The 144179-nt window shown below is 42.0% G+C and overlaps 3 protein-coding genes across 4 annotated transcripts; all 3 read right to left on the bottom strand.

Annotated features, from left to right (window-relative positions):
• Positions 1-31087: 31087 nt before the first annotated feature.
• On the bottom strand, positions 31088-35591 carry RPS15A (ribosomal protein S15a). Of its 2 annotated transcripts, none has more exons than XM_082006631.1 (5): positions 35582-35591; positions 34304-34441; positions 34039-34118; positions 32440-32525; positions 31088-31223 (listed from the first exon to the last, which is right to left on the bottom strand). In XM_082006631.1, exons 2-5 carry the CDS (start codon positions 34434-34436, stop codon positions 31130-31132), a joined length of 393 nt encoding a protein of 130 aa, XP_081862757.1. In that variant the 5' UTR covers positions 34437-34441; positions 35582-35591; the 3' UTR covers positions 31088-31129. The 2 variants fall into 2 exon arrangements, with proteins under 2 accessions (XP_081862757.1, XP_081862758.1); XM_082006632.1 differs by lacking the exon at positions 35582-35591 and adding an exon at positions 35227-35472.
• A 1267-nt stretch (positions 35592-36858) lies between these two features.
• ARL6IP1 (ARL6 interacting reticulophagy regulator 1) lies at positions 36859-43882 on the bottom strand (the record flags this gene model as incomplete). Its single annotated transcript, XM_082006535.1, has 6 exons — positions 36859-37948; positions 38182-38266; positions 38672-38789; positions 39691-39810; positions 41518-41651; positions 43847-43882. The coding sequence occupies 6 exons, from the start codon at positions 43880-43882 to the stop codon at positions 37830-37832; spliced, it is 612 nt and encodes a 203-aa protein (XP_081862661.1). The 3' UTR covers positions 36859-37829.
• A 6421-nt stretch (positions 43883-50303) lies between these two features.
• SMG1 (SMG1 nonsense mediated mRNA decay associated PI3K related kinase) lies at positions 50304-117475 on the bottom strand (the record flags this gene model as incomplete). The annotated part of the gene is made up of 63 exons (XM_082006774.1): positions 50304-50652; positions 51354-51460; positions 51604-51783; positions 52535-52641; positions 52874-53085; positions 53535-53762; positions 53984-54163; positions 54476-54628; positions 55549-55686; positions 57261-57730; positions 57967-58156; positions 58248-58398; positions 59610-59836; positions 61340-61574; positions 61710-61982; positions 62721-63000; positions 63390-63562; positions 64170-64360; positions 64786-65004; positions 65618-65727; positions 65815-65953; positions 66352-66600; positions 67145-67374; positions 67982-68228; positions 69222-69444; positions 70367-70521; positions 70723-70940; positions 71268-71429; positions 72261-72438; positions 72537-72767; positions 73071-73209; positions 73496-73640; positions 74640-74924; positions 75231-75479; positions 76156-76276; positions 76953-77112; positions 77536-77683; positions 78068-78177; positions 79948-80149; positions 80825-80970; positions 82070-82224; positions 83062-83229; positions 83915-84111; positions 84392-84591; positions 84905-85045; positions 85501-85602; positions 85686-85773; positions 86528-86646; positions 87060-87221; positions 87960-88090; positions 88626-88895; positions 89324-89425; positions 90044-90268; positions 91285-91458; positions 93087-93184; positions 93868-93940; positions 94035-94160; positions 94941-95154; positions 95917-95975; positions 98290-98426; positions 103650-103805; positions 107805-107968; positions 117387-117475. The coding sequence occupies 63 exons, from the start codon at positions 117473-117475 to the stop codon at positions 50575-50577; spliced, it is 10989 nt and encodes a 3662-aa protein (XP_081862900.1). The 3' UTR covers positions 50304-50574.
• Positions 117476-144179: the final 26704 nt, after the last annotated feature.

The raw sequence follows: 144179 nt of genomic DNA, 5'->3' as shown, positions 1-144179 counted from the left end.
CCAGCCCTTTTCAGGTGGCACAGCTGGGGACATTTTCTGTTATGCTCTCACTTATTTTTTCAGCTCCTGTAATATTTACTAGCTGGACAGGCTGGGTGATGATTTGGCAATCAAGCGGTCTGCCACACAACCTCTACCAGCACTACCAGACACAAGCCACATGGCCAGTCTGTCTTGGCTTCCCATGCTTGTGTCCAGCTCCTCGTCCTTAGGCTGCCGTATACCTCCGATCCCAGCCACACATTCTGCCTCCTCCACCAAAGAATTGTCCATTTTTTTTTCCTTCCACTTGTAATATCTGGGAGTTTTAAAACTATCTATTTACAGGCGCTAACACCACCCCCCTAAAATGCCAGTACATAGCTGCTTCCTTTGCAAATATCCACCTGAAAGCAGGGTTTAACCCACCCAGCCTCTATCCTTTGGAGTCAGTTCCTCAAGGCAATGAAAACTCAGGACACATCCCAACATCTCAGTATTAAAGCAGAGATCGAAAGTGAGCTTTGAGTCGTGTCTTGTGCTACCTGCCGTTCACATTGAATGGGGAACCTCTCTCCGTATATTAGCCACTCAGGGAACAAAGAAATTATGAATCCCACTCACACATTGTAAACTGTTTGTTCTGGTCAGACCAGGACTTATTTAGGAAAGAAACTCACAAACAATTTGTTGTAACGAATCATTTGAGAATTCAGCAATCTGCTCACAGCCATTTTCGGATGGAACAAAGGAGGAATTCATCCAATAACTTAATTAATTGCAAATTATTTTCTCATGTGTAACGGAAGGACTTTCCACTGAACTGCACCTCCTATGCAAAGATTTCAGAACACTTTGCACACAAGAACGCAGCAGCACAACTACACTGTCAGAAAGGAGAAATTTGCATTGTTATAGAAACTGAGAACAATAAATCGAAGATAGGCACTACAAAAGTGACTAAAATAGCCAAAGTGATGAGTGACTGGAAATAATGAGGGCTCAAAAGATTTGTGGAAAAACTTTTTTTTTTTGTCCTGGACATAAAAAAAAGAAAAAAAAAAAAAGATTTGCCCTTCCCCAGTTAATCTTAAGAAGTCAGGTCAAGATTTCAACATTTTCACAAACAAACAGCAACAACAACAAACTTTCAGCAGTTTACCCTGGGCGTTTTATTGCAGAATCAAGTAGATTTGCCATACGTATTTTAAAATGGAAACTTGCAATCCTGTTTCTGCAGTTTCAGATGGTCCCCAACAAAATCCGGTTTGGGAGACTCGCAGAAACCAGCACTTCCCTGTGACCTCCCTTGCTGCAAAACAGTGAGCTCTCAACCTCTGATCCCAGAGAAACCATAAAGGAGCCGGAGAGCATCCAGCTGGTAACAGCAACGTGGGGATGCGCAAGCCTGAGCGCAGGCACGGCCGTCTGTGCCGCTCGGGGCAGCACGGGCGGCGCAGGTGGGCGCTGGGGAGGAGGGGACGCCCAGCTGCGTGCAGGCGCAGCCCGCCCAGCTCGCTGCTCCCGCCGCCCTGCAGAAGACGCGGAGACGGCGGTAGGCGTGCGGGCCGTCTGCGGCCCCCGGCCGTGCTCGGCAAGCGCTTGCCGTGGCCAGGAGAGTCCGACACGCGCAGCTTCCGGCCCAAGACATTTCAGCTGAGCAATTAACCCCAGGAAGGGCTTTGCTCTTTTCGGTAGAGTCGAGGTTAAATGCCAGCAGATGTGTGTCTTGTTCTCTGGGCTAGCCAGGACTGACGGCTGCGCTTTACTGTGATCCACGCAGCACTGTGCGACACAGCTGTCGGTTATAACAACCAAAAATAGCTATTTAAAACTTCAGCGAAGTCTCAGACAAAGTGAGGCCTTAAAAAGAGTTGCAGCTGAATCCCCTTTCCAAGAGAGGCCTGTACAAGACAGGTACATCAACAGTCATGCTCGCTGCTACATAAAAGGGGCTCTGCTACATGCTAAGCGCTCTGCAGAACGAGTTGTCCGTCACTGGCAGCAATGCAAGCCTGACTCAATGCAGTTTGGTTTCTAGTTTTGAGTTTTGATGTGCTTATTTTGCTTCCTTGGGGAAAGGGGTTTATTTTTTTTATTTTCACCAAGGACTACTCTAATGTGAGAATGCCAGTTTGGTGCCGAGTAGCTTTTCATGGAGAGGTGACAACATAACACACAATGAACACAGCCAGAAGGGTTTTTTCACCCCTTTGAAGAGACACTACCAGACAGTTCAACTTCATTCAGGCAACTTTGAGCAATAAGGCCCAAAACATATATTAGTATCCCCTGCCTAGTCCAATTAAAACTCTTTCAAGATCTCTAGTGTCAGGCATAAAATGGAGCTTCCATGCTAAAGTACTTATCTAAAATGCATCTTATATTTAACTTACTTTCAAAAGCGCTCAACTAGACTATCATGTCAAAAGATCATTATGCTTTTAGCAACGTTAAAATTTCAGAAGAGGCTGTTCAGTTGTTTTAATCACCTACTCCAGTTTTAAGTTCCCACTGTATAAATAAAATGTATTTTAATTGTGTCACATAAATTAACTCCACATACAAAAGGGAAATCAAATACTTCAATTAAGGCTTGTGTGGTAGAAATACCCTCATCTAGATGAGCTCAAAGGAAAACACTCTCAAGACTTCGAGAGTAATTTTCATTCTTTATCTCAGCATAGAAAGAACAGCTTTGGGATGAGGGAGGGTGGAAACGTGCTGCTCTAGCAGTTTGGGATGTCCCCTGCGCTTTGCAGAAGCGGTGAGCCTTCTGGTCTCGGTTCCCCTCAGCTCCTCTGCACCTGGACGCCCACCCCAGTCAGCCCCCAGCCCTCCTCCTCCTGCCATGGCTGTTTCAGTGCCGAGGCCAGCCCTCCACACTTGCCCTCACGTCGTGCTGCACTGAAACACTGTCATATCCGTCTCTCCCTCCCACTGCTGCTTCATGCCCAAAGCACTGTTGAAGAACATCACTGAGAAAGACGAATTTCTTTAACCTCCTCACTGGGGCCAGGCACGATCCTGGCACAGCTCGCCGAAGTTTGGACCGTCTCCCATGGGACATGCGGCACATTTTCCTATGCTGCAGCTGCTTTCATTTGTACCCAGCTCTTCTCTCTGCCCCACGCATGTGTCAGAACGTATCATCTGCAGAGACCACAAAGGAGCTCACTTATTGCTTTGTGATGAATCCTACAGAATTTAGTCTTTGTCCCAGCAAAACTCCCTGCGCTGGTTTTGGCTGGGATTGTTAATTTTCTTCAGGGTAGCTAGTAAGGGCCTGTGGTTTGGATTTGTGCTGGAAACAGTGCTGATAACACAGGATGTTTTCGTTATTGCTGAGCAGTGCTGACACAGGGTCAAGGCCTTGTCTGCCCCTCACCCCACCCCACCAGTGAGGAGGCTGGGGGTGCACAAGGAGTTGGGAGGGGACACAGCTGACCCCAACTGACCAAAGGGATATCCCAGACCATATGACATCATGCTCAGCATATAAATCTTGGGGAAGAAGGAAGGAGGGGGATGTCCGGAGTGATGGCGTTTGTCTTCCCAAGTCGCTGTTACATTTGATGCAGCCCGGCTGTCCTGGAGATGGCTGAACACCTGGCTGCCCATGGGAAGTGGTGAATGAATTCCTCGTTTTGCTTTGCTTGTGCATGCTGCTTCTGCTTTACCTATTAAACTGTCTGTATCTCAACCCCTGAGTTTTCTCACTTTTACCCTTCTGATTCTCTCCCCCATCCCACCAGGGGGGGAGTGAGTGAGGGGCTGTGTGGGGCTTAGTTGTTGGTTGGAGTTAAACCACGACACTCCCACACCATCTTAATCCTTGGCCTGAACATATATTGTAGATGCTATATCATCATCACCTTGATATTCCCAGCTCAGAGAGAAATCCAGTGATTTTCCACAGAGCTACCACAGGATTTACTTAGAAATAAAGCATAGGTGACATGAGTAGCCCAAGAAATTCCACAGATTGGAAAAAAAGCCCAAACCAACCAAACAAACAAAACCCAACACAGAATCCAGCCCAGTTCTGGCTCACAGAACATCTGCTTTAGGAAGGTGATTTTAGTGGCTGCTTAAAAGCAGAGCAAACTTCAGTTGTCACACAATCAGCACAGCTGATTGAATTAAAGAAGCATATTTATGCACCTAACAAGTTTGAATCTGCAGAAAAACCTGCTGGGAGCAATTTGAAAAGAGTAATGAGATTTTTCCCATCACCGACTGGGTATATTCTCCTTTAAAGGTTTATGAGCATATCATTTAGTTTCACTACAGCTTTTGCAAAATCATTAATGAACTTGTGAAAACAATTAGAGAGATAAAAGGGCAAGAAAGGTGTGTGTTAGCCTGAAATCTCTGATAATACAGAGTAGGCGAAGCAGAGGAGAATGCACTGCTTTGAAGGCATGAGACGCAAGATCCTGATGTTTTATGCCTGTTAAAATTATCATCCCTAGTTTTGCTCCTGCTAATCCAAAAGTAGAAAAAATATCTTTGTAGAACATGGTCTTGGGGACTCTGTTGCTTATTAAAACAAGAGGGACAGCAGAACAGTCTCATTAGAGTAAACAGAACACATGAATGTCAGGCCATATAAAATGCACCTCATCAATATCTGCATAAACTGAATGGCAGAGGTGTGAATGCTATAAAGACTGGATCTGACTGTGATCTTTTGAAGCTACCCTTGAATAACTCCCAGCCAACTACATATTGCAGAAGAACAGCAAATATTCAAAGGGAGAAAGGACCTAGAATCACAGACTTAGTACCACAGACATCTTTTCTTACTTTGGGTGCACACATGTTATTTTGGCAAGTAGACCCACCAGGCACCATGACCTGGCTTTTTCCCCTTGAAAAGGCATTTTCGCCTTCTGTGCCAAGCTTACAGGAATGGCACATTCCCACCCCACAAGCCACCTAGCAGCACAAATATCCTTTCGCTTCAGGGACCACGGTCTGTGTGCATCGCAGCTCCGAGCACCAGCACAACAGAGGCTTCCTGGCGTGGATCAAGGCTTGAAACTGAACAGCATACAGTCCTGTCACTAGCGCAGCATGGGACCGAGCTGCACACAGGCTGCCGACTGACCTCCAGCTGTCAAACTGCTTCCCTGCTTCCTCAGCAACTTCCAGCTGCTTGGCAGACCACAGCCTGTCTCGCCCAGCAAAGACAGTACCTGCTTTTCGGTGCCTGTGCTCCATGTGACAGTATAAACCTCTTTATATATCTTTATCTCCATTATGAAGGAGTCACCAATTAATTTCAGAGTCACTGCTCTGAGAGCAAGAGAGAAGGTAATGACTGACTTCCTGCTAAAGTGACTAACTTACTCATCTCATACCGTTTTCCTCCTCTGTATATAAACAGATGCTGCAACAGAGCCTGTGCCGTGGCTTTCACCGTGTATCCATGCAAGTGGTTTCTCTTCTTCACTAGTTTTTCCGATCAGTTTTCTGAAGCTTTCAGACATACAATTGCTAATTCAGAAAATGGAGACTGCAAGCTTCACTTCTTCCTTTTTATCTTGGAAACACTGCAACTTTGGCCAGCTATGTGGTAAAAATATAGCTAAACATAGTTCAAAAACCAATGTCAATTCTGGATGATTTGCAGGCTAAGTTTGAACATAAACTGCAATAGAAACTTGCTGTCTCTGGGAAAGTCTGAAAATCTTGTCCCTTCTCCACTGCACATTAATGACCTGCAACTGGCAAAATGGGATCGCAGTAGTCTGTCCCATCACAGCCTGATGGCTTAGGTAATGTCTGAAAAGCATTGGACCTCAGGAAGGGGAATGTTTCCAGTGCAGTTTCTTTTCTTAAGTGACTAAGTCACTTTCAGAAATAGAGGTTGGCTGCCTCGGCCATGCCATCATTTATAAGTGGTTTAACCTACGTGCTGGGCTCTCTTTTCCAGTAGCTATGGATAGTTCCAGTTTGGGCCCAGAGTCCCAAAGCTTGAGACAAGTATAGTGAACTCCTGGCTGTGAGTCAAGTCATCTTGGAGACAAAGAAATGAGTACAAATGGCTCAGAGTCAACATATACTGATAGAAAAAAAAAGTAGGACATTTTACAATCCCCTACACCCACACTAACTGGACTGGACTAAGCAGGATTGGTCCACAGCCCAGAAAAAGTACTGGAAATCTTGGCGATGACTTCAGTGAATTTGAATCATACTTAAAGACTCACAGGTTTTGGTGGTGAGTGAGAAACCCTAGCTAGAGTCTTCTGCCTCTAGGATACACTTATAGGAAGAACTGCATTGTGTCTTCTGTTGCAAAGATCAGCATCTTGCATAGACCACCTTGTGCACACCAGATGACACAGCAATCACTGGTGTCACTCCATAAATCTGCTCGCTCCAGTATTTGCTCCACTATATCAGAATTTGGCCCAGCCCCTGTGTCTGGCAGGGAAAATTGCATTGAAAGGTTCTACACACCAGCCGTTCCTCCTTTCCCCAACACGCTCCAGTCTTCTAATTGCCTTGTTTGGATTCTCCTCTCATCCCTCAAACCTTCCTGATGGGAATAAAATACACAGTAGATGACAACTTTCAAGTCATTTTCATGTCACGCCTGATAGCTGCTGTAGGAAGGTTATCGATACTGTTATTAATTCTTTCATTTCAATTTTCCCTATACATTTCTGCCCCCAGCAAACCCTCAATATGAAATTATTCTCTGAACTGTTTCCAGCCTGTTCCTGATGTTGCTCTCAGAATGATCTGAAGACAGATAATACAGCTGTCATTTCTCAAGGCTCCCCTGCCATGCTTTGATAAAACCCAAATCGTGGTTTTGATGGTGCCAGACTTTACAAGCCTATTAAGCTGTCTCTGCCAAGTGACGGTTTTCCCTTTACAAGCTCTGGGCTGCCACAAGGTTTCCGTGCTCTCTGCAACGTTTAACACCCCATCTCCACCCAACCGTCTGCCATTTTTTTATTATTCTTTTTAATCTGCCATTATAGCTGCAGACTCAAATGAGGAAAGCAGCATAGCCATGAGTAGCAATCACCTTATTTGTCCTTAAGCAGGGTATCAAGGAGAAATATCTTCCTTTAAACAGAAAAACATAAACTCTGTTAAAAAAAAAAAAGATACCCTGCCTTCTGGTTTGGATTTCCGTACTGGTTTTTTTCTGACAGAAGATCTCCATTCACCAAAAAGTATTTAACACACATTTCAGTCCCTTCTAAATCTGAGAAATTAGAAACTAAGCACATGCCCAAGCACTGCATTGAAACCCAAGCAGCTTTAGTGAGACTCAGACACTGCAGACGGTAGAGACATAGAACAGGTGGGAAGAACAAAACCTGTTATTCATTCCAGCACTGTTTCCTTACTGTCAGGCATTTACTATTGTGATGTGCAAACTGAGTCTCGCAGGTGATAACTGGCCTTCTCCGATCCTCCCCGATTTTGCTCCTATGTGTCGCACTGCACAGGGGACAGACACATTAATCTAACTTTTACTTAAGCATTGACTCCTGCAACATTACCCACTTTCCCAGAGTTTTCAAGGGGTTAACCAATTCCTGTGGTAAGTGTCCAAATAGAGAGTTCATAGTGAAGGAAAATATTCATCATAGGGATGGCTCTTCCAGACAGCAGCACAGCCTGCCCAAAGCAGATGGTTGCTTTGAATCACATTCAGTAGCTCCTCTCTGCAACTGCCTATAAAAGCTCACACACCTAAAATAAGCTGTCTCAGTGGTACCCTAATGCCTTCATGGTGGGTATCAGACATAGCTTCCCCTCCACATTCCCTTCCCCACCTTTACCTTGACAGATGGCAAAACCCCAACAAAAGGTGTGAGAGCAGTTCCAGTTTCCCCACTCTGCTGAAACCTGGCCAAGCCTGAAGAAATCTTCTAGCTGGAAATTTTCTAACGTTGACAAACATCAATTAAGTTGCAAAGCAAATTGTTGTGAAATGGAGGCGATAGGGACAACTTCCCCTTTTCCATGAGTGCTAGTAACATGCAGACAACGGACCTGATGGAAAAAACAACCTGGCAGGCTGTGCCAATACCCACGAGTCTCACATAGCCCCAGCTCCCAACCAGACCTGCTGCGCTGTCTGCAGAGGTGAGCCCAGGCTTTGCTGATTTACTGCTGCAGAATACAATGCAAGGCTGTAGATTTGGGAACCAAAAAGGCAACATTGTGTTTGCAAGACAGAAAATAAGGATTCACAGAATAAACTAATGATCTCTGCAGTGCTGATGCCATTATTGCATGACTTAAGAGCCAGGCAGCGTGTGAACAACCTTAACTTTATACGTAAGGCCTGAGAAGTCCCTAGGTGAACTGCATCCAGACCAAAAAGTCAACTTTCAGAGAGTGAGATGACACGGAAATGAGTTTAAATGAGAGCTGAAAGAAAAACCAGGGCCTGGAGAACAATTCCTGCAAAGACAAAAGGAATCTAATATGTCGAATAAAACAAAGGGACAACTCAATTGATACTCACAGATACTCAGCACATGGAAGAGCTAGCCAAAAGTAAGCCTCATCAAAATAGGACCCAATGGGCAGAAACTGAAGTCAAACGAATTCAGTTTTGAAATAAAAGCTTGTTTCCCAGCACTGAGAGTAATTAAAACCATTGGAATATCTGCCTGGTGAAGTGGCAGACTTCCCCCCCTAGAAAGTATATCACTCCTCGGTGATATACTTTAATCTGCTTCATCTTTCCCTACACATCCAAGCATGCCAAATAGACATACTGCAGTGGTCCCATCCCACGTGGTCTGCTGCAAGGCTAAGGGCCTTTGGCTCACATGTGTCCTGCTGTGAAACAAGAGCCTGAAGCCAAGGAGCTCCTTCCCTAGCCTGGGCTTGGCTCTCACTCCCCTGGCAGGGCCTACAGGAACTTGGGGACCTCCAGACCATGCCAGGCTCAGAGCTCCCGAGCTTTTGCATTCAGAAACAGACCCTGCTCTAGTTTTTCAGAACTATGGAATTTGCTGAAGAAAAAGGTGTATTCAACCACTCATGAGTGAAACACACAGCAATTAGTCACACAGATTGCAGATACCTCCAGCCATTGCCACCAGTCTCTCCTCCTCTTAGGAACTTCTTTCTGGTTTGGTGCACTGTCTGGAAATGGCTGCAGAGACGCTAGGCCTAACTAGCTTTTGCTCATAAAACAGTCACCTCCCAAAGTCCATATTCTAGTGGGCTAGAATATTCTCTCACCCACCACAGAGAGGTGACCTCCCCTCCCAGGAGCATGCAGCCTGTGAGCAGACCTCACCTTCAAGTCTGCCTGACAGGGTCTCCCCAGCTCTGCAATCACAGCAAAAGCCCAGTACCCTGAACAGGCACGAGAACAGATTGATACAACCACCTGTGCTATCTATTGCTAGCCCATTTAAATCATCCCCAAACAGTACACTGGGCTCATGCCATGGAACAGGCTCATTTTCCTAAACACTGTGGCAGTGTTTATCACTGGAACCACGCTTCCTAAATGAACTGGTGGGGCACCAGACCAGAAGTCTGTATGGTGAAGAGCAAGACCATAGTTGCCTTCAATGCAAGGATCAGGCAACACGGTTCACTTTGAATTCTTCCCTCCCAAGCGTTCCAGACACCTGGAAGAGGCCAGAAAATATTGCTTGTTCATTTGCTTTTCCATTCATTATGCATACTTCAAACCAAGCGACTTTCCTCCAACTTGATAAGCAACTGAGCCACATTAGCCCTTGCTCCCAGTCACTGACTCCCCAGTAACCACTTTAAGTTGGCAAGAACACCAAGTTAAGTGGCAGTAATTTTCCAGCATGAAAAGATGAGGTCATATCTGCCTATTCTACTTTAGATTTTCCAGTGCAAGAACAAGCCATTTCTTTTTATGCATTGCAGGCGCCTTTCAAGCATACAGTAGGTTGTTTTCTACTGAGCTGGAACATCTTGCTTGATGAGATCTCTGTTCAAATTGTTATTTTCCTCCAGCTGGGTCAGGGCTTTCTGGCTTTGACACAATGAGAAAAGCACACACATTTTCTGCGATTTATGTATTGCAAAGACTCAAGTGTCCATGCTGGCAAGATGCAGTGCTCAGGCATCCACCCCCCTCCAGCAGGTTGCTTCCCCTTCCTACCAAACTCTGTCCACAAGGCGACTTTCCCCTTTCTCCCCCCAGCTTCAGGAGAACAGAGCCAGTCGTGGTCTTTGCACGTGACTATGTGTGTAATTTTCCTATCTGACCCACAAGACAACGTGACAGAAACAGCCTGTGTCTCACACTGAGGAGGAGCAACACATGCACCAGGTACACTGTACAAATGTGTCTCTTGAGCAACCACCAGCATGTGACACAGCGATGCAGCCAGTGCTGCTGCCAGATGAGTTCACCTGTCACAACTCACGGACCCTCATTAAGCACTTGGCCAGCTTGCAGTTATTTGCCTTTATAACATCTTCTGCTTGAAAAAACCTACCCATGCTGCTGCTGCTTCAAAAGAAATGTTTCACAAATAGCCATGCAGGGTTTTTTATCTTAAAAGGAAACTCCCAGTGAGGCCACTGTTTCCACTCCACTACTCTCCCTCCACTGACACCAGGTGTCCACCCTCCCCAGCACACAGAAAGCAGCAGATGTGTGGCAGACCACATTGCACAATTTGTTAGATCAAGGTTAGAAAAAACAATAATAAGCCTGCCTGAACTCATGAATAAACAGACCAGTTTAATTATGGGTATGCTTTGACAGAAAGAATTTCCCATTCAAGCCCTTCACAGCGCTCTCCCAAAAATAGATGAGGGCCCCAAGAATATCAACAAGCATATCCTCACATCACCCCCGCGGGCGAAGCAAAATCCATTTCACAGAGAACAGTCTGAAATGGGAGGTTTCAACATTTTGCCTGCAGAAATCTATGGCACGTGGTATCTACCAGCCCCAATGACATGACAGCAATGGAGTCCCATGTGGGAAAGCGAGGCTTTCTATCATGGGTAGGCAGCACATTTCACCCATGTACAATGTTCTACCTAAAATGTCACAGTGCTTTATTAAGTTTTGTGCTGTCGTGCTTGATCTATCATCAGAAAAACAGAATAGAGGTGATTTCTGCTTTCTTTCCATCCTCCTGGCCTGCCCTCAGATTATTCAGTAACTTGACCGCAGAATGCAAAAGCCATCCTGTCTTTCCTAGCCATTCTCTTTAGAGCAACCTATGAATGTTTGTTCCCATTTATTGGACATTTCACATGTCTACCACGCATTCATGGTTCTTGCTTTACACTGCTTACACCAAAGACAGCAAAAAGCCACCAGCTGATGATAAAGACATGTCTATCTGCCCCTGGTTCGGTTCTTGAACTGACCAAGCCTACAAGAGCCCACCATGGTGTAAATGGCCTTTCCTTTACAGTAGGTAGGTTTGGGCATGGGCCAGCTCCTCCAGGCCAGGAAGGCAGATTTCCCAGGATTAGCAAGGCGGCACACTGCAAAGGCCTGCCAGGACTTCTGGACTTTTTGTCACATTGCAAATTCCTGTAGACATGCAGCACCAAGATTAACAGATGTATCCCTTTGTTCACTATGAAGCCTCAAGGTCAGCCATCTCTAAAATTCTGTCCCACCAAACTGCAGGAAAACTTCTCTGCCACTTCAGACACAGAGACCCATAAGAAGGAGCCATCATCACTCAAGTGAATTAGCTTTTATGTACACGGCAATTCCCGCTGTCCATCCCAGGTAGCCCAGACACAGAAGAGCAAAATGTCAGCCGAAAATTGAATATTTACGAAAAGAGGCAGAACAACCATTACACAAAATACCCAAGACAATCCTGCAGGGAAGGTGCTGCCTCCAGAGGCAGTAAGTCTCTGGAAGCGTGCACACAGTAAAGCAACGTACAGTTCATCATGAATTTGGTCATCTCTCACCCTGACTTTACTGAGGTCCTTGAACAACATGGGAATGGAGAAATTGGAATTTGAGTCTACTTGAAAGTAGAAAGGAAAAGTCAAAGGAAAGTCAAAGGAAAGCCAGTGCTTTGGCTGGCATTTAGGGGCTGGATTGTGCTCCCACCCTTACATCAGAGAGCAAAGAGCTGGACAAATGCACTGCCTGGACCTTGTGCTTCTGGACAGACATTATTTGGTGGCCACTGCCACCTCGTGGCACTGTCACCCACAGAGGGGCCCAGAGACGAAGGAATGACTCCTTCACCCCCATTACTCAGCCATGAACAACACAACTTACAACAAAGGAGCTCTCTGGACTGCACAGCCGCACAGAAGCAAGAAGAGACCAGACCGTGTGATTTTCCCCGGCTGGAACATCCTTGCAAAACATACTCTGCCTAATTCCAGGCCAGTTAATTCAGCCTGGGGCTTCGATGCCCGTCCCTGTCAACACGTTTTTGCTAGCACAACAGAACAAAACAGGTTCTCCTGCATTCAGAGCACACTTGGAACTAAAATCTTTTTTATGTGGTACAGTTGCCCTTTAAAAAAGGGAAACCTAACATTTAAGAGAAGAATAAGGCCTGGAGAGACTTGGAAGTTTTCTGTTCTGATGGGTGGCTGAGAAAAAGCAACACTCCTATCACCAGAGAAGTTGTTCGGGGCTTACTGGATAGTACCTGCTTGCAGGTAAGGCATGATCTACATTAGCTCAGCCACCCCTTGCTGTCTCAGAAGCTGGTCCAACAGAAATTTCCATCCATTACTGCTACTCACTAACAGATCAAACAGTAACAGCCCAGGCTTAATGATTCAGACACTCCAGATTCAATCTGTGTCCAGGGCCCCAGCTGAAGGCTGATGTTCAAGATCTCCAAACTGCTGTCATGCCCTGTTTTCACAGAAAGTCAAGGACAGGGTCTGCCCATGCCACCATACAAGGACACTCCTCTGACACATTACCTTCACTGAGGCAAGCCCTGGTTCTCCCTGCAGATTGACACCACTCATCTATCCTCAAGGCAGTACAACCTCTTGTCTGTTGAGGGTGACCTACCACCAATGCTGAACCTTCTAGGGCAACTGGATCACTAACCACCGTTACAATATGAACTTCTCCCGAGGACTGCCTTTAATGGCAGGTCTTAAATCTCAATGCTTAGCACCATTTATGCTTGGTTTTGGCTTTTGTTTTTTTTTCTTGAAGATCTCTGTGCACATAAGCAGAGTGAAGCCTAAATCAATGCACACAACCAAACTACAGGTGAAATTATAAGAAATGTCTCTTTAAAAGACAAGTTCCTCCTTCTAGTGGAGAGATAACAGCTGGCAGCCGGTCACAAGCGGTGTTCCCCAGGGCTCGGTTCTGGGGCCGGTCTTGTTCAATATCTTTATAGATGATCTGGATGAGGGAATCGAGTGCTCCCTCAGTAAGTTTGCAGATGACACCAAGTTGGGTGGGAGTGTTGATCTGGTGGAGGGTAGGAGGGCTCTGCAGAGGGATCTGGACAGGCTGGAACAATGGGCAGAGGTCAACTGTATGAGGTTTAATAAGGCCAAGTGCAGGGTCCTGCACTTCAGCCACAACAACCCCATGCAACGCTACAGGCTTGGGGAGGAGTGGCTGGAGAGCAGCCCGGCGGAAAGGGACCTGAGGGTGCTGGTTGACAGCCGGCTGAACATGAGCCAGCAGTGTGCCCAGGTGGCCAAGAAGGCCAACAGCGTCCTGGCCTGTATCAGAACTAGTGTGGCCAGCAGGAGTAGGGAAGTGATCGTGCCCCTGTACTTGGCACAGGTGAGGCCGCACCTTGAATCCTGTGTTCAGTTTTGGGCCCCTCACTACAAGAAGGATGTTGAGGTGCTGGAGCGTGTCCAGAGGAGGGCAACGAAGCCGGTGAGGGGTCTGGAGCACAAGTCTTATGAGGAGCGGCTGAGGGAACTGGGGTTGTTCAGTCTGGAGAAGAGGAGGCTGAGAGGAGACCTTATCGCTCTCTACAACTACCTGAAAGGGGGTTGTGGCGACGAGGGTGTTGGTCTCTTCTCCCAAGTAACTAGTGATAGGACAAGAGGAAATGGCCTCAAGTTGTGCCAGGGGAGGTTTAGACTGGATATTAGGAAAAATTTCTTCACTGAGAGGGTGGTCAGGCATTGGAACAGGCTGCCCAGGGAGGTGGTGGAGTCGCCATCTCTGGAAGTGTTCAAAAAACGTGTGGATGTGGCACTTCAGGGCATGGTTTAGGCGACATGGTGGCGCTGGATTAGTGGTTGGACTTGATGATCTTGAAGGTCCTTTCCAACCTGATGATTCTGTGATTTTCAACTGTCCTGAGCTTCCCTGTGCCATTGCTGAAGATCACTTCAGGTATTTGGTAGAAGATGATGCAGAGCCACTGTTTTGATTGTCTGCACACAGTCCATTGGGGAAGGGTCACCACAGGTTAATCCAGGCAGCACAACAGCAGAACCCATTTCCCCTCGGGGCGAGTAAAGCCTTCTCCAAATCTCCCTCCGCAACTCCAAAACATAGTGAAGTTAGTGTAAAAATGTCGGTGAAACATGCAAGTTCTGTCCCTGAAGATGTAACACCGCTTTCAGATGCCTGGCAGGTGACAGTCAGACCCTTTTTGCCCCCCACCAGCTTATGTTACAAGCAGGGCTGGGTGCACACACAGAGAGCAGGCATCCCTGCATGAGTACACCCGTAATTATAACTTCAAACCACCTTACCCCGACTCTCCTGTGGAGTTGTTAGCAGGAACCCTCCCTCTTGCTGCTGTGTGACCTCTATATATTGTCTGTAGCGATATTTACAGTTGTTGTGGTCTCCCTCACTCTGTAGGCTGGCTCCTGAAGTCTTTTCATATTTGGAATGTGTCAAGTAAATGGAAACACTGACAGGGAGAGTAATTTAAGCATCCAGGAACCAAACTACTATTAAAACACTAGCACACACAGGAACACATACTAATATCCTAAGGAACAATAGCCTATCTGAAAAACAATAGGCAATTTTCTTCTGTCTCCCACTCTTTTTATGGCTCATACTACCTGTCATAAGTAGCTATTAAAGAGCCCATACCGCAGGATGGAAGAGAGGAGGGGGAAACCCAAAATACACTACAAAACATTCGCCCTCAAATTCTGCCCATCAAAAGGAATTTAATCTCCAGCTGTCTACCATTTAAGAAATACCAAATAAAATGGTGAGAATAGTCTGCAAAATGCCTTTTTTTGCCATTACACTCACTACTGAGGGAAAACATTTTTGATGGGGTGACCTTTGCATCGAGCTGCATTCATACTGAAATGCATTTTGCAGACCATGAAAAAAGTGGCTCCTTTTGACAGCTGGACTCAATACATAAGAACTATCTAAGAGAAGCTGCTTTACAAACAGTGGGTGGCAGATGACAATTAGTTTTATTCTTCTATTATGGTACTGATCAGGAGTAGGGGAGAATTATTGCCATTAGTCACAGTGTGCTCAATACGACAACAAAGGGGGACCGGGCTCTCTCTGTCATCTTTCCCATGTTTTATTTTCCCTGTGTATCTGCAAGCATTGCCTTTATTCCTTCTTACACGCACACATATTCTTTGGTCTGTTCCCAATTTTGTCCCCTTTAACATATTTAAGGCTGAATTAAAGCAAATATTTAAATATGTTAAATGCAAATCCAGGCAGCTTCCTGAGCTGTGGAAGCATTTTGCATTGGCCCTTGAAGATCAGGATAAAAGTTGAATTCAAGAAAGATGGGGATTAAAGAGGAGGAGGTTAAGAAAAGTGGCACGGGGAAGAGAGGGGTCACAGAACAAATCCTCCAGCAGCGCAACTTGCTCCCTTTGGTGCTTGCGTTACACAAGACTAGTTCCTACCAAAATCTCACCTGTGCCTCACCTCCACACGGGGACCTTGCCGGAGCCCAGACCAGAGCCATTCACTGACCTCCAGGGACGCTGGCATCGCTGTTCCCACTCGGGGACGGTGGTTTTGGGCCAGACCAGCCCTCATGGCCGGGCAGAAGGGACGCATGTGGGGCCAAGAGGCCACTAGTCTGGAGAAGACAGCTGAAAAGCAAAAGGAGACTCAGTGCCTGCAAAGCAATAGGAGCTCAGGACAGCTGAAACCCCCAGCAGCCGCCCTCCATGTCAGCTCTCCCCAGGCCCTCAGGAGGGGCTGGGCCAAACCAGGCGCAGCTGCTGGCCTGCCCCAGCTGGGGCAGGGCTGGCAGCCATGGCGAGTGGTCCTGGCCTGTGGGGAAGCGGGGCCATGGCTGCTGGCAGCCCTGCCTGGCTGGGCCCTGGCAAAAGGAGGGATCCCCAGCAGCATTCCCCGTAGCGCTGCCCTCCCCAGAGCAGCCCCATCGCTGGGGCTGACCCCATGTGCCAGGAGCTGGTGCAGGCGGTGGCTGTGTGGCTTTTAAAGGGCTCGGTGTGCCAGGAGTCGAGCCGCACCGGCAGCCCAACCTTTTTCAGGAGGCACAAGATCCTGAAACTCAGAATCTCACAGTTGATCACCGAGCTGAAAGAGGGAGAAATGGGGCAGTGGGGTGCTTTCGGAAGCAGAGTGACAAGAAGCACAGTGCATCAACGTGATGCTGGCACTTGTGCTGCATGTACCACAGAAGGCCATTCCCCTCCCACCCGCATCACGTCACAGAGAACCCTCCTGCTTTAGAAAGGGGTGCGAGGGACGGGCAGGGCCTCCGTCCGTGTTGGAGAAGCGCACACACACCTGGCCCGTCTCTGAGACCATGGGCTAGGACAGGGCACCGGGAGAGCAACTTGGGAAAGGGAGAGATCCCAAAATACCCGGGAGGGCAGCCCAGAGTCCCCCAGCCTGGTTCTTCTGCACCAGGCCAAGATGGCCCAGGAGACCACAGCCCTTGCCTTTGGGAACAGTAACCCCGGCCGTCTCTTTGCCACTGAAAGGCCTGGCTTTGGAGGCACCAGTTCCTACACGGGGGACCCCAGAGCCCTGCCTGCCCCAGCTGACAGCCCTTGTCAGCTCTGCGAGCAACACCCCAGCTCTAGAAACACCAGCGAAGCCCAGCTGAGTCTTCCCACCTCCTCCCCTTCATTCCCAATGAACCCCACCAGCAAGGACCCTGCTCCGAGCTGGGGTCCTCACCAGCACCCGGTAAACCAGGAAGAGCTACGGCAATCACTTGTTGTGCTCCTTGTTCATATAATAACACGGTGAGTTTATTCTGTGATGGACTGAATTTGAGAACGCTGCTTTACTATCAGACAATGGGCGGGCTGGATATGCAGCATCTTTTTACTAAGAAAACGACCAATTTCACCACACCATCTGCAGAACAGTGACTGTTTCCCTCAGCTTAGCACAGACCACATAGGACCGACGGGGCAGAGGCCACCAGGGCTGCAGACCCGCATTCAGCCTGGGCCCAAGGGTGCTGTGTGAGACACCAGACAGTGACCCATGAAGAGAGACAAAGACATTTACTGAGCACATTCCCATCCAGGCAAGTGAGTAAACCAAAGGACAGGCAAAACAAATAAAAAATGTATCTTAATGTGTTGGTTTTGACTGGGATAGAGTTAATTTTCTTCAGGATAACTAGTGAGGGCCTGTGGTTTGGATTTGTGCTGGAAACAGTGCTGATAACACAGGATGTTTTCGTTATTGCTGAGCAGTGCTGACACAGGGTCAAGGCCTTGTCTGCCCCTCACCCCACCCCACCAGTGAGGAGGCTGGGGGTGCACAAGGAGTTGGGAGGGGACACAGCTGACCCCAACTGACCAAAGGGATATCCCAGACCATATGACATCATGCTCAGCATATAAATCTTGGGGAAGAAGGAAGGAGGGGGATGTCCGGAGTGATGGCGTTTGTCTTCCCAAGTCGCTGTTACATTTGATGCAGCCCGGCTGTCCTGGAGATGGCTGAACACCTGGCTGCCCATGGGAAGTGGTGAATGAATTCCTCGTTTTGCTTTGCTTGTGCATGCTGCTTCTGCTTTACCTATTAAACTGTCTGTATCTCAACCCCTGAGTTTTCTCACTTTTACCCTTCTGATTCTCTCCCCCATCCCACCAGGGGGGGAGTGAGTGAGGGGCTGTGTGGGGCTTAGCTGTTGGCTGGGGTTAAACCACAACACTTATAAAGAAGTTATTTAGCCATAAATGAACACCAGGGTGGCAGCATCAGATATGATGGTTCCCAGATTTATTTTTCTTGAAGGTCAGGCAGCCCTTTAACTAATAAAATTTGAGAACCACAGCTGTAAAGTCTATTCCTGCCTCTGTTCTTTGCCTGCAGAGAGAATATATGTGCACGAGTCTGTATTTCAGATAGCTGGGCCAAGGATAACTCAAAAGATCTTCAAAAAGGATAAAAACATCCTTTGTTGTATGGCAGCTCTCAAACCATGATTTCGGTAGAAAATAGGCATGGTCATATGAAAAGCTACATACAAAAGGCAACAAACAAAAAATGCAAATTCAGGCAATGGCTGAATCATTTTAATATCAGCTGAAGCTTTTAAAAAATATGATTAGCATATAGTTAGAAGACACTTCTCCTTTGCATCTAAAAGCACCATGCCAGCTCTGGAAGACAGCAGCCACCAGCAGAGCAGGAGAGTTGCAGAAGCCTCTGTGTGCCATTGTCTATGGAGAGCAAAAGGGCCCCAGGTGCTTCTTGGTGTTGTGGGAAATAGGAGATAGTTTATTGGTCAGTTTGATTTTTATGACATTTAGCGTAACAAATACATCAAGGTCAGCCTGAAAATAGTCAGAAGACATAGGTATTCACACCATACATTGCCATCCTTTAATAAAAGGCTGTGTACCTCCTGTAGCACTGATACCTATTTTTAAATTAAGGTCTCCAAATGACTGTTTAAAACCTGAAGTGGAAAACAACATTTACAGCCCAGTTTTGCGGCTCTGATTTGCATGGGACCGTGTTCTCCAATAGCAGGAACCGTAACAAACTCCATAGGCTGCTCCCAGTTCAGTTCAGCTGGCAGCGCTGCCTCTCCAAGCCATCACAGCCCGGTGGGGTTTGGATCTGTGCCAGCGGAAATCTTCCCTTCAATTGTTCGACCTTTGGATGAGGACTGACTTGCGCAGACCTTTAAATGCGAGCTTCAGCGAGACTCACCGAGGCAGACCCATTCAGTACACACTGCCTATTAAAGGTCTGCAGCTCAGGGATGAGCTTCAGCAGGCAGGAGCAGGCACTGGCCAGGATCAGCCATTATCCTCCAGACAGACCATAAATTATTTTCCTTCAGATCAGGTGCTAAAAGCAAGTACCTGAATGTTCCCTAGACTGAGAGGGACACCTGAAATTTGGATCTTTTTCAAGTCTAAGCAGGGGCTCTTTCCCACCCTTCCTTCATGGCTGAGTGCTGGCACAGCCCCAGCCTCACTGCAGCCCCATGCTCAGCCCAGTTCCCCACACCCCCCATGTGCTTCCCATATAATCTCAGTCGTTGTTCTAGGCAGACAGCTCTGTTTTTACTTAGGGCAATTCTGTGCTTTTCATTGTGTTTTTAATTTTCATTTTACCAAGATTCACTCCCACGACCATGCTTTCTGGCTTCTTCCAGCTTTTGTCCGTTATTTTTACTGCTGGATTCAGAGATGATTATCTCTAAGAAAGAGATTTCAGCTGCATTATGTTGATGGTAAGTGCTGTTTTTGCTGCCCTGTCTGATTTTCCATGCAAGATACTTTTCGTATGGCTTTAAGTGTTTTATTATTTGCAAATTGGTTGCCATGTCTCCAAGTTTCCCTTTCCCTGCTGTGGGAAGTGCCAGCATTGCTGTAAGGAGGGACTACAGCCTCTGGGAGGCCCGAAGGAGCAATCAGAACCTAGGCAAGGACCACAGAAACCTCTCACAAATGCAGGCTGCTCTGGGGCACCGCGACCTCCCCCAGTGATACCGCAGTGGAGCTGCTACCGGCAGCAGAGACCTTCCTGTGCCAGGGCACACTTCACCGAGAGGCACCAACAGGATCACAGGCTTCCCAGCACATTCAGGTGCTGGTGCACAAGCTGTGACAGCTTCATCCTTGACAGCACGTTCTCCAGCATGCCATGGAGATCCTTAAACCATCACTTCTGCTGCTGGCACTGGGAGATGCCCTGGCAGCAGGGAAACACTGCTGAAGTCCAGGACTGAAGACAGATCCTGATGCGACCCAAAGTTGGTACAGGCTGGAGCTGGCCAAGACTGTCCTTCTACAGCATCATCTTCTCCATGACAAGAGGCTTCTGAAGATGCCACATAAATCTCCAACCATGACTAAGGTCTCCAGAGAAGCACCTTTCCCCCCCTTTCAGAGAGAGGAGATACGCCCTTCCCAGCCTCTCTGGCAGGGCTCTGCTTTAGCCTTCCCCACATTTCCTTCCCGCTGTTGCTGCCTGCTCATGCTTCAGACCACCAGTTCTCAGCTGCTTCTTCAGCCATGTTTCACAGGTCCACAGCAGCCTTGCTAGTCCTATAGACCTATTACACAGGGCCTGGCAATGCCATAAGCTCTCCCACATCACTTACTGTGCTGGTGCCTAAAGCTAGAGGAGCAGAGAACCCTGTAAGGGAAGGCAAGAACATTAAAACGGTGTCCCCACATTGCCAGAGACCACCAGCAGCCACAAAAGGTCCTTGTGCCCTCAGCTGGCCATGTTTCCTGTGCACTACGGTGGAACTTGTCAGACTTCAGCCAAGTCAGTGCTATAACCTCAGCATCTGTGTTTTTTCCTCCCTGCCTACTTGTCAGGTCCCTCTATCAACATAAACTACCTGCTCATATCTCAGTTCTGCAATACCCCCCAGCATGGTGAAAACCAGCAGGTCCATGCCCATACAAGACCCTCACACCATACAACATCCCACGTGAAATAATTCATCCTTGTGAAATAATATATAGTCAGAACCATACAATAGAGCAAGCACTACTGAAAGCCACTGCTGGCTCAGCATTTTTAGTTTCAATCAAAGCAGCATTTTTTATTTTTTGTAATAGTTTTTCCCCCTTTGGCATTTTCATTAGAAGACCAACAGGAAAAAAACAACCCTCAACAATCCCTGAGTGAAAGTTATAAGCAGCCTGACACCTGGTAATGAGATATTTCAAGCTATGGCCTGGCACTTTCATGGTATTTCTAAACCAAGCACTCCATCAAGTGAACTTAGAAAGAATGGAAAGTTTGTTACTCCCAGGCTTATGTCTTAAGGTTTTTCATCTTACATTTCAGCAATGGAAGAATACAGTACAAATAAGGCAGGCAAATACCTGGCAAGTAAACACTTTTGCCACAGTATAATTATTCCCCTCAACAAAAAGGCTTCCAAGACAGCTCCTGAAACAGTACTCAGCATTCACAGCTGACCTGAGCAGCTCTTGGCTCCTCTCATTTGAAATGCCTCATGGTTTTTCCTAAGGAAACAGTCCCTTTGCCTGTCTACCCCGTTGTCTTCCCTTCCCCAAGCAGCTCTGCAATACACCAGCCAGTTTCACTCAAAGTTTAAACAGGACAGTAAAGGCCCAAGATTGTCCATTTCCACATGTTCTTACATTAAAACATATGCAGAGGAGATGAGAAATCTTACTACTGTTGCAAAGACGATGCCTGCCGAACCACTCGAGTGCCAGGAGATTTGTCCAGAAGCTCTTGCAAGGGAGCCCTTTGCCCCGTGCTGGCTGGCAGCTGGTATCTGCTCCATGCACAGACCCTTAGCAAAGCTTCCCTTCCCTCGCTCCAGAAACTTGGGGAAGAAATGGCAGCTATAGTGGGAAGCCCTTATTGAACTGGTCAATGAGTTTATAAAATTACTCCAGGCTCTCACTCTCTAAGGTCAAGAAACATCAATTCCCATGAAATGAGAAGGGGCAGGGCAGCAGCGGGACTGCCAGACCCCAACAAAGTCGACAGGACCAAGCGCGCTCTAGGCAAGCAAGCAACAAGCACCTTCCTGCACAGCCTCCAACACCGCTCCCAGCTAAGAGTGCCAGGGATGGGGGCACCTGAAAGCACCCTGCGCACAACCACAGAAAAGCAAGACAAGAATAAGATGAGCAGGTTCCCATCAGCAGAAAGGCAGGTAACTGGCACATTCAGGCAACCAACCTTATCTCCATCACCAATCTCCACTTGGAGCACCCAACTCCTCAGAAGACAATAAAGCTTTCACCTGGCCACCCACACACCTGCAATTAAATTCCTGCGAGATAATCAGGATGTTTCCACTCCACTCCCACTCCAGCCACAGCTCAAGTTAAGACTGTTGGCTGTGGCCAGGCTGCCAGGAGTCCCGGGGGGTGGCGAGGGGCATCTCGTCCTCGTAGGAGCTCTGCAGCACCCAAAAGCAGAGCAGAGCTGCTGTGTGCAGGCAGCATGGGGACAGGGGAGAAGAGCCGGCCTCTTGTGCTGTTGTCTCACTTGTCTCCTGTTTGACACAAAGAAGGGAAGGTTTTCTCAAAGCACGGCCATGCTTAGGCCACTCGCTCATCTCCCACAAGAAACAATGGCATCCAAACATTGGCGCTAATTGCAGGGACAGGAAAATCATCTGCATTCTGCCCATAACGGTCCATTGTTGTTTTTACTCATGCACACACAGACACGAGTAAAGAACCCTTCTCATTTCAAGCTGTGCTATTATGCTAACTACAGAGAAATAAATATGCCACACTGTAGCTAATAAGTGTCATTCACATCAGTATTTATTCCAAACATGTTTCCCCCATCATGTCTGTTCTGCCTGGAACTGCTCATCACTAAAGAGGAGACCCTTATTTCTAGTGATTTAAGCAGACAGGAGAGAGTTAGCAATTAAAGCACACCTTTGTACAGTTTAATTCTTCATAGTTCAGCTATCAGGGAGCACTATCTGCTATCACAGTATCTTTCTGTTTCTGGAGCCACCACCTACCAGCACTGGGTTTGCATTTTGCCGATTTGCAAGGTGGGTTCTCCCACCTGGGCATGGGAGCAGGGCTGGGTCACTATCAGGCAACAGGCTCAGAGTGGTTTTTATTCCAGCTCGGATACACTCCTGTACTCCCACTCCCTGCCACCGCTCAGTGCCTGCCCTTAGGCGATGTCTGCGGGCGGCTGCTGCCCCGGAGCTCCCACCGCCACACCGGGAGCTGCCCGCAGCCGAGCACGGATCCAGGCAGCTTCGGTTGTTCCCTTCAGGGATTATTTCTCTGCTCATCAAAGGCTGGCAAGGACTGAATGTCATTCAAGAAAAGTATTTCAGAGCTAAAAATAGTCTCCTGATTTTTGCTTCCCTCCCAGAGCAAACGTCTGCCTGGCAGGTAGCATATGAATGTAGTGGTCCTACCACGCACATCTCATCTTTCCCCTGACGATGCTTCACAAACAGAGTGAGCAAGGTATCACACCAAACTCAGAAACTCCCGCTACCTGGGCTGAACTATTACTATTTTTCACATTATACCGAAAGTAGAACCAGGTTGTGGAAAATAAGCAAGGCTTTGACTTCTGCCCAAGAGGGACAGATCCACCTGCCCATCCACACTAGAGCAAACACAGGTCTCCGCACAAACACAAGCAATGTGTACGGTTGGCTCTGGGACCCACAGCCTGCCCAAGTGAGGTAAAAATGGTTTCAAATCTGAGGATCGCAGATGCTTAACTGAGGGGCTAATGTTGCTGCCCTAAGGAATGAATCGCAAGGACTGAATGAGGGCCAGCGCTAATTACCAGCCCACGCAGACTTGTGGATTATATGTCGAGGATCCTGTTATGCAAGAATACAGTTGGGCATGTTATTGCAAGCGAGGAGAAAAGCATCCATGTGAATTGCAGAGGTGTAGGGAGAGAAAGAAAAAAAAGTCCTTTCATTTCCCCCCTGACTTTTTTCATTCTTATTGTTAAAGGCCTGATTTGTAAAGATATTAAAAAACTAAAGTTCTCATTCATGTTCCTAAACTTTGCTTTTTAAAACTGCACAAAACAGTGGATGAAACACCAATTAGGCTCCATCCATAGAGCTAATGAGACTGGGAAAGTACCCCAGAGGTGGGTTCCAGCAGCAGCTTTTCTTTTAACCTCACTCGTCACCTGCTTTTCTCCTCCTGCTCCCAGATATAATCCTTGCTCCCTCCTGCTTACAGCCTGGTCCAACTGAAAGCACAATTTACTTGCATCAGTGGAAGACAACAAGAATGGTTATGCCACATTTCTTGCCCACAATAGAAGGGGCAAATCCCACTCTAATCTAGCTGAGGAGGTGAAGACAGAGTGGTGTTGCACACACATGTTTCTATCCAAGATCATATACCAAGTGTTTTGCTACTCCTGCCTTTTTCATATTTTCTTATATTAGGGCAAGAGAGACATCTAGAGATCACAGGCAGGGGATTGCAAGCTTCTGGAAAGACAGTTTTCTGTAGAATGAGTACCATGATGTGTTTAGAGAGTAGGAACAATAAATAAAATTAATGAAATATGAAACAAATCAACTCCTGGTTATAAATTATGAAGATCCAAGAGGGAATAGCAATGGATTACAGAGTAGCAGAAACACTCTCCGTTTTCACAGCTTGCCCTCACACAACACTAACCCCAAACTGTGAAGAAAAGCATCTCCTTGGCAGAAAGAAAGTTTGGGGTGGGTCACATACCCTGCTAAGGCACCCTGTCCAAAAGCAGACAATAGTACAGGAATGCATACGCAATGATTAAGTGCAGCCATACGCAATGATTAAGTGCGGCGCTAGCAGATAAAACCCTCAATAAAATGTAACTAAGCTAGACTTGGAACTTGAATCCTGCCCTTTTAATGGCAAAGCAAAGGTCTGGGTCCATCCCACCAACACAATTGCACCAACAGCATAACTATTCTCAACACAGTCACAAAACTGATGAAACAGGGTGTCCTGAGGATCAGGAAAATTGCAGCCCAGAACAGGTAGAACAAGCTACCCATTTCATTAAAATATGCACCTAACCCATTTGCTTTTATAGACCATTGGGCATCCACTTTAACAATGTTTTATGTCACTATAAAAAGTGTAAGTGGTGGTTGCTGGGTGTTTTGGCTGATCTCAAGCATTATGCTGCATTATACTGTTGCATGGCACTAAAGTTTGATCAACTACAACTGCGCAATGACTATTGCCCTGATGCCAAGCCAAGAACGAAATACACATCCCCAGAGGTTTTGCTTGAACAGCCGAGTGTCACAACCGGCATATGAAGGAGGGGGAGCGGGGTTGTAGGACGCGCAATGCAGTTGTAGCAGTCAGCTACATTTAGTCTACTGAAGAAAGCAGACATGAATTTGATTACCTTCTTAGACTGAGGCTTGTCACCAGCACATCAGAGATTTTGCAAAAGGGGTTTTAACTCACTTGGTGCTTGATGGGAGTAATCGTCATAGCTTTGCTCCGCTTGTAAAGGCAGCTTCACCACTAGCATACCCTCCTGTTCTGGTTTGCTCCCTCGCACCCAGAGAGAACTAAACAGGGCAAAATTCAACAAGAATGAGGCCTAGGGCCTTTGTTATACCAAGGCCAGGAAAGAAAACCAAGTGTCTCTTCTGGACTTACTTCTCAACTCAGATTTTAGGAGGTGGAAGAATTGTCTTAGTGACACAAGTATTATTTTCCCCATTTTTATTTTGCATATATTTTTTGGCCTGCAGTTGTCCTTCCCCCACCTTCAGCCAGTGAAATCCCAGCTGGAACACACGTCAAGTGATTAAGGACATCCATTTCTCTGCTTAAGGGAAACTAGCACACCAAGGAGAGTCAGCATGCAAAGGTATCAGCACCCAGCTGAAACCTCTGTTACGCAGACTGAGCATGACTGTCAAATATTGTCAAAATATCTCATTTATATCTCATCAAAATATTGTCAAATATGTCAAAAAATCAAAATACTGTCATATCACAGATATCACATTTTACCAGGTTATAATTTAGTTGTTAATCAAATATCTGCCCATCCTTTCATCCCAGGTACTGCATGAGTAAAGATCCAGTCAGTACAGCCTGCCCTGGTGGAGTTGTAACCCATCTGGAGATGGTGAAATTCCCAGCGGCTGCCACCTCTGCTTGGCTGTGCCCACGCTCCCCCGCAATGCCATGCGCTTGCCCTTTGCATCACACCGCCACAATAGTACAGATTTTAATTTCTGCTCCCTATATGAACATATATAGGTTCAAGTTAGCAGCCACACACTGAGCAGGAATCACTTAGTGGCTGCTAAAGCCAGTGCAGTCAGATCAAGAATGCCAGGACAGCTTTTGAAACCACGGGTAACCACTAGGTAATGGTGGATACCAAGACTACCTGATTACATTAAGAGTGTTCCTAGCAAAGGTCAAGACTCTCATTACCTTCACCAGAACCACAATACCTCTTTGTACATCTTCTCCTCATACAAGCACTAGAAGCAGAGATTATTCTTACGTATCTCATATAATAAGCCAGACTGGGTCAACTTAAAGCTAAGTGAAAAGCTTCATGCCTTCAGACATCCTCATTCGCTTCATCTGAGAAGAGCAGAAGGTCAATGGGATTTATTTTTTTCCCCAGCAGAAGATGCACCTTTGTGTATCAAGCAATAAAGTTTACCCAGTTATTCTTGTAACTTGCTAAGTCAGCACTTCTCTCTTTGTAAAAATATTTGTAAAGAAAACAAAACACAATATACCAGAGCAAGCAGATTGTGAACAGCAGAAGAATTAAGAGAAAAATAGATAATTCTCTTTTAAAATAGAACTGCACGAGTAAAATGGCAGCACTTGAGCTGAGAAAGCATTAGAGGCACGAATAAGAACAGAGGCCACCAGCTTCTGAAACTCCTTGGCTCTACTAAAATAGTCCTCTGGACTAAACTGTGGTTAAGTCCATCCAGATATTTACTGAGAGCCTGATACTTGCTTTAATTGGCAGCAAGACACTGAACAATAGATAGTCTTGTCTTAAATCTAAATTAGCTAAGCAGCATTAGACAAAACACAAAAAATCCTGTCATTTGAGAGCATGTAATTTTAACTAAAAACCCCAAAATAATAGCTTTGGCAGTCCCAGATCCTCCAAAAACGATAGATGTCTCCTATCCTCTACCATGGGCCTCACCTGCACATCTTGACGTGCCCGTCACCATGCTCTCTGTTCCTGCACCCTGCAGGCAGGACCCCTACGCCAGCCACAAGCGACTTCTCATTCTTTCACTGCTATGAAATAACTACTCCGTGCCAAATCTGCTGCGGCAAATTCTAAAGCCTCACTCGCCACTTCAACCCATTTTCTTTCCCTGCTTTCTGCTGCACCGCCACACACATCGTCTGTCATTGCTGGCTTTCATCTAGACTCCAGTAGGCGTGAAAGAGTCACAAAAATAACTGTTCAGGCATGGGAGATCAAGGTTTAATTACTGCTTGCATTTTTGGTGCAAGTAATTGGCACATGAGTTTGACAAACAAAACACACGCTGCATTCAGGGCAAAGGAGCTGACTGAATTACCTGTGGCAGAAAACAAACAAAAGGACAAGGAGAAACTGCATTTGCAGTGAAGCCGCTGCCATGCACCAGGCTTTGTACCCTGTTGGTGTCGTTTGAAGATCTATACTTATTCTCATCTCCCATTATTATCTTAAATCAGGCTCTATTGCATCAAAGATAGAAGAAATTATCTTTGTGGACCGGAGTACAGCAGAAGTCAGGATATTTAGCTCTGCAGAAGGAGCAGGGAGACCAGCAGCAATGCCAAAGCCCTGTCGGGGCTCCTCTGACACAGATCACCCTCCGTCTCCAGCCATTCAAAGTCAGATGCTGCCATCTGTTGACAACCTCCTACTGCAACAATAAATAGGTATTAATGCACGGCAGGTGGTTTGAACAGGTTTTATCCTTTTATTAAACAATGGCATAAGGAGGAATGGAAATCGGATGCGGAAATACTGATCATGTATCTGACAGCAGAAGTGAGACTAGGCTGTACCCTGCGGATGCATCACCAACCCTCTCCCAACTACTTCCTACTTAAACAGTTCTCTCAAACCAAGTTAAGTTCTTGCCCCGTTTTACCACCTGTGAGTAGCACCACCACTGCTTACCTTCCCATGATCAGCTGAGCAGGTAAGAAGGGACTATAGGAAGTGCAGCATCTCCATACTCAATCCATACCGTAACACGACTAGCCTCTCCACCACATGACAGCCGGGCGAGCTGCCGCACTCACATGGACCTGGGTATTGAGATTTGGCTCAGCAAGTAGCACATGTCCAGCCAAAAGGCCAAGACTTCCCTCTACATCTTGAGAGGGTATGGAAGGGAGACAATCACTTCCAGAGTCGTTCAGTGTCAGACTGCAGGGTATCCAGGACAGCGCCAGACGTAAAGCTTGGTAATTCAGGGTTTTGCAGCACAGACGCTTTCCTCAGGTGTCGCCCACCTTCCCAGTTTTCCCACATGAAGGTCAACTGCTTCTGTTCCACTGGGGACTCCTCGGTCATTAACATCCCCTCTGCTCCACAGATACCAAACACCTTCTCTAAACTAACGCTTTGTCTCAATTGCCAGTTGCAACCTGTACTGGGCCTTTTTTCCTCTCACCTCTCCCCGTTAATCCTTTTATTACCCCAAACAACAGTTAACTGTTGCCTACAAACACTGCTTTGCCAAGGCATTCACCCTCGGCTCGGAAAACATCCCTGAGACTTAAAAAAATACCACTTTCAGATGTTAAAAGTGTCTGAGAATAAGAATTTCTGCAAACCCATTTGAAGCAGTTGTGTTGCAGGGCATGTCATAATCCTGCGTGTCAGCTCCCAAGTCCCACCTCAGAAGTTTCTTGGATCTCAGCCAGCAGCGACTGCCTTAAAGTAAAGCTCTTGTCAGTGAGGTGCCAGCTCAGAGATCATCTCATGAACTCCGGCCAGCTCCATCAGCTTCCACATGTGGTAAGCCAGCATGTAGCTACATGTGTTAGATACACTGTGGAAAAGGTGCATCTGCTGCTGCATGCTTGCCTCCAAGTCATTCTTTTTACATTGGAGCTGTAATTTCTATTTAATAATTCTACAAAAGTTGTCAGGCTGGCTTGTGAAATAAAAATTAACAGTCTATTCCCAACTGATGTCAGCTGACAATATCAGAAATTACCCTACTGTAGAAGCCTCTGTAGTAGTAAAGGACATACACAGGTAAACTGGTTCAGAAAAAAATTTACATGTGTGTCCTGTATAAAATTGGTTTAAAACATGAATGTCGAACTAGCAGGGAAACTTGAAGCCACAGTAAATTCATCTGAAGGAAGCCTTAAAGCATCACTGACCTTCTTTCACCAGGTATCAGAAACTATTCTGAGTTCTACTCTGGACTGATACAAATCAAGATGTTATAAAAAGGAGCAGTAGAATCTTGGTACTATCTTCAGGGTTACTCCGAGCAAGAAATAGAACAGCTTGTGCGTGTATCAGTGCTTAGTACTGCAGAATTATCCCTGTTAAGGACAGAAACACAACCTATAATAAAACAGCTTGACTTGACAATAAAAAAGGGGTCAATACAGACTTATTTTGACTTCATAACTACTCTAATTCAGTATACAGATTTGTATCCTCAGCTAAGCAAATCTATGTCTCAAATCAAACAGAGAACAATCCTGATCACATAGGAATGTTTTGATGCCATCTGCAATCCATACTTTGTGACCTTAACCTGCATGTAACCGAGATAAAAGTTAAACTAGCTTTTTTATTATTCCCCTGCTCTTCTCAGTCAAGCTGCAAGTCTGTTATGGGATGCTAGTGTACCCCACCAGGACACACAACTGTAAGCATTCTTTCACAGCTTTGTTGCTACTTTCTTGTTCCTCAGAGAAGATCCACCACATCAGGAAAGACTGTGCTGCCTGCCTACAGAGTGTCAAGGCCTGTTTGCTTAGCAGTTAAGCATCACTGCCTCCTTTTCTCCATAAAAAGTACCAGACCAAATTGAAACAGGTTATATGGTTATAAACTACAGAGCTTAAAGGCTTTGTGCCCAAAGACAGAGACTTCCATCCCAAGGCTCTCTGAAAAGCTTTGCGATGCAGTACCACCTTCAAGGTACAATACTTCTAACTCAAGCAACTGTACGTATAGAGGATCAGGACACATCACCAAGAAGGAAAAATTGTTTCCAACTGTTTGTATCAAGGAACACCACAAATTCAACAGCTGTTTTAAAGCCTGTTGAAATAGGCTTGCTACATCTCAGTAGCCTCCCTCCTAATAAAGACTCCAAACAAAGCAGAATAAGGCAAGGTATTTCCAACTGCTGTTGAAGGACAAGGCAGTCAGCCCAGCAGCTTGCTTCCCATTCTCTACCATCTGCAAGTAGCTCTTCAGCTGAGGGCATCTGCTCTGTGTGCTGCTTTGAAAGAAATATTTTAGTTTTTCTGCATCAAGTACACTATGCTGTTGTACATCAGATGCCCAAAACAAAAACCAACTCATTCAATACTAAATATTCAGTACTTGTAGGTTCAGATATCCTTATTTCCTCGCTCCAAAAAGTAACTGAAAGAAATCAGTTATGTCTTAATCGCAACTTGCAAAGCAGACACACAGCAACTACTCTACCCAAAACTGATGTTTCAAAGGACTTTTAAACTAGAATTTGAAGGAAAAAAAAAAAAGTATTCACCTCTCTACCTCAGCTACTCCTTACCCTGTAAGATGTGGAACAAGTCTGTGATCTGAAATCAAGCTTCAACCGTCTTAACTATTCCACAATACCACATCTCATAACTTTTTAAGCCATAAACAGGAAATATCTTCTGGCAAGGCATCTTCCATTAAATGTAGCTAAAAGGTGAATATAGTCACATATACATAACTATGGAGACACATGCATCTAGTAACTAACAAGCAATCCCACCACATGATAGCTGAGTATGTGGCTTAACATTAGAGTTCCCCTGCTGCAGCTATTCTGTATAGTGACCTGTAACTGTCATTCACGTGGTAATTATTGAAGATATCTTATATTATTAACAGAAATAAAAGTTGTGACCGGGGTGGTGTGGAACCCAAACATCATTTGCAGTCAAAACGGAACTTAAGCAGTACTGAAGAGCTGTCTGTTACAAGCACTATCACAGGTAGTGTTAGAAGTCATTAAAATACCGACTGGAAACACCAGAGTCCATTTGAACAATTTATTAGTATCCTCTTTTTTTACAAGTTTTAGAAAAAGAATCCCAGGATTTTGCCTCCTGTGTGTTTTCGCCTAGCCTCCTCATGGTCCATGATGCCAGCTGAGGTTGTCAGTACAATGTACCTATTAAGAAAGAACAAACGTTCAATTTATCATAAGTTCTGTTCTATGCCCGTGCAGAGTTGACAGCACTAACTTCATTTCTGTATTACAAGCCTAAGTTCTGTTTCTGTAAGAATAGGCCTAACAGAACTAAGATCAGGTTATTAGACAATGAAAAAGAAACTCCTCTCACCAGCACAACTCTGCAGCACACAAAGGGCATTTATAGGCATCTGTTCTCCAAATATTAGTCTAAGTCTCAGCAAGACGTTTTCTTCCATTCTCACTGTAAAGTCAGTTCAGTTGTTGTAGCAGTAGCAACTTTATGGAAGCAGACTTTGTCTAGAAACTATTTTAAGCAGACATTTTTCTTCAGAGCAGGTAGAGTTGCCATGGCACCAGACAGCTCCTCAACTTTGTCTCTCAGTGTTTTGAACACTGTGCACTGATGCAGATGAGTATCTGGATCCAGACCGACAACTGAAGCAGCCTTAGTCATTGCTAATGCCAACATCTGCATTATCAGCATACTTCATCCACACAGCTTCGTGTCCGAGAACCTCTTGTTCCACCACTCTATGAACACTCTTAGAAATATCTGTATGGCTACACACACTAGTAAGCAGCTTATCAGTGGAACTTTAAGAACAGAAATGGCAAGGAATTGTTAATCCAGACTGGCTGAGCCCCTGAAGACTCTTCTAGCTCTGTCATACTGGGGCACTGAGATTTATTACTCTTGACTCAGTGAACTGTGGGAAAGAAACCCATGCTGCATAATAGCAAGATCTTCTGTGTTGTGGACGTTTGTTTAACAGAGGCTTCAAGTCTCTCGCCACTTAATATCTAAACAATTTATACACAACCAGGAAGTTTGAAGTAGCACGACTTACTCCCATTGACCTGGTAACTTAGATGACTCCTCCCCCATCTACAATTGGCCATTAATAAAATTCAAACAAGTAAGGGAAAACTTCTATTTTCCCAGTAAATTGTAGAAATGGGAAAACCAGGATTTATCAAAGCCAAGCAAAAATAGGTCCTTGCTTAGCAGTGCCCCTTTAAAGCTGGTTAAAAAGAGCATTTATAGGGAAGATGGATTTTTAGACTGATATCTACCTCCAGACTGATCAGAGAGGAAAGTTGTCAGGTAAGTCTAACTCAGGCAGTATGAAAGCCTAATAAAAAACACCGTATTTTTACATATGACATGAATTCAACTCCTCTCCATACTTACCCAAACTGACGTGAAGGCAGTAGGTTGTTCTGCCACTTTTCCAAATCCTTCAGCTGAACATCAAATCTGGGACTGATTACACCACACTATAAAACAAAATTCCATGACAAACTGAAGAGCTTTATAAACTGGATTTGTACATTTGTCATTCCAACTCAAAGAAAGAAGGTATTTAACAACTGCAATTAAAATATTTTTGGCAGCAGAAGACTAGAGTACCAAGAAGCACGCTCCGTTACCCATACTATGAAAGAGCACTTCCTCTCAGATAAGCCAGGACTCTCACACAGCTATTCAGCTGTTATTTCCTTAGCCTTGCCTCCTCCTTGCCTAAAGAGAGTGACTTACAGTGCTGCTGAAGCTAAACTAACAAATTAACAGCTAAAGCTGGGAGAGCACAAAAGCATACTATAAACCACTAGAGATTACTAAGCACCCTATACCATAAAAAAAAATTGCAATTACTCCAGGATATTCTACTTCTAATCACCATACATAGTTTGCAAAAAATACCTGTAGATTTTAAACAGGGACAAATTAGCATGCGTAAGAGTTATCGAAGTTTTCAAGTTAATCGTATTACTTACTGACCACAACCCCTACTACCACCTCCAATTATCTCACTGGCTCCAATTATCTTAATATCCAAAAGGAAAACAGAAGTACATTTTGAGGGACATTTTGCTGCACCAAAGAACCGGTCCCCTATTACAGTTATTGAGAGAAACATTATATCCAGCTGCACCCTGCAAGATATGTTACGGAATCATCCAGGAAGAGTTCAAGGAACACTATACTCAAACCTGACACGTTATTTTTATTACAGACACATTAACACTAGTAATTTAGGTGGTGTCAGAGTACTCTGCCTACTACACTCAAGCAATTTTCAGCTGCAATATTTGTTCATTGTGGAGACAGCCCCCAACATACTTTGACTAATTTTTTTATATCTTTAGTAAAGAGCCACCACTTGAGCAGCTTAACTGGAAAAGATGCACAGCAAGTCATCACAGAACTAGACAGCTCAGTATTTTGAGACAAAATAATTTTTAGAACTGCCAAAATGCAAGTGAATACTTTGTATGACCCAAGAACTTAAAAAGCATTAATAACAAAACGTTTAATTTTGCCTCAACTGCAAGCAGAGCCCATCCAGCAGCAGCAGAAAGGCTTGTCATCTCAACATATGCAGATATTAGACATCAACTGGAAAGCAACGGAGTTCCTATCTCTTAAGACAAGTCTTCCAGAGAGCTTAAACATCAAAGAAACAGAGAAATAACTAGGTAGCCAGAAAGCCTTTAAAGAGAGAAAAAAACACACAGCCCTTGCAGGCAGACCTCCCTGAACATGTCTTACATATTCAGTGTTTAACAGAAATGTAATTAGTTAATCATACTATTATGAATCTAAGAAAAAAATAACAAGCAACTGATAACCACTGATAATACCTATATTACCCTCATTTACATGGATTCAATAAATACTACTTTCTTTACAAGAATTTCTTTTGGAACTGGAGCTGACAAACATTAAAAAATAAAGTCTCATTTCAACATTTTCCTAGAGAACAGAATTCAGGAAGACAAATCCTACCTTGTTGAGTCTGCCTGTGAGATTGACAACAATCTTCCCAGCTCTGTGATCATCAATTATCTCAAATTCACCAATGTAACCTACAAAGGATTAACAAACAAATCAAATACATAATACTTAGCTACATTAATAAAACTCAATTAACTATGTCATACAAAACTAGTTCAAGCATCTTGATTCACTTTTAGTCGAAAAGTGCCTTAACACAACAGCATCCACAGAAACCACGAGTAAGGAAAAAAACTGGTGTGCATTCTAGACTTACCATGCTTCATCATCACAGTTAAAAACCGGACGATTACTTTGGAGCATGGCCTAATGAGAACTTGGCGTTTCCCACGTTTCTCTGCATTGTTGATGCTTTTGAGAGCATCGGCTAGAACATTCATGCGCACCATGGTGCCTGTGGGGAAGAGGAGAAGCAGTTATGTACACCAGGTTTTCAGCACAGAAATATTGAGTAGCACACTTTTTTTGAAGCTAATTTTAGACCTAAAAGTAAGTCACTCTAAACCTTAAAAAGCGTTCTTAGGCTAAAAAGCAGATCAAATCACACACTCGGATATGCTCAAGAATTGCAACTACCATAACAAGTTAGGAAATCTGACACATTTACTTAAATTTAGCTTTATCAACACACACACAAAGATTTAAAAAACACCATCTAGACAACATTCCATCAGTGTGACACCTTTTCCAGGTGAATCGTTCTGGATTGTAAAAGCCAATTATGCAGTATTAGCCCTACTCAAAAACTAGGTCATATATAGTATTAAATATAACAGAAACTCCTCGGCTTATTTGCAAAAAAATCGCAGGATGCAAACACAACGCAGCACTCTGAAAAGAAAACCGGGCATCAACGCTTGCATTCTCGTGATAAAGACAACAGCACCCAGACTACCACCAGGCATGATGTGACTTGGTACTGTCGTCCCACTTACTGACAGAAGCACTGCACCGCCAAAACTAGCCAGGAGCGTGCTCCCGACGCGGGCCACGGGGCCATTCCCGAGATGGCCAGGTCCTGCGGCACATGACAGCTTTTACTGCAAGCCACAGACACTCAAACGAGCAGGCCTGGCTCACTCCTGCCCACAGGGCGAGGGCAGGCAAACCCCCCCGTCCCGAGGGCCACCTCCTCTCCCAGGGCCCAGCCCACCGCCCGCTCCCCAAGCCCGCCGCTACCTCCTGCCAGGCCTCGCCGCACGATCCTCACTCCCTGAAATGCACGGATTTCGCGGCTCGGCTCCCCGGAGCCCTGCCCAGCCCAGCCTCCCACAGCACCTGGCCGGGCCTGCCTGCCGTGCCAGCTCCCGCATCCCTGCGGAAAGCGGAGTCACAGGCAAGAGGATGCTTCCCCCCAGTCTCTACTCCGGAGGCTCCCGAGTGCGCCAAGGGAGACACCGACGGCTCAGAAAGGGCCGGGCCGGTCTGGTGCACCCTCGCGGCCCCAGCGTGGCGGGCATAGGCGGCGGAAGCACCCGGATGGGGCCGGGAGGCGGCGGATGGCAGCCGGGACCCAGCAGCACCCCCCACTCACCGGTGCAGCAAGATGGCGGAAAAGGAAGAGGCCGAGCGCCCGCGCGGGATTATGGGAGGGCCATGGGCGCGGGGTGGTGTGCGGCACCCCGCGAGATCTCGCGAGACGAGGCATCCCGGTCGCGAGGCATCGCGCGCGAGGCCTCGTCATCCCCATTGGCCGAGAGCCACGTATCGCACTTCCGGAGCGACGGTTCTGCCCGGGTTCCTATAGCAACCAGAACGCCTCGCAACGGGCGGAGATACGGCTGGGCGGGAGGGCCAAAAAGCGCGCGGCCCGGGCGCTGAGGGGCGCGCACGCCGGGGGGCCGGCGGGGCTGCCGGGGGCGGGGCTTCTGCCGCCGAGTGAAAGACAAAAACTTCACCTCGGGAAAACAAAACATGGGCTATTGGGCTTTCCTGGAGGGGAAGGAAAAAGCCACAGCGCAACGAAAAAAATCAGAAAAGAACCAAACCACCAAAAAGAAAAAGAAAAGAAAAAAACAAAAAGGGACACAGGTGGTACCATTACTGCAGTTCTGCATTTTGGTGGGGTTTTTTCTGCTGTTCTTAACAACTTTTGTTTTTTTACAAGAGAGAACACAATAGAGGAATTCCTAGTTTATTTGACTTCCAGTAGAGAACAGCATCACTGCTCTGTACTGTGCAGTTACACGAGGAAGCTGAAGGTCTGAGCTGAACAAAGCTGCACCGAGCAGATGGGTTGCGTTTTTACCAAATTTTAACTTGGAACGGGAACATGGATCTCAGCAGTGTAACAGCAAAAGTATAGCAAACTCAGAGTACTCTAAGCTAGTATTAATGTTAAAGCTTCCCCGAAGACAGCTCTGCCACACTGTGCAATGTCACCGCTCCCCTTTTTATACTTAGCATTCCTTCCAGCGACACTGCCACTTAAGAGCACTTTTCTAAATAATGGTTTTGAGATTGCACTGTAGCCTCTCCCCACAGTTCAGATCTACCAAAAGTTTTACTGACCAGGTCTGATTTGTCCACAGCCTCAGTCACTTTTTATCAGTGTTAATCATCTGTAGGATGACCTTACAGTCTTTCCCCTCTGCAGTGGGAGTGTACTGTCATGGCTGATTTTTACTAAAATAAAATAGTAAAATGAATTTTACTATTTACAGTGAGCCATTTTAAACAAAAGGTGTTCTTCTGTCAGGATGCTGCGCGCAGGCTACCACATGGCACTGAAACACCATTCCCAGATCCAGTTCTTGATTGAAAGACGCATTTACACAATTTTCTGTCCGTTCACAAAGAGCAAGACTTAAAGAAGTTTCTCTTTAGTCTGTATTTACCTATTCAACAGTTACAACAGACATTGAAGAGAGTTCATTTTAAAACAGTAAACTTTTAAAATGCATGAACACAGGTTTTAGCTTTTTAAAGAAAAAAGTTCAGTCTTAAAAAAAAGGAGGGAGAGGTCATAGAAGAGCAAACACAATTCAGACAGGCTTATTTACAAGAGACAAATCTAGCATATTCAAGGTCATTTCGTATACAGAAAACATTCATAAAACCAAACATGCTACATGGCTCCACAAAGACAGCAGTTTTTAGAACAATCAGTTGTTAAGGTAACACCCACCTTAACTCATTTTCTACAGTCTCAGTGCAATGAGTTGAACTTTACGCTACAGCTAAAGAACTGAACTACAAATTTATATATTCCAGACCCCTATTCAACAGATAATCTGGTATATGCAACCAAAAAAAAGCAAACAGATTCAGTGAGACAATGGGATCACCTTCGACAGGGGTTTTGGGTATGCAACCTCAGCTATGATCATTCTTATTCAGCTAATTGTCCTCCTTCCACAAGGATCAGTAGTAACAAGCCTCCAAGAAGCATAAGTTTTCAGAACTGCCTTTCATACTTGCTGTAGCTACAAATTAATGATCAGTGAAACTAACACAGTTACAGAAAAGCTACCACACATTACAATTCTGCTGTTTCTCGAGTTGGGGTATTTATTTACTCTTAGTTTGGTGAAGACGCTTAAGCTCTGTACATCAAAGGTCAGGATCTTTCGTATAAGATCAGCTGCAGGCTGTGGAACCCTAGTCAGCACAGCAAGAGACACACACTCACAGCACTTGCTAGTGTGACATTTTCACTTCATCAGGGAGCCAATAAAAAAAAAAGCCAGTGAGCAATACAATTTCTATTATCTTAATTATATGTTAATTCTCAAAACTGTTCCCAAGGAAATCTTTTACAGGAGTGAACAGCAGTTAAGTCTTCATTCATTTTTCTTTTCCTTGTGCTTGAGAAGTTTGTTTATCTCCCTTTTTGCCATTCCAACATATTTTGTAATGATCCCATGCTGGTTTAGTCCAGGAAACAGCAACAAGAAACTTACTAGAGAAGACAAAAAAAGGGAATTACTTAATACTCCTTTAACAAGTTTCTGTCACTTTGCAATTCCTAGCTTCCCTTAAGCCCCATAAACTGCTTGAAAACAGACAAATAAAACCCTGCAGCAAAAGAAAAAAAAAATCACCACACTCAAATAATGAAAACTTCTACCAACCTCATACCATTTTAGGCAGCTAACAAAAAAGTTACTTCTGTTTTGCATGCTGCAGACTTACCAATAAGATAGGTCAGAAAGAGATTGTGAACTTGCTGTCCAATCCAGGCAACCACAGCAAGTGAAAAAAGCATGGTCATGAAGTACTATAAAATGGAAAGCAAACAGTTACCACGGATCCGTTGGGAATTCTCCCCCTTCCCTTCAGTATGTGGCAGCACTTCAACATTTAAAACTAACTTAAAATTTGCTGGCTCTTCCACATGCAATACCTATGCATAGGCTTCTTGAAATTGACCTATCCAAAGAAACCCAGTTTACCCTTATCTTAATATCAAGGGTATATGCTTCTTAACTACACAGTATTGCAAGTTTAAAGTCATGGATCTTGCCTCTCTGGGTTTGAGTAAGACATGCAACTGGCATTAAGTCACAGCCTGTTGGTTCAAAATACCAGTTTATTCAGACATATGCCTTGCTAAAATACTTAAGACAAAACAAAACAAAGAAAAAGCTTAAGACAATAGAGATGAACTCCTGGAACTCAGTACCATTTTAGGCTTCTCTTCCTTCAGTGTGAAGAGACGTTTCCACCAGCCAACAATTCTGCGACGAGATTTTACTAAATTGCTGCAGATTTCATGAAATCTTTGCTGCTGTTCCGTAGTCCTTTTATTAAAGAAAATCAGAAATAAGAATTCAAGATTTCATCCGAAATTTAAGAAAACTCTCATGGTATTTTTCCAGCAGTAAAAATGTGTCTAGTACTTAACCTGGCATTTGCTTCACTTAGTTTTATACCTTCTCTTTACTGAGCAAAGTAATGCAATTGCCCATGTAATTTTTCTGTACACTCCATCTCTCAAATTGACTCCCAAAGAGCAAGCACATTCAAACCATCGATTTTAATCCGATACAAGCATGATACACACAAGTAATACACACCTGATACCAGTGTGTATTACTTTGGCTTTTTTCTTGGTACATTAGACAAGAACATTTATCCACTAGTCATCTTAAAGCAGATACACTAAAATTTACTTTTTTTCAAAATTTAGTTCAAATAAGGTTCTTATCCAGCTTACTGTGTTTATATAAGCCTTGCCCTTCTTCAAATCTATTTCAATCTCTTACAATCACATTCATACTCTGTGCATTACTCTTCCTTCACCGTATTTACCACTGCCACTCTTTCCAGACATATAATTCAATAGGCTTCTTCATAATTTTAGTTCTCAGTATCTATTATCCATTAATTACTAAAAACTAGTTTAGCAGAAACTAGCATCCTTAATGGACAGCAAAGAATGTGCCTACTCCTTAAAAAGAAAAAAATCTTATTTCGATGGAAAAGAAGGAACAATAGAGATGTGTTATAGTAGCTATCTTTCAGAAAAAGAATGAAGGACATCTAACTAGTGTTCTCACTTCACCTATTAGAGATTGCTGATTTCTTACAACAATGACTCTATATAGTGATATTTTGATATCTGCAAGTCAGATATCCATTTTGACCAAGTTCATAATTTATTTACATGCAAGAAACTGTCTGAATTCAAGCTTTCCTCACCATTTATTAGAGCCAAAAATTCTAGGCGCAAGAGCAGGAACAAGATAATCAGCCAAACAAAGGAACATAACAAAACAGGAGACACCTGAAAGAACTGATGGATCCAAATAGTAGATCATCCTGCAGAAAGAAAACAGAAATGATTTCTGCATGCTCAGACTGCTAAATACCAGACATATTTAGTCAACTCTTCAGACTGGCTCAGGACTTTGAAGAGTAGACCTACCTTCTTGCTCAACCTCAAAAAAATTTACAAATTTTCTCCTATTACTAATAAAAAGAGGTTTAAGTACTTCAAGACTATTACAAAGAAATACAGTAAAAAAACAAAATACAATTTTCTTAATGCACCAGATGATAGGAAAATGCAACAATACAGCAAGTATAGTATGATGTTCAGTAGAAGCACAGCAAACTTAACACTGACCAGGGGATGAGGATGAGTTAGCAAACGTATGAAAAATGTAGAGGTAGAGTGAAAACTCTAATCTTGTTGGTTCTGAAGTAAGTCACAGTATTCAGATCCACCATGGGTTGTCATTTGCTCTGTCTCACCTGCGAGAGCTAACCAAACCTGTTCTGGACAAGGAGCCATAAACCTCCAATTAGTACAATGTTGTGCTTTTACATGTTAAGTGTGCCATCACCCAAACACAGCAGTATGGGTACTGGACAAGAACTAGCTCATCTCACAAGTGTCTGTTAACACTCGGCTGTGCCCTGTGCTACTTATTTGCACCTAACAGAACTTCCTGAGCACTGAAGTAATAAAAGACATGACACAGTCCATTGCAGGGCCAGTCTTTCTATATGCCTGGCACAGTGCTACTGCACTGAATGTTAAAGTTCATCTTTGACGAGTACCAATTCAGAATTTGTAGTAGTTCTATTTCCTCAAAGAAACACAAGATCTTTCCTGCTATCATCACAGAATTTACAACAGAATACCCTGAAATTCATGCAATTACTTCTTTTAAAAGTTACTTTTCAGGTTCATTTGATTTCCACCCTCCTCACCCCTCCTGAAGACCATAATATTTATATTAGCCAAAAGACCAATTATCCTTACCCCACCTGGTTCAACATTTATTTTTGTAACTCCCCTCCTCTTCTTACCACAAAAACACACAAAAGTGGCAAACTCTGGAAAAAGCTGATGTGAACACTTTTGTGTAGAAGGCAGGTTGGAGTCATCTTAACTACTACCATGTTACGTAAAAGCATGTACAAGTGCCTCCAGCAAACCAGTTCTGTATGTCCAATCCAGAGATAGGCAGCATCCTTCCATCCTGTTCACTGAAAGTTACCTACAGTCTTTCCTTCTCCTCCTTTCTCAAAGGACAGGATAGACAATGTAAAAAAACTAGTTGTGCAAAACTGATTGAACACATTCTAAACACCACACCAAAGATGCAGAATAGGAAAGTCTGGTCTATGGAAACAAGTTTTCCATAGTTATATTGCTGTTGCTTTGGGGAAAAAAACCAAAGGAGATAACCAGATTTGACTAAGAAGCAGGATACTAAAGATGAGGGCAGAATATGAACAAACCAATGAAGAACATATAGCTGAGCATGGTAAAAAAACCACAGCAACCACTGCTGGAAAACAGCTTTTGCAAAAAGCACTGCTTCCCTCTGAGCAGGATGTGACTCATGTTACTTCCTGTTCTCAATACTTAAGGTTTTTCTTTTCAACAAAGTTTACACACAGTCAGAAACAGAACCTGGAGTAAGAGCCTTCCTATTAGATTAATTTAACTTAATAGGTTTGCTACCAGTCATGCAAGGGGAATGATATTCTAGACTCCCTCCACAAGCTACTTACAGAAAAGAAAAGGAAACAACACTCATCAGCGCCAGAGGAAACCAGGCTCTCTCCCAGCGAAGAACTTTATCGGTCATCAAAATCACTTCTCCCCACCCTTGCAACTGCTCTTCCAAGCTAGCAGTTTCTGCAGCCTACACAAAAAGAGAAGAAAACTTTATTACTAACCAGAGTATCAAATGAATTCCCATACTTGAAGTAGCTAAAAAGCAAAAAGTGTCATAATTAAAGACCCCAGTCACAAATTTTTCTCAGTAATTAAATTACTAATAACGTCGTAAATTTTGTACTAAGTTATGACATTTTATCAGTGATCAGTCAAGATCCTAACAAAGTAGCAGCACATGTTATTGGACCAAATGACACCTCCTCCCAGACTTTGCCAAGGTGTTTTCCCCCAATCTCCCTTTTACAGTACTCCCTCCCCCCAGATTAGTATAAAGGCAACTTTTAAAGTCTAGCTAAAATCTCTCTTTTAAGTGTCAACATCTAGAAAATTGCAACATGAGAACTTTACCACATTAAACTAAAGCTTTCTAGTTGTAGTCCAACACCAGTTTTACATTATGTGGAAGATGGATTAAAAGCTCAGAATCCACAGTAGAGGAAAGTTACCCAATGGATCACATTTGGACTGCAAAGAAAGTTTTTCCACAGGATGCCCAAGGCAGTGATCAGGCCGCCTTTAAACTCCTTTTCCAATATTATTCCTGCTTTCCTCCCTGCACACCTTCTGCAAGGAGGCCCTGTCTGCTCTGGTATCAGCTCACCAAGCAGTTCACCTGAGGTGTTCTGCATTTAACATAGCTTAATAGTTTCCCCTCAACAGGACAAGGGATCTTGGAGATTACAAAACTCAGGTAACCACGTGCAGAACTGGTCACTGCCCAAGTAGTAAGTGAAAAGTCATCAAGACCTGCACCTGTGCTGCGCAGAGAGCACAGAGCAGGTTTCATTCTCAGCTGTGTGCTACACTTAGCTCAAATGAGAAGCCTGACACCACTGGAGCAACATGGACAGTTGAGTGCTGCTACCACAGTAAAGCATAGTTTTCTTGTGGAGTACCACTGAAACGATTTGAAAACTACAGTTTATGACAAAAAAAAAACAACGTAAAAAATTATCTGACATGCTGCTGAACACCTTCCAGTTATCATATCTACTTCATCTTATAAACACAAACTGTCATATGGAGAAAAAATAAGCTGAATTTCTCCAGAAAACATTTTATGACAAACTGTTTTGCTTTATTACATCTATCTGTATTTAACACCACAACCAAGAGAAAATTTAATGGGAAACAGACTGGAATATAACAGTGTTATTAATACCAGCCTGTCTCTGTCAGCCTAGAAGAAAACTACTGTAAGCTGTTTTCCCACGGGGCCAGGTAGAGAAAGTTCAAGTCAGCTTTTGTTAACAGCATCTTAATTCCAGAGCCCATCCATCAAAAGTGTTTTTTCATTCATTAAACATCAAGTTTCCAGAAATGCAAACTTCCACTCTAAAGGGGGCATTCCTGAATATCGCACGTATTTTTGGCAATATAGCTCCGGGCACATTTTCCGCAGAAATTCGGACCTCCCTTCCACCTCTGCGCTACTGACAGTTTGCCTCCGTCTCTCCCAGGCTGTACAGCTCCCTGCTGCAAGAAACAGCACCGCTCAATAATGCACTCAAAAGCTTCCCTTTCTCAACTCCTTCACATGCTTTTACAGTGGTTCTCTCATATCCCATGGCAGCCATTTACCATAGCAAATATAAACACACACATCCTTGTATTTACGTACGTTTTTAAGTATTCAAGCCCACCCTTGACACAAATTTCAGTTAGGCTAATCATCCAGCTCCTGCCACCCTCCTGCATCGTTGAAGCGTTTGATAACACAGCCAAAGGGTGTTGAAAGACAAAGATGAATAGTAAACGTAAGCCCTTACCCATCAGGTAAAGTCAGGTACTATTTTTATGAGCTCTGGCCTGCGAGCAGCACAGCAACAGCTATGCCCACTCCCAGGGACGGCACACAGAGCAGCCTCCTCAAACCCAACCCCCGCCAGGCCCTAAGGCATAAGCCGATCCCTGCACGGGAACCCTTTAGAAGCAAAAGGAAGCGCAGGGAGGCAATTCCCCCGCGTTTCACAAACTCGGGAGCCGAGGCGGCCCTCGCCAGCCGCCGCCGCGGGCAGGCCCGGTTCCCCCAGCGCTGGCAGAGCCGAGCGGCCGCCAGCCCTTCCGCAGCCACCGGGAGGCAAAGCAACCTCCCCCCCGCCCGGCCAGACGACGCCAGCCCCAGGAAGGACGACTCGCCCCCGAGCCGCCCGCCCTCACCAGCTGGTAGACGCTGTTATTGTCACCCTCCGCCATCTTGCGCGGCCCTCACTCCACCGCCCCCCGCCGGCTGCGCGCGCTCGAACCGCGCCCCGCCGCCGCCTTTTATAGACTCCGGGGCCTCTGTCGGCACTCTGATTGGCCTGCTCGAAATTCTGGGCGGGCCAATCCCAGCGCTCCTGCCGCGCCCCATCGACAGCCGGTTGGCTCGTGGGATTTGAATAATAACAGCTGCCCAATTAGCGTGGGGCCACTGCGCCTCCGCTCCCTCCCTCCGTCGCAATGCGACTGCGACAGGCGCGGGCGTGGCGCCGGGCTGCTGCGCGAGCGGGCGTTGAGGCGGCGGGTCAGCTCTGCGCGGGGGGGCGGCGGTGGGCTCGGCCGCGGTGGCCTCGGGCGGGCCGGTGGGGCGATGCCCGAGGCGAGCGGTGGTGGATTTGTAGCGCCGGCCGTTGTCTGTCGGCTGCGAGGAAGCCTCTGGCGGGCCTCCTCGGCCGAGGAAGGCGAGCCAGCAACCCCGCCGTTGGCACAGGAGTGGTAACCCAGTCATCTCCCCACCAGGACTTTGACTTTCAAGGATAAAGGTTTTATTTTAAAAAGCCTGACCCGTATAACCTGAACGTGTGATTATTAGGAGGCAAATAAGTAAAAGATTATGTGTTGTCTAAAAAAACGTTACCTTTTCTTGACGTACATCATGCGTGTCTCTGTCCTACAAACTAGACAGGGCCTTTTGCTGGAGAAAGTTCCAAGGCTAATAAAGCCCATTATTGCTGAAATGACGTGGCACCGGAGGCACTCACCAATAAACTTTTTTTGACTTAGACTTTTGCTGGTTTTCCAGCACAGGTATTTATTTATTACACGTGAGCCACGGGAAGCAGCCAGGGCACCAGCTGTAGACAGCTGGATCCATGGGTACAGCATTTTCCATTACCGCACAGGAAACTGATGAACAGCTCCTAGCTTCACAGGAAGGTTCTCCAGCTCTGAACACCACCACTGCCTGACCTACCTCTGATAACTACCATCAGTCCAACTACTTGCTTTATTTTTTTCAGAAGCTGCAGCAGCTTTGGAATAAACACAGGAGAAAAGCGATAGGATATAAATATTTTTCTGACTTGACTTCCTAAATGTTTGTCACACGTGTTAACGAGCTTAATCACAATAATGCAATTCCAAAATGAAGGCAAAGAAAACATTTCTGGCACAAAACTCCATCACCATCTTGATGGAGAGGAAAAAGAGGACTAAGGATGACAGTGTAAAAGCAAAGACATGTCTGTACTGAATTGTGTGATCCTTTACAGGGTGCTTTTCAGACTCACTCAAGATTGTATGTAAAGAATAGATACTTTACTGAACAACTTTCAAGTTTATTTATATGTTGATAAAAACTAAAACTATTTTTGTGTACCATTTTGCACTTAGAAATGATGGCGTCCACCCTCAAAATCCATAATTGCACCACAGCAAAGCTCAAACAAAAGCTGATTTCATAAGGAAGTGATGCCAGGAATAATTCTGATTAGTCTTTTGAGGAGGTATGGACACATGCAGAAGCATGATGCATTGCTGTTCCTGGGAGTAGGTGCAGCATCCTGCAGAAACCACCTCTCTGGCTATTCAATACAGGCAGCCAGCTCCTGGTTTCATCCATTTGTATGCTTCTCACCACAAAAACACAAGCACTTACTACTGAAAAAAGCAGGTATTTCCATCATCTCCAACCACTGTCAGATTCATTATCTTCCAGCTAGTCTTTCAAATGCCAGCTCCCAAGTCAGTCTACCATTGCAGTCTCCCATCCTAGAGGCCCCACAGAGGTGCAGTTCCCTTGTTTAAGCATTTCTCCATAACTCCAGGGCAGAGGGAAAAGCGATCCTTGTGGGATGCCCTCACCACCTGGAAACATCAGAGATGGGCCATCACACTGCAGAGAAGACGACATGTAGGGCCCTGCCACACTACCCAACACCCCCCCTCCCTGAGCAGCCAGGCCCTTTGAAGCACGATATAAAAAGAAAAAAAGATGTGTGTGTGTATACATACATGTGTATAGGTTTATAAACTCAGTTGTTAAAATCAGAATGCTAGTGTAGAAGGCAGAGAATGGTAATAGCAGTAGCTCAGAGTGTGGAAAACCTATTCATCACCTCCCATACATTACAGAAAGCCAATGTGTGACACAGATCATGCTGCAATGTGTTGCATTCCTCCTATGCTGATATTCTCTTAGTAGATACACAGAAAATTAAACGCCAAGCTAACTCCAAAGCACCTTCAAAAGGCACAGTGTAATTGCTCTGTGCACGCTGAACAGACATAGACACAAACTTTACATGTCAAGCCTCCACCCATTCATCATACCTAACATAATTAATGAATCTCAAGCTTTTTTCTTCTGCTATTAATAAAAAATTAGTCTGATGAATGGCAAAATTGCTCTAGTCAGCTATGCATTTCAGTACATACAACGGCAGTTTTATGTAATATCTATATTTTCAATGAAATTCTTTAACTAAAATGTTAAAAGGATACTCAGGAATAACTGTTTTCCACTGAAGGAAAAAAATACATGCATGTAATAATTTGGTATTGTGTTACGAAAGAAGAAGATGGATGGCAGGTGTCCTCTGAAACTTTTTCCTAGTCCAATTCTTTAGTGCATAAAGGGGAGTGCCTGCTAATTTTAGGGAAAGCTTGCAAAAAAAGGGGGGAAAATAAAGCAAAGAAATCCTTGAAGTACTTGAGCGTGCTAAAACAGAACGGCCAAATGTACTAGGCACAGAACACTGATGAGTAAGTGAAGCAAATTAACCTTAAGGACTACAGAAAAATGGAGCTTTAACCTCTCCAATCCCCTCTGGTATTTCTGAAGTTGTATTTTTATACGGTGCTTTTCATTCAGGTATCACAAAGCAGTTAAGAGGATAAATATTTGATCAGTTTATCACAGAGCGGACAGCACTACGTGGTGTCACAGCGCTGGGGCTGATGGCTGCTGCAGTTCCCACGATGGAGTTAGTGCGGTGAAACACCCTCCTTTCCCAGGTAAGGTACACAAGGTAACCTCGCACTAGCATTAAGTGTTGCCAGTGCTTTTATAGAAGTCTCATTCATTTTTCCTTGGAAAACTAGCTCCTTCCCTCTGATTTATGTCTGATTCATATGGGAAACTTGAGTCTTTTACAGATACTTGAAAAATTGCAGACAAAATATATTACTATTTAAACAGTTATGCCTTCAGTGATTAGTCTAATTGTTGCAAAAGAAACAGACCATGAAATCCCTGCGAAGTACCAAAATAATTTAACTGTACACATCTCTTACAATTTCAGTTATATTAACTTGCCACCACCATTATTCCACCAAAATAATCTAAGACACCACAAACGACTCCAGTTTGTTCAACACACTCCAGTAGAGCATTTAATAGAGCAGTGCTCACATCCTGGCTTTATGGAAAGGGCGCAGGAAGAGGGGCAAACTAGTAACTGGATTTTTAAAAGGTTAAGAGCATCTTTAACCACTAGCCTATATAATTGGGGGGGATAATGACTTGAAACTGATGAGCATACTTTGAATTTGACTACAAGAAATTATTTTACAGCATGGTGCCTTGGTTAGCATTTACTGCAGGTGAGCATCATGCAAAAAATTGCCATCAGCTGAACGATTTGACTTCCATAGCTTCAGCTGGTTTCTATGTATTTACAAAGATTTGATTCTAGATTTGCATTATTCTAGGTCTGTCTTACTGCAGGAAAAAAGTAAATGGCTCAGTTTTACTGAAAAAATGAAGTAAACTTAAATGTCTTTGAGAAACAGATTATCTTTTAAAAGACAATGTAACTAGTGCAGTCTTATTTAATATGCAAGAAGCAGACACAGAATCTGCATTTTAGGTTTAACCAAGACTGTACCAATTTGCCATATTGTCAACATTTACCAAGAAAAATGCGCCAGCACACAAAAGCTGGCAGTCCCAGCAACTCCTAAGCATGTGAGCTGTCTCCTCAACATCAGTTGAGAGATTCTACAGAGACTTAAGTCTCTGTAGAATCCTGCTCTAATTATGGATTTGGTTTGTATTTGTTCGTATTAGGCACTTTATTCTCTCCCGTAATTTTCACAACCACAAGTAGTTTTGCATACAAGGAAATTATGAATACATTTTTTTTTTTTTAAACTTTATTAAATTACTTAGTAAGAACCCATCTCCACACAAGTGTTTCATTTCTGGATAGCAGAGGTATAATACATGAGCCACAGGTGAGTGCATTACCCCTCCCTTCCCCCCAGCTTCCAAGAAATAAAACAGCATGTATAATACACTCCTGTTACTAGGGTACTCCAAACAGATTGTTTGTAAGGTTATTTTTTAACTGGAGAAAAACAAAAAGGACCAACAGTGAAAAGTGTCGTTCTGCATATGGATGTTCTTCACCGCAAGATTCGAACACCTTCTTTCTTGCAACACGTGGCGTGGCAGAGGGTTCAGGAAGCAATGGCAGTGGAATGCATTTGCACAGGCATCGGGCATCGTTATGATATAAAGCCTGTGACTTCCCTAGAGTTAATCAGGCAATCAGAATGCAAAAAAGGCCGTGCATCTGTTGAAAATTCTTACACTTCAAAGTGCATGTCCACAAAAAATTGGCAACAGAGGAGAAAGTGAATTCTAAGACCTACTGAGGAGGCAGAGCAGTTAGCATAGTGCAAATACTGAAAATAATACAAGTTTGTCTATTACTTATGCTTGGTGTTAATTTATGTTATCTGAAAATTACTAGCCAAGCTTTCTACTCAGATGAACTGCTGCAAATCCATTCAATTAAATAAATTTTATGCCAGTAGTGAGCTTGGCTCAAATCCTTTAATACTTAAATTTTGATTGAAAATATGCTGTATTTCAAGTGTGTTTTGACTCTGAAAAGTGAGTAAAATGGCATAAAGGATCTTCCCATGTCTATCATTTTTCAGCAACTGTGCATAATGAATTCACCAAGTTTACAAAGAGAAACTTTCAATACATAGCTACACAAATTTATTTGGGTTGAGAATGCCAGTGTGCATTTCTGCTTTAGCTATCAGCACCTGTAAGATTCTGTAGTTGTAACTGAATTGTGTTAGGTTTATTTGCTCTAAGAAAGGAAGTTGCCTTTTCCTAAAGGCATCGCTACTTTAAAAAGGAAGCAAGAAGTCTTAGACAACTGACAGACAAGCAGGACATTGATCTAAGTAAGAAGATGCCATTTTTAGAGAGACTTTCCTGACCATAATCACACTTTGAGTGCAGAATTGATTAAAAAAACCAAAAAAACCCTGGTGGAAGACTCACTATTGGATGCATTATTGATCAACCATCTATAGAAATAATATGGCAAAGGAAAATTACTTTGCAGAAATCTTTACAGATCTAGTTGAACAAAAATTGGAGAATCCTTCATTTCTTGGATTATATGCATACCCCTGTGAACTGAAGCACTATAATTTACAAGTGTAAACTAAAAGTATTAGGAAAGTGAAGTAAAAAGCGTATCACTCTACCTCCACCAGAACATCACTTTATTGTTTATCTGTCATCAACAATGTAAAACTCTACTAGATACTCTATCCTGGTTTTTAAAAAGGTAAAGATTACATTGGATTAGCTACGTTGTACGAAAGAAACTACAGCAATCACAGTAGAATGAGATTGGAGGGACAATTTGAATTACAAAAAAGTGTACACTGCAAGCAGAGGGAAGTGCACATTAAATCAAATGCCTGTAGGATTCATTACTTTTAAATGCACAGTGACAATTTTGAGAAACTGTACATAATAGAATCACAGAAATGACTTTAAAATAACCAAAATTACATTTTGTGTTTGACCTTCCAACTCATATGTAATCATTGATGTTCTATATTTTCAGTGCTTTTGGAAAATTTGTTTACCAAACAAAATTTAAGTTGTTAATTTGACTAAACTGTGAAGTAAAAGGATTGAAATAAAAAGTATATTGGAAGTACGCCTAACCTACAAGAATAAGCCAAGAGGGGTGTATGCAAGGAGAGGCTGGGAGGGAGGAGAGAAAGGAAAGAGGAAAGGGAGGAGATAACAAAGGCTTTTTCTTCTATCTCAGAAGTTCTTCCAATGCAGCGTATATCTGATGTACAGCTCTTCGGTTTCAGTCCATTTCTGAAGTTTACGTTTTGTAGCCTTTTTCCGTACTAACTGGTCAACTCAACCAGCACTGTTGCCACGCAACAAGAGTAACAAGAATCTGAATGCATCAAATCTTCCCTTGCTGTGATTTCTTCACGGCCCCATTTTTTCTGTTTTTCTTTGAACAGGGTTCGGTGTTTCCTGAATTGTTCACAGGGTCAGGTGGAATTGAGTTCCAAATCACTCTGCGGTTTGTAGCATCCCGATTTCTTTCTGCAGCTAACCCCCGGACACGTTTGCAGTTCTTCCGTAGCAGAAAGACAAACCGTGTTGTCCAAGCGGTGAGCTTTCACCCTTGACCATGGGGGTTGCAGACCATTGTGTTTAGCGTATCCCTGAGTGCTATCCTGCAGGATTCACTTCCCAGTGCACCGAGATTTCCTAGGTTTCCTCAGATTAAGCCCCAGTATGCATCACCACCGACTGTGGTGCGGCTATGGATGCCTGAGGCCGAGTTGATTCTGGTGGATGTCTGACCTCACTGAACCAGACTGATCTGCTTTCTCCCTACTCATACCCAGGCAGTCCAACCTTCATACAGCTGAGCCAAGTTATCTAGATTAGTTGCTTCCTTAATCACAAAGTCAACCTATTAAAAAGGTCAAACAAGTAATTAAAAATAAGGTAGATTTTTAGAGTGTTTAAGTAATCTTAAAACTTACTGCTGAGTATCACCTGCAAATTTCAGTGAAAAAAGCCTATAGTAACTGTAACCTCAATCTTACATAACTTTGTGTAGTCCACATAAGAAATAGGAATTTGTACTGGAGGGGCAATTTAAAAAAAAAAAAAAAAAAAAAAAAAAATCACACATCATCTCATTCATAGCCCCTGTCTGGAAAATAGTCATAACGTTCCCCAGTTTATATCAATATCCAGGTTCACTGACTCAACTTCCCAGAGACAGGAGCACAGTTATGTTATGCTGGTACACACAGACAAGTTCTGTCCTTTGGACAGATGTACAGGTCTCATGTTCCCCCTGGGTATCAACAGCTGTGTAACAGATGTTAGCTTACTGATATACAAAAGTCAGTTTTATCCGATTCATGAGTTTGTATAAATCTATGATACAGGAAATAAAAGCATTTGATAAAAAAACAAATGCAGCAATACAAGGCAGCAGCATACCTTGATTTGTGTTGTAATAAAATCACACATCTCAAAAGGGAACTCCATTCACAATAGGATTTTAGTCTTTATGGCATACTTCTGCATGCATACACATGTGCTTACTACCAAATATTTAAAGCAGAGACTGGCACTGGAACTTTATTATTTTCAACTCACCTGTTCAGCAACAGACATTCTCCTGTTGGGATCCACATCTCTGCCCTCTAACTTGGCTTTGACCCGCTTCCACACGCTAACTGCATATGAATTCCTTTCCTGCACGGCTAAAGGTACAAAATAAAATTAATTCAATTTTACATTCCTGCACAGAAACCCACTGAGGTGTTTTGGGTTTTTTTGTTCTTGCTAGTGGTGGGGTTTTGGGTTGTTCGGGGGTTCTGTTTGTTTGTTTAAGCCCTGTATTTACCTTTTCCTGTTTTAGGGTCCCTGGCTGTCTTTTTGGGACTACAGACAACACTTTTGCCAGTTCCTGGGACTGTGCTTGGAGGAGTATCTGCTGACGTGGCAAGATTTTTCTGAATTAGCTTTCTTGCATTCTGCGACATCACCTCTGGCTGAGTTTTCTGCCCTGTATTGCTACGTACAGCTGTAGAGAAAGTTTTAAAGTGCTTAAAGTATTCAAAATAACATATTATAAATGCAAGAAAAAGCACAATTAAAGGTGTATCAAATGGAGCTATCAGTACTTCAGTACAAATGCATTTTAAACTTGTATTTTAAACCCTGAACCCATTCTTCTCTCTTCAATCTTTGTTTTCTAATGTCTTTCACTTCATAAACAAGAGGTTTTGTTCCATTGCAAAACATTTATTTACATTAAGCAAATTTTTATGGGCTCTCTTAACCTCTAATTCTATCATTTTGTGTGGCAGTTATAAAATGCAATTCTTGTTCTTGCTAGAAATCAGGAACCTGCACTTAGTCCAAATACTGAGAGTAGAATAATCCTTTAAGTAGAAGGGAATCCATGCTCATGAGAAACCTTATTAATGTTTTTAACTGTAAAGTAATGAAAATTTTGCAAACATGAATGCATTTATAGGGTTTCAGAATTAATTCCATAAATTTTAATACTAATTTCAACAGAAATTACAGTTGAGTCAATATACACAACAATGCGTTCCATGTATTCTAGGCTTTGTGGAGTAAATACAGACCTGAAAGGCTACAATCAAGCAGTCATTCAGTATTATATGCTGAATGACTTGAATTTTATAGGCTTTTCTAATCTTAGAGATTGTTTGTATTTCAACATTTAATAAAAGTTATGATCAATAATATCAGTATTCTAATATAAATTCCTGATGTTTTAATGTTTGTACTTTTTCAAGTATTACCTGCAGCAAAGGTTGGCTGATATGTAGCAGCTGATGTTGGGCTTGAGCATTCATTTGCTGTATCCGTGACCAAGGGTGATGCAAAACCCACTAGATTATTGTAGACACTAGAAGACATAATGGATTAGCCTTCTGAAAATTCATTATATATGTATCATTCATAATAAATATTCACGCAACTACTTGACTTCCTGAAAACACGCAAGTTATACATCAAAATTTTGCCAAAAAATTTCTGCATTCTAAGACAACCACCATGTATGTACCCCATGCTGTGTTTCTGCTATATACAAGTAGATAAGCAAAGTACCTTCAACTGAGAGAAGGTGATGTTCTTACCTTTGGCTCTGTGTTTTTAGTTCTTTCAAAGTGGGAGTTATTTCCTGCAGCATTTCAACGTGTTCCTGGCTGCGGACTTGACCCATAACCTGAACTAACGTAAACAAAACTGTCTGAATATTATCTTGCCATGATTTATATTCACCCAAGAACTGCCGAACACTATTCTCATAGGGAACATCTTCACCATCTGCCAAAGCTGCTTCTTCATCCTGTAACAAAGATGTGCAAAAAGGTTAACTTTGATGTATTTTGGCTAAGAGAACAAAGTTGAACATTTCTTAGCCTTTTCAGCCCCTCAGTTTGTCATTTGACTACATATAACCATAAAGTTCAGTAGTTACATTTCAAGAAAATAAATTTGAAAAAGATCAAATGCTTTACTAATTAAAAACCTGGAGGATTTGTAAACACAAAGAAAGTATTTCAACTGCCAAATGAGAGAAAAGGTTTAATTCAACCAAAGCCTGATTAGCCTAACTCTAGAAATAAAGCTTTATGAATTCTCAGAGGTGAAATTAATTTTATGTCTTGAACTCCACATACATGAACACATTTCACTGTTTCTAGATGCTTTAAAAAGCACAGTTACAAGTGTTATTTTTCTTAAACTATACTGACATGGGTTTGAGGAATAAATTTAATAAAGTTTTAGGCATACCTTTGCCATAGCTTTCAGTAGATGTTTGACATCTCCAAGTTGCCTGTTATGACCTGTGAGCACAGTTTTAATACTATCCACAAGATTCTGAATAGTTTCACAAACTGTTTCTAGTTGCTGATCTCTTTCTGCTTGTACTGTTCTCTGTGTAGATATTTCCTGGGTCAACTGCTTGTGAGCTGAGTGAAGCCATTCAGAGCTGCCAATAGGATGTTCAAGACCAGTGCCCTAAAAATAACAGAAGCATTTTTGTATCTGTACCCAGAGATAAAATTCAATTACTGTGTAGATGCTACTGCCAAGTGTTTAGCAGCTGATGGAATAAACTCTGTAATCCACAACCCATTAGAGCGTATACATAACATTCATTTAGAATGAAAGACAAAACTGAGAACTCATGATTACAGTGATTCTGCAATGTTATGTGTTTTGCTTTGACCTTTACTCACCACTCTCTGAAGCAGGCGAAGCTCCAGTTCAGAGACTGAACTGTTGAACTGCGATGCAAATGAGCACATTTGTTGACAGCGTTTGAGGAGTTCAAATAATGCAGCATCAAGATTTAAGGCTTCTGCTGTTCTAGTACGTAAACTTTCAAAATGAATGATATTACTGCAGAGGAAAGTGACCTGAAAAATCAAAGCAAGGGTGAGAAAAGTTATTCCAATTAACCTATTATTCAAACTGCATTTGTTCCATACCCTTAGAAGGGAGAATTTTAAATACAGCAGTAAAGCTGCTTTGTTACAGTAGCAGTATCATTTTAAGGCCATCCAACCCTGCAGCAACTCTCTAGACCAGAACTTCAACCCAGAAGTGTTTGGTTATCTACGTTTGTTCTTTAGATGCTGAGGAGGAAAGATTTTCTACATAATTTTCCAGTAGGAAGTAAAAAAAGAACGCGCTTATCAAGTCAATAGTACTATACTTATGCATAGTACCTGACTGGCTCTTTGACTTTCTTTCAGTACAAGGTTTCTTCTTTCAGCAATAGTGGCATCAAAATCTTGCAAGACTGGTGCTAGTGCAGGATTAGCACCTCCTGCCCATTTTAAACGCTGCTCAATACTTGCTTCAAGTGCTGCTAGTTTCTCCTGCATTGGGGAAGAAAAAAAAAGCCATCACAGATATGGATAATGCATACTGATACATATATAAACTTAAGCCTAACTAAGAAAAACTATGCCTATGTAACACATGCAGACACATTCATAAGAATGTATATAATACATATATATATAAAAGACTGTGGTATTCATGATTGACAAATGTTAGCTTATGCTGTTTAAAGGTTTATTTTCAGCACACACCACAACTCGATTTAATTGTCATGGAAATAAAGTCACCTGTCCAGATTTTAACACACCAAAAAAACAAATAAAAAACCCCAAGTTAAAACTAATCACATTTCTAGACTAAAAATTACAGAAAATCATAGGAGTCCTGAATTATTTTACAAATAATCTTCATAAAGTTATTAAAAACATACCTTCACAATTAAAAAAGAAATTAAAATTCAAGACACTAAGCAGTATTTATTTTAAACAATTAAACATTCTATATTACTGATACCAAAAGTCTAAAAAGCTGAGCCTACCCACAGCACACCAAAACATAAACACACAGAATAATTGATCTGCCCAGATCTACAAAGGAAGCTTCTGACACTTAGCTAGTAAAATGATAGTAAGGGTGATCTAAGAAGTCAGACAAACTTAAAGAACAGGAGTATGATCAGCCTGCAGAAGGAAAGGTACTTTCACAGATTTGTATTTTTGCTCATGAAACAGATTTACTGATAATCCAGAGAAGAGTATTTTGTATGAGACAGGAAAATCAAACAATATAACAGCACACAGCAAACAGGCTGAAAGAGATCAATAAAAATACCTCTAAATTTGTGCTTCGGTAGCAAGAGAAGAACATAATCTGGGAGGTGGCAGATAATTTTGCACTGTGTGCTAGAGTCACATGCCCTTATGCTGCTGAACAAATTCCCCCAAAATAGTAGTACCTGAACGGTTGCAATTGAAGCTTCAATCTGACTGAGCGTGTGAAGTTTTTTCTTCATGTTGGCTAAAATTGCAGAACGAGGTGGAGGAGTAACAGAAATAGCTTGTGGGCGACTGATAAGGAGATCTTCATGCTGCCACTTTAAGAAAAGAATGGGAACACTTGATTATCAATATTGCTCAGCAAAAAATACTCTGCTTCACAGACAGCAATTCTAGTACTATGGTACATTTTATAAGTAAGGGCATTTTAAAAGGGCTAGGTGTCAGAAGATGGTACCAGCACCCTTAGAAGTTCTAAATCATTACAGACTGTTGAATTATATAAGTAGTTGCAAACTATGTTTTGCTGGCTTGGATATTTATACCATTAATCAGTCATTAATTTATTAGAAATGACTTACACACATTGCCTTGATCTAAAGGAAAACCCATCAATATTCAGAAACAATTCACTCGCGATGCATTAAAATGAAGACAATCCCGCTTACCAGTCTATGAAGTGGTTTATTAACTGACATGGAGAAAGCCTTTACCCTTAACCTACAAATCCCTACAAAATGAAGATCAATTATACTACAATACAACTAGATCCCAGCATACAGTTCAAGGTACACAATGGCATTTATCTAAAGCCTCAGAAGAACATTTTCAGGATTGATACTATTGCTGCTATTTATATTTTTCCATGAAGCAAACAGAGCAAGGAGACTGTTAATGCATTAAAACTTTGAAGGAAAGGTAGAAGATGACATTCGGCAATGCATACCCTCTGTTTTAAGCAATCTCCTCCCTTAAAGTCATAGTCTGTTTAAAAAAAGGGGACAATGGGACAACATTGCTAGTAAGAAAGTCAGTGAATGACTTCTTTTCTAATAAAGGACTTACTGGTTATTGGAAAAAAATATTACTGTCATGATTTAGCCCCAGCCAGCAACTAAGCAGCACACAGCTGCTTGCTCGCCTCCCCCTCGCAGGTGTGATGGGGGAGAGAGTCAGAAAAAACCTCACAGGTTGAGAGAAAAACAGCTTAATAGGGCAGCAAAGGAAAAGAAAATAATGACAACAACAATAATGCAATATACAAAACCAAGCGATGCACAATGCAGCAATTCTCACCACCCAGTGATCGACAGCCCGTCCCTGAGCAGCAATTCCTGCCCACTGGCCAACTCCAGTTATACACTGAGTGTGACGGCTCGTGGTCGGGAACATGCCTCTGGCCAGGCTGGGTCAGTGTCCTGGCTGTGCCCCCTCCCAGCTGCCCGTGCACCTCCCCGCTGGCGGAGCATGGGAAGCTGAAAAGTCCTTGACAGAGCATAAGCTCTACAACTACTTAGCAACAACTGAAAACATCAGTGTGTTATCAACATTACTCTCATCCTAAATCCAAAACACAGCACTATACCAGCTACTACGAAGAAAATTAACTCTATCCCAGCCGAAACCAGGACATTTACATCTATTCACCCAAAAAAGAATTTACACATTGCCACATTCGCACCTTATGAAGTAGCTAGTCTTCAGAAGCAGCTAGCCGTAACACATTTTTCCTTATGAATTTACAGAATAATTTAAAACCAAAATACTTTATCAAGTCCATTACTCTAAAGCTCATTCAACAAATATGAAGTTCTTGTGATCAGACACAGTAACTAACATTCACCTTCCACAGATGCAATTTGGAGAGAATTATCAGATGGTGTGGTCTTACCTGGAACATGGCAATATGCAACTGTACTCTCTGAAGACTGGTCTTGCAAGATGAAATACTGGTTTCAAGTCTGCGCACTAGGTCGTGCTTCTTCCATGCCGTATCGTATGAACTAGCTAATACTGTTGCCCTGTTCATGACCAACTGTGAGAACTTGCCTATTTGGATATTATGCTCCACAGCTTTCTTGCACAGGTCATCCACAGAAACTTTGCTTTCTGCTCCAAAGTCTTTAGCCTCTACCTGAGCAATGATATCGACACCCAAAGCACTGATGAAACTGCACAAAGTCAGTCCCAAAGCTTGATTTGGAAGGCCTATTAGAAGCTGTCGCACAAAGTCAGCTGTAAAGGCCTTGATTGGTTTGGCCATTTGGTCTTCACTAAAACAAGAGTTTCTGTAAAGGGCTTTCACACTGACAATTTGAACAGGTCCATTTACTGCATTCTGGTCTTCAAGTGAACTGATTCCTTTTAAAGGAAAGGAATAGTATTTTTGTTATAAACATTTAATGCATCTAGAAAAATATTATCAGATTTATAAGCCTAGCAAGACTACAGAAATTCATTTTTATTTTCAGCATACTTGCCATATATGAAAGGTTACGTTACAGTAAAAGTGACCATCATTTTACATTGTGTCCTCAAAAGGACACAGCATGAAAAGTGGACAAAGCGATATAGAGTATTTGATAACATTTATTTACCTGACAACGTTTTAGAAAAGGTACCACAGAGTCTGAAAAATTCTTTAATTGTTTGCAGCCTCTTCAGAAAGAAAATTTCCTCTAGAACTTGCCGATTATTGTCGTCATCAAAGAAGTTAACTTGGGTGCTGCGGGCTTCCCTAATTATGTCAATCTTACGCCAAGCAACAGGTATTTCCATCTTGTTTAGCTGAGCAATGTAAAGGAAATAATTAGTTTTGTTTTTCTAAAACTTTCATGGTCCTGACTCAAAGAGTACTCTGAAAAGAACAAATCCATACCTTTTCAATCAATAAACCAAATGCAGTTTCCACCTGAGCGAACATTCCATCAAAGGCTACCAAAAGCATCTGACCAGCTGACATTTTGGGAGTTTCATCAACTGAACCATTTCTTGGCTGAATCAGCTCACCATACTGAGCGTGAAGTACTCTTGAAAAAAAGAATATGTACATGGTTTTGCTTAGTCTACAAAAAATAAATAGGATTTTCTTAAACTGATTGATCCCACAGCTAGAGCAGACTGGAATTAAGTTGCATTTGAACAAGGTGAAATTTTTGCAGTCTCTTCCTATACCGCGCTGCTTATCGCATAAATCCTAATGCTGGTCCCAGAAGAACAGCTAAGGTTGCCATATATGACGGAATTGTATTAAAGGACCAGCTACGAAGCCAACTTAAAATACAGGTAGAGGATACAGACTGTACTTCCTATGAGCAAGTTATGAATAGTAAGTGATGTAAGTATCAGCCTTCCTTTCTTGAAAACCAAGTACTGATTTTATAACATACACACATATAATTGACTGAATGGAGTACGGGGTAAAAAGGTGGAGGATGAGGTCTCAGGTTATAGCTGAGATGGTTTAACAGCTTGCTGCTCCTGAAATGGTGGTCTTATCCTCTCCCTCCCTTATATCACTTTTGATCCTCAACTAACAGGCTGGGCAGGCTTTCCAATGGGTAAACCAGGATGAAAATTAACTTAAGAGGAAAAAAACTGTAAATTGTTTTCAACTGGTATAGCAAGCTTCATTGTACCACTGGTGGAGCCACCATAACTGACTCCAGGGAAGCAGCAGGATCACTTCTACTCATCAGGAAGCTTTTGAATTGGCTCAGTTGTCTACCAAGCAGTTCCCCAAAAGCTACTGTCCCACATTACAAGATGCACAAGTCTTTTTGTTTGGATGGGGTTTTGTGTTTTGTTTTCATTTTTTTAATCATGTCACTGATTCATTATGCAAAAGCTGCTCATCAAAGCTCCTGACGAGAGGAGTGCCATGATTACAAGCTCTCCCTTTCACAGGTTCCTCCCACAAACTAATAGACCAGTTCCTATTTGTAGTATCCCTTAATTGCAAACATAAAATCACAACTACATGTTTTGGAAAAAGTTGACTACCAAAAGTCAGCTTTAAGCAGATGTAAATGTAAATTGCCACAGCTCTGTACTTCTATGTACGCATGCAGATAAATGCACACACAGAGAGGAAACGTGCACTTTAGACACTGCACTCTGCTTAAGGGTATTCTTGGGCAAGAAAAGCCTGTACTTCAAACAAATAATAAAATGTAGACAAACTAATGTTCTGCAGTCTTCATTCTCTTTCTCATAATTGAACTAAAATAAAATTATTTACCTTGCAACATCAATGTAATGAGTATGTGTTTCTTCCTCTAGTCCCATAGCTGCATTTCGTAAGTAGGCTTGAAGAGATTCAACCAATGTTTGCAAAGGGACTCCATCAGTTGTTTGTTCAATAAGATTATCTAATTCATGGAGCATACTTTCTAAAGTATACTCTCCTTTCATTAAGCACCTAAGCGCTTCAGGAAAAATGATCTGTCGGAAGTTTGAGTTCAATTCCTGTTGGGAAGTAAAAATGAAGGCATAAGAAATTTTCCCCTTTCAAAAAGTGTAATATGCAACATCTTTCTCCTTTTAGTATTACACCACCCTGTGGTAGACATTACCTAAAAGATAACATGATGTTGATCAGTGAAGGGTCAAAATCTACTGATTTATTTAAATAAAAAAAAAGAGGAATACATTAAACCGAAAGGTTCGACATTTGCACAATGTAGTAACAACTACCTCAATAGCATCAGCAGCAATACCTTCCAAGCAATCCTCAGCAGAGGATTAGTGTTAGGGAGATCACACTTTGCAAATCAATTTTGTCAAGTTATGTAGCTTTTCTTTTCCATTATGCAACTGTAAATGAGTGAGGTACATTTACTGAATTTATGATTTGCTAAACTGTTTGGACTAGGCAAGGGAAAAAGAATCAAAAACTTGCCAGATAGTGATTATTTTGCTAGAGTCCCACTCATGCCACAAAAATCAATGCAGGTAGAAAAGAGCACCTTAAGTGGCATAAAGCAATTTTCCCCAAGCAGAATGCATCAGGAGGCTAAAGGCAGCTACAGAAGGAACCAACCAATGCGCTGCCTCCAAAATGAGACAAGACACACCAAAAAGATTAGTTATCTTGGCTGCTTAGTGAGCTACACATCTTACCTAAGAGCTAACAGGGAGGACGACCATATGTGGGTGAAAGATCTTAGCTGCAATGCAATGAAATTGCATGCGTATTTCTGAAAAATTTCTGAAATGTTAATTCTTTGAACAGCGAAGAAACAAAGTGACAAAAATCTCAATGCACTTACACAGGTTGGTAGGAAAATATTTTTCAAATACAGTGGAATCAAAAGCCTGAAAAAGCTATTTACACCAGCCACAGTTTATAAACCACCTAAGTGTTTAGCAGATATTTTACTCACGCTGCCACTAATGTTTTTTTGTTTGTTTTATTAAAGTGAAAACATTTCTAAATCACAAAATTATAAATGCATTTTTCTCCTTCCCAATCTTGGGGATAGGTGCCTGTAATACAGGTTTTCAGAATTTGTTTCAAACTACTTGTTTCAGGTGAAAATAAGTAAAGGTTAGCAGGAGCAGAAAACAGAAAGAGCAGAGATTAAAGGGTTTGGAAGTTGTTCTGGACTGCCAGCAACAGAATGAGAACATGAAAGCAAGACATGAAGCTAGTATGTCTATAAATCTGAAACTAAGTTCTTTCTCATCGTTACTTACTTGACAGCAATTTTTACAATTTGTCCTGTATAAATCAAAATTATTTCTTTCAACCAATGAAAGTGTAGATAGCAGTAGTAAACGCCTGTTCAGCTCAGCCAAATAAAGCAACCAAGAGTAAGGTCCAACAACAACAAAAAAAAGACCTCTGCAGCATCATAAACAAATATTTAGCTGTCTCAAGCAGAAGCTGTTTAAGGAAGAATGGCTTACCTGAAGCCTTATAAGATTGGGGCAAGGAACAAAAAAAAGTAACATAAAAGCAAGCATCACCTGAAGTGAGATATATACTCCATTAGCTAAATGAACAGCTTCTGATGCTTCAATTGGATTAGGAATATCTAAGTCCTGGGGTACAAGATGACACTGCTTCAGCAACTGCACAAGGCATGTAACATTCCCACTCATGCTGCAAAGCTCCTCCAAGAACCAGGCTCCATCTCTCGAAGTCAAATCAACCAGTTGCTCTCCAGCACTAGATGCTGCACCCTCCATCATCAGGTTTCGCCTAGATGGAGTACGACACTTAGTTAGACAACCTGCCTGCTATTGCATTCTCCATGTAATTATGTCACTTGAATATTCCTTTTATTTTGTCTCAAACATGAAGACATACAAAAAAATGTCACAAGAGGCAACTCACCTCGTCAGTGTACAAAGAGCAGAGATGATAACGCTCGCTAAGCTCAGTGAGCCTTCCTCTCCATTTTCATGAAGGAAAACTTTTATGCAACGTTCAATTTCTTTCAGCTGCTCTTCACAAACAGGTACAGTAACTGCCTCCTGTTTCAAACGCTCCACCTGCCTGATAAGTCTGTTATTTATATCTGCTGCATAGCGCTGTAGGGTCATTTCTGTAGCTGTTATAAACTGACACATACTTGGAGGTGGTTGAGGAGCATATTGCATTTCATACCTGTAAAGCAAAAGTACAATGACAAAATTCTCCCTTCTCAAGCTCTAGCAAATTGGATTCTGCTCTGTGGGTAGGAAAAATACTCTGCATTTGAACACTTGCCACATCACCTACTCCGTATCAACTCTGAAATACCACAGCAGTTGATGGCTACCCTAATGACACATTCATAAAGTCCTAGAATGCACCATATTTCATAACTATCTGCAAGAACATAACACAATCAGTAGTCCTTGAGGCAAAGAATGAATAGAAGGTAGGAAATAAGAAACAGGTTTCGGTGTAAATGCCTGAATAAAATATAGGTTTTGTAAGCCAAGCAGCAGTAATGCTGAAATAGTCTGACTTTAGAGGAAAAAGAAAAAAAAATGGCTTGAAAATCTGCTATAATAATAATAAAAAAACCCTTTAGTTGACTTAAGTGATTTTTAAATACTAAAAGTTTTTGAAACCCCTAAATATCACTACCCTGAAGCCATAAACATGGTTCTTCATTTGTTCATTACAGGGAAATGTTACTTGGCTTTCTTCTTACAGTACACAGATTAAACTCTGGAACAGTATTTTTAAAGCAGCTTTTAACCTTTTTCTTCAAACTTCTGGAATTACAACTTAATCTTGTCTTGCTTTATAATTAGATAGGTCTTCACAAAAGTATTCATTTTAACTAGAAAATGTAAATTCTGAAATAGCTTGAAAGTTAAGTTCTTCAAACAATCCATTTTTCTGTCAACTTACTTCCTAAAGATATCCTGACAACGCTCTATCGTCATGTTACAGATGAGTTCTTCCATCCAGGTTTTCCATTGCTCTATTCGGTGCTTCTGAAACACAGCTTTTGGATACTGAAGAGCTACTGTTGCATAGTTGTGCAACTGTTCAAGACAACCACGTAAAACAGATCTCCTCTGCTGGAGAAGAGCACCAACTTCTCCTTCCAGTTGTTCACACTGACTGATTAAATGTGCCTGGCCTGCATTTTGCAGAAATGCTGTTGCTGGTACGTAACTTGGAGGACCTTTTAAGAAAGATGGTTAAAAATTACGCTTTACTCATCTCTGAAGCACACACATTTTATAGCATGCAGGTACTGAACGTGTTAACATCTTTTCAAAAATATTCTTTTACTTGTGATAAAGGAGTCATGGAGAATTCACACTGAGAATTTTGAGCACAAGATAAGAGAATACTCTTGTGCCCAGCTTGGGTAAAACAGACAAGTTGCTTCAGACAACTTGGCACAGAAACCTTGAAATGCTCTAAATCACCCTTTGAAGAACTTCCTTTCTTTTCAATTTATTATACACAGGGCATTGCCTTCAAGTCAGAGAATACTTATAATGCCTCCTGATATTAAACTCTAGTTATTTGCAAACCATTTAAAAAAACACAAATACTGTTTTATACCTAGGTCCATTTGTGTGCTAATTTCTTGAAGAAGACTTGCAAGCTGCGTTGCCTCTAAATTACTGAAAGCAGTTTGGTAATGTGTTATCCACTGCTCAAACTCATTCAGCTTCACCTGGATTGCTTCCTGGACAGCTCTTTGTTGAGACTGCAACTGTGTGTGCTCAGAATACCTGAATTATTGAAGCCACAGAACCAAGTAAGTACTAAAAGAAAAAAATACTTAACTATATTGAATACAAAACCATATTGAATAAACTACCTTGTTGAGAAGAAAATTAACATTCTTACCAATTACATAAAACTTTAATAATGCTGTGTTAATTGTTTTCCTATAAAACATTTAATACATATGCATATTCATGCAATTCTGAAATCTTTTATCAACTTCAAATAAACTTGAAAAGTAAGTTAAGAAATTAGAAACTTAGATGAAAAGATTTTTATACTATTTATCAATAGCTGCATTACGTGGATTAATCTGATGGGATACCACATACAGCACATTTTGTCTCTTGCCTTGAGGATCAAGTTGGAACATGGACTAGCACAGGTTATATTGATGGAGTACGAGGCATAGGACAAATAAGATTATGCAGTAAGAAAATTGTTTCAAATAGTTCTTCTATACAAGGACTTTCTTACTGTAAGAACAGCTTTTACCCAGCCATTAATCTCTCTCATATACACATTTCTAACATTTAACTCGTAAGTACGTTACTAAACCACCAACTGTACGGAACTGCGAGATTCCTGACAGAACTCCTGGCTCCTCTGTACCTGTGCTGAAGCGTGTGGGAGGGGTGATCCGCTCCTTCTGCACCTTCCAGAAATTCTATCTCCTCCAGTAGTTTTCCTTGCAGCTTTTCTACATCTGTCAACTGCTCTTGCAGGTTCAGATACTCTTCTAAACTACTGTCCAATTTTGGCAGCACAGCAAGCATCTCATCTCTGTTCTTAAACCAGTTAACCTACAACCAAGACAGACATTATAGAACTGGATTTAATTCAAACAGGTAAGAGAAAGTAATATATGGCAGCACTTAATCCTTCAATGATGTTCATCTAGGACTACCTCCAGTGCTAAAAGTGCTAAAGCTTAACGGATATTCTTTATATAGGCTTCTCTCTAGACCTCTGTATTTATTCCTCTAGCCCAGATTCAGGCAAAACATTAAAACCTTTTAGAATTAAGCACACAGAAAATGAAAACTAAATACTTGCAAGTTGCATGTAAGCACTTCCCTCCATACAAACTCTATTTAACTCAATAATATTTGTGAACTATTTCTAATAAATTACCACCTCCTCCACTACCCCCAAAATGCACATAAGTGAAGTGAAAGCATAAGACCTACTTTGGTTATAAAACAGAAAATCATTATAGTGAACTCACCTTTATCTCAGCCACTCTTGAAGAAAAGAGACTGCGTGTAATATCTCTTTCCATTTCTCTCTTGCTTTGTTTGTTTTCAGCCTGCTGGCCACCACCACCATAGACAGCTCCAGCAAATCCTGCTTCGCCTCCTGCTGTCCAGTCCACCAGAGGATCATACACAAAAGCTTCAAGCAATGTAAGCAAAGTCTCTCTCCCACGCCGCATAATATGAAGGACCTGCATCATATTTTAAACACTCATTCTGATCTAGCATTATCCTTGTAGAACAGTGTAATTTTAGATGCAAAATACTGTATTTGAGTAGCTACAGAAAACTAACTTACCCCTAACCACCGCAAACACAGGAAGACCACCACAGTATGTACAAATGCAGCTAGCCTGTAGTAACGTCACTAAAACTAACGGTTGCATTCTAGCCTTCCACACAAGCTCCGTAATCTAACAACAGCCACATGAGGAAGAAACCTCTCCTTCATTCAGAGCATTTCTTGTTTTAAAAGCATGTCTGTCATGTATAAAGGACAAGTCCTGAAGAAGGAGGGTAAGCAAAACCTCACAAAAAGTACTTCAGGAAAAAGGTAACATTTCACATCTATACCTACAAGTGTCCCCACTCTCAAATTGTAGCTGTACTACATGCATATGCCTTTATCTGACTTTTGTATTTCTTAAATATGTACTATAGGATGTATTTAGAATAAGTCCAATTAAAATCACACCAGAAAGAGTAAAGGCTTTGTAAACGAACAGTAGAATGCTTAGAATAAAAGTTCTAAGACAATATTTAGTAAATGATAGTCCTCAGTTTTCTACAAGTTTCCTAGCTTACCTGTTCACAAGAAAGCCTAAAAACCCCTTCTACTCCTGTCACTCCAAGAGCTGTTTCAATATTGTGCGTCATCCGGAACGGAACCTTCTCCGGTACCCTAAGGCTTTTCCCTTTAAGATAAAAATTGAAGTTGTTTCTTTTAATCGCCAAGAAGGAAAACCTTTTATTTGAATAACATATAGCATTTTTTAAATTACCTTTTTCAAAGCAAACATTATAATCTATGTGGACAACTTCTCCTGTAGTCATATCTATAAGAACATTATCCAGATGTCTGTCTCCAAGACCAATGATGTAGCCAACCATGGACATAACTGCAGTGGATCTTGCATACGACTTTAAAGAGAGTTTCAGGAAAAAATTATTTGTGGGAATCCTCTGCCAACACACTGGACTGACTACCATCTTAAAACATTATTTTAAGCAAAACCAACTTATTCCAAGCTGTATTCTATTTGTCGTCTCATGATATCTTACAAGAGTTTTCATTGTTTAGGCTGATAATTCTAGTTTAATATGAAGAGTTATTAGGTGTATACCCATTTTTTTATTCCAGATGGTACAACTGCATCATTTCCTGCCAAATGTTAACATTTCCTGTTACGTGAAACTTCAGCAGTCCTAGCTCACCTAACTCAAGAGTATCATTGCCTGAACACATCCCAGGCATTTGTTGCCCCTCATCCCATTGAAAACATAACCTTTCAAAGGGAAAATATATTGTTACAACTCACCTGTGTAACTCTCCACCATTCATCTGGTGTAGTACATGATGACCAGAGCTCCTTAGCTAGGAGATTTGGGGGAGTTGCTTCCATCAGTTCTTCCAGAACAGCCCTCATGACATTCAAGGGCCAGTCACGACGTGACACATCAAGACTAAGCCCAACCGCCTTTAAAGCGGGTCCAATTTTACTGTAGTAAAGTTCACTGGGTCTAGGTACTATTCCAGGATTCTGAGGAGTCTGGTAAGAATCCTGAGCCTAGAAGAGGTAAAAATGCTGGTTTACATATTGCAACTCTCATTACCACAGAAAAGTATCCCAAATTCAGTTTTGGTGACAATAATATGAAATACACTCCTCTACTGAGGATGACTTTTACAGCTCAGAGAATTCTTTCAAAATTCAATGGTTAAGAAAACCTAAAGAAACTGAAACCACATTGCTTTAGCCTAACTCTACTCTTATCAAGGTCAATTAAAAAGCCTCTGTATTTAAAATGAAATCAGAATGAGAGAACGAGATGTGGAACTAAAAGGTTAACTATTTGTTCACGAACAGTTCTCCTTGAATTATCATGCCAGAACAGTGTATACATTATAGTGTGTAACAAATATAAAGACCTACATGCAATTTCATTGACATCTGGTGAAATCCCAAGACATAATGAATACACAGAACCATTCTGCATGATTATGAACAAAATACAATCCCTTTAAGACTTTGTTATTGAAAACCAGAAAACAAATCAGAATAAGTGCTTCCCTTCTGAATTGTCCTAGCTGGCATAAAACATAGTTGTTACCTTTTGTGCTTGTAAAGCAGCTTCTCGCTGTTGCCACCGCTTGTAAAGACCAAACAAAGGTGTAGCTCCATCCACCCACTGGATCAAGCCTGATCTCGTTCCCAGAGGTGTCACAGAGTAGTGCCTCGCATGGAACCTCGGCGTCTCTTGACGGTTAATGGTAGCAAACATTGTGTTCACAATTGATAAAAATTGCATGATTCTTTCATCTAGATGCAAGTCTTCCAAACCTGCAATAAATTCATTTTGTTTAAAATTTAGTTTCTAGATTTAAAAAAAATTGTTCTTTTAAAGCCCAAAATTCAGCATTTTTTTAAATCCTGCTTCATTTCAGACTATGAACAGCTTTATAAATTATGCAGATTGAGTTGTTCAGCTTAAATCTAAATGTTTACATAGCATTTACCTACTAGAATCACCAATTTATGACAGCTCTCTGGGAGTAGTGCACACAACAGTTACTAACATAACAAACAGATCTTTCGCTTTCAGGGAAGGCATAAAGTCTCCGAAGTTCTCTTCTGAGCACTACCTTAAGCTTCTGGAAAAGTGCATCCAGCTAATCCTATCAGTACGCAAGCAGAAAACTGTTTCTGATGTAACCCTTATAAAGAAGGGATCTGAAACACACCTGACTTACAGCTTCACAAAGCAAAAATCCTTGAAAAATGTATGGTGAAGTGGGAGGTGGGGAGGAGCAGATGCTGCAAACAACTCTTTCTCCATACCATGCAGGCAGAGAAAGCAAAAGTTGCAACCACATGTCTTCCCAACTTTAGTATAGTCTGATTTATAAGAAGAGACAGTAACTTGTATGAGAAAACTTCAATTTCTTACCTTTGAACAGGTAGGGATAGTTCTTCCCATCTGAACCCAGGAAAAGCAGCTTTTTAGGTTTGGTTTTGGTAGGCAGAATTGTGATAGCGCTGCCCACACTGTGAATTGTGACTGTGTCTCTGGTAGATACTTCTCCAGGAAGTGCTATTTCAGTGTTCATCATGGCAGCCAACCAAGGACTGATTTCTTCAAGCCGTAAAAGGTAACTAGCCCGTTTCTGGGCTCTTTGCTGCAAACTTAGCATAACCTATTAGAAAGAAATTGTTTGTTCTAAGTTGAGGTTCACCTTAGCAGCTAGCATTAAAAAATAACAAAAACAAAACACGAAAACAGACTTGATGGTAGTCTTCTTCCAGAAAGCATGGAAATTTTTCTTAAATTACCTTTCATCCTTACCACCCTACTAATCTATTTACAGCTTAGGATGAAGATGACAAAATCTAAAAGACATCCTTTGTGCAGCAAATATACCTGCCTGGTGATAAGCACGGAAGTCACAACAAATCAAACTCCTCAGAAGGTTTGCTCCTGCATTTATAAATATTTGAGCCATAGTCAAAAGCAGCAGCATTCAGCCACCTGCCGTTTAGGTATCTGCATGCTTGCTTCTTCTACAAAGCAGAAGGGGAACTACAAAAAAAAAAAGTCTATTTGTGTGTAAAATCTAGATTCTGACTATCAAGACTTTTAAACCAGCAGTTTGGCTCTGGATATCCAAGTAAATACGTATTTTTTTTCTCCTCAGACCGATAAAAATCTAAAAAGACAAGATCACATAATTGAAAAACAGAGTATATTTGGGAAGGGCTGATCATTTGAAGGTTGCTGCCCAGCCTGAGGCCTATCCTTAGATAACAAGAGTGACATCTTGTTAGAATTTAAATCCACTAAACTCAAACGGCATAGTTTCAGAAAGACAGTATTTAAAAAATTAAAGCCCTCTGCCCCGAAAACTGACAGGTTCTCAGAGAGCAGAAGATGCAAGATTTGAAAAAAAATAAATTTCATTGGGTAGAAATGCAATAATGCAGACAGTCAGTAAGAGACTTGTTACATAGGCAACAGTTACTTTGCTTTAGTATCTAGCATGCCTGTGGTGATTGCAGAGAAAACAGTTTCAGGCTGCAATTTTGATACAGCAAGAGAATAGCGAGAGAATGCTAAGGAAAGGGTCAAACACATGGTGCAGCAAGAGTGTCAAGTGTCTCCACATTATACTCTTAGTCTGTGCATATAATACCTCTTTAAATGGGAGCCAGCTGCTGCCGGGCTTAGCAGGATTCAAAGGATTCTTAAGTTTCTCTAGTGCATTTTCAATTGCATCTCCATAGTTATCCTGAAACCACTTCTCATGAGGAGTTTCTGCAGGAGCTGCCGTGATGCTCCGTACATGTTCCAAAGCAAATACAATGGGCTTCATTAGAGCTGTGTGCTTTTCACGCATGATTGCTATCTTCTCTTCTCTAACAAAAAAAAAAAAAAAAATATTTTTTCTTAACTCCATAAAACCAAGTTACTTCATAAACAGAGCATTAAAATAAGACTGCAAATCAGGCATCTAAGAATTCACAAAAATGGTTACGTCTCTAAAATGAGGTCTTTAATGATGACTGTATTAAAAGGAAGGAGTATTTCATTCCACATTGAATGCATGTTCCTCTGAATCACACTTTTTTTTTTTTTTAACTGGATCATTTGAACTGGGCTCTTCACCACTGGAAACCCTGAGGAGAAGCTCAGAGGGCTCAAACCACCCTATGCAACTATTTCCTTTTATTAAAGAGCTCCTAACTACTACTTCCTGAGGGTCGACCACACTACAAAGAAGAGTAAGAGCGCGATTCAGATCATGCTGTTCTCCCACTCTATGTCAGCCCTGCCTACAGAATTCATGAATGTTCTTAAGCTTAGCCGGGTTCCCAGTGAATAGCTTTCCTCTTACACAAATCTGTTCACAGGAGAACCCAGGAGAGAGAAAGACGTGCTGAACACTGAAAACCAAAAGCAGATAAGACATTTTGTTTACTCCAAATAGATTACATCCTTCAACATGCTTGTTCTCATTTCAGCTGACTTGTAAGAAAGACCTTTGAATTAAGAACTATAGGATCTCATAACCCACAATTTAATATGCACTAGGTTCTAACACACTATTACTAAGGAAATCCCAACATGGATTCACAGGTAGGCTGCTGTTGTTTCCCATGTGATTACAGTACTAGCTGTAGCATCAAAATGTTCTTGAATAAGGGCACTTGTTTACGAAGGAGCAGCTAGGATAGTACACATTCAGAAGCAACACCACTGTTATCATGTTGACTGTATGCTTCCTCAAGAACAAACATTTTTGAATAATTCAAGTGATAATTTTAACAAAAGACACACTTCCGTAAAGTGTTGTTGTTTTGGACCCTCTTGACTTCATCTTCCAGTTGTTGAATCCTTCTGAGGACATACATGTGCTGCTGCAGTAAAACTCCCAACCAAAGTTCATCCCAAAGAACTGTAACTCTGCGCAGCTCTGCCACTAGCATCTGAACCTGTATAAAATAAATTAAGATTAGCTTAGTTTTAAGACTACTAGTATTAAGACTTATTCTTGTGGATGAACAACTACAAAAAAGACGACAGCCTAACAGCAAAGATACACCAAACTTTCAGTAGGCCTAACCATAAGATATACAACTGTGTATTTTGTAGTTCAAATAAAAGCACAAGTAACATACATTTGGATTATTTACCTGCAATACCATTGTTGGATTTGCAGCAGAGAGTTTCTCCACAATTTTGCTGTAACAATCTTGCATCATTGCTTGATCTTCATTTAATCCAACTTTTGTGTCATCTTTACTACTTTCTTGTGAAGTTGGGGGGCTCCCTCCATCACATTCACCACCCAACAGTTCTTCTCCTTGAATATTACCTAGCAAAGTAGGGATGGCAGAAGGCAGCTTGTTCCCTGAATTAAAAACAGATGTTAAAATATCATCTACACAGTTCTGTCCTTAAAAGATACATCACTCAATACTTCATTTAGCACCAGGTCCCCATATTACATTAAGTACTGGCCAAGTATCCAATGCTAAAACTGAAAAAACTTATTTGCCAAAGTGGTGAATCAAATGAAAAGTATCAGTGAGGTCCCATAATAAAAACTTTCTTAAGATAGAAAGTATCATAGTTACTGGGGGAAAAAAAAAACAACCAAAACCACTCAGAATCATTTTATCTAGAAATAAAATATATTAGCTAAAGTATATTTGAACACTTATTTTTTCCTCCATACCTGAAGTCTGGGATTCACTGCTAAGTGAAATGGTACCCACTATTGCAGGGTATAGTATAAGGTGAGGAGAATCTTGAGCCACTCGACACAATAAATTGCAAATACTCTGACGAACATACACTTCTGGGTGATTCAGGCGGGAGAAAAGCTGAGGAATAATACCTTCATAAACAGGAAAATAAAATGTGCCAATTCATTTCCATAAACTTCAGATTATGCAGAATTTTATTTTATTTTTAAAAGCATGCTGGTTTTGCATTAGGAGCACATAAACGTCTAGTTTCCCAATATAAACTTCTTGATTTAAATAACTGTCTGTATTTATTGTGGTACAGGCAATAGCTTTTCTTCTACTATTCAAATACAGATAACATCAGATGCAATTCGTAAACCCTTTAGTCAAGCACTAGGAATTGAGTTTTGCACATTGTATCTGTTATACCATTTTTAAAAAATAAGAAGAGTCACATTAATAGTTCTTGAAGTTAGCATCACCAGATGTTTCAAAAGAAAGTACAATTTTGCAATAGTTTGCCTCCTCTTCTGCTGCCTTCCACACTAACCCAGTAACTTTTTGTGGGGAAAGTCCCTGAGCAACAGAACCAGTAGCGTAGTGACAAACAATTAGTTCTGAGACATCTGGCTTTAGCCACACATCTTTCTCTGAACAGTATTTCAAACTGCAGCTAGGAAAAAAAATCCATCCCTTTTTTTTTTAAGGTAATATAATGTAGTACTTCAAAAACTACATCTCCTTTCTCCTTCCAGTGTCTTATGGCAGGGAGGGATGGGATCAGAATCTGTGCTACTTTCTATTCTAAGATCAGAATGCATGGCAGAGGCTTGAACACCTTTGATGAAATTTAGTAAAAAACAGGCTCTTTCCATCATGCTTAAATAAAAATTTTATGAAAGTGCAATGAATACCATTCTGCTTGTATTTAGAGAAAATGTGTCATAATTAATTTTAACAACTAGATAACACGTACTTACCTCTCCAAGGAGCAGTAGGCGTAGTTTCTAGCCCATGCTCTAGATACTGTCTAAGTTCTCCAGCATGTTTCACAAGCAATCTTAACAGTCTTAGGGTTGCCATCACAATAACATCATCTGTGCTTTGCTCAGAAGTATTTCTTAAGTGCAGCCTGGGATCATCTTCATCAAGTGGAACCTTGAAAGAAAGAAATACTCCTCTAAACTAAGTATATAGATCATATCAACATTTAGAGAAGTTTGTAACTGTATTTCCTCATCAACACAAACACTAACCTGACCAGCATTGAGTTTGAGGAAAGTAAAATATGCACTGCAGGAGAGCTTATAGAGACTGAAGATTCTGTCTACAACTTTCCTCCACACTTTAATTAACCCTTCTGTTGCATTTTCATCAAGATCTGAAAGCCAGGGACAACTTGTTAATAATTGACGCCATATAACGTCCACCATATCATCTTCTTCATTGTCTTCATTCTCAGCGATTTGTAGAGTCATATCTTCATCCTAAATGCAAATAAAGAGACAATAGATTTGATTAAGCCCTCCAACCATTTCTACAAGCAGTATTAGTTCCTAATGCAGTTCTTGTCTAGGCAACTCATGCAACTGCATTACTTGATCATATTACCGTAGTCCACAGCTAAGTGATAGCATGTCCGTTCTAACAGATGGCTTCTTAGAGAACTCTTAAATTACCTGAATTTTAACTTCAGAACGTTTCAAAGAGTTAATACGAATCACAAGTAGAGAAAAAGTAAGTTTCACACTGAAGTTGAACATTTTTTAAGCAAGAAAATTTACACTTACTTGAATCCCAGCTGGACGACACACTGCCTGCCCAAGAATCCCATAGATTTTCTCTTTATCTTCCTCTGCAACGTTGTCTGGAAGCAAGTTCTGAACCTCAGATTTTTCCCGGGGCAGCAGACGAACACCTTCTCCCTGACTGTAACATTTAATGAATTATTGATCCCCAATATATTAGTATTTGTAGAGCTACTGAACCCATTAACATTGTATATATAAAACTTCTTGAATGAAGAAATCTTCACCCTTTAACTCAAACTCCCTTCTTTTTAGAGAAGGCAAGTAATCAAGAGAATATTCACAATTCTCTCCTCACACATGACTTCCCGCCACAAAGCACAATAATCACAAATGCAAAGCTAGGGTTTATCTTAATAAAGAAAACTAGTTGTGCCGTATAAATTGATATGTTATGATGAATTTACCTGGCATTATCAACTACTTTCCGGCCCCATCTGTAAGCCCAGCTAGCAAGGGCTGCCCAAGACTTGGCTACTTCAGGTGCCTGTACTGAAGACAAGTGATACAGCTGTCCCAAGATGAAGTCAGGTTCTCCAACTCCAATATTTACTGTGACAGGAGAAACAGAGCAGTATTTATGATGTTAAAATCTACTTCTAATTTCCTCAACACGCAAAATAACAGCAAAATATTTTAAGTACATAATACACTTTTTGTCAAGTTAGTTCCCAAAAGCATCAAGTTTTCTGAAATGCAATTATTTTTCAGTTCTGACACTGTCTGCAAAACAAAGACCTGTTTTTCATTTGCTAACAACCACTGCCTATACTCTACAATTGTTTTCTTTCACAGAAAGATGGTACTGAGGCAAGAAGCTCATGACGTCCAAAAGGGCAAGGTGCTTCAGAAAGCAGACTTATGAAGTACCTACGGCAGTGTGTTTGTGCATATATTTATTTTCTCCACCATCAAGTTAAAAAGCACCTACTACTTAACAGCCATTAACAACTCTAAAATAATTCTGACTCTGCAAAGGAGGAACTAAGTTATTTGTGAAATCCATGTTTAAGCAAAGGAAGAAATTTATCTTGCCATTTGAAGAAAAGTCTGCCGAAAATTGAGAATTAGGGTGCATTTTATACCTGCAACAGAGGTGTTCACATTAAGTGTAGATTAAAGATCATGAGAAAACCTAAGGTAACTGCTTTTCACACTTATCAGGGCCTTCAAAATGTAAAGTCTTGTCAATAGCTAATCTGAGGGATCTCATTCAAACTAATAAATACAGGCGCTGAAAGCAGACAGAAGTATGACAAAATTTGATATCCTCATAAAATAAACACATTCCAGTTTCTTGTTCAGGCCACAATCACTTTAATGACAAAAATGTGAAAGAAATATGAAAGACCCATATTAAGGTGTTAGGTAACTATACACAATTAAAAAAAACAACCCACAATCGCAAACACACATTGTTTATATTTGTATTAGTAAAATAAATACCCGGGTGATGGAGCACTTAGTCTTTATCAATATAACTGGTGCTATTCCTCAGTGGAATCATCAGTAACTAATTTAACAAAAAATGAATAAGAAGAACACCTCTACCTGTAGATTCACTTTCAATCCTAGGATATTCTTCTTCCAGTGTATTAACAGATGAGAGATCAATCAAATTATATATGTTTTTAGACAAGGTAGACAGACCAGTGTGGTTCTGCTGCTGTTGAGCTCTATACACTTGTTTCAACTGTCCTGAAATCTCTTTCCATTCTGCTTGAATCCATTTGGCCAGCGTGAGAATAGATTTAGCAACTGCATATTCAGCTTTGGCAGATTTGCAAAAAGATATGGCACAAGAGCTCAGCATTTCCATGGCATGTGTTGACTGACCTGCATATCATGAAAAGCGTATCTTCAGCAGTGTTAACTTTATTCAAAACACTTCTTCTGAAATTCAGCATATTCAGATACAGCTTGTAAAAATATATTTTTACAAAAGAAAATTCTCTTTTGAAGTTAAAAATGACAAGGAAGAAAAGACTTGTGAAAACATTTTCAGACTGAGACAACAGTTAATACAATGAAATCAATTCCTAATGATACTGTCCTATTACAACTTGTTCAAGGTGAAGGGAATTAGCCTGGTTGCAAGGACTAGAAGCCCAAGTATCCACAACATAATTAGCAAATACTTACCTGCTGTGTATAACAATTTTGTCTTCTCAATATCAAGTTCAGGACCCCATTTTTCATCTATCTGACCTGGTGCAGACAATTTTTTGAAGTGTTGGACTAAGTCTTGTGCCGTGGTGGTTTTTCCCAGCTGAACTTCGCTGCACTGGGCAAGCAGTCGTGTAGCTAGAGCAATATTTCCTCGCTTTCGTGCAAATTTTGCTGCTGTTAAACCCAGCTCCATTAGATGGCTTTTAATTGGGACCGTTGGTTCTGAAGAAGAAAGCAAGACATTCTAAACAAAATTATTAAACAAACAATAATTGCATCTGGGGTATATAGATATGCCCGATGCATTCTGTACATGGCCATCAGTAAAAAAATTGCTCAGCTCTTTCATATTTTTTTCCTAACATCTCCTCCAGAAATTCAGAGTACTCTGCCTAGAATACATATACTCTATCTGAAACAACAAAAAAATACCCAGAGATTATCTGCTAGGCAAGAGTATTTTTTTCACTGTAAGCATTCTTCTTAACTAAGAAATCTACTTGTCCCCTAATACAACTTCTTTTTCTCCCATTACCTCTTATCATACTGCACATTTAAATGGCTTTCGTGACTGTTTTTAAAGACTCGTTATTGATAGCATTGAAGTGTTAAAAAACAAAAGCATTTGAAGCATGAAAAGAGCAAGTGACGTACAGTTAGAAGAGTGAGTATAGAACTCACTCGGCATTTCAGAATATTTTTTCTTCTTTTTAACACTGTCTACATTACAGTAGTAATTGACACCCCTAGTTGTAAAGCAAGGCACCCAAATAACGAAAACTTGGCTTTTAAAAAGTAATGCATCTAAATAAAAAGACAGAGCTGCTGCTCTCAGCAGAAGATTTAAGTTCAAATTCTGCATTTACTTTTCATAACACTAAAATGAGAGCTTATATACCTTTAAGTTTTTCCATCAATTGATTCTGGTATACTGTGTACCTCAGTGCATGCATCCATGGCCTTACATCATGCTGTTTACAAGACCTCAAAGCATCATTGAAGAGAGGTATAAGACAGTCCTGAAAGAGGCATAGAAGTTGCATAATTATCATGAGTGACATCTTCACTAAAATGTATTTTCATTTATTGAAACCAAAGACCATTTTAGTGCAAAGTAAACATTTTTATTTGTATTAGTAGCCACTCTAACTACTAAAACACAAATATATTTTATGCAACTCTAGAAAGACATGCTTGATTTTGAGAGGACAACAGTAAGAGTAGCTCAAAATCAAGCAGAATTTTTTTCTGAACAACGTGATTAGAAGTTAGAACTGCATCATTTGTGCTGGTTGAACTTTGACATTGAGTTTTTAATTGCTTTAAGTGATCAGGTTTTGATAAGTATTTTACTTTTGAAGTAAATTAAGTGTGTGTTGTAGGAATAAGTGTTACAACATAGAAATATATCAACACTTCTCTAAAAAGAAACTACCAATGAAACTTTAAAAATACAATAAGTAATTCAAAGAGATGGTATATTTATAGCTATAGAAAGAAGTCCGACTGAGATGTAAATGTAAAAAAAAAAAAACAAACCTGTGGGTCAAGGCACATTAGAAAACTGAATGAGGTCTTTTTACAGTACGATTAACAACGCTCAAAATAATTAACATGTGTTCTTTATTCAATACTTCATGACATGACATGGAGAAAGACATTACTCCAATTTAAGTTTTAAACACACAGACCTACCTCTGATGTCAGCCTGTTGGATACAGTGTTTTCCAAAGCAGAAGAACAATATAACTGAAGAGTGCTCAAGACCGGTAAAGACTGAGACACAGTGAGTGTGGAAAGTCTTAAAGGTCCAATAGCAATCCGTGATGTTTGCTTTAAGTACTTAATAACGTTTCTGAAATAAAAGAATCGGAATAGTTATTTTTTGTTAGCTAGACTTTAAGGGTAAACAGTGATATTAAAATTACTGAAGAAAAAGTAAATTCAACATCTTGAAAGAGATGAGAAAATCCTGCCATATCACACAAAATTTTACAGTATGATACTTTATTATTAAACTGACAAGAAGGAGTACTTTATCAATTCAACGAACTACATAATGTCCAAGTTAAACATAGTATTATTTTTCCTCAGTAACTATATTATATAACTATAAAGTATATTTTTCCTTGTAACTCGCAACAGCTAAAACTGGTAGCAAACTACTATAGAAGCTAAAGTACAGAGCAGAGCATGCTTTTCACAAAGTCACACTTAAAACTAGAACAGCTTTTCACAGTACATTACATTAATTTATTCATAGCATATTTCAACTTACTCAGATATTGACTGCCACTTTTGCTCCTGTTCTATGTGGTTTACAGCTGTTGCCAGACATACTGAACTTCTCAAAAGCTGTACTTCAACTGCTTTTTGAAGTTCTCTTGGATCAGGACTTAGCATATTAGGAAGGAGCTTCTTCATGTCTACATGGAGATTAAACAATTGAAACCAACTAGAATTGCTCAATTTTATCAAGTGTCACCATCTGAGAAAGCATTTTTGAGAGCAAGGAAGTTTGAAAAAACCCTTTTAAAAACATATTTTTTTTAAATATATATGTATATATTCATATTAGAAATTGATGATAGACTACTTACAAACACACACATTAACTTCAGATAACACACTTGTATCAATATTTAAAATGACTACTGCCAATCATTTTGAAGCTCAATTCATAAACGTTATGGTCAGTCCACTGAACACTGCAAACTGCATTCAGAAGTTTCAGTCTGTCATTTAGACACAGATACATGAAGAAATATTTACTTTTGTATATGAAGTAACACTAACTTATGTATTTGTACCTATTTTTTCTTTGGATCCCCCTGCAAGTAGGTTGATATTTTCTCCGGGTAATAATTCTAGTTGTTCAGTGCATTCAGTAAGTTTTCCAGATTCAAAGCTGCTCAAAGATCTGCAATTCAATGTTCACAGTTTTATTTTCTTTACTTCATTTCAGTTTTTCAGTATCTTATACAGCAAAAAAGACAGACTCAAGTCTAACTCAAAATCCTACAGAGCACTTATGATTAATTCTAAACAAAAAAATCTCAATTTTCACATCGATCAATAAAAGGCAATAGTACTGCAATAGATAAGCTCAATATCAAAGAGAAAGGAAAAAACACCCCTCCAGCTATGAAGTTTTTCGTATTATCATCACACTATATATAATAGTCTGCTACCACAGGAAGAAAAAGATTGACTTTGCAAGAGTTTAAACACAAAGAAAACCCCAAACCTTTCCCCCACAACCTCTATGCACAGAAAAGTAAGTTTTGGGGCAGAATTTCATGAGGCCATGGTTTCAACTCTTCAGTTTACATGAAACCAAAATTCCAGGAATACTGGAATATTGCGGAGGCCATAGATTATACAAATTTATGTTGCTTAACATTCTGATGCAACAAATTTAACTTTTTTCCCCAATTGTTCTACATTAGGAAATAATTTGGCATTATAAACTTTTACAGGACTACACAAAAAAGGCACTGAAAGTTTAAGAGGCTTGATGGCTCAGAATACAGAAGACTTAAAGGTTCAATATTCTTGTTACTATCCAGTGAAGAAGGAGTTATCTAAATATCTGCATTAGAAAAGAAAAAAAATACTCAGCATGTGAAAAATCCCCTTTCTGCTGAATTATTTCGATCATCCTTACTACAGAGCCTCTTCTCAGCCTGCTCAGGAGCAGAAGAGTCGAAGTGCTGTGCATCCTCAGGAGCTCTTTACAGGATTTTTCTCATGATACAGTATCATACTTCCAGCAATTATCTGGATGAAAACTAACTCAAACCAGCTAAGATGACCAGACCTCTGCAATAGTACAGCAAGCACTTGCTGTATTTATCAGAATTACAGTGGGTTTATTTACAAAAACATCAACATTGAGAAATGACACATTTTTCACATCCAGGACAAGCATTCACACTCCTAATGGCTTAACTGCACAACACTGAGTTACTGCACCAAGAAAAAGGATCGCGCCTTTCTCTGACAGTAGTCGTCACCTTTTCAGACCTGCAAGATTTTATTTCAAAGGTTCTTTCTATGCTTTTATTTTCAAGTCAAGGAATTTCAGCCAAAAGGATTTTACGACGTTTGCCACAATTGTACAGGGATGGAAAGTAATCAAGTTGTCAAATGAAACAGAAAGGACTCAAACCTTGAAGGACTATTTTGACATCATAAATATTTTTTCATGAACCAGACAAATATCAAGGGTTAGGAGATAAACGCAAACAATTTTAAATTCCATTTAAAAAACAAAACAAAAAAATGTATGCAGCCCAGACCATCTCCTTAATACACTTTTTACATTAGATTAATGAATTAAAATATTTTTAAGAACTGTAACGCTAACAGGCATTTTATACTTTACTATTAAGTTGCGCAAAAGGATGCATCTTCTGCTAATAGAAGTAAATTTGGTATCTTCTACTTTCAATGAAAAGATGTTTTTCTTGAATACTAAGAAACCTCAGCAATCAGAAAGCTATACCGTTACTATTTAGAATCATGCTACCTCTTTACTGATCTGTATGGCTAGTAAATATCATGGCCAAGTTTCCCCCCTCCCAAGAACACAACTTCCTTCTTATCACACCTCTATTTCAATGACATCCAGTTTCTAAAATCCATAAAAACTCTAAGCTACAGTTGAATAAATTAATTATGTCCTTACTTTATGTAGTTAAAATCTGCCTTCAGATTGATTGAGGTATTGCTATTGCTTTTCTTCAAGTCATGGACCATATTTTGCCACTCCTGAACAGCGGACCAGTCAGCAATGGAGATGTAACATTCACATGCTTTGTTACCCAAGTAGTTTATAACCTCAGGTGAAGAGTCACTTGGCTTAGTCAGAACAGTTTTTCTAGTTTCTCCTGTTAAACAAAGAAATAGTAATATACTTAAATATATATTTACGCTTATATATTTTTAAATAGAAATTATGTTTGAGTAACAGAATTGCAGTGTCTTTTGTCAAAAGCCCCACTTAATTAAAAAAAAAATCAAATAGTTACACAACGTTTACAGTATTCTTCCACTTATGCTTTTTTTGTAGAAGAACATTCAAAGGCCGTTTTGGAACAATTTAGTCTGTATCTGTAAAGAAGCATCAAAACAGTGAAACGTAGGAACTAAATTAGGAACAAAGAAGGTCCCTTTTCAAAGATGAAACGGAATACTGAAACAAAGTCTCAGTAGTTAAAAAACTTTGAACAACTAATGCATTTATGTACAATTATGTCATAAATACTAAGCCTTAAGTTATGTTGACCTAAAATAATTTAGAACCAAGTTAGTAAATTACAAAATAGTTTACCTATTATTTTTAGTTTCATTCGGCTAGACCTCACTACTGCAAATCCTCATACCTACACGTAATACTGGTTTCAACAGCATTAAGCAGTTCAGTTTAACTGCAGACAGAAACAGGTTTTCAGATTTAAGAATTAGACACCATCATTGCCATGGCTATATCACTGAATGTTCTAATTTTATGTACATACAGTTACAAAATTGTGTTTCTCTTAAAAAGAAAAAACAATACTGACCATTCAAGGAATGCTTTGGGCTGGCATTATTCACGCTGTTTGAATTGGCCAACTTCAGAACAGTTTTGTCAAAGCCTGTTATGCAGCAATCCACTCCTGTCATGGAGCACAGGTGCTCCTGGTATTCCGCAGTTGCTTTTTCAAACCTTAAATGGTTTAATATTTTAGTCAGCATTTTACAGAACCAGTTTTCTGTTTTGGTAAATAGACTATATTTTAAACATTTCTTTACCAAAATACTCAAAAAGTTCAACATGTCACCTTCAGCAAAAGAAAGGGATTAACCTAGAATACAAGTTTACCAGCTGAATTTCCAGGTTATAGCATAGTATAAAAGCTTCTCCATTCAGGTTTTAATGCCAACTTCAAACCAAGTACAGATTGAAGAAGATAAACGAGTTTTATATTTGACTGTCGTGGTTTTTTTTACCTGAATGAGTAAAGCTGAATACTGATTAACTACATTTCATTTAATAGAGGATTGTAAAATTGGGTCTGGGGCAACAATTCACACCTTGAACTTGACATTTCTGAGAAACTTCTCACATATTACAAAGCTGCACATTATTTTACAGAATATTACAAAAATGGGAAAAAGATAGTTATAAAACCTTATTTTTTTTGCTTTGTTTGGGGATTTTTACATAGTAGGTAAATAATGAAAGGTGTCCCTTTTTTGTTTCATACAGAAGAAAGGATGCATTCCTTTAAGGAGATGAAAACACCAAAATGAAGGCATACCCTATCTGGAACATTGACCCATTTATTTGTATCTGCAGCCAAAGATTCTACTTCAATAGACGTAGAAGCCACTTTTTCAAAGCTGAACTAAAACTGCAAAGCATCTCCCTCGGAGTCCCTCTCTTGGCAAACTGTGGCAGGTAATCAGATCACGCCGTTGGTCAGAAACTTCATTAGAAAATATTTAAATTAATAATATTTTGCAATGGAAAATTAAATACAATATGAAAATAGTATTGATGTGTACAAAAAACTAAGAAAAAAACAGCTTAGGAACACCATTTATATTCAAAACCTGGTAATTTAGTTAAAACTAGAAGTTAAAATATCTGAAAATGCTAGATGTATTAGGTATCCCTGAAAGACGCAAGGATTTTAATTGACATGGAAATTAGATCAGTAGCCTTGATTCATGCCACAATTTAAAAGATTCAGAAGCAGAACTATGCATACGAAAGAAAAAATGTCCAAGTTTATAACATCCAGTTATCTGAGAAAACTTACCGCCCTTCTGCTTGTTGAGCTACAGAATTGATCCAGGCGAGACTCTTCCCAACTACAGCAGAAGACCAGACAGCGATACCCTGAATAGCTTCAGGACAGTGAAGCTCACATAGTGCTTCTACCAGCATCATAATTGTCACTTCCAATTCATTTCCCTAAAAGCAAACCAAAAGCTTTATTTAAGAAAACTCATACAAAGCGAGAGCTATATACATGGTTAAATACTTGGAAATGGCAAAGTAGTATTTCATTATATGCATCTACAAGTGAAGTGCTCTGCATATCCATCCATTACACTGCTTTTGGAAAAGTGAGGAACCTAAGGGAAGGGTATATGCTGTGAACCCATAGCCTGAATGTCAATAGTTAGCAATCACTACATGATGGTCTATACCTATGTAAGTATGGGAATTCATAAAAAAGCAGAAAATAATAAATATTGATCAAACCTCCTTTGTTAAAATATTTAAGCAAATCAAATCATGTACTGAAGAAACTATTCAACCTCTTAAAGAAGGCTTAACCACTTTAGCCACTCATACCACCCCCACACTTATCTGCTAGTTACTTACAGAGGAAGGATGCCTTCATGATACATCCCTCTCCCGCTCATACCCATAGGTAAGCAAAGACACTACACTACCACAAGCTTGGGAAGGCCTTGAACTAATACATCAGAAGTTTCATAAGGTTTAAGCAGAATCTTCTACTTAAAAAGAAATTGCTCAATTCAAACTGCGAACAAACTATAGCATTCATTTATGTATATTATTTGACCACATGTTTACAGTACATCCTAATCTCCAACTTGCAGTATTACTTCACCACAAAACTCTGTCAACACAGCAGTATGAGTTTAAAATGTGGCTTTAAATAACACAGTCTTCTACAGACCAGTTGGTTTAATAACGACTGATTACCTTAGCTTAGTTCTTTTAGAAAATCAAGAGAATATTGTTGCAATAGTTTACAGGGTTTGAAAAAGAGAGTACCTGAGAGATAGTATTATTCGTTTTCATTTCTGTGAGTAAATCAAAACCATGCCTGACTGTCACAGCAGGCTGGCCAGCCAGCAACCCAACTCTCATGATGGAAAGCCTAATCCGCGTTAGCCAATCTTGGCATGTCTGACGATTAGTGTAAAAGAATGTCCTGATAACCTTTAAAGACAGAAAAGAGATTTACAATACCATTCTTCTGTATGAATCAAAATAGTTACATTAACTACTTAGTATTTAAAACACTCCAAGTCAGGACAGGTTTCTTTTCTGCAGTGGAGTTTTCAATTGAGAGATGAAGAAAATGGTAAAATTCTGCATCTTTAATTTCATTAATGCAGATGGTCTGAAATCATGCACAGTATGCAACTGTCCAGGCATAATCGCAAGCTAAAAAAATCTTGACATGAACCGACCATAAATTATATATTACAGTCATGTCAAAACGTGGTAATTAAAGAGCTTATTTCAACAGTGAAGAATGTGTTGCAGACAAAAGGGTATGTTGTTTATAAATAATTATTATATTCCTCAAAAAGCAGTTTAAAGCCTCAAATAATTATGTTACTTCATAACAAGACTGCTGACCATCTATAAATAAGTGACTGCTACAAATTAGAGGTACTACAGGCTTGCTTGATTTGTACCACCATACAAGCTGGTACTCCAGAAATAAATCCTGTTTTCACATGTTCTCTAGGAATAAGCCAAAGTCAAAGCCAGACAAATTAACAGTCTCAAAACTTTGTCTCAGTTCTTCTGAAGTTCCACAGTTAAGACCTGAACAACCCTAATGCCACTGTTCATTCAACAGACTGTTTCAAGTAACACTGTAAGACAGACAAACCTTGGGTGGAGAGGTAAGGGCATTGGCACATCCTTCATAAGCATTGTACATCAATTTTTCCAAGTTCTCCAGATACTGTAGAAGGAGAACAAGCCTAAGCTGGTTGCTACTGTGTCCTTCATCATTGTCTGCCGTAGTCCACTGACTAACATCTTGGTCAGGGTTTAATGTATGGGCTGCAAGACTCCTAATAATACCTACACATTTTAACAAAAGATGGGGAAAAAAAAGTTACCAAACAGTATTTAAATGTGTCAAGGGACAGCAGTGCTAAAGTAAAATCTCTCAGAAGGTAACAGTAATTATGCAACTGCTCTTCTGCCATTGCATTTCTTGATGTATCAAGACAAAAACACACTAAAATATTTAATAGGTGAAAAATACAGCCATTTTGCTTCTTGCGTTGGACATTAAGTTCTCAGCTGCACAATCTTACCAAAAAAATCCCATGAAAATAAACTACGTCTTTTACATTACCTTCAATTGTTTGAAATGTATCTTGGGCTCTACCCAGAGGAGTTCGTAACTTCGAAAGAACAGTGAACTGAGCTGCTTCCCAAACAGCCCATTGCCAAAGAACAGCATCAGTCTTCAACAGATTACGAGGGATAGTTGGTTGATCTCTCTTATCTAGTCTTTGACAGCTATAGAATAATCTTTCTAACCAATTATCCTTCCTGAAAGAAAACATCAGTACATTAACACAAGTTCACGTGGTAACAAGTTTATCAGCACACATTTCATCTCCCTACTGCTCTCAGACAAATCTCTCAGGTTTATTTCCTAGCAGCAATGTACATAGGCAAATATGCAAAAAGGTGTGTATTTGAAGATATTTATAAATACCTAAAGAGAAGTGCAAAAAAAAAATTATTGAAGGTACACCAATGTAATTTGTAAAGATAGTTACAAATGTAAACTAAATAAAGTTTGGAATTGTTTACTATAAATTCAACACCCATGGATTTCAGTTTTAAAACAAGTTCTTACCCAGTTCGGTGAGAGTTTCCATACAAAATAAAACTAATGACATCAGAGAAATCCTGCGGGTGGAATGTATTACTTGGAGCTTTGCTCATATGACTTCTTATAGCCAAAGAAATTTCTTGTATTTCTGTGTGGGTACGGTTACTGCAGGAACAGGGCAGGAAAAACAACCCATGCTATAATGTACTTGAATAAATCAAAGTTGTGCAAAAAAGTTATATACACACACACACATATATATGCAATGACTGGAAATAAGTATACTCTTTGGTATTAAGACAGAGTGCTTTAAAAGGGTTCAGGTCTTTGAGACAAATTGCAGGACATAATATAGCTGGTGTTCTGGATAACACGGACCTTACAAGTATTCATATTTGCTGCAAGTACTGCATAGTTTATTAAATTTGCTGTTAATTACTTTGTGTACTACCTACGGTTCTTAAACCTGTAACAAAGTAGAACAGATAGCAAGACACTGTGTGTTTTTTGATTTTAAATTAAGACAGTATGATGACATTTGACCAGCATTATTTTTCAGATAAATGTCATTGAAGAAAGAAACTAAACCATTCTCTACATTGAAGTTAATCTGAACTTACCTCAACACGACATCTAAAGGAATTGACTTCAGAAGTTTTCCAAAAGTTTGTCTTACACGAGCACCGCTATGTACTAGTTGAACACGACACACATCAACACATCTGCATCACCAAAAAGGAAAAAAGGTGATAACATTTCCATTAACAGCAAAATTCAAATAATACACAGAATTCTGTGCAAGTACCTTTGTAAAAGGTCATCTGGGAGAGAGGAAGACAAGGCGTGGAGGCTACTACATGCTTGAAGACAAATGTTCACGTCTTCCAGAAGGGCTGAATTAAGGAGTTGAAAGAAAAACAAAGTTATTCTCGCTAGAATTAGATAACTTATGCATTACTGTGGTTGTGGTAGAACATCTAAACACATTTTTACAGCATAGGCATAGCTGGTAGAAGGAGACACAGGCTTTATGCAATACTTGTCTTTTGATTTCATTGACTGGTTTTACTATAATAAGTAAATGCTTAGTAACAGAGAGTCACTTATGCTACATGTTATTTATGGGCCTTTTCTGGCAGCTGACAGATTAATCTTCCTATGGTCTCCATACATTGGCATTATACACAATATAAGTCAATTAAAAAAAAAATATAAGGTAAAGTTAGTAACTGCTGGTCTTGGGAAGTTACTGCTTTTGCTAGTATGTTACTAAAAGCATCTGTTCCCATATTTCTATTTCCAGGTTGTGAAATCCGAAACAATATATCACGTTATGGAATCGTTCCACTGATAAAACACAATTTTACAAGTAAGATTTGGCTCAGCACTGACATTTTTGGTAGATCAGTTTCACAGTCACAAATTATTGTTTTAAGAAAACTAATTGCTTGCAAAAGTAATAGGTAGGGGCCCATTCAAGAAAAATTATAGAAGAGTAAGTTTTTGCACAATACAAACTGGAAGCATCCCTAAAAGTAAATGAAACAAGTACAGTTACAGCTATGAGCAGTATATGACAAGGTCACTTATGTACTTAATTATGCCACGTAAAAGACAGTTAACAAGTAAAAATATGTGATATCTTACTGTTTGCTAAAAGTCCTTTACAAAACTTATGAAAAGACGGGAGAGAAAATAACGGTGCATATGTTTCTGACTTTTTCATCAGAACAGCCACTTCCAAAGCCCATGTCATAAGTAGTTTCCTTCAAAAAACAAAAGTATTAGTCACTCTATACAGTTACAGAAAGATATCTTTCAATATAACTTAACTACTTCCCATTACAAATGAGTATTATGCCATAATTCATTCTTTAAACAAAAGGTTTCGTAAGATGTCCCCAGCTTTCACAGCATTTTGGTAATACAGGATTGTAACAGGGTACTTTCAGTGAGAAAAAACTTCTTTTCAGTAAAGTTTGATAGCTCTGTTTTTACTGTACAGATCTTATGATGGTTTCAATTTTTCTAGTTTTCATGCATAAAAATGAACACCTACTTTTTCCTCATATATATCATTACTAATGTTTAAAAAAAATTAACTGTCTGGTTTCTGAATTAAGGCATTCTACTGGGGAAAAAAAAAAAGTCTCCTGATTAATAAAAAAATGTTAGTTACCTGGTATCTTGAGTAAGGTTATCCTTCTTAAGCAGTAGCCCCAAAAGGTTTAGTATGATTGAGAAATGTTTTTTTGTTGCTGTGGTTACAGTACTTATAACTGCTCCATCAAACAGAGAGGGAGAGGAAGAACTGAGGCTACTGGATATGAAATGGTCGTGCCTGAAAAGGCAAGGAAAAACATAAAATACAAAAACCACTCCAACATCAGGGGTATTTCCTTAAAGTATACAGGAAGGGGGAAAAACAAGAACAAAAAAAACCCAAAACAAACAGAAACAAACCAACCAAAAAACCCAGCAGCAAAAGTTAATGTACACCCACACAGTAACCACATTATGTCAAAACCCAAGTATTTTGATCCCTGGCCTAAAAGAACAAAGCTACAATTTTACACCAGTCCATGCAGCCCAGTAACGTGGTTTCAACTGCGTCTGGTATCAAATGCTTAGTGAAAAATCACCAAAACCAAGAAATGTACAGAGTAACAGTTAAACTAGTATATTCCCTTACTTTGACAACATTTTGTAGTGATGAGGTTCAAAATGTGTTTAAATCTGTTGTTTACATTTCATTACCTCTCCTAGATCTCACAGTAAGCAAAACAGTAAATAATCTTTCCTTATTTACTTTCAGTAGAGTTCTCCCTCAGTTATCTCTATTCAAACACAAGACTTCTAATCTGCCTTTGAATAAAATGCCAAATTTTAAGCCAGGATATACTTTCTTGGCTGAGATACAGACTCCCTGTAATTAATGAAAGTAAAAACTGATTAGGGAAGTTTGGGCAAAAGCTTAATCGTAACAGCCTATTTAAATTCATCCCTCCAACAATATATTCTGTTCAGATCAGTCCATCCTACTGCTCTTAAAATACTGATGAATTGTTAATCTTCATACCTGGAACAGTGTGAATATAATGTATAGAGTACTGCATACTGGACAGCAGGAAAATGAACTGCTATGTCACCATGAACAATCATCAGATTTTTACTCAGTAGTGCAAACACAGTCGGCGAAAGGGCCCACATCTATAAAACAATTGCAACATAAGCGAAGAAAGATCATAAAGTGTAGTTTCCATACCATTAATTATTGTGTTTTGCTTCTTCCCAAGGGCAATAATTTAACTCTTAATTTTCTGACCTTCTTTCCCCTTTTTAAACAACCTGTTAAAAGGCAGTTTATGTTTTTAGTTGGAAAGATCTGGAACAAGTGTTTATGGCTGCTATACTACCAGAGAGCACGCTAAAGCTGCTTTTATCTGTCTTGATCTTCAAAAAGAATGACTGTGATGATCTTAGAATCAGTCCATGAATAAACCTGGTAAGATGCTCTTCCCTAGAAACTGCTTTTCATTATGCACCAACCAGAGATACAATCCACCCATTCTATTTCCCCTAAGTTTTAATACTGGAAGGTTTTCTATAACATAAGTTAGGAAACAAATATGATCATTTTAATTATACATATGTGCACTACTGATAAAATACATTATGGCATATTTTAAGTAAAAAGTGCTCTTACACTTATTGCACAAACTTTATCTGTAGAGTTTTTACTCACCCCAATTAATGAGTTTTTAGCATTTCCAATAGTACTTAGAGCACTGAGGTCAAATATAACAACAAACTTTGCATTATCCACATTGAATATACGCTTCTTGAAAGAGTCATGCTGGATTTCACAACAGGCCTCAGGAAGATGTAAACTATAGAGAAGACTATTTAGAGCACAGGTCATTTCTCCTAGAATCAACCTGTACGCAGTCTCCAAAACAGGAATGTTCTTCAGGCTCAATACGGCTTGGTATACAGCATGTGCTGCTGCAACAACCTTGAGAATATAAAATAATTACAGTAATTGATTAGCATGAAATCATAAAATATGTTAGTCACGAAGGTAGAATTTAAAATTACGCTCAGTCTGATACACATAGCTATCTTCAGTTTTCTGTAATTAAGTTGTACTTACTGACAGAATCTATTAATTACTTTCTGGATCATCCACATAACAAGCTGAGTATGAAAGCCACATCAACTAAGGACTTCTTTATCTGGTACGATGGCCAACTTACCAATTCCTTATCAAATCTAAATCCCAAAACCAAGAACGAGTAATATCTGCCTTTTCAGGAGTTTCATAGATATGCAATTAGATTAAAAACAGATTTAAAATGAACAAAGTTTTACAGCTTAATAAATATATTCTAGAAAATACATGAAAGCTCTTGTAATACACCTGTAGAAGTCACTTACTCTTACCTCCTTCTCCTTATGATAACGAAGAACAAGTAGTTTAGACTCTGGTATAAATAACTTCTCTACAAATGATGATGGTAGTTTTGTATTTATTTGTTCAACAATCTGGAGATAAAAACCATAATTATAAATATCTTCAATTACCTGAATTAATTTCTATTAGAAAGGATTATTAAAGACTAATTAAAATACTGTTTTTCTAGCTTCTATACGCTATATGTAGAAAAAACAACTTCCCAGAAATGCAAATATTTTCTATTTGCTTTCCCAAATTCCCATGCAGAGAATTAGTTACATTCAGGCTTTAATAGCACAGCCGAGAAAGTTGCATGATTAATTTAGCTCGATGGGTTTAAGAGTTTGTGGCCTACACATTAAAAGCTATGTTTTGAACTGCAGAGGCCAGAGAATGGCACTGCCCAACAGTCAAGCCAGACATGGAGAGAAAAAACAAAAAAAAACCAAAAAAACAAAACACCCACAAAGCCCGAACACTCAGGCTAAAACAAAATGCCACTATTGACAAGCCAAATGCATAAACAAGCCAGCAGCTTAAGCTTTACACAGAATAGAATACAAGCATTTACGAGAGGAATTTCTTGCTTGTTATCAGAAAGAGAAGAGTTTTAAATATTTATCTAATATACACACACAAAAAAGCAAGGCTGCTTAGAAAATAATATTTTCCAATGCAAAAACTGCAATAATAAAAATTGTACAAACCAGCGTCAACAAATTCAGGACTGAAATGATATAATCAGTGCCACAACTCTGACAACTGTCCATTTGATCTAATCCATATGTGATGACCATGTCACAGTGTATGGTCATACTTGGATCTAGGCTGCCAAGTAAAACACCAACACACTCATTGGCAGCTGTAAGTACGGCTTCAGAAAAGAATACTTGGTTTGCTGCAGTCACACATCTCATTACTCTGTACAGAACCTGGAAAAATAAACACATACCTAAATTAAACTCCATTAAAAAGAGACAAGGACTGTACGCTATTTAATTATATTCACATCCATTTGATATCCTGTCCCATCACCTACTCTACAGCTTGGTAAATTCTGTCAATAGAATATTCTGAATAAAGCACATCATGGCATTATACTTCAGAAGTATATGAAAAAGCAAACCTTCTATTGCCTGCTTTCCTACTCAGTTAAAGACCTGCAAAGACCTAGAAAACCTAAATTCATTATTCAGAATTCTGTTCAGTTCCAACCGATGTCAACAGAACTCCTCTTGTAAAAGACAGACTAGTTTTCTTTTCTTGAGCTTCTGTCACAAGAATCCTCTACAGATTAAGACACAACTTACATAACTCTCATGGCTTTAATTGGGAAATCCATACGCTTATTTGAGAAGTTTTGTCCCTCACAGAACTCTGCAAGGGTATAAATTCCAGTTGTACAGCTCATGCAGCAACAAGATTATGACAAGATTTTTTAAATAATTCGCACACTCTACAGTTCCTGCTGTAGAAGTATAGCAGCTAATTAGCACATTATGTAATATTCATTCCAAGTTTACACCATCCTATACTATAGAACAAGAGGACTTTGCTATCTGATTTGATAGATATAATTTCCACATAGATAAAAACCTGCATTTTATAAAGTCAAGCTCATAATTTGAATTCAGTTTTTATATATAGCATCACGGCAATCTGAATAAGTGGTAACATTATGGTTATAGAGATAGATAACACAAGCATAAACCTAGCTGCATGAGGTTAAATGCCTTAAAAACTTAGTTTCTGCTATCACAATCTATACCTTAACACTTAAGAAAAATCTTGTAGTATATTTCTTCAAGAAAACACATTTGCTCAAAGCTGAGCACATACATATTCATGTAAAATTCACAAAACCCAAATAAATTCAACAGTGAGTACCATCATTATATGGTGATAAATCATGTCAGCAATGAAGAAAAACAAAAGCTTGCATTCTTACATCAGTTACATATGCTTCCGTAATTGGTGGTCCTCTAATTGGGCTGAAGCGTTCCCCAATACTCCTCACAACAGTACTGAAAACCCGAAGGAGTGCAGCCAGTTTAGGTAGTGATACTGAAGGAGGAGGAATATCTTCATCTACTGATTCCCCAGAAGCCACATGGCTGAGGTCCTACAGCACAGAAGTTTTATATATCAGTACACACCATTAACAGTTATAAGACATGCACAAAAGACCAAAATAGGAGATGGAAAATACTTCATCTATCTATTCTCCAGACATATTACAGATACTACCCAATTATAGGTATATTGGTACAATATCTCTAACTTCACATAGATACAAAGATGGGCTATAGGCACATAATGACGATGAGCAAGTCACAGAGCAGTAATGAGATGCTGCTCATTAGTTTAGCCACTGAAACAGAGTACTCAAGCTGTATCTTGTAAATTAAAACACAGGCTTACGATGTTCCTGGCCCCTGGAACATGATCACCCATATTGCTGCACTTTTACAACAGTTGTCTGCATACTTTTACCACTCTCCCAAACAATCCCACCCACAAATTGGAGTCAGGATGTTCAAGTGGCCATTCCCATCACACTGTTTATACACAGCTACCTTGATCTGCAGACTACAAGTTTACTAGCAGGCTACTTCACACCAGCTGGCATCAGTGCCTGGGGAACATTCCCAAAAGTGCTGATCTCATCAGTATAGATACAGCCTTGGTCTACCCCACTGTGAGATAAAAAACGTACTAGCTGGAACCACCTCCGCTATGACTTAAGTTAACACGTTATCTTAAAACTCTTCTGTGACTAAGAATACGCATGTTGTCCAGTTCAGCAGATAAGTTGATAAGCAGCGACTTACTGCACTGACTAATCACCTTCAACCGTGTGCCCTACAGCCACAGCAGAGCAGGTTTCTGTGGACTTGACACTGCCAAAGAGGTCTGTGAATCCTAACTCTTCGAGCTGTACCACGGGAAGCTTTGGTGTACATATAAGTACACTAATAAAAAAAAATATTTATTCTGCTTTGAGTGAAACAGATTATGCTCGAAATACAATTTCACCTATAGGATCTGCATCTTAACATATATCACATAGCACAATCTAGTTATAAGCACATATACATATGAGCACATATACCTTACCAAAAAGGCAACACTCCCCCCCAAAACCAAACCCTTCCTTTAATGACAGTGCCAGATAAACTCTACACCCTGTTAATTAAGCAAAGGTTACAAAGCCAAAAGAAAGTATGTTAAATGAATATACTTTAGGTTTTTATCAGTTCCTGCTGCATTAATTCATGCACAATATAATCCCTTACTTTATTTAAAAAAAAAACAAAACAGATTTACCATTAATCTACAGAAGCATTAAGAATCCCTCTCCCCCCAGCAGTCACTACTTCTGAAAAACTCTGAATTTGGACAATCAGAGAAAATACCAAGGAAAAACCATGAAACATCTTCACTGTGGTTTTTTAAATTGAAGGCATTCCTGTTTGCCTACTTGTTTTTATTTATATTATAACATGATATTCTCAGTCAACAATGGCTGAAAGCCTGGCTATGGTGTTATTCAAGTACCTCATGAGGGTTCGTGTAGAATTGTCATTGTACATGCCCTAAGTATACTCCGTAATTTGATCCTCTTTTCCCCAGGAAAACTATGTTATTTTATTTTCTACAAATGTAATACATTGATAAGAATCACAGTCGTGGATTTATGAAGAAATCCACAGTAGTTAACTCTGGTATATACCATGAAGTCTTGTTTACCTCAGCATAAGCTTCCATATCTTCTAAAAACTGACCCAAAAGCGTGGTAGAAAAAGTAAGATCAGCCACCCAAAAGGGTTCCAAGCTCTGCAGCCATCCTGTATAAAAATACAAGGGCAATTAAAACAGGTAACAAGGTAACATATAAAAATTGAGTTTTAGTTGCATATTGCTGAGGTAAAAGTTGTTAAGGTAAGAGAAGGTCATCTGCATGAAAATTTTAACATAATTTGTTTTAAAAATAAATTATAAATTGTCTTTCCCTCTTTTGTCCCTTTGACAAATTCATTTTAAGGTTTATTCCTGCCCCACAGCAGTTAAACATTAAGGATAGAGTCTAGGACTATGACACAGGAAACATAACAGGTTTGCTGTGAGTAACTCCAAGACAACTGCTATAGCTATAGGAAGAAGTTTCCCAATTTCTTAAATGCCAGTACAGTATCTTTGCCACAAAGATTTTCTAGAATTACACACGAGAAAATACATTCTTTCACAGAGAATATACTAAGATCTATAAACTTATTAAAAGTTGTTAAAAAGTTACACAAGACTGTTTAAATGTAAACTGAATAAAGCAACCAATTTTTGCAGATATAGCATAAAATGGCAAAAGCAAATTTACTAAAAAATAAGGAGCAAATCCTCTTGTTATATAGCCAGAAACTCATTTTGATTTTATATCAACTTCCATGTAAGTAGGACCAGACTTGTGTAAGTAAACCCACATCATCTGCAAGCCAGAGTGGACTACATTAGTGACTCTTTGGCCAGACTTTACCAGACACTTGTTGCGTCAATGAAGGTTTCTGAGTGTGATCTATATGCCACCCAACCAGTATGTCCACGGTGTCCTGGAAAGCAATTTTGAAAAAAGGTTAATTACCGAATTTGCTGCACCAACATTTTTATGCGAGAAAGCAAATACAGAGGACAAAGTAAGCTTACCCTAAAATTGGTGCTGAAAATGTGTGGGTAGCATCGGGACACCAAAAGGATGCACTTGACACACTTACACAGTAACTCTGGTGTATCCACATTTTCTAGAATGGACTGCAGGCTGGTCATTACAAGCTAAAAAGTAAAGGAAAACCACTAGACATTTCACTTCGTTAAAACAACATGTGAAAAAGAAAACATGTGAAAGTCAAACAAATCTCAATACTCTTTCTGTAGGAAGAAAAAAAATGGAAAAAAGCATCACATATGCTGCATGAAAAGAACAATTTCAAGTGGGCATTTGCTTGTAATATGGCAGACCCAGGTTCAAGGCTTGGGGACACTGTTTTCTTTAATTCTTTAACCACAGAACAACTGGTTGTTTTAAGTTCCTGTTTCTCCTGCTGAAGCTTTTTGGCTCTAAAGTAAACACTGAATTGGAGCACAGACCCGGACACAGTTGTTTTACACCCAAAATAACAGACCCTAAAACTTGAACCAGGGGACCAGATTTCAGATGTCTGAACACATTCTACTCCCTCTCAGACCTAATTACAAATGAAGCTAGCAATTATAAACAGGAGGTAGCATAAAGCAATCAACAGGTTGGGTTTTGTGTACCATTCCACCTGGATGCACAATATATAGTAAAAAGTCGCATCAAAATATTTGCACCCTCTTTGCACATATCATTGCACATATATTTTATCGCACCGTAGTAAGACTTAAACATTCCTTTCTAATGTAATCAGAATCAAAGAATCCCATTCAGTCAGAAATTTCCCTCCCAATTGTAATTACATTTACTTATTATGTCAACATAGCATTACTTATTGTTCATTCCAGTTTAAAAAGTTGATTCAAGCATTGCACTGGAAAAATCATTAATAATCCTGTTTTAACTTGTAGTCTTACCTGCATTAAAGATGAAAAGGCTTTCTTTTCTCCTGCAGTCTCTAGTGCCTTGTAGGTTGCACACAAATACAGAAGTTTAACTTCATCTTTTGTGGATGAGCTGAATTTGCTAAAAATCCATTTAAAGATCTTCTCAGCCTCGTAGCTCAGAGAAGCACAAAGAAGGCCAAGACAACAAGCTCCTTCCTGTCTCAGTTCTTGAAGCAATTTGCTACTGTATTTTTGGGGAGAAAAAAAAAAGAAATGTGGAATCTCCAAACACGAGAGCAGAACAGAAGAAACAATGAACATATTAAAACATTTTCTAAAGCAGAAAAATGTATGCATGAATGAAGCTTCTTCTCTCCTACTTAATGGCAGCAGCGATAAGGCTAAAATAAAACGTAATAATCTGAAAAATTCTATGAAATATTATTTTTATGGAATAAATCAACTTGAATAGAAGTATGCAATAAATAGGCTGTTCTACTTGCAACACACTATCGAACGAAGAAAATTCTTAACACACAGCTGACTTTGGGTAATAACTCTGAACTAAATGTCAAAAAGCCCACACACACCTGAGCTCCCTCTACATATGCTCATAGCTGGATGTAAATTAATTAGATCAGGTTGTAAAAAACTTAAGTTCAATCTGCAAGCTAGACAACCACAGCAGTGCACTACTACACCCAGGGGATTAAACATAGTTGAGAGAGACTTCATATTACATACAACATAAAAGCCACACTTCAGCATTCAAATTCTCTCTGTGTGAAGTGTACTCTAGACAGTCTAACAGTTTTGTTGATATGTCTAAGAGTTCTAACTCTCCCCCAGTTCTGTCCTGTTACTGCAATGTTGTACCCATGCAAAATTAGCGAATTTCTTTCAGCCTTTCCCTTCTCCATTGCATTTCTATACTGAAGTCCAAACCTAATTCTGTCATTACTTTTCCTCTTTAAAGCCTTCAAATTGCTTAGTTTTTCCAGCTTACCTTTCATTGAGTACATCATGAATGGCAGCCAGGATATTATCCAGTTGTTTAACTAGTACCTATAATATAAGGTACATAAAAGGCATAAGCATAATAATGGCACAATAACTTCTGCAAACTACGTCCTGTTTACACTCACATTAAAAAAAAACACTGCCGTTTCTCTTTGCTAATAGAATGCTAATATGCTTTCCATGGCCACTGCAGACTAGCATGAACTATATTAAGCAGTGTTGCAATATTATCCTACATGTTATATTTCATATTTATTTACAGTAGCCACGAAAACACACTGGCAGCCTGCTATCAAGGTTTGTTCTAAGTTTAGTTCTTGCTGATAACATTACATCACAAATGTAAGACTCACCATACAGCTCATCAGTAGCATCTACTGAAGACCTAGTCTCCTTAACCAATTGTATCAGCAGAACATTTAACCGATCAAATAATACAATCTGAAGTATTAAAATTTCTCCTTAGGCAACCCTGGCTTTCAGAGAAACAGAGTACTATTTTGGGGGATGAAACATTATTGACGAACCAGTGCTTCTCAGTAAACATAATCAGAAATACTTGTTTTCCTAACATGCACTAAAAAACACGTTAGTGAGTTGAGCTGTAAAATAATACATCAGCTGCAACTGTATAAGATACTAACAAGAAGTTTTCTTGACGAGTTCATAAAAAGGTTTGGTCTCTTTTCTTCAGAAAGATACTAATCCTTAACACAGCGGATGTTACCTAGTTTTGGTTAAGTTTTGAGCAACATCACTCGGGGGTAGGGCAAGAGAAAGAGGTACACAAGCTTGAGCCCTCAGAACTCACAAGGGCATTTTAAAAACGTGCCTGCTATCTGCAGAAAAGGCTATAGAAGAGACAGGAGAAGGCATCTACACCATTTCGAAGCTGCAGCACGATGCCATTACATGACAATGCCACTGCCTAATGACTTTTACTACTTTACTTTGTTGAACACACTTAACGTTTCAACCATGAGAATGAAAAGAACTCTCTTAAACTACAGGTAATAGTGTCAAGAACTGCAGGAGCAACTGCTAGGCTAAACACTGTCCATTATAAAGTTTTAGGCTTGACATTGTGGATATCACTTAACACTTGATCTTGTTCTCATTAGCAAGCTGAGAGAAGTTTAAAGAGAAGTTTCTCAGTGACAAATTTTTAACAGTCTGACCACTAACAAGTACAAAGTTTGAGACCACTGAGTTAGATATTAGAAACGCAATTCCAATATATTCTGAGATACCAATAAACCTAAATAAAATGCAGTTACAAAAAAAACTGGGGGAAAAAATGCACTGAGAATAATGGAAGTAATTAAAAAAACAACCACGGAATAATTGTGAAAAGCATTTACTCCCCAAACCTTTGTATTAACAAGGGTTTTGTTTCAGAGGAAAGCTGAAGTATTAGCCAGACTTGCACATGGTCTGCTTATACCTAGGTGCACAGAGTATAAAAGTCTCAATGTTTAAGTGTCACGCCTTTTGGAAAAGAGCACAATTACCACTGGTTAATTAATATATAATGAAAGAATGAACCAACTTCTTATAAATATGGATAGACACATAACCCACTACTGAAATATCACAGCACTGCCTGTAAATGAGTGGCAGGGTATTAAACCATCACTTCCTCCTTTTTCAATACTTTGAGAACTCCTAACCTCTCCAGAACAGTGGGGGACACGTGTCAGACCAAATACTCTTAATACATCACTTCAAAATAAGTAATATTAAAAATGTATACCCACAGAGGGATACTCCGCCCGCCGCCCCCCCCGCCCCCCCGCCTTAAGAAACCCTTGAGGATATTAGAGTTTTCAACAACCCATTACAAAACCCAAAGGTGTAATGAAAACACTTACTTTGTTCTCTTCCCATAAAAGGGAATCCACATACAAAGGTGTTTAGCTAGCAAGTTGAGTAACTCTAAGATGAGCTATTCAGAAGACTGTATAAATATCTGCATATTTTTAATTTAAAATACAGAAACAGTTCTTGAACAAGACAACACCACATTTTACTTCCTTTTTCCTATTTCCTTGCTGAAGGATCTAGAGGATATTGCAGAAACCAGTCAAAAAACCCACACGGCATGCCATATTTATTCCTACAGCTCATGCATTCAGTAGTTTGCTTTAAGGCAACACGTCATCAGTAATCAAGCAATAAAAAATTTCCTTAACGCTGGAAAAAGGACAGGCAATCCAGGAATACACCTTCCTTTGTTGTGGAAAGAAATTCCTTGTTTATAAGATATTCCTCGCAGACATATCCCAATACTCAGATTTTTAAAAAGAGTTTTATAAAATGAGAAATACTCCAGTTCTATGGAAAAGTAAAAATTGCTAACCAGTTTGTTTTCTGGTTGCTGAATGAATTCTTTCAATTGCTTTACAGTAGCCAGTCTTCGGTCTCTGTCGTCTTCCCGAGTAATCCTCCGAAGAAGATTTGACAGTCGAGACTCGTCAGAATAAGACAACGATCGCTCTGAAAAAGAAGACAACTATTTAATTTCTCCACAGCATTTGATCAATAATATCTGTCTGAAATGTTTATTTGTGGACTCAATAAATCATAATAGTAATTTGAGAAAAAAGTTAAAAAAAAAAATGCTCACTTGTTTTAAAGGTAGTATCAGGAAAATTAAATGTAAAATCTAATTTAGCTACCAAAATATTTCATTTCTTCTAGTGGACAGCCCAGTACCTGGGTAGAACCCATTCAGAACTATGCAGAACTGTTTTACACAAGTAAAAGTAAACACTGGATTTAGTTCCCTTCTACATCAATGGAACTAAAAAAAAAAAAAGGGTGTGGTAAAGTTAAATCAGACTTCTGACTAAACATAAAACCAAAAATAATTCAACAAATAATATTTAAAGAAAATCCAGTGGGAAAAAAAAAATCTGCTGCTTGAAACAAAGAACCTGATTTAAACTCAAGAAACTACCAAGAAACGAGATTTGTTCTCTAACATTTTGGCACAAGAAGAAAGATTATGAGTAGTCCTCTGATAGCTAGCAGGATTCTGCTCTGAAAAGGAAAATAGATATACGCTTTCTCTATTGAGGAACAAAAGTATACAGCGTGCAGAAGTACAGTGGCTATTGATTTAAGTGGATCATAACATAGGAGAAGCAGCATCTTCCTAAAAAAACATTCCATTTAAGTTGACTGGTAGCACTATTGATACCAGTGAAGGTCACAACTCAGTTTAGCTGATTCAGGTACCAATTACAATGAATTTGTATGAATAATTCATTTGCCTCATTTGCAAAAAGGAAACAAAGTTTCTTTTGAAAAGTTTAACATCAGATGTTTAATGGTGATTAAAATTAGAGGATTCATGGAACAGAACGAGGTTTTCTTAGTCACCATGACTCTTACAAGAACACGCAAGACAACTACAGACAGCTATTTTCTCTGGTATGTTACACATCAGTCATCTGATGGGAGCAGCCATAAAGGCAACCTGGCTATCATGGAAAAATATTGACAGAAGGTGATGTCTGCCAGTCTGGGAATTGTTAGCCTGAGAATCCACCCAGGCAGATGGGTAACTAAGAACTTGAGATATCCCAAGATACACTTGATATGCATAAACACAAGAAACTGCAACAAACTTATTGTCTGGAAACGTGAAAAATAGACTGTAATGGTGGGAAACATCCTGGGAAAGCACGAATCAGCAACAGCTATTGGCTGCTCCAGCTGGAAAAACAGACTGGGAAAGCAAACCTTGGTCAAAGAAAATAGAAAACAGCATCATCTATTGGCTCTTCCAGATGAAAAACAGTAGTTAGTAAAAGCTACTGGTGGCTCCAGATGGTTATATCCTTCGTCCCCTCATGTCTCTAACAATATAAAAATAACTTGCTTTCTACCTAAAATGGAGCTTCTCTCCGAGAGCTCCCCCTGCAAAGACGTCGATACGTGAGATCTCCTGGACAGACTGGACCCTCACTGGAGACACCTGACTGACTCCAAGCTCCCTGATGCAGCTCATCTTTGAGGTGAGACTTTGTCATCAGTTGGCTCCACTCCTGGGAGAAGTTTGGCGAGTGCTCTACCAGTAACACTTTGAATAATATATATATATATATATATATATATATATATATATATATATATATATATATATATATATATATATATAGGTGTGCACATAAGTAAGTCATCGTAAGTACATACTTGCTTTACTAGCAATAGTTTTTAGTAACTTGTAATAAAGAAATTTAAGAAATAAAAACCTTTGTGTCCTTGAATATTACAGAATGCTATGAACCCACCCACAGGCCAGTAACTCTTATAGCTCATGACATCACCTACGGGAGACCATGTCTTCTGTGTTATAGTCATGAACAGTGTTTTCAATCTTATTTTCATGTCTTTATTTTTTGAATTTTAAAAGAATGTATGAATAAAATCTGTTTACTAATCTGTTTCTTGCCCGGTATCGGTTTAAGCAATTAATTTTGAAGACACCTGACATTCTGAAGGATTAGGCAGGCTTAGCAAACATTAAAATAGCAATAAGAGTCTGAAGGATGAAATCTACATTTTGTTCCTAGCTAGCACAAATACACAAGACAGGCTGGGATGTTATCTGATGAAGAGCACTTCTTTTAAGATGTTACTGATTTTACAGAAGACTAAGGCATAAATATGCATTGAGGAAGAATTAAGATTCTTTTCCCTTGCTTCACCTGGAAACCACAGTCATCAGTAGCTGGCAAAAAGCCACACCTGGTGAATCTTGATCAGCAAAGACACCCTCTGAAGCAGGATCTGAGGTCTTCCTGAGTGATGGTGCCAGGCTAATAACTACAATCCCTGCTAGACAATCACTTGCATCTGAAGATCTCCTTGTATTTCTGCCCAGAGTTGAGCTAGCAGCATGGGTCCACAGGTCCTGCCAGGAGCCTGCTCCAGTGCAAGCTTTCCACGGGGTCACAGTCTCCTTCAGGCATCCACCTGCTCTGGCATGGGGTCCTCCCCGGACTGCAGGTGGAGATCTGCTCCCCCTTGGAGCTCCATGGGCTACAGGGGCACAGCCAGCCTCACCATGGTCTTCACCACGGGCTGCAGGGGAATCACTCCTCCTCCTTCTTCACCAACCTTGCTGTCTGCAGAGCGGTTCCTCTCACATATTCTCACTCCTCCCTCCAGCTACAATTGCTGTTGTGCAGGTTTTTCCCCCCTTCTTAACGCTGTTGTCCCAGAGGTGCTACCACCATCACTGATGGGATTGGCCTTGGCCAGCTGTGGGTCCATCTTGGAGCTGGCTGGCATTGGTATATCAGACATCAGGGAAGCTTCTAGCAGCTTCTCACAGAAGCCCCCCTCCTACTACCAAAACCTTGCCACACAACCCAATACACCAAGACAAGAGATGTGCCTCATGAGAAAGAAAAGTCTATTCTACAATACTCCCACAGCTGCATTCTACCAATGCTAATCTGGACCAGGAACGCACAGTGCACATCTCTTCTGTCACTCCTGGTTTGCATTGATCTCTGCCACTTGGCAAACACATGAGAAGCTACACCAGCACAGCTGGGTTAGGTCACTAGATACTGCTCTTGAAGGGCAAACAAGGATGCAGTGGTTTGGAAAATACTGAAAATTATATTTACGAAATAACTTTATAAAAAGTTATTCTAGATCTCTGCAAGGTCCCTAAAAATGTTGGTTGAATCTTCAATGTTAGATGAAAAGTCAACAGTAAGTATAAGCGTTGAATTAATTAAATCCACAACTTGCAACTTTTTAGCATTGTCTTCTCTGCATTTATCTTTTTGTTTGTAATCTCTTCATGGAAAACTGTAATTTATTTTGAAATGTGGTTGTGCTGTTCTGCATAGAAGAAGAATCCTAAACCCAGAACTTTATAAATAAAACTACCACCACCAAGGTTATAGGTATGAGACACACATTTAACTGCTGCTAGAACAAGACGTACTGTTCAAAGCGCTCTACTAAAAGCAGCTTTGTTTTATTCCGTTAATATCTGATGAATATTGGCATTACTCCCAAAGAGAATTAAGTGCTAGCTGTCTGTTAAGCCATAATCATAACCTAAAAATAATAATAAAAAAAGAATAAACTAACCCAAAGCATGACTAAAGCTATACTAATCAAAGCACTAGTTAATGAACACCTGTATGACTTCCACTGTGAAAAATCAGCAAGGTCTCAGCCACATGCTAACTCACTCAGAAGACAGCTATTTAAAAAAATTGCTTAATGCACACACTAGCAAACAAGAAAATATAAAAGAATTGTAAAAATTAAATCCTGTTGCAGCATAGTCCCATTGTATTTTGAAGAAGGTATAAAAAAATCAAAATGACTTGCAGAAACCTACAGCAATTAAAGACAGCCCAGTTAAAAAGGAGAAACTCTCCAAAACTGGCATCTAGAGGACAGTATACATACAGAAACATACAAGTCACAAGCAGCAACTTCGGTCATACAAAATTATAGTTCCTGACATTTTAAAGATAAAAGAGGTGCTCACATACCTAGGAGAACAGTCTGAATTTTCTGCCAATACTAATAGTAAATTCATGCACAAGCCCACTACCAGACGTATTACTTAGACTTCCCTATTAGACAATTCTCTATTTCCTCTACATAGACATAATGTAAGACACTAAAAGGACTGAATAATTTTTATGTCAAAAGACCACAATGAGATTATAAAGTCTGAGTTTAACCCATTCCAAAGATGAGGCTTTTTGCAACAGTCATGTCACCACTTGCACCTCAGTTCTTCCACCCACAAGGCACACTGAACACTTCTTTCACCTTTTGTCTCCTCTGAAATATAAATCCCTGAGGAGAAACACAGTGTCCTTATGTTTAGAATGCGCCTGCTATAAAGCAGTCACAGTTTTTCTGAGTGGCTCAACTACCGTTTACACTAAGTGATGCAATAAATGACAGTGCTTAGTCATAACAAGGTTTCTATTTTCATTCAGAAGTCCTTGGAATAACTTTCTTTTTTTTAAAACTATGATTTAAACCCTAATAGTGGGAAAAGTGAAGCCTTTTTCTCAAAAATGTGTGCCCAGCATTCTTGCACCCTCTTCCAACTGCAGATTTTCCTCTCGCTGCATTTCCCAATACCTTGCTCACATTCTTATGATGCCTCCAGTTCCTCCGTGGCCTCTAATCCTCAGCTGAGCAAGAAGGAGGATGAATTGTGGCTGGTTCAGGAGTACACATCTACTGACTAACCAGCTGGTATGATGTGATGACTAGTTGACCTGCAGGCCAGTGAGAACAGATAGCGGTTGAGCTCACTGTTGCAGGCCTTCCCACACTAGGGACTCATTAATTAACAACTTATTACTCAGGCATGAATTTTCAAATCTATGAGTAAATTCTCCTTTTTGAAGCCCTTGATCTCTTTGCCAAATTTGGCTAACCTGAATAAGGGTTCAAAAGCTACTTAAAGGAAATGGAAAGACTGATAGCATAAGCCATATAGTACAGAAATCTGCCTAACCTATGGAGGAAGTCTCAATGCAGGGAACAGTAAATACAAGATGACAGTCTCCATAAACATCATCTAATCACATATCACAAAATAAAATCCATATATATTGCCTAATCATACTGAACTTCTTTTCATTGAAGTTTCTGAACCCAAGAGAGGTTGCCAAAAGAGATACTCTTTTCCTGAAAAATCTGTGGTATCCTTACCCTGTGATTTCCTCATGTCTTTTGTGGCTAAAGCACGATTCCCATGTGGAACACTGGTAAAATCAGGATTGGTCACATTGTTAACTCTCAGCTCTTGCCCCAACGACTTCCGACCATAAGTATTTTCCCCAGATCCTCCATTGACACTGTAGCCACCTGTGAAAAAAACAACATGAGATTAAGATAGGCTATTAGACCATGTATTTAGTAGGGTAATGTTATGAGTTACTAAATCCATATGCAAATTAGCAGCCCTATCCTCCACCTCCTTTAGGTTCCTTTTCCACTTTCACATGCAAAAGTGTTTTGTTATACCCTGTAAGCTTCCAGGTCACATATTCAGAATCTAACCAGTCTTTTTTCAAAGTATATGAAAAAACCTCTACTGCAATGAAGTTTAACATCAATTTTGTTCCATTTGGGGTTTTCTTATAATTGCTTTTGACCCTGTATTTCACAAAGCCCTTCATGTCAAACTGCTAGTATGCACGTGGCTAGATGCACTCACTTAACTTGCTCCTTGATTATGCACATCAAATTTCCACTCTGAATGGAGTGGAATTCACTTATGAATCCACCAGACAGGCTCAGTAAAATGGCCAAAAAAAGGAGAAAGCTTTTAAAAAGCCACAGATTATTTATACGTACAGACTGAACAACTCTTCCTAAACTTACACACAGTCAATATTTCCATGCACTAGTACTGACATTATCTTTAATTAATTAAACTCAATCCTACATTCTCCCACTTGAGATAAACATGGTATATCTTCGGTTACAATATAAAACAGAAATAAAAGTGTCATTTTGAGTAATTCAATTATTTTTTACTCCTAGATCCACAAGAATTTACATACTCAGATGATGAAACCAAAGATTTTTCCAGCCTGAAAATCTTTTCCACCGCTTTGAGGGGCAAGTTCTTCCTCCACAGTACTGTGGAGTGAAACTGTCCCCTGAGACTGCCCAGTACTTCACTCAGTGTGTTAGAGCTCACTTTCAAGGCAGCTGTGCAAGCTGCTTTCTAAAGTGCCTTCCCTGCTGGAGACAGGTAAGAATTAACTAATAAAGTTAAACCCAGACAACAGAAAATATGCAAGACTTCTTTCAGAAAAGGTATTTCCACAATTCCACCTGTATCAGTGTATAAAAGGAACCCTGGGAAAAAGGAGATGTGGCTCTCCGTAAAAAGAGGCAGCCTACCGAGACTTGAGGATGGATAAAAAATAAGTTCAAACATGAAGGTGAATCTGTACCTTAATAGATGTAAAGAATGTCACCTTGAAGGCAAATCTTTTGAGAAAATGAAGCTGTGAGCTACCAGTAGAAGTTTGTGTATTTCTATACACACAGGTCTACCCTACCATTTCAGAAAATTCTGTGCAAAGTCTCAGTTGTAATTAGTTAATTACAATTACAGTAAAGATAATGTGTGTATATTTGGATTTACAACATTAAATCAATTTTTAAACATAAACTAGTATGTCTGCCACCTTAATGTTATTTTGCCTAACAAACCAACACTGTCCTATGAAGGAAATTACTCCTAACAACAATAAGTAGATTTATGACAAAACAGAAGTGTATCACTAAAATTCAAAGCAGCAAAGAAATTAATTTAACTGAAGATGACAGATAATCATGCATGCACACCACAAACATCAACTATCAAAACCAGACATACTGCCATATACTACTGGAGTTCTTAAGAGTTACTTCATACTTTCCCTCCAGCACACAAAAAACCCGCAGCTTTTTTGGTTTTTTTCTGCAAAAGCGTGTGGTACTTGCCACAGCATATTTGACATTATCTTAAATGAATTAAACACAAACCTGTATTCTCCCACTTGACATATAGATGGTACATCTTTGGTAACAATATGAAACAAATTGTCATTTAGAGTAATTAAAAAACAGCAGGGCAATCAGGTTTTTCAGCAATAAGGCTGTAAATATTACATTATAACTCTCTTCAGTTATCTATGGATCTGAAAAGTGTTTGAAAATCTTCATATACACAAATTCTATTCACTTCCCTTCAAATGTTACATCTGAGACCAAATAAGAATATGACCAGCTACGTCACTGCTATTAATTTTAGCACAAATATGCAGATACCATGACATACAAATACTAGTGCAGTATCTTTTTAGCAGTAAGGACTCAGAGCATATGATAGAGCTACAACTCAAAAAGGAGGAAAGTGTTGCAGGAATGGAGAATATCTCATCTATAAGTAAAAACCCAGGAGCCTTTTATTTAGTTTTAAAAACTTAAATCTGAAAACTCCCCTGTCTTGTTTTATAAAGTAAAGGAGACGAGACAAAGAGGAGAGATCTAATTGCAGTCTTCCACTAGTTAATGTGAAGAGTTATTAAAAAAAGTCAGACTAATCTTACAGATGCAGAGCAAAAGGACAGGAGTCAATAGTCATAAGTTGCAGCAAGGGAAATTTGAACTGTATATGAGAAAACAATTATTTACCAGGAGAGTAGTAAAGCAGTAAACAGGCTGCTAAGGGAGGCTGCAGAACCTCCCATCCTTGGAGGTTTTCAAACCTGACCCAACTTCCAGAAGTTATCAGGTTGGAAGTCATTTTTTATTATCAACACCAGAAACTGGGGTGGGGGAATCACTTCTCAGGGATTCTAGGTACTTATGACATATGGTTATCCATGGCAGAAAAACTAGAAGTTCTTAAAATGAAATTTCCATTCTGTCAGACTCTAACAGACTAATTAAAAAATCTTAGTAAACAAAGAAACTATTCTGCATCTGTAAACTTACCAATTTCTCCAAAAATAAAAAAATGAACTAGAGGTACTTGGAATTCAGTTTTATAGTACAGAATATCCTAATCGTATATTTTCAAGTCACACCTGAACAAAACAGCATAGTTAAAGTGCTGAGCCAGCAGAGACATGCCCTGTAAGACACAGTACATGAGGGAGAGATAGGTGCATTTTTCTTTTCGAATGACACTTTCCCAGCAACCTCACAAACTACCTTATGAATTTGTCTGAAACCTACTATTTCACTATACTCCCAGTACATTCTTCAAAGTTTAACAATACCTCCTCTTCCAGTCTGTGTGAAACACAGTAAAACTCTCCACGTTAACAGACACGTTGACAAATATACTCACTTTCTAAGCAGTTTCTCTGTTAAAGTTCATCAAATCTTAAGGTTCTCAAGGTATGCAGATAAACAATTACCTGTTTCATGCTCCTACCTCCTACTAACAGTACCTACTACTTATAAAAAAAATAAATTTGCATCAGCACATCCAGCTGTAATTTCCCCTAAAATGTAGCACTTCTTTACAGATAGTTACAGGGCAGAAAAGTAGGGGGAGTGCGAATTCTTTTCAGGTTCCTGAACAAAAACTCCCACACTAATATTCCTGTGAGATTTTCCTGAGTCTGGCCTGCCTCAAGATTTATATAGTCTAAAAAGTGACTCTGCAAGTAAAAAAATCCTCCTATTTGATATCTGTATTTGGCGATTAAAAAAAAAAAAAACAATACAGATTTCTCTTTCATAAAGGTAAAAAATATATGATTTTAAATTTTCAGCTATTTTCTAGAGAAAGTATTTCCATTCTCAAAAAAGAAAAAAACAGTGTGAGCCATACATCACATGATCTATACGAAGTCACTGAGGCACAAAATAGAAAACCCCATTATTATAGACAAAATATAGATTTGATTCGCAAACTAAGATTACAGTTTGCTGCAGTGAAGCTGCAATAGATAATATATCAGATTAGTAGACCATTTAACCAGGCAGTCCATTTTCAATACCAGGAACACACTAGACAGTATTCAGAAAGATATTACAACTTGCAGACCAGACATATCCAAAACACTATTCTTCAGGAAAAAGTGTTTAATCTGTTAAGGCAAAAAGTCTCCTCTTACATTCTCCTCCTAATGCAACTGCATATTTTTCTCGCTATTCATATCAACCACAACATTTATTTGTATGCTGATAAATCTCTCAACACAGTGATACTGTGGCAATGAGTTGTATCAGTTCACTGCCTTTTTTGGAGAGAAAAAACACCACCAAAACAAAGTTCTCCACCATTTCAAGTTTACTGCCTTTCTCTGAATGTCTCCTCACAATTTACACATGAAACAGCAATCTGTATACCTTTTTCTTCATTCTGTATGTCAGTGTGGACTCTGATATCATCGTGTCTTTGTCGAGACACCACAGCTGAATTTGAGGGTTGTAATCCATAGGAGGCAGAACTGCCCCGATCTCTGGATGAAGAGTATTTTAAATTGTCCTGGTCAGCTGATGCACTGTCAGTTCTATAAAGAGAAAAATATTTTTTTTTATGTAGGGGTATAACAGGAGTGGGATGCACATTCACTTATAAATGCAACATATTTAAATGACAATCCCAAATGTATTTTCCTGTGTTAAAAATGTTGTATGTCTAACCTGCTTCTTAAAAAGTGACCTTAAATTCACACTGGGATTAGAATTCAGTCATTATTACAGCAACATGCAAACAAAATGCGCTCTAGTGTGCCAGTGCTTTTTCTCAGGACGTTCTCAAAGCCTCTTTTCAGTTAGATGCCTATCTGAGATAAGGAAAAACTACTTTCCAGAAGTGAAAAATAAAATTAAATAAAATGGTATAGGTATATACCATAGCTAGGCAATACAGTGCCTACCATTTGTGAAAGTCATTACTAATCCACACACGAACATTTACATAATATGTTAGGGGCCTTATTGAGCAATGTAAAACCATTTATTAGATGGAGGTGTTACTAGTGTGTAACTGATTATCAATATAGGAATCACATATTAAGTTTTTGCAAAACAAAAATTGCAAAACAAGATGACACGCTTCACTGTGGAAAAACCTGGAATGTAAATTGAGAGCTGTTATCCTTTACAGTAAATGTCTGCAGATAAATGAGTTAAAAAAATCTGCATTAAGTTTAACCACTCATATCAGAAAACTGATTAATAACCAAGAATAAACTTTTAAGGAACAAGGTGAAAATTATGAAACCAGCTCTTACCACTGGACATACTAAGCATGTCATTTTTAAAAAATACAGTAACTTTAATATACTAAACTTGTGTGCCTAAGACTTCAGAACTTAAATTCAACCGATCACTTTAAATGCATGTTTAAAAGCAATACTGAAGGTTTTACATTAAAACCAGTAAAATAATACCCATCCAAAATCTGAATTTTGTTCAACCGAAGTATATTTGGAATCACACTATCCAAATTATTTACAGAGGGCTTTTCCTAAGCAAACTCTAAAGATCTATTATTTTAAACTTTGGATAGTTCATTTGATTATTTCACAAAAAGCAAGACAGGTCATTCCTTTTCATTCCTGTAAATGAACGACAATTTGTGTAAGACAAACACCACATGCTCTTGGGAAAAAGTATTTCATTTTTATTTTTCAAGACAACACTGTGATTAGAACCAGTAGACGAGTTCAGGGAGGAGTTAAATACATCTCAAGGCCAAAAGGGAAAAACACACCTTAAATTTTTGAAAAGCAGTTGTTACTTAAGCTGTCCTGAAGGCTTGCTATTTTCATATGTCGCTCGTCCTTAGTACAACTTGAAGATTAATATCATGAGGGTTTGCAAAAACAACTGGAATTAAAGACACCCCCTCCCATATTCTATTCTCTTTAGAATGTTAAAAGACAATATACTATCAATTTGGAACAGGGTTTGAAAGAAGGAAATTGTACTTTTGCCCTGTTCTCATAGTGAAAGGCTGACATTAGATTTGCTTGGCAGGTATTACTCCCTTTTGCTCTATAACCAAATTCACCTTTAGATATACATAATAAGACTCTCTTCCTCATTCAGTATTCATTGTGGTGCCACATCTACTGTTTTGTCAGGCACTTGCTTGGACTATTTTACAAAATAGGCTATGCTACTCAAGAGGCAAAGCCTTAGTAAAAGTCTTTGCTCCTGACAGTCAACTAGGATTGTAGAAATACTTACACAGTTGGAGCTTCATCATTCACCTAAGTTATGTTCAACAATAACAAAGTTCTCACGGTACCTTCAAATGGTATGAATTTTTAATGTGCCTACACCATGTGCAAATTTCCCAGTCAGCTACAGAACCCCTAGATTTTCTCCCTGCCCTAAAACCTCAAGAGACTTCCAGCTCACTTTGAGGAACAGCAGAGTTTAACACGGAGGATTCAAATTATTTTAGTCTTTCCATGAAACAGAATGACAAATTTTCAATTGGTAAACTTAAGTTCTTAATGGTGCACCTCCCCAAAAAGCATCCCTTTTTTTAAGGCAATGTGCTGTAAACTGTATAATCTCCAACTGCCAAACATTGTCTGAAATTCTTAAGTCCGAAGGCAAGCTGATTAAACCTACAATTTTTAAGACTGTCCTACGTATCCCAACCAACTGAAGGACTACATATGTTCTCAGCTAACCTCACTTCCCACAGTACAGCCTTTGAACATTTTGCAAAATTTTCCATTGTGGTAAAATACATAAGCCTATTGTTTCCCTGGGAAGAACCACACACTCACTTTGTTCTGTCTTTGGGAAGAGCTTTCTGCAAGCTAACCTGTTCACACTTTATCACCCAACTAAAAGGTGAGCACAATTTTATTAAAAATATATAATTGTTCTCCTATGTATCCATTTAAGAGACAATAGTTCCACTACAGTAAGTGTGTAGCTTAGACAGCCAGCAGTTTCTGCCCTTCCTTTGCAAGGCAGAGAAAGAACGCTTCATAGAAAGATCCTGTTCCAGAGAACAGGAATCCTGTGACTCAACAGGCTGCTACGGTCCGTATTGGTTTGAAGAAGGATTTTGAACTGAGAGAAGCTCGCAGTAAGATTCACACCAGATGCAGAGCCCACCATCTCATGGGCCTGTGCATTTTTAGCTGTCCAGCAATGCATGCCATTCCTCAGGCGGGGAGCGAATTTAGGAATTGTACTGTGGGCTCCTGCATCAGCACTCTGGGGGTTTGTGGCCTGGGCTCATCGAGACCTGGGGACACAACCCCAGTACCTGTCACCTGCATCTGCGTTCCCTCACTGAGGAACCCAGACACCTGGGTGACACAGGACAACTGCTGTGTAAACTCACAGCAAACCACGGTCTGCGTGCACAGGAAGAGGCATTTAATTTTCAAATAATTTCTGAAAAATACCGTTTTTCATGTCAGTAACGTATTCATGATTTTGACAGATAACCACTTAGAACTCAAAATGCAGACACTCTATTGATGGGTTCTAGCCAAAGTCTCACAAATAATTACTTTTCCCCCGTCCTTCAATTCCTCTAAGGTACACTGCAGCCATTCCACCAGGCACTGGGAAGAACTGTACTCCCAGCTACCTCAACTCACACCTGCATTTCAGGAGGGCACTTCTCCTGTTCACATGGCGGTATTTCCACTTTAATTACATTGTGCCAAGTGGACGGTAGGTTACGTGCCAGACATAATGCTTAGCATCATCTTTCAAAAGAAGTCTATGTAACAACAAATTTATCAGTTACATACATTGACATTGTCACAGACCTGAACAAACATTGTATACTAATAAAATCACAACGTACAATGTTAGCAACCGATAAGCAGAAGTACAAATACAAATGTGATATTAGACAAAGTTGGAATGGGAAATTGCAAGGACGAATATGACTACGATTACCTTATACTGTAGCTTCGAAAGGATATTTGCCCCTTTGAGACACTACTCTCTTTTATTTCCACCTGAAAAGCTCATTGATGGAGTCTAAGCAAAGTACTTCAAGAGCTTACGTGACAGTTTTCATTTGTGCCTGGTTCTGGGTGGAAAACTACCTGATTACCACCAACACTGGCACCAATTTCCTGCATAAACTGTTTTAGCAGTGTCATTTATACGGAAGAGATGACATTCAGTTTTCTGCAGGGTGATTTTTAACCTGCCTTTATCCATCAGAAAAAGATAATAGTTCACCCACCTTAAATAAACAGAAATGGCCACTAGTTCTCCCTAAAAAAAAAGCTATTTAATTTTTTTCCAAGGACATACAAAAGGAAACTACGATTTTTCAAAAAATATGTGTATACCTCATTTCATCAAAAGCAGCAACATGATTTGACTATAATTTGTATGACTGAAGAAAGCATGGCTAAGAACAACTAGCTTTAAAGAAAAAATCTAGAAAAAAGAAAACTAGGTCAATCAAAAATATATCATGTTTCTTTTGTTATATGGAAGCCTTAAGAATTTTTGTCCAAGAAACTTGTTACAAACAATCTGGTGTATACTATTCATTATCTGTAGCTCTTTCAGAGTGACCCCACCACATGAATATTATTTTGAGACAAAAATCACATAATTGTTCTGCTTGATTTTATTTCCAAGTACAGGATCTACATGGACGATTTATTCCGAGACAACTCTACTGAGTTGTATTATTGTTCAAGCCAGTCAATTTTACTTGCTTATTTGCCAAGTTTATTTGCTATAATGCAGATAAATTCTCCAGTACTTAAAATCTTTATCAATAAAACATTTAAAACTTAGAGTCATTGTATCCACTCAAGTTAACAGCTTCCCACCAAGTTTCCAACCTTTCCACCACTGGCTTGCACAGCAATGGCAACCATCTTTTGCCATGCTCTTTTACCACCACCTGGTCCATCTTGCCAAGCCCAAGCCTGGCTGAGCCCACCCCAAAGCCTACTTTTGTTTCTACTACTCCTGTGTAGTGCGAGCACAAGTGTGTAAGTGGCTCTGTTTTCTACTAGTGAAAAAACAACTAAAATTAACTATTTTCCTACTGCAATTCTGCCATCTCCACTGCTGGACAACTACCTGCAGTCACAGTAGCTTTTCAAATCACCTCTCAATTCTGCATCACTCCCTCCTTCTTAAACAGTAGCTCGCCCATTTCCTTCTGTCCTGTGATGGACATCAGGAAGGAATGTCAGGGAAACGTATCGTACATACGCATCCTGTTCTTATTTTTCCATAGGCATCTTCTGATAGCCTTTTTTAGATACAGGGTATTATGCTAGCTAAATCACTGGTCCAATCTAGTATGGCTATTGTTGTATGGAAGACTATCTGCTCTCCAAGGTCCTTTTACTTCCAACTGACACACTTTCATCTTTCTCATATCTCATTCTCCTCTGTCTTCACATTAAAAGCAAAGCCTTTCCACATTACAAACTTAAGCTCCCCCATTTTACCAAAAAACAGAAAAGCTCTTTGATCTCGTACCTTCCTAACCTTATCAGCATATTCAACACACTCAGATGTGAAAGGAGATCAAGAATTAATTGTTGCCAGTTCAGAACTGAACCCATTCCTGTTCAGCATCTCCCACACACAGTCCACTGAATCTCTTCCCAAGGTTTCCGTTGACCTCTTCACAATGGCACCCACAACTGATACTGCATCTCGTTCTCTAAGCTGCCTTCAACACTGCAGACTGTTCCTCTCTCTTGCTATGTACCTGTCTCACTCTTTGCACCCTCCTCTCTCCCAACTATCCCTGAAGAGATGGAGAAGCCTTACCAACTCTCATCCTACCTGACTCTACACCCATTCTCAGATAATTTCAGCAACATCCTCAAACATCTCCATCTTGCCAACTTTCAGGTCTCTTGGTTACAGATCTGTCCAAACTAAGAATTCAGCCTATCTCTAACAAACATTTTCTGTGTACCTCACTGTACAGGCAAATGCAGAAGAAACTGAGTCTCTGTCTCCACTGTCGCTATAGACAGCACCTACTACTATCACACTGCTTCTCATTCATCATGTTAATCCAGCATCACGGACAGACAATATCCACAACAACTAGTGCTTGCCTTTTGTAAAAGACATGCCTCTGCCCTTCAGAGCCATGTAAAAAGCACTGCTCTAACCATCACTTTCTTAGCCCATCTGCTCTGATGAGTTTCTTTGCTCCCTGCCAATACCTCTCATTCTGTCTTTAATTAAACACAGGGTACTTGTCCTCAGAGTTATGAAGTGCTAGCCAATACTGCTCTCCTGCTTAGCTTATAAGCTACCTGGAAGGAGACTCATATTTTACTGTCTTATCTCATCATATCTAGACCCATGGGGACCTAGGTGGTAACTTGGTTTGGCAGGCACCATGCTAACAGAAATTAGTAATTCATAACACTGACTTAGATTGCATGAAAGGATACACTTCATTTTCAAGAACAAATTTCAGTACTGAACCTAATAAGACACTTTTGGAACTTTTATCAGATGTGAAAGATTTTCTTTTTCACTTTTCCATATACTCCCCTGCTAACCCACCCTTTTCTCATTTTTGCCAAAGAATAAAAAAGGCACAGTGCACCCTGAACTTGCTAACCTGCTACCCTGCACTCACACTCCTGCTTAGTACCACCGTAAGTGCATGAAACTTGCCTTGCCACCAGAAACATTTCCTATCAAAATGAAGTATTGCTTGTTTCAGTACATAATTAGCCTTTAGTACTCTACCAAATTAACTCTGCTAACACACAAGACCTACACACTGACATGGTTTTATCTTTTCCCCCACAAGTCCTATTAGGGAAAATGCAGTGAGATTTGTCAAACAAAAAGGAAATAAAAAAAGAAGTAAAGGTCTAGAAAGCTATAAAGGTTAGAAGAAGGGGGAACAAGATCTTCTCAAAAAAATCCCTGCCCTTCTCTGTCACATACATGCAACATTTACCTAAAAAGTTTTTGTGTTGCTATTAATTTAGGGACTGATATACCTCAACGCACTAATATGCCCACATATATCAAGACAACTTTTTCCTCTGTAATACACAGCTCTGTCAATACACCCACTGTAGGAAAACCAGTCCACATGCATCTGACAGATATGACTGCGTTCATGCAGGCACAAAAAAAAAAAATCAAGTTCTAATTAAAAACTATTCTCCCTTAGAGAAGGATGTGAGCTCCAACTTTCAGTTTCACCCTGTTTTCATCCCAAGTCCCAATGCTGATCAGTATTACTAAAAATTGAGAGGGATCTGGACCTAGTAATGAGCATCAATCTAGTAATTTTTAAAGACACAAAAACATGTGTTTGAAAACACAGTCCATCTGATAATACAATCCATGCATTAGCAGTTCCTTTTTTCCCCTTTAGGAACTTGAAACAACTACAATCACAGCAGTTTTCATTACTTTGGCCATGTGCACTCCTCTCTTCCACGCCCTGCAAGAAAGCATTTGCCAGCAACATCACCTAAGCTAAACGAAACTAACAGTCAACGAGAAAAGAAAGAGAAAGGAAAGAATATGTGGGTATATTTTGTGTTGCAGGGTTTGTCCAAGAGCATATTTGAAACAATCAACGAAAAAGAAATGCTCATTCACAGTTTTATATAACAGATCTCCTTTCAATCATACACATGAAGCACTTTTAAAAATTAGCTAATGCCAAAACAAAGACTGATTTAATCTCTGCTTCATTCTTTAAGCTCTTAGTGTAGACTCACAGATTCCACAGCACCAAAGCCATCTTTGAGATTTAAAAAAACTTGAGCATAACTTACAAAAAGTGTGCTCTGTGTTTAGGACTGTGTGAATATTTCTGACTCCTGAGCTTTCTCACCAGAACAAAAAAAAAAAAAGTATTTGAAGGACAGGATAAAGTTAAATTCTTACAAGTGACAGGATCAGTGAAGAGGTGTTACCTATTCTTTAGCAGGAGCTCTAACCACACAGTGTGATGGAAACAGAGCTAGGCCCTATCCATGCTATGGAGCTCCCCTAGCCTGCCACACTTCCTCTAGTGCTTTCATATCATTGTTTCTGCTGTGGCTTTTGGGATAATTATTTCAGCAGCCCAGTTTACAGCAGCTGTACTTGAGAACTAAGGAGGCAGCAAACTACAGCATGGGGAACGGACCACAGTCAGACACAGAGGGAACAGACTAACTTCTTAAAGCAGCTTTATCACCAGGCAAAGCATTTCTGCAGCTACACTCTTTCACCCCTAACACAACTGAACCTATTGCAGGCAATGCTATATTGGAAAAAAGTCAGCTTCCTAGACCCTGTAAGACACATTTTGTAGGCTAAAAGATAAAATTTGTGGCAAATTAATATATCCAACCAGAAAGCATTTAAAGAAGCCATCCACTGCAAAGATACAAGATGTACATCCAGTCTCTTCCAGGTGGGAAGCTGAAGAGTTAAGGTCCAGAATTCCAGACTGCAGCCCAGAAACCAGAAGCAAGGTAGTAGTTAAGGAATAAGAGAGACCAGACTTCTTAATCCCCCCAGAAAATCTAGATGCTTTAAGATGTCACCAATGAGGTTTGCAAGTTTTTAAGTGAGGAAAAAAAGTAGTTCAATAACAGAAGAAATTGGAACTTAAATAACCATGCCACACACACCATCAAGAATTGAATAGCCTCAAGCGTTAATCCTAGAGGCTGCACTGCTAGCTGTTCAAGGAAAAGGAAAGCTTCCTTCACAGTAAATACTGAAGTTAAATCTGTGTTTTTTAAGATCTATCTTCACATCCACCCAAATTTCCTAGTCCAAACCATGTGCGACTGGGACTGTCATTTGTAAATACATTCCCAAGCATGTGCCACTCTGTTCTTTGCTGGAAAGCCTAAAAGTAGGATCCCATACCCTGCTAAACTTTCGAAAACACTAGAAAAGCCCCAAATCTTCTACATCAAAACCCACCAAATTTATTTACGATTTCTACATGACAATTTTAACACTTACAATAGCAAAGCTGAGCAGTACAGCATAGATATATATCAGATATATTAGAAGTAATCAAGATCTGAAATACAGTCTCTATTTCCAACCTTAATGCTTCTATGATTCTATACTTGACTAAAGAAGTCAACAGACTTTCAGTTTAACTTACTGAGAAGTACCAGGTCTAAACACACCTTAAAACCTAACCTATTGTATAAGCTCTCACTCCAGTTTACCTACAGCTCAACTACTTTCAGCAAATAAAAAAAAATAATCCTGTACTACCTTATTAACCCTCAAAAGACTACGAGTACTTCCGCAGCCTCTGTTCTTCTCTGATTAACTGCCAGCTGAAAACTAGACTGAAAAAAATACAGGTCTCAAGCCCACCCCCCAGCTCTCCACCCCACTCGAGCCCCCTCAGCGCTTCAGCCTGCCAGGGAAGCGTCTCCCGCAGCGCAGCGCGGGGAGGGGGAGGCTGCTTGCCTGCAGGCGCACACCAGGTATCGGCCGGAGGCGAGACACGGTACGGCCACCCCGAGCCGCGAGAGACCGAGGGCAGGAGGGGACACCCGGCAGAAGCGGGGGGAGGACGGAGCGCTCTCACCAGCCAGCTCAGAGCCCAGACAGGGTCCCACCGAGCCCAGCGCGCTGACAGATCCGTCCCTATCCCGCCTCTGGCCGCTCGCAGACGCGGATCCGGAAACCCCCTCCGCGCCCCGGCCCGGCCACGGCCGCGGCCGGCCGCTTCCCCGCCGCCTAGGCCCGGCGGCCGGGCCGCCACCATCCACCCCGCGCTAGGCCCGGCGGCTGCCGCCCGCCGGCCACCCGCCCCTAGGCCCAACAGCCAGGAAGTGGCTCCGCCGCCGCTCCGAGCTGCCGCGGCCCGCGCTGCCCCGCTCCCCGAGGCCCGGCGGCGGGGCCGGGCCGAGCCGCCAGCCGCGGCGCCCCGCTGCCCCGGCCCCCGCGCCCCGCAGGCGGCCGGGCCGCGCCCCCTGCCCCAGCCCTGCCCACCTGGGTTGCCAGTCATTCCAGCCCCGCGGGTGGTAGTGCTGCCTGCTGCCGGTGCCGCTCAGCCGAGACCCCGGGGCTCTGCGGCTCATTACCTTGCCCGAGACGGCATGGCCGGCCGGGCAGAGGCGCAGGACAGGGGTAGGGGTGGTGGCGGCGGCGGCGGAGGAGGAGGAGGAAGAGGAAGGAGGGGAAGAGGCGCGGGCGGCGGCTCCTCACTCGCGCTCCGCAGGCGGCTGCTGTCTCACACCGGAGGGAGGGGACGCGGCCGCCGCGGCTGCTCCGGCTGCTGCCCGGCCGCGCGGCATGCCGGGATCGCGGACATGGGCCGCCCGCCCCCTCCGCGGGGCACGCTGGGAGGGCGGGGGCGCAGGCGCTCCGCCCCCGGCCGCCGCGGGACGGGCTTCCCCGACTGTGCCGCGGGGGGGGGCCCCGCCGATGGTACCCTTGCCGGGTTTCGGGTCGCGGTCGCCCGTGCGAGTGGGGCGTGCGAAGAGCGGCGGATCCCGGGGCGAGCCGGAGGCCCCTGGGCTGGCAGGGTCGGTGGCAGCCGGTGGGCTCCCAGCCCCTCAGCTGTGAGGGGAACTTGGGGCCCCGGACATGAGGAGCGGCCAGGGGAACCCAGCCAGACCAGCGTGAAGTGATCTGGGGTACCCCGGGCCCTGAGGGGGTCCTGGCACCCCTGCACCCTGAGGGGACCAAGGTCCCCGGGGCCGGAGGGGAGGCGGGGTCTCCCGGTCCCCCAACTGCGAGGGGAGCCAGAGCACCCTAGACCATGGGTCCTGAGCCTGGGCAGGGGACCCCAGGGCGTGAGGGCAGCCCGGGGCCCTTGAGCCCCGAGTGGAGTCAGGGCTCCCAGGCCCTGAGCAGAGCTGGAGGAGCCCTGCCCTATTCCCATTTCCCTTTGGTAAGGGGCTGCGGACACGAGCCCCCTTCCCTCTGCAGGGCTCTGCTGCCCCAAGCCTTGCTGGGGTGTCTGCGGGGAGCTGCGTCCCTCTGAATAGATCAGGTCCTCATCCCCACGTTTCTCCCCATTAGGACATGCCACCCATATGTGACTGCCAGGGAGAAGTCTGATGTTCGGCAGTGGTCAGCAAAAAGCTGACTTATCCCACACTAAACACTAAACCCCTGAGGTTTCTCCTTCTTCCTCCCTTCTTCCCCACAGCTGCTAAAATGCATTTCAAAAGCAGTCTAGTGAAACTGTCTTTCTAAGCCAGGAAGACTTTTCCATGTAAAGCAGTCACCACATTTCCTAGAGGGGCATTTGATGCCTGTTGTGGGGAAAGCCTGTCTGTAAACACAAAGGCAGGCAAATCTAAGGGGTGAAAAAAGTCTCCTCAGTTTGGTAGATATTCTGAGTACATTTCCCCAAAAAGATGTGAAGACTGTCTCAGGCATATTTTTATTTCTCCTGCAAGACCTGGACACTTACATTAGCTGATTTTATAAATACAGTTCCTGCTGCTTAGTTATGAAAAATTATAATAGTTTAGTCAGATACTCACCAAAGAGACCTGGGTAGATCAAACTCTTTAATTACAATATCCTAGATTTGAGACCACTGAAGGACCTGAGGAGACTTCCAAAATTCCGCTGTGCCTAATACGCCACGGTCCTGTTGGTGACTTAGCTAAGACAGATGGCATACTGCCGCCTCCCTTGGATTCTGCTGGGCAGCCATCACCCTGCTGATACGGTCTTGTTGGCTTACTGTCTATAAGCAATGCATGCAAGACATGTACAGATTTCAAAATCAGTTTCAGGACAAAAAAAAAAAAAATTATATCACAAGGCTTCATTGCAACATAATGCTATTTTGATGGCATATGACCCAGTGCCCATCAGACTGTGTTTCAACTGACATACGCTCGTGTCTTAAGTGAATCAGTTTTGCAAAAACAATCCATTCCATGAGCTGTGATAGATCTTTCTTTCCCTTCTTTATAATTGAGATGGACATCCAGAATTACACAATGTGCAGCAAAATTAGGTTTTTGCAAGTAAGTATAGTGACAATATCTGCTGCAAATTTGTTCACCCTTTCCAACAAAGTCTAACAGATCCTCTGCTCCGGTGCTGCAGCAGGTGATGATTTTTCTTTTTGTTTCATCACTGAGTAGTATCCCAGTGGTAACAACATGAATCACTTGACGGGCAAGGTAATAATAGGAATGTATTTTTAACTAGCGTTCAAATTAATTTAGAAAGGGGAGGCAAGAAAGCAAGCTGGCACACTGTGACCAACAACAGCCTGTGTATAGCAAGAGTTTAAGAACCACTGATTTAGTGTTTGGTACAGTGAAGTTTGTGTCAGAAATCCTGTATTCTAGTGGTGAATTTGCTGCAGTCTGTGTGGTCTAATGCAGATCCCTCTTCTGAGTGCAGTTATCTCCATTTGTAAAATGCATCAGTGATGTTTAACTTTCTAAACTGCTGTTGTGCACAGCCTTAAAACTGTAAAATGTTGTATAGTTGCCAAATAAAAAGTCATACTTGATCTGTTTCTGGAAAGATTGTTATATGGTGAAATTTGAATGGTATTGTAGATAATAGTTAAAATGCTCATCATGATTTGTGTGATAGAGCAATAATTATTTGTATAGCACTTCCGCGGTTGCAGATTTCAATCAGCCACTTTGCAAAGATGGATAAGGCCATTCAGACATGACTCTATGAATGAAGAAACACAGAGAAGCTGAGGCCAGAGTTTTCAAAACTGCCATCTAATTTTCTGTCCTCAGGTTTGGGACTTCAGTTTTGGATAATTAGAGGCCAGCACTGACATCAGTTGGAACTGTAGATTCCTGAGCCTTGTTAAAAAATAAAAAAATAAATAAGGTGTCTAAATCTGGGGCCCCTCAAAATAGAAATATGTGGACTTAAAAGAACTGTCTTAAATCTCAGAATGAGTCAATGACACTCGCAGAGGTATGTCTCCCATCTCACTGCCAGGCGTATGCTCGGTCCTCTCCATCAAACTGTCCCCAACCATCCTCATGCAGAGCTCTGGAGTGACAGACACCGCGAACCACACTTTTCCTGCTTTATAATTCATGTTAATGACTTCTCTCCTTAGTATATAAAAGACAGCTGTATTAATCCGAGTGTTATTTTTAGTTGGAATAAAGTGCAGATTGTGTATATTTAATGTGCTGAAATAGGGCAGTAAGCACCATATTGCATCTTTTACCCCTTACTAGTTCATTTCCTTAGTAAGCAGTATGTCTAGAAAAATCAGCATGCGCTGAGGATTCCAAGTCACTTTTGGCCCTTGGCTCCCTCTGATCCATAGCAAAGCTACAGATTGAGAGAAAAAACAATCACCAACCACGAGAGGGAAAGAGATGCTATTTCCTCTTCTGGAAATAGGACAGAAGCCAAGAAGCAAAACAGTATTTAACTAGAGCACAGAAGTACCAGACGCCAAGATCTTGTAGCCTGTATATCACAGATGGATGCCTCTTAAAAATTATAAAGGATTCCTAGAATAGTTACTCCCTATACCTGCCAATTCTCCTGCTTTGATGGCAGAATCCTGTTTTTATCAGTAACCTACCAGATTTTCAGTTGAACGGCCCCACACGCTGTTTTCTGGACACAGCAGACGCAAAGCACGTGTGATGTATGGCCAATCTGCGCAGGCACAGTGAGTCCAGAACATATTGTGCTTGCGGCACAGGCACAGCCCGGCAGCGCGTGCACCGTAGGTCCCTCGGGACTCCTCCTGTTTTCTTCATTAAAAATGTCGGCAGGTGTAATGGTCTGTGGAGACGGTACTGCCGAGCAAAGGTACTGTCTGTCATGAACAAACGGTGCGGTCCCCATTGGGGCCTACCCTGTTTCATCCCAAACTGGAATTTTTCATTATCCTATGGGGTGTATTAATACAGAAATCCAACGTACTAATAGGCCTAATAGCAAGGCATATAGACTTTTATGTAGAAAATCTTTTTAATGCAAAAAAAGTCGATGTTATATTTTAGAATTCTGTAATAAATGCACTGTGATTTGAATACTAACAACAATCATCTTTTACCCTCTTTACATAAAGGGCTAAGGAAAATATTAATTTAGCTTTTCAGAGTATTTATAAAACCACTTTGAATTTAAGTGGGATAGCACATGGAACCATCTGCTCCATTTCCTCAAGGTCTTTTAGAGGATAACTTTTACTGAACAGTATTCCTCTGCATCAGTGCAACAAATACAAGACATTAACTTTGTTAGAACTTGCGTTTTTGCTCTACTGAATTTCTTTAAGGCTATTACATCTTTAAGGCATTTTACATCTCCTAGGTAAGGTAGCATTATGTCCTTCTGTATACAGTATATGAGTAAATATTTGAGTTCCTGTCACAGATGTTCACTATTGATTTATTACATCATGGACTACAGAAATCCTTGATTGTGTATATAAGCTGTTTCTTCATTTTCTGTGTATTAACACCACGCTTTTCTGTTTATTAACCATATGCTTCCTTAAATGTCCTAGACATCATTTACATACTACCAGCAACAGTCCTATATAATATATAAACTGAGCACTTCCATTCAAGTGATTGTTCCTAGAGAGGTGATTGGTTTGGAGTTACTTTGACCTGACAAGTACATAGCCTCAAAACAGATGTAGGTCTTGAAATATTTAGGTCTTGAAATGTCCGAGGAAAAATGGTAGAATAGTAAAATTTTTGTCAATACAATCAGCCATATTACATCTGTTAAATTTTAGCCAGGGTACAAATGGTGAGATAGCCCAAAGCAGTAGTTCCCATGCTGGTCTTCAGGAGAGCGGAAACTGCAGCAATCCTTTTAGGAGTTTTGGAAGTCGCACAGAATGCCTCAGAGGAAAGCCATAGTCTGCATGCGGTGTGTTACGTAGTTAAATTGACAGCATCATAGCAACTCGGTTAAAAAAATTTCTCAACATCTCTGAAAACCAAACTCTGTGGAACAATCGCATGTCTGATTGGTAGAGCGCGTTGGCCGAGAACCAAGCATGCTTCTACTCACGCCAAATAAAATGTGTGCCAGAAGCAGCAGTTCCCTCTCTGCTGTTCAGTTAGACGGTGCCATACCCAAGGTCCTGCCCAAGACGTTCTGTTATCCGCGAGCCGAACAGCGTGGCTGCAGATGAGTTCGTGTTGCTGCAAGAGTTGGCTGTTTTGACGGGCAGCTGTTGGGAGGTTTGTGCTGCTTGCATTATTTCCGGAGAGCCTGGGCAGAAGCGTAATGAGAAACACTGCATCCTGCAAGAGTGAAAAGCTGAATCAGGACTTGCGAGCAATTGCATATTATGGAATGCTGCACAATGCTGGAACAGAGCTGGCATTCTCTGTACTGCACTGCAGAAAAACCCAAAGCTGGAGCAAGAAGCAGTTATCTTTTTTCGTGGATGCCACTAGCACAAGACTATTATATGGTGAAGTCCTTTTAAAAAATGAATAGAGTAATTGACGCTTCACCTTTCTGGTGAATCTGCGAATTTCCATCTGTTAAAATAACTGTGCTCTCACATAGATTTTCATGCTCTACAGACCCAAGTTTATGTCATGTTTGTTGAAGGGGTAATTTGAAAGAGGCTGCCAGGAAAGTGTCAAGCCCTTAAGGCATAATAAACCTAGGAAAATTTGTTTGGATGGTGTAATGAACCCAACTTGTTAATTTAGCTCAGTTTGGTGCTTATTGCTGATAGTGGAGTGCTATGAAAATGAAGAGAACTGGTCTAAGAGGTGCAGTACAATTACAAGTGAAACGTACAGTAAACTCCCCCCAGGTATTTATCCTTTCATTTTCTCTAATTTTAACGCTTCTTCTAGAGTTATTTTCCTTCATGTTTTTCAATGTATTCCAGGTCTCAACATTACCAAGCCCTTATCTTTCTGTCTTCCCTTGAAGCCTCTGGAAGGGACTTCGATGATATCACTGGAGATGTGACTTGCGTCACACTCTGACAGCTTGATAACCAGCTTTTATGAGAAAAAACAGTATCAGGACACGACAGGGAGGAGCCACGGGGCCAGACTCAGAGAGAGATTTAAGCAGCAGGTCCTCATCCCCCAGAGCTCACTGCTCTGACCCAGCTGGTCTCCCATGGGACTGATTTTATATGTGAAATGCAACCAGACTATCTGTCAATTCTGCCCACATTTCTTAAGTCCCAGCCGGTTTTTCTCACAGTCCTTCTGAAGGGTGTTTTGGTGGAAATTCACAAGTTGAGGTGTTTGACCACAGGGCTGGCAATGGGACCAAACGTTATTAACAGAGGACCCGTGGCCAAGGGACCACGAAACCTCAGCTGCCGTGAGAAACCAGCCAAAAAGACAGTGTCTTTCTCACCTCTGGATGTTTGCACGCTAACAATGCTACCAGGGTGGGAAAACACTCATCAGCAGGAAACAAATGGAGTTGGCCTCCTTCACTTGTGGCGTGTGGATAAAGCTGGGGGAAGCTCGGGGTCAGCAGCAGCAGAGGCTGCTCTGCTCCGGCTCAGCCGTGGCCCTTCCCTCCGGCGCTGCGAGGACAGGCATCACTGCGGCCGCTGGAAGTGCACGCCCGGCACAGCTGGAAGTCTCCGCAGGAGGAGCTGAGGCCCCAGGCACTGCTTGATCGAAACCTCACCTGCATAGTTGTTATTGCATGTTATTTTTGTGAGAAAGGCTGAGTCTGTAGCTAAATAATGACACAATTCAAGCTGAATCAAACGAGAATAATTTGCCTTCTAGTGCCAGATACATTCAGTGCAAAGACTTGGTATTAATTTGAGCCTGTGAAAAGCTCGGTGTGGGAGAGCTGTCTAGCATTATGTAAAAGAGAATCTCATTTCCCAAGTAACATACACGCATTTTAACCACCAAATCATCTTCCTGTAGTGCCCTATCTAAATCACTACAATTTCCAGCCTCTCTAACAGCAGCCTTACAAACCACAACTTCCTTCAGTACTCAGCTTTGACTCCTCTCCAGGCCAGAATGAAAAAAATAGTATGTGTTCTTGTGCATAAAAAGCACGCATTATTCCTACTCAACCTGAATTCTGACTTTTTCCCAATTTGCAAGTTTTGCTTTTGCAGCCTTCCTAAAGTTCTCTTAATTCAGTTTTTGCATGTTTACAGAGAAAGCTCCAAGGTTTTAATCAGAAATAAACAGAAGACAGCAGATCTTACTATGCAGTATCGATACATTCTTTTAACTTTTTTTTGGTGATTTACACATAATTGATACTCCTTAGTCCCTAATACTTGTGATTTCTCCTGTAAAAACCACGTTATTCTATAGAAGTCTGTATATGGTGAGGTTTTCCAGGCAGAAATGACATCTTTCCTTATGTTTAGCACAGTAAGACCTTGATCAGGTTGGGATCTTGGAGCACAACAAAGTGTTAAGTCTAATAATTCTGCTATGGAATAGTCCAAGAGCCTGAAGTCGGTGGGAACTTCATCATCTGAAGCAGAATGAGCCCTTAAGCAGAGCACATCTCTCTCCTTCTCTCTCTTTCACTGTTTTTCTGGACCCTAGTCTACGCTATGCTTTTGCCCGGTTCCTTGTAGCACAGCCGTCATCTTCGGGCCACAGCTCGTGCAGCCGATGCACACAGCAGCGCTACAGCCCTTTAACCCAAAGGCCTTTTGGCAAATATGATCAGCCTTTCATTCGGCTAGAAGGTGATCAATAAGTGGCATAAATTTATTGTAATCGTTCACATAAGTTCCTTCAAATTTTTATTTGAGATACTAATTAGATGGTTTTCAGCCTATGGTTTGGAATTACTTAATTCTCTCGGTTCCTTGAACTCGCTGTTCCTCAGTGTTGCAGATGCGGCGATTCAGAATGAATAAAATTAATCTTGAAATAATCAGTAATGCACAAGGATAGTGCTTAATCATGGTGCTTTTTCTTGGTTGCACAAGGATAGTGCTTAATCATGGTGCTTTTTCTTGGTATTTCTGTTCACAGAATATAAAATCAGGCAATGTTTTTCTCTCTCAGCTCATCCATTCAGATGTTTTTGTAAAACACTGACACTAGAAGCTGCCTTGCATTTATTCCATGTCTGATGTACCCATTAGTTAAACACCTACTCTCCAGTTAAATAGAATTGGGCTCCAAGCATGCAGACCCTGTCCACCAACCCCATAATGACATGTTCGCAGATCCATAAATCCTGGCTGTACACTTTCACCAACACACAGCTAAAGAACAAGCTAAGTGTTTAAATGCTGAGAAGAAAACCCAAGATGAGATGAAAAAGTGACGCTGAGAAATGTAGCAGTTCGAACCAGAGCTGCACAGGTAATTGCTCTTTGGGCATAGATACCCTCTGAAATGCACTTGCGCCCATGGTGTGCACATACATACGCACATGTTTCCATACACGCTATCTGGATCAGCATAATTTATTTCCTTTAAATCTGCAATCTGAGTTGAAAAAAAGAACATCTAAGTTTGGATGAACTATATCCTTTAAATTTTGAACTTTGTAAGATTAAAAATGACACTGAAGCAAATTGCAAAGCAACCCATCACTTCTAAGACATACTGAAATCAATTGTTCAAGGCAGATTTTTAATGCATTTCCCTCCTCTTATTCCCTGCTGCCTGCGAGCGTGTCGGCTGCAGTGTGCTGGCTCCCTGACGCCCAGGGTGCTTTCAGGGTATGCCTGCTATGCCGGCACAGCGCTGTGCTGAACCATGTTGCTGCCGTCCAGACTACATAAACACAGCCCCATACACGTCAGGCAGATGCACATCAGCATCTTCAAGCAGCTTCACATGTAACTAAACTGATTTTTTAAATCGGTGAATGGAGCATGATTTGCGTGAGTGACAGGGTATATGTGATTCCTTTCGGTTCCCCACAGCCTACTTCATTACAAATCACATGCCTTAGTAAAATATGTAAATTTGATGTACATTTTTGCAAAATGCCTGAATTGATTACTTCATTTATTGATATGTTTGAATTTTTTTAGCTGGGTTCAGCTGTTCCTATACCTGCTGAATATTTATGTCTCTGAGTTACACTAAGGTGGTGATTTAGAGACTATCCGGCTACTTACAGATTTCTGGGTACGGGTGGGCTCTGATTTGCCCAGGAAGGGTAATGGAGTTACTGTCCCCTCCTCAGAGCCCTCCTATGGCCTTCTAGCCCCAGCAGCCGAATGACAATATATCTGTTCCTGAGTTACCGCAGGGCATAGACTGACCTATTAATGCAAACTGGAATTGAGCATTATGCTAATATATCAGACTGTGCACTGGAGTGGGGAAATAGGGCAGGGAGCTGGGAACTGCAGCCTCAGCTGCCATCTCAGCATGAACTGCAGAGCTCATGAGAGGGACTGTAACTCCCACCTTGAACGTGGAACTTTATTATTTTATAGGCTGCCCTATTTATTTCTAATTTTTGCCTGCTCACTTGCATCCACTTTGAAAGGGGTCTCCCCATGGTACTGAGTCCCCGTCGGACCGGTTTTGCAAGGATTATTTTTCCTCCCGTCTCAGCAGGAAAATACTCTGATGTGCTCAAACCCGCTGCTTGCTGGCCCTTCAGCCCAGCAGCGGCCGCTTTCCCGTACACCAGCCGTTGTAAACCCCAAACGCTAACTTCTCCTGTATCTTGGTTTTCCGAGTAAAGCCTACAGCTGTATACTGGCCAAAGTGATTTAAGCACACAGTTGGTTCCTCCAGCCTGCTAGTACCACTTCTAGCGCCGGGGTGCTGCTGCTTCCAGCGCAGCCCACAGCCCCGCTGCCGCTCGCTGGGAGTCGAAGTGCCACCGCTTGACTGACACGAACTCAGGGCCTGCCCTGAGCGGGGTGCAGCCTTCATCTGCAGGGTCAGGACGCACGGCCTCGGGAGCTGGTCAAACCGAGCCACAGATCCGCCCTCTCACTGCCTACCTCCATGCCACTAGCCCCGCCGTGTGGTTCCTTCTCTCCTGCCCTGCAGTGGTGGCCAACAGAGTGGTTCCGTTTCCCTCTCTTTTGCACCATTATAGTTAGGTGTTTTCCTTGTTTCATCTGTTTTGCTTCATGTAGTGTCCATGAAAGACCACTATACCTGCATTCTATGCCCCAATCCTTGAGTTTGTGAGCTTATTCTGCTCTTAGCCCAGCAAGTCAGTCCCTCTTGATGTTTGGAGCCTTGTCCCTTAATAGACTCTCCTGTAATTATGTCTCCCCAAAATAAATGATTAGGAAATCCTTAAGGTCTCCAGAGCTATAGTTCACCTACACCATGCAAACACTTACTCCCTGATCTGAAGTGGTCTCTTTACCAGAGATAGCAATGGCATGAGAACTCAGCAGAATGCAAGCTGAAGACCTGGAGAATAAGAGGGCTTTGAACTTGGAGAGTCATGCTGAGAAGCCAGGGCAAGCCTTCAGCTACCTCCCACATGCAAAGTTTCCCTCGGTTTCAGAATTGTCTCCAGTGAAGCCACCTTTTTATAGGCCTGCCTTCAGAGCTGTGCTGTGTCAGTTCCGAAAGCCTCAGCACGGATGGTGCCTGGCGTAGCCGGGCTGGACAGTGCAGGTGAGAAGCCAAAAATTGAACAGCACTCTTCCCTCTGAGCAGTGAGTTATGAAATACACATTCCTTGTGGGGCACGGGGAGTTGCTAAATGAGTTTCTGGCAGTCTCCATAGCAATGGAAAAGCACACTAAGAAGAGAAACCACAGAGAAGATATATGCCAGAGATATGTCTCCTTGACAACAACCGAGGCATGGGACTGAGCACGCTACCTGGAGATGCTAACGCCGGATCCTCATGTCCTCCTCTTCTCAAGTGACTCAGGACATCAGAAGGGGCTACTCTGAATAAAAGCAACGAGCACCAAGATGAGAATACACGGAACCACTAGCACCAGGAGTGAAACTACCACTGACTTCATGCCTTGGAAGCATGGAAATAGATGTCTGGGTGTATCAGTTCCTTTGCCTACCTACATGAATTATGTATGAGTTTGATATATTCACATGCTGCGAAGTCAAGTATTCAAAAACTATCAATCAGGCTTACTGTAGGCCATGCAGCTGTCCCCAGTCCTCCTGTTTCTTTGCCTTATGAGATACTCCTTAATAAGTATAATTTTTTGTAAGACCCCTGCCTCGTTCAGCACACTAGGCAGATGATGCTTACTGAATTGGCGAGTCAATATTTTGTCTTTGCCTTGCTGTTCGATAGCTTGCCTCAGACCTTCTTTATTTCATGCTGTGCAAACGTATTTATAAATACAGAATAAATTCCCTCATGACAATTTCTGTAGCAATTATTATAGCGGCAAATTTAAATGCTACCAAACTGGAATAATGTTAAAATACTAGCAAAAAATAAACTACAAAGGCAAAAAAGCAGGAAGAAGCAAGCCCAAACTGTTCAACAGCTGTGCCGCTCACCAGCTTGCCTGCAGCGCTCGGGCAGCCAACTAATCCAGCTGTTACTTTTGCTCTCATTTCCCTTTCTGTTTACCCAGATCTCAGTAAGTTTTTCCAGCCCAGGAGTACCCAAAGGCCCCCCTCACATCCCCCTTGCTGAGCCCTCAGCCCCTCTGCGGAGAGATCAAGTTAGCTGTGTGCTCTGTAAAGGAGTACTTGGGGGGGTCTAAAAAAAGATAATTAATAAGTAATACCAAAACAAACAGGGCGTCATTCGACTTAGTGCTGGGTTCTCCCAGTGAACTTTGGTGCTGAGGGCAGATACTGCTGTACAGACTTGGGATTATAATTTAAAAACAAAGTGTAGGGCCCTGGTTTATTTTTCAGTCAGGTGCTGAGTATTAGGCAAAGTCCATACCATGGTTTATCATGTCAATGGTGAAGATAAAGCACGGTATTTTCAGGTACGTAGAGTATCGCAAAGCAGGAAGTTCTGTCACTTTTGTATTAAATAAAAATCATAGCTGAGTTAGTTGAGTTTTATTGAAATTAAATCCTATTGTTTCCCCCATCTTGCTTGTAATTAAAGGAAGTAATTGCTCTTTCATCATTTAGGTGATTTAAAATTAATTCCATTGTTGTACCCTACTTCAGTTATTAGCTGAAGGATGGAAATCTCCCCAGACAGTTGAATAGCTCCTGCCGTGTTCCTCCTCCCTCCCTGACAGCTGACTCTTCCCTGCCTTGGAGTTTTCAGTATTTCCTGGAAACCAGGAGCAATCTATGACTCTTCTGGCAGCAGTGTCAGCAAAGAGGGCTTTTATCGTTTAGCTACCAGCAGTAAGCTTCAAAAAAAAAAAAAAAGAAAGAGAAGAAAATGGGAAACCACAGCCAGAACCCGGTGCCCAGCAGTCTCTAGCCTGGAAGTGACAGCTTCCCAAAGCAGAAGGCTTGCCGAGGAGCCCTACCTTCCTTCAGGTCAGCTGCTGCTGAATCCTGGCAGGTCATTCTGGACCACAGTTTGCCCCTGTAAGAGGGAAAGGGTCCCAAGGCACGGCGATGAATTCACTGGGAGCTGGGGCTCCTCCTACAGACGTAATTGCTGGTGCAGTGTAGTATGATCACCTTGACTTTGGGCTCATCCAACACGTCCTCTGCTAGTACTCAACGTTATTATTCCCTTTTATCTTTCTGAGCATATTTTTCATTTTCTACACAAAAAAGTGGATTTCCTTTGTAGTTAGCCCAAAGCTGCTCCCCGAGGAAGTTTTTCTTCCAGAGACCATGATGTCATCAGTGACTCAGACCTGGCTATTCTGGACACTGTGTGCAGACACTTGTGTGCCAAATGAAAAAGAACAATGGCAAAATATTTCACAGACTGCCAACAAGACAGACCGTGTCATGCAAGGTGCCTGCCCGCGGAGCCAACTAAATACCCAGCACTTTGGAGAGGTTCAAAACACATTCAGCATGACAGCACACACCCGGGAAATCGCAACTTGCAGAAAAGACACATCGAAAAAAATAAGGGAGATTTCCTTAATGCCTTTTATCCACGTGCACAAAGCAAAGCTGACAGTCCTCATAAGCCCTGGGATAGATCTTGTTCACGTTGTGTGAGCAATACCATTCGTCTTGTGGCACGAAATGACTCCGTGTCTGCTTCGGTTTAACCTCGCAGCTCTCCGGCCCGGGGTTTCTTTCACTGTTGCTGCAAGGCAGCTGCCCCTGGAGCGAGGAGCAATAGCCCAAAATACAGCTCAACGATTCCCCATGGCAAAGGCACAGAGGACCCCTTCACCATTCCAGGCTATGGGGGTTGCTCAGGCCCTCCAGAGGTCAAATACTCTCCTTGATGTTAGGGGAATCTATATGTAAAGATCAATATGGCCCGGCCTGATGCAGCAACAGGGGTTGTATGTCAACTTGACTTCAGCTGAGCTACAGGTAAGGAGGATCAAGAGGGTGTAGGTTGGGAACACTACAGTGAGACAGAAACTGCCTTTTCTCCTCCCTTTCTTTTTCAGAGATGTTTTTTCCTTAATTGAAGCAGAAGATGTGAAAGAGGAACACTAAACAAATCCATATGTATTGGGTTTGCATGGCAATGTTTTCGTAGCAGGGAGCCTTCTATGAGAAGCTGCCAGAAGTCTCCCCCATGTCCGACAGAGCCAGTGCCAGCCGGCTCCCAGACGGACCCACCGCTGGCCAAGGCCGAGCCCATCGGCGATGGTGGCAGCGCCGCTGGGGTAACTGAGTTAAGGGGAAAAAAACCTGCGCAAGAGAAACTGCAGCCGGAGAGAGGAGTGAGAATATGCGAGAGGAGCAGCTCTGCAGACACCCAGGTCGGTGAAGAAGGAGGAGGAGGAGGAGGAGGTGCTCCAGGCGCTGGAGCAGAGGGTCCCCGGCAGCCCCTGGGGAAGCCCACGTGAGGCCGGCTCTGCCCCTGCGGCCATGGAGCTCCACGGGGGAGCAGATCTCCACCCGCACCCGGGGAGGGCCCCACGCCGGAGCAGGGGGACGCCCGAAGGAGGCCGTGACCCCGTGGGCAGCCCGCGCTGGGGCTGGCTCCTGGCAGGGCCTGTGGCCCCGTGGGGAGAGAGAGGAGCCCCGGCTGGAGCAGGTTTGCTGGCAGGACCTGGGACCCTGTGGGGGCCAGGCTGGAGCAGCCTGTTCCTGAAGGACGGCACCCGTGGGGGACCCAGGCTGGAGCAGCTCGTGAAGAACTGCAGCCCGTGGGAAGGACTCACGTTGGAGAAGTCCATCGAGGACTGTCTCTCGTGGGAAGGACCCCAGGCTGGAGCAGGGCAGAGCGTGAGGAGTCCTCCCCCTGAGGAGGAAGAAGCGGCAGAGACAAGGTGTGATGGACTGACCAGAGCCCCCATTCCCCATCCCCCTGCGCCGCTTGGGGGGAGGAGGTAGAGAATTCGGGAGTGAAGTTGAGCCCAGGAACAAAGGAGGGGAGAGGGCAAGGTGTTTTAAAGATTTGGTTTTACTTCTCATTACCCTACTCTGATTTGACTGGCAATAAATTAATTTCCCCAAGTTGAGCCTGTTTTGCCCGTGACGGTAACTGGTGAGTGATCTCTCCCTGTCCTTACCTCGACCCATGAGCTTATCGTTACATTTTCTCACCCCTGTCCCGCTGAGGAGGGGAGCGATAGAGCAGCTTTGGTGGGACCCTGGCGTCCAGCCAGGCTCAATCCACCACAGCATAAAAGAAAGTTTTCATGAATATCCCAACCTCCAGCTTTGTAAGGGATTGATGTTCATTCTGTAGCAGATGTGGCAAGTGTAACAGTAGCATTAAATGCTACTCAGGATATTATTAAACTATCAAATAAGAGGAAATTTGAATACAATTGCTATGAACACTGTTAGGCCACAGACAGGTCTCAGCCACCTGTGGAAAGACTTTCACTTATGATTAAGGACTGTGGCAAGAGAGAGAACACAAAGCTTTTCACTTCACAGGGTGAAGGAACTTCACAGGACTTTTGGCCAAAGGAACATCCCACCCCTGGGAGTCAGACTTTCCCCTGCAGGGTCACCTAACAGGGAAACTCTCCCCATGCCTCTAACATGAGTACCTCGTGCTTCTGTATGACATCTCCAGCAATTCTTTCAATATATGTCAGGTTTTTTTTACTCTAAGCTGAAACAAAAGCATAGCACTGCAGCAAAATGGCTACAATGCTGTGCTTGAGCTCCCTAATAGTCTTGGCTGCGTTCATTTGAAACAGCAGCTGCATCCAAATTTTGCAAATCATTCCAGTCTTTATAGAAAGCCAAGCTGTAAGCCTTGGAGCGGACATCTCTTGTCCAAAATGCAGTTTCAAGTTTGAGGATGTGCCCTGCCACAGAAAGAGTGCAAACTTGAATAGCTTCTGGTGACACGTTGAGAAATGTGAAATGAAAGACTGAGATGGAAAGCAAATGAGCAGAAGCGAGTCAATACTCTGCCTGTCAAATATAGAAGTGGTTTTCAAACTAATGATAGCTGAAAGTAAAAAAATAGATAGTTTTTACAGATGCAACCAGAGTCCCCACCTGGTATTGCAGCAGTGGAATGACCCCGGGGCTGAACCAAGGACTAGGGGGTTTCAGGTGATGGCTTTTGACAGATGAGAATTTCTCCTTCTCCCCCAGGAAAGCTGGGCCAGCAGTGATGCACACCCCGAGGACTGCTCCTCATGCCGGAGGCTCTCAGCACTGGCCAGCCTGGAGACTGTACCCCTAGAGAAGTCCACTGATTAGCATCTCTGCCATGTATTTGTCACCTTCCCTCACCTGATTCTAGCTCTTTCTGTAGGACATGGTCCTCTGTTCCCAGGTCGCAACCCACAGCCGAGACCCAGGGTTTGATGGATACAGGTGAGACCGGTGTTATAACGATGCCAGATGCCCCTGTCTCTGTTGGGAGGGGCTCACAGGGCAAAACTCTGGCTGTGCTGGGAAAATTCGGGATTAATTCAGCAGAAAGCAGTGTAACAAACATGTTTAGGAAAGACTGAAAGAAAACAGCTGTGCTATCACTTTATCTGTCTCTTCTAGAAACCTTTCCTGACTCACTATGTTTCTGTGGGTTTAAAAGCCAAGTCCTCCTTTTTCACCTCCTAGAACACCTCCTCAGTACCTTTTGTGGGTTGGCAGGGATGAGAACTTCTGAAAGCTCCCTCTGATGGGATGAGGATAAGAATCAAATACTGTTAGAGCTCACCTGACCGCCTTCTGCTGGGCAGACTGTAAAATCACAGCCCCTTACGCAACCGTTTTTGTAAAGCACCACACCAATATCCTGCAACACGCGCATGTGATGAGGGGAGAGCAGGAAAGCACTGTGAAGACTTTAGCACCCGGTGTCTCTTAGGCAACACAGTCACCCGTGTCCCTGTGTCCACCGATACCCAGGGCCACTGCAGTGCCAGTCTGTGCTGGCACATGAAATAGGGTGGGTGGTCTCAGAGAGGAAAAGGAAAATAAAACTGGAGATGAAACTTCTAACCAGATTCTTTCATTTCTGAAGTGGAGCCAAGGTGAAGTTAGACAAAGTTAGCTCTGCTGTCACGGCCTCATGTCCCCACTGTCACCCCAGTGCACAGTGTGTTTGCCCCAGCTCCTCCATCTGGACTGACTCCAGCTCGCAAGTGTAAGACCTGAACCCACCATTTTCCACCAATCCAGCAGGCTGGAACAGCACCAAAACACCCCACTCCGCCCACGCGGGGACAGTGCATCCCACGGCCCATCAGGCACACCGAGCCGAGGTGTGAAACACAAATACTGGTGCCGGCAGGGCTTGGACGGGAGTGTGGAAGTCCTGCACCCTGCCCTCCTCCCCGCAGCCTGTGCGGACAGAGCGAGAGCACAGGGGACTTTTAAGGGATGAGTTTCTGTATATCATGACCCAGAGAGCAGATCCTAACTTCGCTCTTCTGACAAGGGCTCATCACTTCCACCACTCCTCACCTTTCTGCTTTTCTTGTCTCCAGGTCATCCCTCATCAGCTTTTCCTTACTCTCCCCAACATCCATCTCCTCCTTCACACAGCCTCGACCACACAAACCAAGACTTTCCCACCTTCTTTTTATTTAGACCTTTTCCATTTTGTGTTTTTTTCTCATCTCCCCTTCTTTCTTCTCGCACCTCTCCTTTTCCCCTCACCCCGATATTGTGCCCTGGTTTTGTTCCCGGGTGAACATGACCCTATAGGTTACAGATATTAGGCAAACGCATTTCTAGAAACACCTCCAGCCATTGAAAGCAGCAAGTGGCCAACAGCCCCAGGAAAGTTTGCCACGGGCCAGCAGGGTCATCAACTAGTTGCCACCCACGGATACTATTACAGACCGAGGTGGTGACCCCAAACCTGGATTTAGGTTTCTTTGGATGTCAGAAAGTCCAGATGAGGCTGTCACCTCCATCCTGCCACGTGGGGCAGATCGCGGTACCTCTGTGGGGTGCTGGGGTCCCCGCGATCCCACCAGTGTGAAGGGGCTCCGTTCTGCCATGCCCGTGCAATTCTTACTATCATCAGCAGATGGCCAAATATTACCACACATTCATAACATTTACATCAAAAAGGCCACATAATTGGGTAGAAAACGCCTTTCCTTGCCAGAAGCATTTATTTATAAAACGGCATATGTACGTTTGGCATTTACCTTTCTATATGCAACATTACCAAATGTGTGACAAACGTTAACACTCATTTCCTTTCCCACTCTTGACTTGCTTGCCAAAGAGCATTAAGCAAACAAGTAGCAGGATGAAGTTCTGCCCTAGAACACCTAAATATTGTTTCTTATTTCAAATTTATCTTATAATAAAGAAAAAAAAACCCTGCAGCCTAGGCCGGGCTGCAGCGAAGGCAACATTGGCAGCAGCTGGCAGCAGAGCGAAGGCGCTGTCGCACAGAGCGGGAGGCGGCTGGAATTCGAATGCAGAAAGTGTTTCATTAAAAACATAAAAAGGCCCTGCGAGGGGTTGTTTTTGCAAATGCACAGTTTTATAGTTTTAGCTGTTTTGAAGAAAAGCAAAAAAAAAATCTGCTCTCACGCTGCTTCACAAGGGCGGAGGGGCTTTAACTTCACACTTTAACATTGCATAATGGCTGAAAATAATCAATATGGGCACAAGCACTAACATGACTAATAGGAGCAAAAAGCCAAGAAATAACCTTTCCAGCACCACCTCGGGGCATGCCTGTGCAGACGGTTGCACGCACACCGGGTTGATTCAGCCAGGACACGTGCCAGACAGTGAAAATGAGCCGGCTGTAGCTGCAGAGGAGCAGGAGCACAGGCACAGCAGCACTCGGCTCTCCACTGCCTTTTCGGGACCATGGTAGAAACACACACCTGCGTTTTGCTGCTCTGGTCGGGACTCCAAGGCCACTGCTGCTGTTGTCTGCCAGATCGACCTTTCCCCGGGCTGGTCAGGAAAAACAACTTAGTAATTGGCTCTTACATCCTTTACTGTACATCAGTTAAAGAGGATAAAGGGAGAGGAAACAGCTCCATCACTCAAGCATGCTTTAAGAGAACAATTTTCCTGAAATTCTGAGTTTCCAGTAGCTTGGGAACTGCCATTTAATCTTGAAGTGATTAAAGATTACTCCAGAGCGCCAACCATAACCAGACCGAAATGCCTCCTCTGTTGTACAATACTGTATTTTACTTTCCTCAAACTGTTTGAGCTGTGTTCCAGCTTGCCAGCTAGCTGGGTAGTAACACAGGCCGCCAGAAAGGCTTCTGGTGTCACTGTCACCTGCAGGAACGTATGACTTCTGCCTTTTACACTAAATCAATAAGACCACAGGTATGAACACAGGGCTTGCCTGCTGGGAGCCAGTGCTCCCACCTCTATCCCTGCCCACAGCCTAGGAGGGGTGTGGAGATGCTCCAGATGAGATCCTGAGCATAAAACACACAGCAGCATGGATTGAACAGGGGTGATCTCTGCAGAGATCATGTCCCTTGAGCAGGAACCTGACGCCGGTGGCGGATGCGGCAGGCCTCCTCCTGGGAGCTCCTGACACTTGGCAGAAACCCTCTCCTGCCAGCGGCGCTCAGGCCCTGGCGCCTGACGGACACCCTCTGTCCCACAAGCAGCATCGCTCCCGAAATGGCGTCTGACCTTGCAATCACACATCCCTCCCTAGTAACCAGGCAGCAGGTTATCGAGGAGATCCCAGACCTCCGTTCGCTCCCTCAGCTGCCCAGATCAAGCACCTTCCCACCCCGGGCAGCCCTCCCCACACCCCCCCACCGCCTTCACCTTCCCGACACCCCCTTTGCCTGCGCTCGGAGACCCGTGGCTCTGCATCGCCACTCTCCAGCTTGGATGCACCCCCAGGCACATCCAGCCCTGCCACCAGATTTAAAAGGAGCCTGTCAAGGCATGGAGACTTAAAAGAATGTTTTCTTCAGCTGCATATATTTATGGAGTTATCGGTGGCTCAGCAATCTGATTTAATCAATTTGAGCATATATAATTTAAGTACCAAACATTTCAATTTGAGAAAATAACTCCCTTTGTCTCCTGAGAGCCCTGTTATGGCTGAGGGATCACTGACTTTACGTCAAAAGTAATTCCACTCTCGGACACCGGCAATCCTGGCAGGTAGTTTTAGAAACATGCAATTCTCTTTATGTCAGAGAAAACAGATCACCTGAAAGTAAAATGGCTCACCAAAGAATAAACAAAGCATCCTGCCAATCTCTTGTGCACCGCGTTTTCTTGGCGGCAGGATGGGGACTTCCACTGAGGAATGGGACTGAGGCACATTTTGAGCCCAAGCCCCTTCTTTGACGCCTGTTCCCAAACGGAGCACACGCAGAGGGAAGGGGTCCACTGTGCCGGACGGGGCATGCAGGCAGCCCCCCCAGGGCCGGGGGGGGTTGTCACCACTGCACGAAGCGGAGATCAGCCGCTGGGGCGGAAAACCCGAAAACCCCCACGCACCCCAGAGTTGCCAGGTTTGCGGGCGGCAGCCGGGTGGAAACCGCAAGGCAGTCTCGGCACGCGTGCGCCGGTAACCGCCTGCTCCCGTCCCCATCACGCCAGCCGCGGGGCGGCTGCTAAGCAACTAAACCCCGGCGAGGAGCCACTTTTGAGATAATGCTAAAAATAGTCCCCAGCAGGCGAGACGGAGCGAGCAGCCGTAGCGGGTGACGTCAGGTTCCTTACTGCTGCCCTCCCTGCTGTCGCTCGCAGGCGCCTTCGCTGACCCAGCGCCTTCCTCTGGGCCTCCCCGGGGACCGGCACGGCGGCGGGGACCAGCATGGTGGCTGGGACCAGCACGGCTGGCGGTCCCCGACACGCTGCTTCTCTGCGTCCAGCCTGCGCCCGAGGCAGCCGCCCGGCAGCGTCCGTGTGCACCAGCCCTCCGGGGAGGCTGCAGGGCGGCCTTCCCCCGCCCTGTCCGTGCTGGGTCCTGGCGCAGGAAGGGATGGAAAGGAGCCCCTGAGCAAATCCGGTGTTAAAAGGAGCAACTTGATTAAACTGACAGTCGTGCATGCGATTGGAAATGACAAATAACAGCTACGACCGGTGTAAATGAGAGGCAGAGCACGTGCGTCCCTCTGTCTTTCCAATCTGTTGTTCCCAGCAGCTGGAATAACTTCCGTAGCTAGGCTGTACCAAACTCAGTTTGCGTCTGTCTTCACACAGACATGGAGGAGAAAATAAGCCAAAGCACAGGAAAAGGTGCCCATAACCTTTATGCAGCAGCATGTGAATTTCTGCGTCCGGAAGAGAGAGGAACGGCAGGAGGGAGCCATGTGTTTTACCTGTGCGGCCCCCGGCACAACGCCCTCCTCGCAGGGGCCGGGCCGGCCCAGGCAGAACCTCTCCCCACCAGCTCAGTCCTGCCCAAACTGGGCCACTATACCTTGTTTTGGGAGGCACAGTGCAAACCACACTGGGGAACCGATCCAGGCCAAGAATCGCCTCCCTTCTGTGCTGGTTTCTTTCATTTTATTATACTTGAGTGATGGCTGAAGCCAGCACAGCTGCCGCCTGCGACCACCTCTCAGGTGTCTTTTGGAAGCAAGAAGTTTCTTGAGCACATCCTTCCTCCCGGAGCAGCAGCCCCTCTCCAGCCCCCTTAACCACGTCAGGGGACCTGATATCGGGCTGAAAAGAGCCCCCGACGACCCCCTTTCCCCAGGGTTATTTTGGCCCAGGTCTGCTGACGCCGAGCCCTGTGCCAGCCACCCCGGGTTCCAGCGGGGCGGGGAGGTGATGGCGGGTGTCCGCTCCCCGTGAAAGCTGCGGGCAGGGAGGGGAGAATTAGTCACAGGCATTGAGCAACAGCCTCCTCCCCCTCCTTGCAACACCAGCCACAGGAACAGGAAAGCCCGGGCAGGTGCCACCCCACATTTAAGGATGACTGCTGCTTTAAATAATGCATCTGAGAGATGTGGCTTACTCTGCAAAATACCACTTTCTTTTAAAAGAAGGGCCCAAGATCTCAGGAAACTGATAAACAAAGCTCTCTGGGTGGAAAATGAGCAGCGAGAGCCCCCCTGTTCATACCAGCAGAGCAGCACCCCAGCGATCAGCAGGGCCCTATGCCACCCGCATAAGGATGCCCATGGGGCCTGGGACAGCCGTAACTCCGTGTCTCTGGTAGCCCAGGCAAGCACCTTCACCGCACTTTCCCCTACCTCATCTCTTCTGGTAGGGCAGCACGGAGCCCCGGGTATAAGGCTTGCAAACCTCTGCACCACAGCTCACAGCGCTTCCCTTGGGGGTTCCTGTGATGGTGCTTCCTCTTCTCCCCTTAAGCTGCTGTTAACGACCCCAGGGGTGGAGCTCGCGTGGCAGGTGATGTGTTTCCACCTGCAGTCCACACACATGATGTGAGTCACCCCTTTTGGTTACCCAAAATTAGCCCCAGGAGAAGGGCGCAACCTCTGAAGCACAGCAGGCAGCTCCCAGTCTGTCCCGGCCAGCATCAACCTCCTCGCTCTTCCCAGGACTTTCCTCCCTGCACACGAAAACGTATTAAATGGAGAAAGATCAGAGCTAGAAACCAAAGTTTCAAGTTCACTGCAGAGGAAATGGCCTCTCTGCAGCTGGGGAGAGGGCCATAAATTTCCCGGCGAGCGTAAATGGGGATGTGGGTACATGTATGTCTTCCAAATACCAATGTCATTTTCAGTGGGAGTAAAAGCTAATTGATCTTTAACATGCAGCACTTAATTTCGATGCCTTTTGTACATCAACACTACTAGTGAAACAAATACCAGATTTTACTAAATTGAGTATGTGTCAACATGTTGATGACTCACACACCCAGTTGCAAAGGGAGACTGAATTACTCAGAAGGATTCTGCTCCAGCGCTTTTTATCCGTTAATGATAGAAATATCCCGGCTGGAAATCCTGGTATGTCCTGGGTCTTTCTTGCTCTTGCCCTGAAGCTGAGGTCCCAGCGCATTTGGAAAGAGATTTCCAGTGTCAGCTGCACACGTGCAGCATTGAAAATCTTAGCAGCCACCACTAAACTTTTCTACAAGCCCAAACGGAGAGGGCTGAGCCAAAACTGGATGCCTGTAAACGTTTTATAGAAGGCTTTTTGTTACCCTTCCCGGGCCATCCCTGCCGCTGAAGGATGCCAGCAATGCGGGAGCGTGACGAGCACTGGGAAAGTGGAGCTGCCCAGGGCCCACTGATGCCCAGCCTGTGGTTGCAGGCTCCCACAGCTGCACATATACTTGCTGCTCCTCTTTATGGCTTACTTTGACTGAATTATCATTAAAAAGCTGAGGGTTTGATACCTCACAGCTGTGAAGTATAAAGACCGACCTTTGGAGATATCTTGCACCATAAATGTACTTGCCTGTGCTGGTCTCTATCTAGGTGATAAATGAAGCCCAAGACACTTGAAAGAGCTCCTTCATCTTTGAAAAGCAAACCAAAGCAAATAATCCTTTGTAGTTTTATTATATCATCCATCCAATTTCTTTTGCTCTGCTTCCAAAAGCATTTGTGGCAGATGGGCAGCCTCCGGTTTCCAGCCTGGCGGGGTTTGCCGGTGGGGTTCACTGCACAGCCCCGCAGGCAGAGGCACCGGCACTGCTGCGGAGGAGTGGGGTGAGGAGGGGGGAAACCAGCTTCAGCTGCTCTGGAGAAAAAGGGGTGCAGAGGAATAGCCTCAGATTCAGCGAGATGTGCCTGGACCCTCGCAGCATCTCCCTTCCTCACTGCAGTCGCCTGCTGCTGCAAAGACTCTCCCAGGCATGGCAGCCGGCAGCAGAGTTTGATTTCTCCTGTAGGAGCTTGAATGCTCTTTTCCAAGAGGTATTGTGGCATCCCAAGCTATCTCTGAACTGTCTGAGCATCACTAACTCTCAGCAAAACCTTCAGCAGTTCTGGATTTTTTGGTTTCTGTTCCAAATCACCTTTCCCTGCCACAGCCTTGACTCATCCCAGGCAGCCAAAGGGCTGCTTCTGGTCTACTCTCCTATCACTGTTTCAAGGAATACAGGAAGAGATTTGAGATCTCCACTCATGGGATGTTTTTAAAAAATGGCCCAAGGGAGTAGTGAGTTGGCCAAATCCAGCCTTTGCCTGAGTCCTTTGGACCTGAACATTTTTACCCTTCAACCACTGGGGCATGTTCAGGTCCTCAGTGGGTGAAAAGGAAAGGAATACTACTGGGGCCAGTGCTTGGTATGTTTGCTAATGAAAGGCGTTAGGAGGCAACTGAATATGACTTTGCAGCTGAAAAAGGCAAGTCTGAGGATCTCAGCTGTTCAGGAGCTGCAGCTCAAGTCAGCTGAGACTTTCACATCCCCACCGCGTTGTACCCACCGTGCTAGCCTCAGACCTCACCAAGTTTGCAAGCTTTCTTCCTCAAGGCCAATTCTGGCAAAACCTCAGATCTAAACCAGAAAATTCAGGGTGACCTTAAGCTTCTACTGGATCTGGAACCACAGGCAGTCTCTCATCTCCTGGGAAATCTCCTTGCAGAGCTTTGGCAACTCTTGCAAGTCCCAAGCACCCACCCCAGCCTACAGCCATCCACAGCTCTCTGCGGACCCAAACCCATCCAATGAAGAAGACTTACCACCATCACACCCTTACAGAGAGGTGGGAGTATGCTACAAAACCTAAAGCCTGTTGCTGTGCTTTATTTCCCCCTCTAGGCTCTACCATGAAGTCTCTTCAATAATGTTTTTATGGCTCCATCAATCTTATTTAAACTTTAGTAGAAATGAATTGCAGCACATTCACAGTCCCATCACAGCACTCTGACTCACCCAGTCCCAGCAGGCATCGTATATTAAATTAATTTTGGAATGTATTCTAAAGAAATTGTTTCAGATTCTTCAGCTAAGAACTCCCCATGCTGTATGTTAAGGCAAAGCATCGCAGCATATCTAATTAGCTTTAATTAGCTGGTGATTAGCCTCATTAGGACTCAGCTTATGAATAATGTAAGTTATGCCCTGGTCTCCCTCTCCCTTGGCTCTAGTGGAGGTGGGGGAGATAACTCTTACACTGATGGGGGAAAATGCAGCATTGATCCTGCCCAGGATGTGGATCCTGCATCAGATGCAGGGATGAATTCTGCATTTCATTACACCTGGGGTATCTCTAATAAATTAAATGAACTTCAGATTTACTCTGGTAGCACTCAGAGCAGGGTTAAGCCCACAGACTAAAATGTTTACCAACTAGGTGGGAAAAAATGCCTTTTCCAGCTATTAATTTCTGCCCCATCCAGAGCACACAGGAAGCATACAAGACTGAGGAGATTAGGGCCTGGGGTAACCAGGGCACCCGCTTAATGCAAAAGTGTGCTGCTGGCTCAGGCCCACGCCTCTCCTGAAAAACGTTCAGTCTTTTCTTTTGCACTGGCTCTGGCCCTTGGGGACCACAGCCCCTGTAGCCGGCTGAACGCTCCCATTTGCTCTGGGCTTGTCTTTTGGCCCCAGCCTTGAGATGTAATTCAGGGCCTCGTGGGTTGCAAAAAAAAAACCCAAAACCCAAACCCCAACATTCTGTCCTGCTTTGCTTTGCTGCAGCAGCAAGTGAGGCTGGGTGCAGTGTCACCCCAGAGACCGGGTGGGTAGGAGCCCACCTCCCCGCAGAGCCGGGGGGTTAATGAGCTGCAGCCCATGCAGCACTGCAACAGTGCACGGAGATGCCAAAGTGCCAAATATGCTTCCAAATAGCAAAAGAAAAAAAAAGTAAAAAAAAAAAGTGTGGCTAAACTGAATTGCTATTTGACTTACTGGCTGACAAGATAATTAGTTGTCCCACACAGCTAATTAGCAAACTCCTGAGGCTGTAGTAACCATCAGACCAAAAGCATACCAAACTCCTTGCTAATTCAGCCTTGCTGCATGTCTCCTCTGCCTCCTCTTATTATGAATCCTTATCTCCTCCAGAAATGCTTGTGCAGGAATAGGAAACACCTTCCTATTTAACTGCCTGTGCTCTGGCATGATTTCCAGTCAGTGGATATCAGCATCAGCTTTGGATGCAGAAATCCGGTTAATCGAATCTGCCTGGCTGCTTGATCAATGCCTGTGAGGTTGGCGTTCAAGAGAGAACGCCTTGGGAGACCGGCCTGGGCTGGCCGCACCGGTACCGGCCACCGTGCAGGCTCAGGCTCTCCCCAGCCCGTCGCTTTCGGCGCAGGGGCTCAGCTGGGCAGCGCAGAAGGTTGTCTTCTCCCCGGAGCCTGAGCGGAGCGTCTGGGGCTGTCGCAGGGCTGCCGAAGCAGCGGCTTTCAGCTCCGCTCCTTTCGATTCAGCTGCATTGCTGTTCCCAAGCAAGAGGCAGAGAGGAGCTGTGGCGACAAGGACTTCCGAGGCAAAAGGGCATCGCTATTGGCTTTGAAAAGCTACCGAAATACCCGTCTCTGCAGCCAAGTGAACGAAATCCTCCCAGGTCCTGCCAGCGTGTTCGTCGTTTGCTACTCTTGCTGGTGCTGTGGGTATGTACCTGCACCTCGAGGGCTGCCGGTCGGCTCCAGCCGCGGACTGACCTTTTGCTAAGCCCTGCTGGTCAATCCTGGAAAACGACGACAAGTCCTGAGGCTCTCCTAAATTACACCAGGCTGCTCAGCAAAAGCCGCTCAGCGCCATCCGCGTCCTGCAGCTTTCCCAGGGAACTCCCGCTATTCCCCGGTCCCCGGCAGTGTGCACGGGTGGTCCTGGAGGAGAGGGCTTGTGTGGCCCCCGCAGCGCTGGCCCTGCCCCAGGACGCCCGCGCCGCGCCGCCGAGTGCCACGCTGGCCCTTCCGGAGCCACCAGCCAGGAGGTTTTGGGGTGAGCAGTGGTGGATTTGGCAGAGCAGGTGCTGAGCAGTGCCTCCCACACGCAGGGCGATGGGGAGCCCCAGGCACTGATCCCCACCCCGCGTTTCCCCCTGGGGAAGGAGTTGGACCCTACCAACCTTGCACCAGTTCTGCGCAAGTGGGTGCATGGGGGGACCCCCAGTCATGGGTTTGGGGACACCAGGGTGCCAAACTGCCCTTTCCCCACCCGACATCCAGGTCTCCACGAGACAGGCGCTCAGCTGCATGGACACTGTGGCATGGCCCAGCTGGCCCCGGCCCCCCTGCGCTTTAATCCTGGCTGAGCTGGGCTGGGGTAGGGGAAACGCTGGGCTGGCAGCCATAGGGATGCTCCGGCAGCCGTAGGGATGCTCCGGCAGCTGTGGGGATGCTCTGGCAGCCAAAGGGATGCTCCAGTAGCCGTAGGGATGCTCCGGCAGCCGTAGGGATGCTCCGGCAGCCATAGGGATGCTCTGGCAGCTGTGGGGATGCTCTGGCAGCAGCCGCAGTGGCATCGGGGAGGACAAGGAGCAGGTAGGGGAGAAGGGGGCTAAAACCAGACCTTTGCTTTGCTACCCTTTGCAGAGTTCCTGTATCACTACCACAACGGTACCAC

This window comes from Phaethon aethereus, assembly GCF_964289735.1.
Source record: "Phaethon aethereus genome assembly, chromosome: 15".
Lineage (NCBI taxonomy): Eukaryota > Metazoa > Chordata > Aves > Phaethontiformes > Phaethontidae > Phaethon > Phaethon aethereus.
This window is presented reverse-complemented; position numbering and strand designations above follow the sequence as displayed.

Coding starts and splice junctions, on each gene's coding strand:
- RPS15A (XM_082006631.1), bottom strand. CDS start 34,436: ATGGTGCGCATGAATGTTCTAGCCGATGCTCTCAAAAGCATCAACAAT. Junction 32,526..34,038: donor TCACAGGCAGACTCAACAAG/GTAGGATTTGTC, acceptor TTTGTTTTATAG/TGTGGTGTAATCAGTCCCAG. Junction 31,224..32,439: donor CTGCCTTCACGTCAGTTTGG/GTAAGTATGGAG, acceptor CTTTCTTAATAG/GTACATTGTACTGACAACCT.